This window comes from Trachinotus anak, unplaced genomic scaffold, assembly GCF_046630095.1.
Source record: "Trachinotus anak isolate AG129_WGS33_773 ecotype Australia unplaced genomic scaffold, CSIRO_AGI_Tana_v1 ptg000013l, whole genome shotgun sequence".
NCBI lineage: Eukaryota > Metazoa > Chordata > Actinopteri > Carangiformes > Carangidae > Trachinotus > Trachinotus anak.
The window spans coordinates 27,978,848-28,091,549 of record NW_027273864.1 but is presented as its reverse complement, the minus strand read 5'-3'; the positions used below and the strand labels follow the sequence as shown (position 1 = coordinate 28,091,549).

General features: G+C 41.5%; 4 protein-coding genes across 25 annotated transcripts; 1 reads left to right on the top strand and 3 right to left on the bottom strand.

The window, feature by feature from the left end:
• Window positions 1-1,364: 1,364 nt before the first annotated feature.
• On the bottom strand, window positions 1,365-10,491 carry hp1bp3 (heterochromatin protein 1, binding protein 3). 3 transcript variants are annotated; one of them, XM_071495396.1, is made up of 13 exons: window positions 10,052-10,491; window positions 9,500-9,581; window positions 8,789-8,969; window positions 7,962-8,024; window positions 7,700-7,856; window positions 7,458-7,601; window positions 7,264-7,323; window positions 6,782-6,921; window positions 6,292-6,382; window positions 5,350-5,509; window positions 4,416-4,527; window positions 3,771-3,932; window positions 1,365-3,482 (listed from the first exon to the last, which is right to left on the bottom strand). In XM_071495396.1, the coding sequence occupies exons 2-13, from the start codon at window positions 9,564-9,566 to the stop codon at window positions 3,452-3,454; spliced, it is 1,368 nt and encodes a 455-aa protein (XP_071351497.1). In that variant the 5' UTR covers window positions 9,567-9,581; window positions 10,052-10,491; the 3' UTR covers window positions 1,365-3,451. The 3 variants fall into 3 exon arrangements, with proteins under 3 accessions (XP_071351497.1, XP_071351495.1, XP_071351496.1); XM_071495394.1 differs by having other exon boundaries at window positions 1,365-2,851; window positions 10,052-10,472; XM_071495395.1 differs by lacking the exon at window positions 7,962-8,024 and having other exon boundaries at window positions 1,365-2,851; window positions 10,052-10,471.
• Window positions 10,492-12,059: 1,568 nt separating this feature from the next.
• eif4g3a (eukaryotic translation initiation factor 4 gamma, 3a) lies at window positions 12,060-61,873 on the bottom strand. 15 transcript variants are annotated; one of them, XM_071495379.1, is made up of 35 exons: window positions 60,972-61,873; window positions 52,770-52,839; window positions 49,869-50,036; window positions 48,149-48,241; window positions 46,928-46,960; window positions 43,876-43,896; window positions 41,290-41,466; window positions 39,672-39,783; window positions 39,325-39,428; window positions 37,666-37,800; window positions 36,273-36,489; window positions 34,710-35,483; window positions 34,127-34,215; window positions 32,228-32,516; window positions 31,953-32,077; window positions 30,208-30,327; window positions 29,047-29,202; window positions 28,421-28,618; window positions 27,633-27,779; window positions 27,270-27,506; window positions 25,828-25,932; window positions 23,678-23,816; window positions 23,226-23,347; window positions 21,287-21,377; window positions 20,223-20,340; window positions 19,610-19,827; window positions 18,703-18,815; window positions 18,055-18,227; window positions 17,021-17,146; window positions 16,774-16,855; window positions 16,346-16,444; window positions 16,005-16,151; window positions 14,954-15,035; window positions 14,690-14,836; window positions 12,060-13,069 (listed from the first exon to the last, which is right to left on the bottom strand). In XM_071495379.1, the coding sequence occupies exons 1-35, from the start codon at window positions 61,133-61,135 to the stop codon at window positions 12,888-12,890; spliced, it is 5,373 nt and encodes a 1,790-aa protein (XP_071351480.1). In that variant the 5' UTR covers window positions 61,136-61,873; the 3' UTR covers window positions 12,060-12,887. The 15 variants fall into 15 exon arrangements, with proteins under 15 accessions (XP_071351480.1, XP_071351482.1, XP_071351475.1 ...); XM_071495381.1 differs by having other exon boundaries at window positions 37,666-37,791; XM_071495374.1 differs by having other exon boundaries at window positions 36,273-36,486; window positions 39,325-39,485; window positions 60,972-61,872.
• A 1,121-nt stretch (window positions 61,874-62,994) lies between these two features.
• On the bottom strand, window positions 62,995-85,759 carry ece1 (endothelin converting enzyme 1). 3 transcript variants are annotated; one of them, XM_071495391.1, is made up of 19 exons: window positions 85,624-85,759; window positions 78,355-78,441; window positions 76,208-76,346; window positions 73,856-74,068; window positions 73,588-73,712; window positions 73,317-73,463; window positions 72,784-72,849; window positions 72,251-72,439; window positions 71,949-72,091; window positions 71,582-71,696; window positions 68,473-68,583; window positions 68,281-68,379; window positions 68,029-68,106; window positions 67,817-67,920; window positions 67,381-67,491; window positions 65,759-65,826; window positions 65,419-65,609; window positions 64,737-64,832; window positions 62,995-64,078 (listed from the first exon to the last, which is right to left on the bottom strand). In XM_071495391.1, exons 2-19 carry the CDS (start codon window positions 78,439-78,441, stop codon window positions 63,902-63,904), a joined length of 2,259 nt encoding a protein of 752 aa, XP_071351492.1. In that variant the 5' UTR covers window positions 85,624-85,759; the 3' UTR covers window positions 62,995-63,901. The 3 variants fall into 3 exon arrangements, with proteins under 3 accessions (XP_071351492.1, XP_071351493.1, XP_071351491.1); XM_071495392.1 differs by lacking the exon at window positions 85,624-85,759 and adding an exon at window positions 78,807-79,053; XM_071495390.1 differs by lacking the exon at window positions 85,624-85,759 and having other exon boundaries at window positions 78,355-79,024.
• A 101-nt stretch (window positions 85,760-85,860) lies between these two features.
• On the top strand, window positions 85,861-102,903 carry alpl (alkaline phosphatase, biomineralization associated). 4 transcript variants are annotated; one of them, XM_071495400.1, is made up of 12 exons: window positions 85,861-85,879; window positions 90,029-90,176; window positions 91,049-91,168; window positions 92,522-92,637; window positions 93,258-93,432; window positions 94,869-95,044; window positions 96,543-96,683; window positions 96,820-96,889; window positions 97,030-97,164; window positions 100,165-100,356; window positions 100,467-100,586; window positions 101,922-102,903. In XM_071495400.1, the coding sequence occupies exons 2-12, from the start codon at window positions 90,074-90,076 to the stop codon at window positions 102,185-102,187; spliced, it is 1,614 nt and encodes a 537-aa protein (XP_071351501.1). In that variant the 5' UTR covers window positions 85,861-85,879; window positions 90,029-90,073; the 3' UTR covers window positions 102,188-102,903. The 4 variants fall into 4 exon arrangements, with proteins under 4 accessions (XP_071351501.1, XP_071351498.1, XP_071351499.1 ...); XM_071495397.1 differs by lacking the exon at window positions 85,861-85,879 and adding an exon at window positions 87,418-87,589; XM_071495398.1 differs by lacking the exon at window positions 85,861-85,879 and adding an exon at window positions 87,585-87,711.
• Window positions 102,904-112,702: the final 9,799 nt, after the last annotated feature.

The following is a 112,702-nucleotide window of genomic DNA, read 5'->3' as shown; positions in this document are numbered from 1 at the left end:
GTAATCTACTGCACAGTAAACAGTAGAACATTAATGACTCGCAGTACACGCAGTACTGTTAGTCTCACCACGACACATTTGCTATAGCTGTAAAAGGAACATGCAACATGCATTCATTTGATTTGACTGTATTGTCTCCAAAATGAAAATGCATGTTACGTCAAATTTACTGTAATCTGGATTCTAAACTGGAATATTTTCATGTACCTGGATGAGGTTGACTTCAACTTTGCCAAAGGAAGGAGACGTGGGCCTGATCTGATTGGACAGAGAGCTACTGTTGACGTGCCAGGCCAACGGGGTGTGAACATCTGTATGTGTGCAGCTGTTCCAGACAATGGGGTCCACACTCACATTCCTCCTGTGGGGCCATACAACACCCGACATCTGCTTACCTGCCTAGACACCCTCTGCAGGGATCTCATTCCTGAAGAGGAGAGGGGTCAAGAAAATCTACCAAAGTATGTGGTCATTTGGGATAATGTGAGTTTCCATCACTCCAACACAACCAGGCAATGGTTTGCCAACCAGCACAGGATCCTGACAGAATTCCTTCCACCATATTCCCCATTCTTCAACCCAGCTGAGGAGTTCTTCTCGGCTCCGAGGTGGAAGGGATATGATCGTGACCCACATACACAGATGACGCTGCTCGCTGCGATGGAGGCTGCATGTAAGGACATCACAGCAGACGCCTGCAGAGGCTGGATAAGACATTCTAGAAGATTCTTTCCATGCCGCAGTGATGTGGATGAGAACATGTGGCCCAACATACAGCAATCGAAAAAAGTTGAAAGCATGAAGAGTTATGTTTGATTGTGTTTCCATTTCTGATTTTATAATTTATTTTTCATTTTCTATTACATATCTCATTTCCTTTATGTTATAAGGTGCTGTACTGTAAATCTTTTTTTTTCTGGATAGCAATTGCAGTGCATGGTCTGTCAACATACTACAGTACAAACATTAACATATTGTTCTTTAATCAGTCTCCCACAGACAGTGATGTGAAATTTTGTCCTTTTTCTATGTTTTCAGCCATTGTCATCCAGAAGTTTTGCATAGTTTACATAAGAAAATGCTTAGAGAGAACACACGTTACATCGATAAACATTTTGAATATCTTGTCAATCAACAATGATTCATGGACTTGGGATTCTGATGGCACTGACATGTTCACTGATATAAATATTTACTTTTGAGAACCAGACTTTGGATTCTGAGCAAGTTACTCGCTTTTGCAGGTAATTCATGATGTTGTGCTGTTTGCACTGAATGTTCTGAGAAATGCACTCGCTGTTTTGCAAATGTTAAGGATGATGTGATAAACGTACCAAAGCATACCATACCAAATTAACAGCAAGTTTACAAATATAGCCATTTTATTAATGACTTGGAAAAAAAGCTCAACAACACAAGGAATACATGCATGCAGGGTATGTATGAGCTATTATCCTCCTTTTTCTTACTCACAACACACATTTCTTACAGTTTTGTACTGAATTACAGCTGTGATGTAATAAAATCAAGTCTTGTTTATGCCTGTTTACACACACATATCAAAAAATGACTTTTTACCCAATATAGTTTTGAAATGAATAGCAACATAGTGTTTTATTCTCTGTTGAGTCCTCACCCTGGCACCAGCAGGACTAAACAAATAGTTAACAATATAATTATCTAAGGACAGATATGGATAACAATTCAAATTCTGATGCAGTGCTGCTTGACCAAAAAATGTGTCCAGGACACAAGACAACAACCTTAAAATCTGTTTTATAAAATATTAATATTAGTTACGGTTTTTAACCCACATTTTTACTTAAAATGGACATTTGAACCCTCCAAAACACTGATATCTTACTTCAGTTGATATTAGGAATGTGTGCTGCCAACATCTACAGATTGGATGAGGAAGAGATAAAAACAGAAGTCACTACATGGCTCTAGTTACAGTATGTTGGATCCTGCTATGGTTTCCCGAGCTGGCAGCTGCTTACACATCTGTTTTAACGGCAACACTAACTGAGCTTTTCTACACATGATGTTTAAAAGGAAATTCAGAAACTCTCAATGAACGGTAAACTTAATGTTAGGATAAGATAATGTTCTTATTCTACAATAGAAATAAAAAAAAACTACTGTCCCATTAAAAAGGGAGAAAACAATGGTAAAAAGAGAGAGAGCACTGAAACAAAGCGGCAAACTGCTGCATATTCAGAGCGGCCCAGTTCGTGGAAGGCACTCCTGGGCTCACTATTTCCCTCTCTTTGACTTACGAGCAGACTGCTTGCTGCTCTTTGCTCCTCTTTTGACCACAGGCTCCGCAGGGGACGACTCTTCAGGTTGGGGCTGTCTGGACCCACTTTTGGTCGCCGGCTTTTTAACTGCAGGCTCCTCAGGGGACGACTCTTCAGACTCAGGCTGACTGGATCCACGTTTGGTTGTTGGCTTTTTAACTGCAGGCTTCCCAGGGGTCAACTCTGCGGGTTTAGATCGCTTCAACCCGCTCCTTGTTGTCTCCTTTGTGACTACAGCCTCTTCAGGAGATGACTCTCTGGACACAGGCCGCTTAGATGCCCTTTTGTTCAGCTTTTTAACGGCTGGTGTTTTAGGCTTTCTTGCAGGAGCTCCTCTCTTGACCGGTGTGGCTTTAGATGGCGGTGTGGATTCCTTCTTAGAGGATGACTGTTTCTTTCCCAGTCTCTTGGCTGACGACACTGCTTTCTTGGCCGGAGACTTCTTTGCGAGGGCACGTCCCCTGCCTTTAGCTTTCGTCTGACTAGCACTTTGAGATTTCTTGGTTGGTGGAGGACGCCGTGCCTTGGGTGGAGGCCTCTTCTGAGATTTCCTAAGAGTAATGAGAAGAGGCGATTGTAATTACACACACACAACACACGTGGGTGCAAGGCTACTGAAATACTACATCCACGAAAAGAGTAACGCCTACACACAGACTCATAATCACACATTTATTTAGATGGACAACTTCACCAGGTTAAAACGGGCTCAGTCTTCAAGTCTCAAGTTTTTTTTTGTATTTAAAAAATCCAAAACCCCTTTCTCATGCCACGTGGCTGAGCTGAGCATGTTTCGTTTAAAACTAGAGAAAATCTAATTAACTGTAAAGTCAAAATCTGATCAAGATACGGACACTTTTATATCTTATCTTTCCATGGTGAGTGGAATAAAAAAATTGAAGTGCATAATGGTGCACTTTATGTGCAGGTATTCTAAGTACTGTGAATGTGTATATGTATTTATTTTATATATTGTATTTCCTATAGTTGGGGGTGGAGACATTAATACTCTTCTTTTATAACAGGAGAAGAGAGACACCATTCATCCATCCTGCTTATTCTTATTAGGTCACAGGATGGTGGGGGCGGTGGGTGGGGCTGAGTGCTGGAGTCAATCCCAGCTGACACTGGGCAAGTCACAGGTCACCAGTCTATCCCAGGGCTGATATATAGAGACAACGCCTACAAACATATAGAGACAAACAACCAGTCACGCTCACACAATTTAGAAATTAGACTCTCAAATTAACCTAATGTGCCTGTCTTTGGATTGTGGGAGGAAGCCGGAGTTGGAGGCACACAAACTCCACACAGAAAGGCCCCAGGCTCCGGGTTCGAACCCAGAAACTTCTCACTGCGAGGTGTCAGCGTTAACCACTGCACCACTGCAGTAAATATGATCAGAATCTCCCCTTCCCGAGTTACAGCCAGAAAACCATCCAAGTATTAAATAGGACCCTTTATACCCACCGTTTACGGGAGGGAGCTTCGTCCTCAGACTCCTCCTCCTCCTCCTCCTCTGACTCTTCCTCTTCCTCATCAGAAGAGTCAGCCGTCCGCCTCCGCTTGGCTGGAGGTGCAGCGTTTTTGTTCTGAATCTCTTTGAACTTGTCTGGGTACAGGATGGTAGGACTAAAGAGGAAAAAAAAAGTAAAAACTGTTCCACACACCAATTTTCAGCTTGAAAATATCTCTAAATTCTAAATTTGTTCCACCATTTGTATTGTGGATGTTGCTTCCAAAGCAAGTTACTAACTGTTCTATCTGGCTTAAAATATATAAAATATTTTAAAACTTGGAAACTTGCATTCATTCGAGTGGAGACCTTTTCTTCTAATTACTTCCATATGTCCTCATCATAGACGTAGAATATCTCGATTAGAAGATGAAGATTTCATAATTACAAGATCCATATCTCATAAATAGAGCAACAGTCTGTATCTCTGGGTGTTTGTGTTGTTGACCACCACAGTGGCCTTTTTTGACAGCAGGAAGAACCAAAACCAGAAATGTAGAGACTTTTAAACATTGAGACAGAGTGTGATTATAAAAATATATTCTTAACATTAAATGGTTTATCAGTGGAACCCTTTTCTCAGACTGTAGTTGATATACCTGGGGTAAAAGGGGAATGAGAGCTGGTAGGTCCCTGTGAAGCCGTGACCAGTGATCTGCTCCATCCATCCGAGGACTTTACACTTTGTCAGGGTCCTCCTCAGATTGGCCACTAAAGAAAAGTAAATACTTTAGTCATTTAATTTTTGATGCACAAACCTTGTTTCCCTGATCTTATCATGCAGTGACATCAAAACAATCTAAACAAAAAAAGAGAAATGCTCAACCCTGTGGGCTTAAAATGTGGATGTGAAAAGCTAGTTTCATCCTCTGCAGAGAAAAGGAGCTGTGGTCACAGTGGATTCCACTCATGATGCCAAATAAACAAAACATCAAAAACATCCATGGAAACTTCGAAAATACTTTTGCAGCATAATCCACTTCTCTGAAGTTCATTTTTCACGAAAACAAAACAATTTCTGGATCATTGGCTAAACATCTAATGTTTAGTTTAAAGAAGAAGTAACTGTCTGACTGATGTGTCGAAGAACCAGTCAAATCAGTTCTTCACAGGACATCAGACCAATGAATGAGCTTAGTTTGTCAGGATGTGTGAAAACAAATGCACACACCAAAGCTCGATAGTGCTGAACACAAGCTGTGAGGTGGAGGTTTGCACAGAATATTAGACATAGAGTATTAGTCTTTAACCAGATTTGGGAGGAAGCTGTGTTAATTTGCAACATACTGTGAATATGGACAGAGTTAAACTGCAGGTGTGAGTAGTTGAGTACTTGAGCAGTTTTTATAAACACTCCTCATTCCCCTGCAGTGACAACCGCTCCCTGTTGGAATCAAATGTAACTTAGGAGAAGAACAAAACTTTTAGAGTGATGATTTAAATTAAAAGTGCTTTTCCAGTTGTAAACTACTTTACTTGTCCCTCTGAGTCAATCCCAAGCCGACTGAAGGCGGCACAGAGAGGGATTCTCACCTAACTGGTACTCTTTTCTGTCCTTGTTGGCGTCTAATAGGTATCTGCGTAGAGTGGTGGTACTGCAGGTCTTAGGTTCATTCATGGCTGTGATGGCGGCTGTGATGGCGTCCTCCAGGGTGCCGCCCTTCAGCAGGACCTGGTTTCCAGTACGCTTCAACTGTGACAGACAATAACATTTTTAGGATACATGGTTTGGTTTACAGAGCATTCAGGCTACAGGTGCAATGGTTGATTAACCAATTAGTTGATCGATCAACAGAAAAGTAATCGGCAACCATTTTGAAATGTTTTTTTTAATTTATTTTTTCAGCTCCTCAAAGGTTAATATTTTCTGTTTTCCTCAGTCTAGATATTTGAAGGCAACCCCTTGGATTTTGGAAAAATGGAATGAACATCTTTCACAAGTTTCTAACACTTAGTTTATCAAATAATCGATAATAAAAATAACTATGTCAATAATCCAAATAACAGGGAAGCAGTCTGTGACTTGAATCTCTAGCTTTTAGCTGATACGTCTTTTGTTTCATGCTTCATGTTTTTATGTGAAACAGAGAGAGAGGGCCTGTCGTAGTGTTTACTGGCACTGGAAAAACACTTATTTCCCTCTGGTTTTCATGCTTTACAGGAAATATTACCTGGCGATATGTGATATTACTAAAAAAGTATAACACAACAATAAAGCTCAAGCTGGCAGATTTAATGTCAATGTTGTCCTGCATCTAGCCTGGAAACAAAGCAGGTGGGTCCTTCTTATTGCAAGCTGAGGGTCAGCTGAGCCTACAAATGCACATTTGATGGACGGCTGAGAGCATCAACACTTCCTCCACCACAGTGACTTTAATCAGCCAGACAATGAACAATTTATGTGCTACCAGTACATGTCACTCATGTTGGGAGAGAAATTAATTAGTGTGTTAATAGTGTTATAAAGAGTTTTACCTGAAAGGTCCCTCTGGCTCCTTTCCCAGTGATCTGCTCCAGTTGTCCTTTCTCTACTGCCTTCACTAAAGCTGTTTTTAGTACCTCTGGCCTGAGGATGAACCAGTCAGTTAACCATTCATTTATTCAATGATCCCAGTTAAACAACTTCACACACACACATTTTTGTAAGTTAATGAGCCACTGAGTTGTCTACAGAGTTGTGTCAACTTTTAAGTGAAATTTCCATGAACTCATCTTGACCACAGTTTTGCCTTTTTAAATTTGTTGCACTATTATAAATTAATGTCTGAAGCTGAGAGATGTCAATTAATCAATCAAAATATCAATGAACTATTAAGTGATTCCAGTTTTGATAAAGACAAATTATTCAAACTTTTCATATCCTTAATTGTTTCTCAATTAAGGATATAGATTTTTTTTTTTTTTTTTTTTACTGTTGGACAAATAGCACCTGTAATGCTCAGACAGGAATTGTTTGGCTCTGTACCTGCTGTCTATGTTGAGGCTGGGGAAGTGCTGCTCCAGGTATTTCTTGATCAAGTTGTAGGAGGCCTCTTTGGGCTCACAGAGCCGAGTGATGATGAGAGGAAGAGCATCTCCCAGAGACTCCTGCTTCTGAGCTGATTTCTAAAACACCACCCATTTACAGACAGGACGATTACAACCAAACACATCCCAGTCTCATAGGGAAAAATGGGAGAAGGAAACTTTTGACACTTCATCTCTAACGAAACGATTAGATTTGACTGCACCTATGAAATTTTGGACTATGATCTCCTCCTGAAGCTTTTCTGGTAGTGAGCACAACATTAAGAAGCTATTTGTCTTCAAAAAGATTTCAGTGCTGCACTTTATCACTAAAAAGTGTCAAAGAAGCTGTCTCTACTCTACTGAGATTCAAAAAACCCACTATGAAAGTCTGCTAAAAACGAAAATTGTACATCACTTCCTCCCTCCGCTGTAACATACCTTAGACAAGGTGGACTGCTTTCCGATGGTGAAGGTTCCTGAAAGGCCTTTACCCTTCAGCTGTGCCAGAGACAGAGACGACAACGGGAGACAATCAGACGTCTTTGTTGAGAAAGTATCCTGCTTCTTCCAGATTTGAGACCATGTTTTTATTCATATTCCTACATTAGGAGAAACAGCAAGAGTAATATTACCTGTTTGATTGTGCCCTTCTCCAAATGTTTCTTCATAGCTTTCTTGATGAGAAACTTCTTCTTGTCAAGCTCCATCCCTGGGTATTTTTTCACGATATATTTCATGACGGACTGGTACGAAACCCCAGACTTGTCGTTAGAAGACTGCGAAGGAAACGGACAAGAAATCACACAAATAAGGTAAAAATAAACCCACGCCACTGACTGTGATGAGAGATGGGCTTAAAAAAGTTTTTACACACCGTTATAGCTTCAATGAGGATATTATCCACTTTGTTCTGAGTGCCTGCAAAGTTGGTGACAGGAAGTTTTTTGCTGGTACTGACACTAGCCCACGCTGGAATCGTCCTTTTCACCTTCTTGACTTTGGATTTCTCGTACTTGTAGCCGTCCTTCAACCTGTCGCCAAAAGGAGTAAGAAACAAGTTGAGTGAAGTGGGTCGATTCTTTAGAAGCGATATTTCACTGTGATTATTACCACCCTTATCTTTATCACATCCTCACCTTAGTAGGAGAACATAGCAGTGTGTTGCGCACTGTCCAGCCGCGCAGTCCTTGCATTTGTCACTTTGTCCATTTGTCACCGACGGAAAAGACAAAATGAAGTTTCAGAACATCTGCCTTCATGACCACCATGATAGTTTGACCCTAACTGAATTTATATGCTCGTGAACTGTGTGCAGAAAGTGACTGTTTGCTTTGTCGAGGTCTGGGAGAAGAGAAGGAGGAGAAATTACCAAAATGATTAATTATTAGCTTGTAAAGCAAAGCCTAATGTCCCCAATACTTCATTTTCAACAACTAAATGGAAGGATTTTTCACCTTTCCTTACACTACCTGGGTTTCCATAAATACTTTGAATAATTGGTGTGAACTGCCCAAACAATCTCATCACCTACAGTAAAGCTGAAGGGCTGTTTCTAGAATTCAGAACACATTTTACTCAGTTTTATTTTTTGAACAAGTGGGAAAAAACTAAACATTATCTGAGCACTGTTCTGAAATATATGTAGCATCGTAGATAATGCTGTGTTTTGTTTTAGTTTTCAGATATAGGTAACAAATTCTCTGACTTTTTGGACGCAGAAGTTCTCTCCTCCTGTGCTCCTCCAAGACTGGGGATGAAGGTACATTTGTCTGACAACTACGTAAGGAGGGGATGAATGTGGCTGTGACAGGTCACTTCTTTTGGAAATGCAACACTGCAACTATGACAGGAGCAGTCTGCTGTTATCCAGCAGAGGTAAGGATAATATAAACAGATAAAAGTGCTATCAAAGTGAAATATCGCAGTGTTCAGAGTTGCACACTAGCTCTCTGGTGAGACTCACTCTTTCTTCTCTGTCCCTTTGGTTCCCTTCTCCTCCCCGGCTCCTTCATAGGCCTTCTCTCCATTCTCCGAGGGCCCCGTCTCGCCCACAGCCTCGGCCTCCTCCACCTCGGCCGTTGCAGCCGAAGATGCCGCTTGCTCCTCGTCAGCAGAGGGCGACTCCTCTGAGGAGGCTTCAGGCTCTGAGAGGAGACGATCATTGACATTAAGGCAGAAAAAAACATGGGTGGCAGGTATTTCAAAATAGTGATAACCACAAGATAACCTTTTTTTGCACTTTTGCCTTTATTTATAGTGTATAGCGCAGAGAAGGGGTCCTTAAACTTTTTTTATACAGGCACCCAAAACTGAAATACAGTGTACCCCTGGAACCCAAGCTCATGAATGTGTAACTATCATAACATTTACTATAAACTACTATCAATAAAAGAAAGAGATGCCAGTCAGCTCATATACCTTGTTTCACATGTACAAAAACACTGCTCTACCACTGAGGAATGTCTATAATACTGCTGTTACTGCTCAGGTCTACAGACTTGTTTCTGTGATGAAAGGTTGTAAACAAACTCGGGATGACCAAACCGCCATCAGCAGCCTGAATCCCCGGGCTACAGAGTCCGCCCGGCGGGGTTGTGATGGGGTGAAATCTGACTCAGAGACGTGGTGCGTTCAGGGGCTCTTCAGTTCAGGTGATGGACGACCCCGGCCTCACCTTTCTCTGCTGCAGCGGAGGGGGCCTTCTCCTGGGTTGGAGTCGCTGCTGCTCGGCGTATCGGCATCACACGAAGATTTACCTGGATGGGAAACAGCAGGCGTCTGAGCACCGAGGGAGCACTTTAACACATGTTTGAGCCCCGTCCCTTGTAGTGTATGTGCGCGGTGAAAGATGGTGAGACTGCCGGACCCACTTTCATTCATTAAGGCCCACTATCGCCACCCAGAAGAAAAGGTGCCTTGTATTTAGCGAAACGCAGACCACCCTGAAGACGGTGCACCGTGGTCCGGCTCACCCGCCGGCCTCTGCCAGCAAATGTCGGTCATTTTCACACAAGCCAACACACGAGTTGCGAGAATTTTTCAGCAATTTCGCCATTTTGTCCGTTGGTTTATACACACAGTGATGGCGTCGCACAAGGCAGATAAAATTCATTTCAGTTGCATGGAGTGACCCCCCCCCCCCCGCGGCCTGTGAGGTTTTCCAGCTCCACATCCGTGCAGATATGTCTTTAACGACCAACCAGTCAACATGCAACACGGAACTTACCTTTAAATTGTCGAGAAAAGTGAGACACTTTGGAGTAAATTTCTGCACGACCCTTTATTTAGATTTCTGTTTACGAGCCCCGCCCCATTACGACCGTTGGTGACGTCGCTGCGTCACGGAGCACGTCGGAGGATTCCCACTGTCATGGCCGCCGACAGCACTGTCTTCACTCCGACATCAAACAAGGCTAGCTAAGTGTTTTTGTTTTGTTTTTTGCTTTCAGCTAGCCTCTTTTTCCTTTCAGCTGTTTCTGTACCAACTAACTGTCGGTCAATACAAGCGGGAAAAGTCTTTATTTTAACCATGAAAAAACAGTTTCTACTGTGATGTGTAAACACTGAAGAACTACATTTGTGATGAGACTTTAGTAGGCTGTAGTTCCTGAGTGCAAACTTTAAAAAATAAATAAACAAATAAAGACACCAGGGCAAAGACTTGTTGTTGGGCTCCTGTTAACCGCCACTATCACTGTCATTGTTTCCCCAAGCCCCCAGAAACTAATCAATACTTAGCTGATTGATTATCATTGTCTAACAATCAATTAATCATTAAAGTAAAAGTAAAAATCTAAAAAATGCTAGGGTCTCAGTTCTTACTGAGGGTAAACTCAACATGTTTGTATTTTTGATAGCTGGTCTGAAACATTCATTATTAATTAACTACATTTAAACACCAAACAATCAAACTTTGCTTGGTTGGTAATTCAGGCCTGATTAGACTTAAGTATTCAACCTAATCAACTTTGAACATGGTCAGAAAACTGATTAAAGAAACCCTTCATGGGAAATAACACTGAGAACTGAAAGCTAGTGGAACTAAGGAAACCTAGACAAAAAAGCATGAAAACACAACAGAATATAGACAGAAAAACATCAGAAACTCGTCTCAGTTTTCTGGAAAGAATCAAACAAACCCTTGATGCATACACACCGAGAACTGAGAGCTCACATCCTGACAAAATGAATGTTTCATCTACACTTAATTTCAAATTAGTCGACAGAAAAATAACTACTTTGCTGATCTATCAATCGTTACAGTAATTTTTCAGGCAAAGATTGAATGGAAAAAAACAAAACAAAACCAGTATTTGCAGGCTGCAGCCTTTCAAAAGAGAAGATTTGCTGCTTTTCTTTTTCACGCGTCACTGTAAACTGTTATTTCATGTTTTTGGACTTGGGGTCTGACAAAACAAAACATTTGAAGACGTCATCAGCTCAGCAAAATCTTCAAGATTTCATAGATTTTTGGATGGATTTACAGCCTCCATTAGAGCTGCAACTAACAACTGTTTTCATTATAGATTAATCTTGATGATTGTCTTTTATAGATTAAAATAGTGAGGAATGCCTGCCTTAAAGCCCAAGAGGACATCTTCAAATTGTTTGTCTGAAAAAGTCAAAACACAAATGTATAATGATATTAAAAAGAAAAGCAGAAAATTCCTCAGTGTCAAGAAGCTGGAGCCAATTAATGTTAGTTATTTTTACTTAAAAAATAACCAACAGTTAACCAGTTATCAAAATAGTTATGCCAGGAAATTGCCGAAAATGTGTTTTGGGTGGTGTGGTAAGCTTGTGAGCACACAGACACTGTAATATGAATGAAACCCCACTGGAAAACATCACAACTAGATATATACACACACAATATAGATACACAAATATTAATAGTGTGTTTAAAAAAAAAAACAAAAACAAGAAAAATACTAAGACACTTTAAAAGACGCGGCACTGATCGGTAGTTGGTGCTTCAGTGACTCAGCAGACCACCGGATCGAGTGGTGCCCATGTAGTGAATCCTGGGCCGGATGCCAGTTTTTCTTGGTCAGATCAAACTGTTCTTCTGAAGAAGCCGAGGCGGCGTCCAAAACACGAGGAACTGAAAGCACTGCCCCAAGTTATCACACACACACACACGTTAAGATGCAACGGAGCCACCAGAAACACAAAATCTGGCAACCCACACCTCCGAACACCAACCATCCAAAGAACAAATCATGAGAATCCAATTTTTTTTTTAAATACCTTTTTGTCTTTAATGTATTTACAAGCATTTCATCTGCTCTGTAGGTCTGAAGTATTACAAGCATTTCATGTTCAGCGACCCTGGCCATTTGCTTTTTAAGTTGCATTTTTGCTCATTTCAGTTGAATGTATCTGGTTTGTTCGTCTGCGTTTGTTTTGACAGTTCTGTGGACTGACTTGCTTCTTGAATGCATACCTCTACCTCTCAGGAGGTGTATGTACATATCAACGCAGGGCAAGCCAAGGCTTTCTGGTTATTAGGAGATAACCTTTGACCATAAAACATCATACATGGACAATGTTAACAGTTCCTGTGCATCCATTTCTTTTTATCTTTGCTTCCCCTTCATCCCAAAATAATTTTGTTTTACCCTGTTTTAAACCAAACAGTGTGGAGTCAAGGGAAGCTATTCATTTCACAATTATTATTTTTGTTATTATAATTAATTATATTGTTATTTCTGTTCTGATGTGAGCATCTGCAAATGTTAAATAACTTTCATATTTGCAGTCCTTAAAAAAATAATAAATTAAAGAGTCCAGAACCTATGTATCTTTTAAGTCTCTTCTTAAAAAGTAACAAAAGAAAAGTAAGTTAAAATTTAAAACAAAAATATTTTCTATGTATAATACAGGTATTTAGTGCTTCCGCCGTTGGAATCCAAACTCAAAATGGCGGCATGTTTCAGAACCGTACCGCAGAAAAAAATTCCAGCCGTAAACATGTCGTCCTGCCCACACACACATTCTGAATGTTTGTTCTGCTGTAAGGATGCAGTTCTACTACGTCGTGTCCCCGGGTGTCTCCCTCGTCAATTATCTTCCGACTCCTCCTCCGCCTCCCGCAGCCAGGTGAAGAAGGCCGTAACAGACTTGAGGGCCACACCCTTACCCTGCTGCTCGGCCGGGTCTTTGCTTGTCTCCCACTTGTAGAAAGCGTCCTCGGAGATGACGTCCTCATCATACAGACAGTCAAAGAACATGCGGAGAAGGTCTGGAGACAGACGGAGAGAGCAAATACACATCAGTCAGGGGTGCATGAAACAGACCGATGCTTTGAAACTGAATTAAATCATTTTGATTAAATGATAAAACCAAAAGGTTTGTTTCAGACAGCGTGTTTTTCTGAGGTGCATTGTGCACGACATGTAATACCTGTTTGACAAAGAATTAAAGTATGACAGAAAACCAGCAGGGACATTATAACCTTCAATTATCATGACAATTTTCAAAAATTCCCCGCAGTTTATAACAATTAACCCTAATGATTTAATTATTTTAATTCATATGGACCAGAAAATGGAAGGATGGATGGACCAATCAAAAATGACTCATTCTTTTTAGAGCTGCAAAGATCAGTCGATGGATCAGTTGGTCAATCAGTCAGTGGGTTCAGTCGTTTTTCAAACAATGTTTTTGCTGGTTTTAGCTGCAAATACAATAGTAAATGAACCATGTTTGAGTTTCAGACTGATGGACAGATAACACAGGACAACAAAAATCCCAGCAGGAGAGAGAAAACATTTACACGTCCTATGAATTAAATTGAAGACTTTTTAAAACCTTTTTTGAGTGAACAGAGTTCAATGATTGTTAAGCTCTGAACTTTTTTTTACAATGGGTTGAATAATTCTACATATAAATTTGGCAGGGACTTAATATCAGGAGGGAGGAAGTAAGTGTTCATATTGAGCATCAGACCATGTACTGTTTGTTGCTTCCTCCTCAGCAGAGACAGACAGATGCTCAGCGTGTTACCGCAAACTGAGGCACAGCTCTGAGCAATCTGATAACTGCTTTACTCTGAACTCTGCATCAGAAAACACTAAATATGAGACTTGATGACTTGAGAAGTCACGTGAGTCCAAACTAGTTTGTTCATAACCTTTGTTTTTTGATTATCTGTAAAACCAAAACATAAACACATGAAAGCAAATCTGATTCTGGTTCCAGTTTCTTTAGATCAACGTGACTTGTTTCTGGTTGGTGTGTTTGCTGAAATCTGTGAATATGAGCATCAGTCAGGACTGCAGTTTGCACTTAAACATTTTTGCTGTTTATGAATAATTGCTGACTATGAAAGCCATTAAAAGCTCCAAGTCCATGTAAGTAAAGCACTGTGAATATCATTTCCTGTAACTAGCTCTAATCAAATTCTCCCTCCTATGAAGCTGCAGTGTCTTTTAAGAAAAGTCATTTTTTCATTGCCAGTTTGAATCACGCTCCTCAAATGACCGAAGCTACATCAAGTTAATGTTACAGAGAAAAATAATATTGAGATTCAAAGTTAATTCTTCAAAGTCTTTTACTCCCAAATAGATGAACGGTCCTTAAAGTTCTCAGAAGATGCAAATTGGAACGTCTACTACTCCATGATAACAATTCAAACTTCATCTGCTGATGAAAATCATGTGACAAGATCGACAGCTCCACACCAGCTATTAAATTGATCTTGCGGGGAGATTATAATGTCTACAATACAATACAATGCTTAAAATACAATTTAGGAATTGCTTGTGACCACAACTTAATCTTTTCTGACAAGGAATTAAGTAAAAGAAAAAATAAACGTTCTCCTTTCATTGGTGGGAGTGAACTTTCATGCAGAACTTACTTGGAGGCTGATCGAGGGTGACGATCAGCGCCTGAAGTGCATAAAGTGCTTGCAGCTGTCGCTCAGTGTCTGAGTTAAGGTACTTGAGTAATACAGGCAACCTCCTCTGGATGATGGCCGTGTCCACTCGACAGTTGGTGTTATCATCTGTGCAGTAAAGCAGGGGGCAGAGTGAGTGTGTTTGGCAGAGTGTAAATATTTCAATCAGTGGTGAGATTCGAGCAGAATAAAGGAGTCTCTCCTCCAGGTGGTGCAGTGCTTTACCTTTCACTGCTGCCTTACACACAGCTGTCATCAAAGCCCTCAGGAAGGGAGACGAGCTCATCTGAGATTCATCTAGGTTTGCCTGGGAGATGGAGCACAGAGGAGGACACACACACATACATGGCTCAGCTCAACAGTGATGCCACTGACAAACAGTTTGAATAAGAAAACAAACAACTACTCACAACTTGTTACAAAGTGCTGGAAGAAGCGGCGTGTTTGTGTCAGGGAACAGGGCTGGAGCCCCTCCCTCTGACAACAGGACAACTGTTCCCTGAGGTTTTTACATGCTGTGATCTGCCCAAACACTCTGATTTCAACCACAACAGCCTTTTATTATCCGTGGTTATCCAGCATATCACTTAACATTTGCATGTTTGCACAATTTCTGGACGACTCAGAGTTTGTATCTGTGTAGAGTCAATTCAGAGATTCAGTTGGTTTTAGATCTGAAGTAGTTCACTGGACTTGTATCAGGTCTTACTTGTGGTAAGAACACTTCCTGCCTGTGCCCCTGGAGCTGACGTAGTCAACGCAACACTCGATACTGTGACCTTTACTTTCAAACACCAAGTGGCTGCCACCACCACCTGCTTTGTTTCCCATGTAAACACCTGGGAAATCTGTGTGAGGAAACTTAAACAGCAGTGCTCACCCCTCCCTCATTACCGCAGGGCCCTTAAACCCCAACGGCTCCTGCTCAGTGACCAGCAGATAAGACTGCAGTTGTACTGGGCAGCTTCCAGGTGTGAATGTGAGAAAACAGAGCGTTGCTCTCAGCAACACTCTCCTCAATTAAAAGAAAAAAGGCGCACAGCTGGTTGCTGCCGCTGTGTTGATGTATGATGTATTTTCAGCTTGCCACGTGGCCATGGCAACATCAGGTTCAAAGTTTAAATATCTGGTCTGAGCCAGTAAACAATGTTTATGATACTAATTACGTAACCTACATGAGTTGTTTGATATGCCCCTCTGAATTTCAGCCACCAGTTTGCAGAGTTTGGTTCAGGGTTGATGGTTAACGTGTGCATATATGCGTCACTTGTCATACCTCTACCCAGTCAAAGATCTGCTCGTCACTGGCCATGTCCTCCAGGAGGAGTCTCTCCAGCTGTCGTCTCAGCTCCTCAGGAGACAAGATCCTTTTAGACAGAGCTGCCTCGGGGCTGCAGCTGTCCGACTGAACGAACTGGAGTTTCTGTTTGTGTCAAGATGAGAGGACATTGATATGGTGAGGAAGTTAAAAATAATTAGGGGAAGATGATGAAATGCAAAAAAGAAAGAGCATGGAAGAACAATGGAGAGGATTTTAGAGAGTGCTCTTTATCAGCTGTTGTCAGACAGCTGATGGATGGTGACTGTTTGATTTGAGCGGAGGCCTTTATCGACAACCTGTTGTGAGATGAAAGCCTGGACGTCCTCTCCCTCTGGTAGGAAGTCGGTCCAGTTGAGGCTAGATTCCCTCCACAAAGAAGCCACAGTCCTATGGCTCTGTGGAGACAAGACCAGACAACATATCATCTCTCTCCTCTGAAATGTATTTTTACTTGCAGTGAGAAAAATAAAATGTTACTGCTACTGGCTCAATAGATGTACAATGCAAGTGATGAGCGGAGAAAAAAAGCCCCTAAAATTACTCTGATTACTGTTTATTAATGTACAATTACAATCAGAAAATTTGCTATGGTACTGTAACTATAAACATTATCAATATATATTCCTTATTGATCATCACCTATTTCTGCAATTGGGCTATTTATTGTGCAGTTATACAGGTAAAATAAATGTGTGGAGAACAAAGATAAATAAGAGATGCCTACCATATGTTTGCATAGTATGTGCAGTATTTCAGAAATTAAGATCCCAGCTCTTCCCACAGGAAGCAAAGGTTTGCTTAATTCACTGTGAACAGAGAAAACAGAAATTAAATTAAGTTCAATCAAATTAAACAAAAAAAGTCTGCCTAGTTTTATCCTTCATACAGGGCTTAGTTTACAGGCAAATCTGCTGTAGTTTGCCTCATTGTGTGTGAATGAATGGTGAAGTGAGGTGAAGTCGTCTCAGTACCTAAAGAGCTCTCGCATAGAGAAGCCCCCTTCCCTCAGCACAGGGCTGAGCAGCTCGGCCAGGTACAGCCAGATATGGGGAATGTCGATGGCCATGTCGTCCGCTTGCTCCAGTGTATCTGCAAACCTGAAAAAAAAAAACAAAAAGCAAAAAAAAACCAAAACACGACAGTTGTTAGAACTGGACCTGCTTGAAAATATTTTTATACACATTTTCAATTCAGCTAGTTTGGAGCTAGAAAATGCTTGTATGTACTAAAATAAATACTTAATCTGCTTAATATTTGGCAATTTTCTTCTTTAAGCCTGATTTTAAGTTTTTGAATTTTGAGAGTAAATTTAGATGAACTGACTGTACAGAGATCACAGAAACAAAGGCCACATGTGAAGAGTGCACTGAAAATTAGCCTCAGTAAAGGGACTGAGGGGAGGTTTTATCCCATTTTATGGTCCTTTCATATGAACAGATTAGATTCAAAGAGAAAAACAGCTCTCTCTGCCAAATCCATCTCTATTTGGTTTTCTTTACACAGGGTTTCTGCAGGTTTCGCCAAGTTAAATTCAAACTAGCTGGTGTACAAGGTTCCCCGACAGCCCACAGTCACATCACATTTTAGAACGAACAGCACTGCAGCCAAGAGGCAAGAGTCTGGTGAGTGAAATTTAAGACTTTTTAATGTCTTCTAAGAGCTTCTTTGACGGAAATCAAATCCAAGGATTTTATTACTTTTCAAGACAATAATAAACTTGAGATTCAGATAAAAACTTTCAGTCTTCTATACACCATCAGTGTCCACTTTTGTGGTCTCAGACTTTTGAACATGTGACGGAAACTCAATGAAACCAAATAAAATCTGTAACTCTTCAGCTTACTGTCACCACAAAATTACAAGAAACGGAAATGTTGGAGGGAACAAAACATTCACACATTCACGAGAAGCAGGCCAGCACACAAGGCTGTGATGACAGTTTCATGACAACAGAAAGCAGCTGATTATTCTGATGTAAAACTGTGGATTTAGCAGGTGAACTGACCCTTTGTAGAACTGGGGTTTGGGCAGAATTCCCTGCTGCACCAGCTGGAAGAGGAGCTGGCCCATGTGGTCCCGTGTGATCTGACTGCGCTCCAGAGTCGACTCCACCCCAACGCGCACAAAGATGTGCAGCTGAGAGCCCAAATCGAGCTCGTCCACACACTGGAGAGCCTCCTGCACAGAACAAAGAAAAACGATCATGACTGACTGACCTGGAGAGCGGGGAGAAAAGGGGGACTTCACAACCCAATGCACCTGAATTCTGTTATTCTAGGAATTAAGAAGCATTTTATAAATCTATACAGTGGTACGGTATTTCATTAAATGCATCAAACCCACTGATTCATACAGAATAAGCATTTTCCTCAAATAACTGTCTCTGCAGGACAATGACGTATAGCTTTTCTCACCTTACCGACTGAGTTATTGATTTATTGCTAAAAGCTGTGAAGACAAAACGCTTGCTCCTGCACTACCTCAACAGACCCTTCATCTAACAAGTAGATTATCTGAGTCATAAATGAATCTCTAGACACAGTCATTGTTTCATTAGTGAGATTCTTGTAGAAAGTTTGTTGACGCATTAAAGCGCTAAAACTTTAGCATCTGAAAATCACTCAGCTTAGGTGCCACTTGTGAATCTCAGTACCTTGTAATCGTTAATGTGCAGGAACTCGTCGATGATGGACTTGGACTTCCTCTCCAGCTCCTCCTCAGAAAGGGCAGGTCTGTCCAGGGTCTGGACCACAGGCTCGGGTTTCACTGCCAATGCAAAAAAACAACAGTCACAACATTGAGATGTCTGTGTGGTCTTCTCTGATTGAATCCCCACAAATAATATACTCTGAAACACTGTCACAGTGGATAATATAATGGCTTTGTCCATTTATAAATTACAGCAGTTTATACTTTGCCATCCTGGTTTGAGACCTATGATAAGAAAATGCAGCGTGTGGAGAATAATCACGCAGCAGATTTTGCTTTTTAGATCTATCTTCATATTGACAATTACAAACTTTGCACTGAACAAACTAAATACCAGATCATGGCATTTGTGGCCAAAGCTAATTTATTCATATTTTGTAGTGAGGTGATTGCTTTTTTTATGAACAGGATTTTCACCCGCTGTAACTCCTCAATTCATTTACACGTGTCATAATAACAACAAGGACAATAATAATAACAAGGACTAACACTGGTAAATGTAAATAAAATTAATACCAAGGTATTAACATCTGCTGAGGCTGTTACAGGTGTAATAAGTTGATTAATGTAAAACAATTATGACCGGATGAAAAACTAAAATCATGTGTGGGAAATATGTAGAATTTACCTCATCACACACAATTTAGCAAAGTAAATTTTACACATATGAAACTAGCTAAATAGATACTGTGTGTTACTATAAAATAGATAAATATTATTCATATTCAGCACATTTCATGGTTTAACAATGTCAGAATATATAAATATAAATATCAGTGTGGTAGCAAAAAGGACTGTTTATGTTTCAGTATTACTGAATATCCTGTGTTGTGCAGCAACATGTGTCTCACCAGGCTCTCTGACTCTGCTGCGCTCTGGCTCTGTTTTGTCCTCGGTGATGCTCGGTCTCCGGGGCTCGGCTCCCTCTCGGTCTCTTCGCGGCTCCTCTGGGGTTTGACTCTCCAGCAGCTCCTTCGTACTGCCCCCCCTGATGAACGGTCCGGGCCGTGATGATGGCGGAGCAGAGATCAGTGGCTTCTCGCTGCGCTCTCTGCCTGTGCTGCTACGGCTGCCAGGAGCAGGGAAAAGCCAATAAATAAATAAGAGTCAGCAAGGATGCTGATGTAAACGAGCACCTCTGAGAAGGGAGAAAAACCTCTACTTGAGTAATGACACTTTCATCCAATTTGGAACCTCAACTATTCTGCAGTGAAAAAAAACTTAAAACTCGCCTCATACCTTAAATGAAATCATTGTCACAAAAACACAAATGGAATCAATCCAAAACCATAATTACAAAACAAATATTTCTTCTAAATTTAATGGAAATGAACCAATCAGGGTTTGAAATATCTGCCAACAGAAGGTCAGACAAATTAGCTCTCAGAGCCAAAGACACCCTCCTCAGGGGCAGGGAAAACAAAGGCAGGGAGCCCTACAGAAGGCCATAATGTTGTCTTTTACCTCCCCAGAGCTCTCCTGGCGTCAAAGTCAGGGTTCTGTGGAGGAGTGGTGGAGGGTTGAGGAGAAGGCGTGGACTGCAGCGCAGAGTAACGGTTGAGACCAGCTGTTCGTGATAGTTCTGTTCAGGAGAGAAAAAGTTGTAAGAGACAAAAATGACCAGAAAACCAATGGCTGTGATTGTGGATTATCACTAAGAGGAGTGCTGCTTCACCCGACTCACTATATACACTGTATGTATTAATTCCATATGTCAAGAGCAGTAGAAAATACAAAATGCTCAACAATGCTCATCAAAAAAGACAAATTAGCAGCAGTGGGCTTCAGGCTAGAAGTAAGATGTCAGTGGGTTTCAACATGTGTGATGTTGTTAAACAAGAGTTCAGAATTCGGGGGCTGAGTCTGACTCTTTCTGAAACTTAACTTTCCAAACACAAACCAACTTTCACACCCACTTTCGTGCAGTGATTGGCCGACACTGTGGAGGTGGGAAAGCACGTAGGGTCTCACCTTCCCTCAGGCTCTGTTTTTACGATCTTCACACTGTTACTTCTGTCAGTTTTCATGCGCACAAACAGGAGCAACATCACGAAAGCCTTCGAGGAAAGAGGTCCGACAGTGTGCACCGTTACGCCCATTTGGACATTATTTTGTTTTACCCCTGAGTGTGGCTGTTTGGAAAAACTATATCACCTTCAGACGTGGTCGGATGACACGTCATAGTGTGTATAAATCACACCGCCACCTTCACTGTGCGATATTTGAGGCATTTACTGCAACAATCTCATCAGATGATGTAGTGTGGTGGTTATCTTTAAGATGTTTAACTGTTACAACTTAAATCAGTGTGTGATGGTGAAAAGTCAAAAGCTGAAATATGAACAGACACAGAGAGAGACAGGCAGAGAGCTGAGGGACGTTAGGAAGATCAGTTTTCCACCTCTGAGTCAGTCTTGGTGTTTTTGTTTGATGAAAAGGCCTCAGAGACACGAGCTGAAAAATATTTCTGTGTTGTAGCTCCAGGTTTTCTTCGTGTAATGATGCTTCAACTCGCTGTGTCATCTTACCTGAGTCGCTGGCCTTGGCTCCTCCACTGCTGCCCTTCACCCACGTGACTTGAGCCCGTGGGCCCAGCTGGATCTTCTCATCCATTTGAGGCTGCAGAAAGAGAATAATTTCAGAATAAGCTTCAATATTCCTGCTTTAAAAAAAAGCTACACAATGAAATCAGAGAGCGACAGGAGAAATGACAAAATCTGAAAAGAAAAGTCAATGACCAAGACTCAAATCTACAGTTACAGGATTTTCACTGAGCTCTCAAAATGTCCAGCAGAGGAAGAAATATGCTTCTTTTTTAGCACTGGGTGAATTCAATTACCAGCCAAATTACTGTATCCATACCACACAGTACAGTACAGCCTCTGTTCAAATTACACTGAAACATGACAGAATGCATCCAGCAGGTGGTGCTCAAAAACCCCCCGAAAACATCGCAAGTACTTCATAGATCCAGCGGGAGGACCTTTGTACTACTAAACATGTAAATTACACTAATGTAAATCAGATGAGAGCAGGGAGAGTTTGTGTTAACAGCCTGGCTGTGATGATCCACAGGAGTCACAGGTTGAACAGGAACAGAAACCACCGGTGAGGGAGCATGTGACCGACATGGAAAAACACGAGACAAACTTGTCCCAACATAAAGTACAACCTCATCAATTTACCTGAATTACAATGCTGACGAGGTTCACCTGAGACTCAAAACACCTGGCAGATTCATCACAGACCAGACAACACAAAATGCTGCCACAAAGCCTTTCATGCTCTCTGAGATCAGTTTCTACTCAGTGGTTATTCCAGGCATCACAGCAACATGATGTTCTGCTTCTGTTGGTTTGATGGATTGTTCAACTGAACTGTTTTACGTCATTGAAGTGATTGGCTTGTGGAAATTGTGGGTGTGAGGAGGCAGCATGCTGAGCCATTTCTGAGAACATTTTGGTTTCTGGTGCTCCTGAGGAGACTGGTCTTTTAATAGCCAAAGTACAGTCAGGTGTTTTAATTTGAATCAACTTAATTCAGACTCATACAGCATCTGCCATTGAATATGTCTGCATGCACACAAATGCCCCTGCTGAGCCTTTTCCCGGCAATAATAATGTTCAGCATATGATATAAACATATAAACATAAACTTGGTTATTTAAATACCTGCATGGAATTTACATCACATAACATTATATATGTTTCTGTTTGTCTGTACAGGTGCTAATACTAATTTAAATTCTTCTTACATTTTACATCTTGCTGAGCAAACTCAATTGAAGTTGTAGCTGAAGTAATTAGATGTTTGACATCTGAAAGCTTTTTCCTCTAATGGTTTTCTATCATATTTAGTGTTCTGTAGAGGTGTGGTCCCCCTGCAAAATGCCACTTATGTTAGTTTTTGACACTCAGCTCTGTCACATCATTAATTAAAACTACCCACTGCAGCTCATTTGTTTTCTGGATCAGTGGGTTGTTTGCTCACAACGCTGTGTGGTTTCTGTTTTGACACAGCTCAAAGGTGTGTGTTTTTTTATTTATTTTTTTATTTATTTTTTTTTTTAAGCTGTCATTTCAGGAGCAAATGTTTGGTGTTACAGCCAAAATCTAAACTGTATTGATGGATTAACCAGGTCTGTAGCTCTCCAGAATCCATCATGCAATATGTTTGCATGGAACATAAGTAACCACCTGATTATTTGTGACATAGTTTTCACGATTTGCATGCTGTGGCGTGAGCAAATGAACTCTGTGGGACACCAGCCAGCAGTTTCAAATGATGACAGTATGCAGTCTCAAGGACAGTGTGTCTCTATACTCCACCCAGTACAAGGTTAAGTGCTTTTGCTGTCAGTCACTGCCTCTTAAAAGCAAATTGTGGCATCTGAAATGTTAAAAAAAAGTCTGTCTTCCTTGTCTTTGGCCCCCGTCCAGCTGGTGGCGCACTGGCAGCAGGTCTCACCTTGGAGATCTTTGGGATCTTGTTGGGGTCGATGGTCCTGCTGTTCTTTGTCATGGGCACAGTGTTCCAGGTCTCCTCTCTCTGCACACGCTGATCTCTCTGCTCTCTCTGCTCTCTCGGATCTATGAAGACACAACCACAGACGAACGGGCAAAATACAGGTTTAAAATAAGTTCAGTGGAAACAAAATGGAGTCAAACGACCGTGAAAGCGGCGGACAAGAGTGACATTCCTGACTGTTTCTGTAGCATGCTGCTACACATGATGGAATATTATAGGTCAGCAAACAGATGGGAGGGATGGGGGGCTTCCTGTCTGCTTTTGGGCACAATAGCGTCTCTGCAGGCTATAGGGACAGGAAGTCTCCCTGTATGCTAGCAGGCTTCCTGAGTCACTATAGCTGTGCCGATGTGATTCTAAGCCTTAAAGAGGATTTAGTGTGCAGGCCTGACCTGGCCGTCTCTTGCTGTCCTTGGAGAGCAACTGCTGGTGCACTTTCCTCTGCTCTTCCTGCTCTTCAATCTTCGCCTCCTTGTGGATTTGCTCGATGGTTTTCGGGCCCTGGTCGGCTCTTCTGGACACCCAGTTGTGCTGAGAGAAAAAATGACAATCGCGATGACTTAAAACCACAAACAGTGGTGCCACATTCTGTGGTTTCAAATTGATTTCTTTGTTCTTTATCTGAGACAATTCAAATGACAGCCCCGAGAATTTTAAGAGAGCATGTGTGGGTTTTATCATACAGCACCAGATACATCAGAGCACACGCAGAAGAAGTTGTCAATCTCAGAAGAATATCCTAATGTCTGGAGACGCGCTGATGAATTAACCAATGATCATAACTGACAGAGAGATCTGTTAACAAGCTTATCACTTTCAACTTGCATTACAACCCATCATGAGTCATTAATATTTGTGTCATCCCACGATGTTGAACACAGAGCTTTTGTTTTTAAACAAAGTGGATCCTTACACTGCCTAAAACGAGCTTTGCTCATTTTAATTTAAAATTTGACAGGAGCACAGCACAGTAGGGACTGAATCTGTGTTTCCGGCATCTTGTAGGAGACAGTGACATTGATTCAAAAAGCTTGTGTTAGGCAAGAGCTGCGAGGGAATCACAATTTAATCAATGCAGACATCTCTCTATTGGAAAAGCACAACATGAAACTTGTAATGTCAAATCATTTGCTCCCCGTTTGTCTCTATTTCAGTCTAGGTCCTTTTTCTGACAGTGTTCTGATGTCAGAAAGTGTTGATGTGCCCACAATGCATCAGATGTAACGTATGTACTAATGTTTCCAGCTGAAGCCCCTTTTTCAGAACAACTAAACAAAATAACTGCTACAAACAGATTCAGGTTAAAAACAACAACAGATAAAACACATTGTGTGCATGTGAGTATCTATGTGTGTATGTGTTGTACGTGACTGTGTATGCATTGACATAAATATGTGAGACTGGTTAAAATCTGTGTGTGAAGTCATTGAATATGCAAGATGCAAAGATGAAGCCACTTTATTGTGTCTGACCTGACGCTGGGCAATAAACGACATTAATTACATTAATTAAAATGTGGAAATGTATTTGTTACAACATGAACTAAAACAGCAACTAGCCCCGTAAACTGTGTCAGAAGTGATAACTGGCTACATGAGCTGTCTTCACTGAACATATCATGAATAGTTACACTAAATGTACATTGTGTTCAGTTGTGATCCATCTAACTAATATAGTCCTTCTGATTTCCCATGTTGTAATACAATCTTGTTATTTCTGTTCTGTACTCTGAACAAACTGCACCTATTGTGTGTCTGTGTCCGTCCTGAAAGAAGGATCCCTCCTCTGTTTTTTTCCCAGTTAAAATATTTTCTATGGGAGTTTTTTCTTATCCAAACTGAGGGTCTCGTCGATATACAGACTGTGAAGTCCTTTCAGGCAATTTTGGGCTATAGAAATAAAAATCACTTGACTTAACACCTGCCACAGTTTATGGGGTTGTCATGGCACAGGGTGGCCAGCTGGCTCTGGTTATCTTTATCATCTACAAGAGGGAGAAACTGCAAAATTACTTTTCATTTATCTGAGCTTGCTGAGTTTACTGATGAGATATTATCTCATGAGGTAAGGCCATGGTGCAGGACTGATCTGTGAGCGGATTCAACATTTACAGGTAGCAAGAGCTGGCTTTTTGTCTTTCTGCATTTGTGCAATAAAAAGCCTGTGCACAGTATCACTGATGCCTGAATCCATGTGTTAACAAACACGGCATGAAGAGTGTTTACTGCCTCAGCAAAAACCTTTACCACGTGTTATCAGCAGTGAGAGGTGATTATGTGCTTCTCTGTTCTCCAGTGTATTTTCCCACAGGTTTTTCCCTCATCAGTCTTTCTGAAACTGTGTTAAAATTCAATAACAGCAGCAGCAGTAGTAGTAGTATCCATTTAGCAGATATGACCAGAATGTCTAATATCATGTTCCAGGAGGTCAGAGAGATCAATGAACTAAAACTCATCGTGAAGCTGAGTTTCTTTGAAGAATGTGGAGTCTGGACTCTCTACAGCTGTGCAGATGGAAAAAAAGATCACAACCACACACTCACCAATCTCAGGTCTATAACATCCTGTAGCATAAACCGTATCCGAGAAGACGTCTTCCTCTCCTTGACGATTTTTTCCATCTGATTGAAATACTGATCCATTCGAGGCTGGAGGGGGAGAGGGAGAGAGACAGACAGAGAGAGAGAGAGAGAGAGAGGGAGGGTTAATTTGATACATGAAGGTTATATTCTCTCTCTCTCCATTCAACCTACAGGACAGCTGGTTTCAGTGATTTCCACATTAGTTTTCCACTAAGTCGACCGATTGTTCAGTTTATTACTGGAAGCAGAAGCCGTCCAGAATGCCCAAGATTAAATTGGAACATTTTGAGAGACAGCAGCACAAAAACTTTAATAGCCCAAAAAGCATGGATCCAAATCACTATAATGGCCTGACATTAAAAGGTCCATATTCAGGAAATTACCATATTAAACAGGATGGAACTCATCTAAAGGGCAAGAATAATGATTTATGAGCATATTCTGTAGCATTTACCACACAAAAACTGCACTTACATGGTGGTAAAGAGTGTAAATATCTTGAGTAGCAAACAAAAAAAAGGAAGTAAAGCAGAATTAGCAGTTTTCCTGGTCAGATGGTTTTCCTTTTGCTGGGTGACTGGTAGATGATGAGGATCAAACCACACAGTACAGCAGAGAGAGAGAGCAGAAAGGCCCTCGGGTCAGATAGGTCTCTCCAAGCATTTGAGGACTCTGGCTGCGTCCTGCTGGGAGTCACTGATCTCTACACTAGAGCCAGTCAGACAGAAAGCAGAGTGGGGACACTGTCGGGGATATTCCTTGTTCCTCATAACCTCCATAAACAATTTCTCCTCTGCCTCTGGGGCTGAATGTAGCCCAGCTGGTGTGGGATCAACTCCCACCAGAACATGAACTGTGCTGCTTGGATCAGAATCACCACCTGAATCCAGAATCAGCTCCTCCACCACCTCCTCACCAGCTGAACCTGTGTGGAGGAATTTATCTTGGCGCCACGTTCGCACAGATACTGACACGCACCGCCCTTCAACTGTTCTGATGTCACAGTGCTGCTGACAAAATGCTCACCTCATAACTTCATCCTTGCAAACACCTGCAAATATTCATTATATTTTATTCTGAATGGGGAAAAATTCTGCTTAACACCAGCTGCATTTCATTAAGCTTAAGCTTTCCATCTGTAGACAACACACTGTTATAATGTGCTAATCACGGATTCTTCACAAGTTTAGACACCTTGTTTTGGAGGCTACAGTCTGTTGTGAATTGAAATTACAGTGATCTGATTTCAACAGTCTTTGATCAGCTGTGCAGCTCTTTCAACAATGAAGCTCACTAATTAAAGGGACGGTATGAATTTGTGGGAAAGATGCTTATTCGCTTTCTCTCCAGGAGTTAGATGAGAAGACTGATAGAACTTGAGAGTCCGAGTGTTAACTACTCACCTTGGCCTTCTCAAAATCCAGGTCCTTGCCGATGGTGGTGAGCAGTCTGCACAGGCACTCTAGAGACTCCTCATCGTGGTTCTTCAGCAGCTTGACCACACAGTCGTGCATGATGGCCTCTGTTAGCATCTTGAGCTTGAAGAGTTCGCCGATGAACTTGATGTTGCCGATGGAACGCCGTCGGGCCTTGTCCTTGGCTTCCTCCAGCTCTTCCTGAAGACGCTCACGCTCCGTCGCCTGACGGGACCAAGGAAACATTACACGTATACTTGCATAAACTAAAACCTCTTTGTTAGAGCTGAGGCAGACTTAGGAGTTTCACTCTCTTCTGAGCTACAGCATGAAATGATGTGTCACACGTACCGATGCAGCAGAGTCCAGCTCCTTCTGCTTCCTCTCAAACACCACATCGTCCACCTTGTCCTTCTCAAACTCCTTCTGACAGCGGTTTAGCAGCAGCTTGCGAAAGTTCACTGTGGTGTTGGGTTTGTCTGTCATGGGCACTTTAAGCTGCACAGGAACAGGAGACATAGTGGACATAGTAGAGAAACAGGAGTAAGTAAAGACAAAACCTTTAAAACTGTTGGATATTGTACACTGAATCAGGTGTTTTCTGCGGGTTATACTGTATTTTTTCCCCTGCATATACTGCATATACCTAACACATGTGAGGTTAGGAATATCAACTGATTGCAGACAAAGAAACAAAAGTTTTCTCTGAAATTCTTGTTAACAGAGTATCTATAATTGAGGGTATGGATTTTTAATAAATTGTGACCTGTTTAAAAGGATTATTTCTGAACTGATTTTCATGTTAATCATATTGTGCTGCATTTTGCAGCATTATATTGCATCAATGCAGAGCTGAATCTGAACCAGTTGATCTGTTTGCTGAGTAAACAATAAGCAAGTTGTTGGCTGTTTACTGAGATGCACATTACATGCACACACCAACAGTATATTGCCACAATTTGCATGTCATCTATTTGCATCCAGTTAATGTTCCATCGCTGGGTTAAGCAATATTCAAACACTTCTCCTGCCAAGAGCCTCTGGACAAGTCCGGTGATTTAAACCTTACAAACACAAGCTGCTCTTATCCTACAGCCTACACACTTCATCCACTCCCATCGACACGGTGATCTGCTTACAGTGGCGAGGCAGCGGCACATGTTTCCATAGGCCACCGAGAAGCTGGGCTCGTCGATGGCCTTCTCAAAGACCAGGTCGATGACGCCTTTGAGCCTCTCCTCCGTGTCAATGGTCAGGTCTGTCACCTGCTTCATCAGCTGGTTGAACTTCTGAGGCGTCAGCTTGTTCAGGATGCTGCGGACCTTCCTGAAGAGATCCTGAGGGGAATCGGTCATATAAGGTAGTTTATCACTGTCATCAATCACAACGATCAATCACCCAATCAACTTGGAGACTATTTTGGATGCAACATGAAAGTCTAACTCTGCTGTGGGGACATTATTGTTGGGACTTCTTGAGAAAGACAGTTTCCCATGACAATGAGGAAATTATGTAAAGTTATTTCTTTCTGTGGTTGGTTAAATCATTAATTAGGTAATAACTACACACCCATTTTTCCTTCCCAATATTCACAGAATTAAACCAAACAAATGATTTCGTTTGAATTTCCAGTTATTTTTAAAATCTTCAATCAAGTGGAATTTATGGATCACTAATTATCTAAATTAGTCTGAGGCATGGAGCTAATTTTTATATCCACCCACTGTTTTGTGTATTTTCTTGTGCGTCGTCCCACATGTCCTACCTGTGTTCTCTGTGTCTCGGGATCCTCTACGTGGCCCTCCCTCTTCATGCCCGGTTTCCAGGCATTCTCGGACTTTTTCAGCTGCACGTCATCATTCACCGACACGTTCATGATGATCTTCCTGGGGGGAGGCCGCCGTGCCCCCATGTTCATAAGCTGCACACGCAGTGAAAGGAGTAAGTAAGTAAAAGAGTGAGAGGAGGGTAGGGTGCAAGGAAACATGATTCAGACTTTTCTTTTCTCCCCTACTTATTATTTATTATTTAGCACTTCCATGCTTATTTTTGCCAATTTTCACTTAGTGTAGGTATTTAGTTATCTGCTCACTTATCTATTTATTGTGTTTTTTTCCCTTTTAATTGTTCTTCTTGGATAATGTTAAAATTCCAAGAACAATCCTTATACCTTCATATCTGTTTCATAAATGTGAATGTATATTAATATAATGAAAATGAGCACTGGTACAACACTTTACTCTATGTAATAAAACATGTCTGAATATAGAATAGATGAATATGTTGCTACACTCAAGTCGGTTAAAAGAAACAGTTTCTCTTATTAACTTATAAACTGCCATGCTGAAAGTTAAATGAGGAGATCCACACTGCTCTCATGTCTGTACTGTAAATATGAAGCTACAATCAGAACCAGGTTAGCTTAGCTCAGCACAAAGACTGAAAACAGGGGTAATCAGTTAGCCGGGCTCTACCTGAAGCTGAAGAAGGTCTGCCTTCAGACACCTGCTTCCATTCTTTATGCCCAGCTGTACTAACCTTCTTCTTCTAGCCTTATATTTAACTGACAGAACTGAGGGGTATCAATCTTCTCGCCCAACTCTTAGCAAGACAGCAAAAAGGCCTATTTTCTAAAATGTTAAGCTATGTCTTTTCTGTATTGAATTAACCATCATCTGAGAGCAAGTTCCTCAAATGTATCAGATCATTAAGCTCCAACGTAGTTTTATCAATCTTTCAAGAAAAGTTTGAAAGCTGTGTTTATAGCAATTATATTTTGCCCCCACTCAAAGGCATCACGATATCTATATTGCCAGAGTGTTGAGAGAAACAGGAGGTAGAAAGTGGAGGAGTGTGTGTGCGTGTTATTTTATGAATGATTGTGGCAGGCTGTGAGAGTGTGCGTGTGTGTGTGTGTGTGACTCACCGCAGCGCCTCGTCCTCCGGTCATTTGCCTGCCAAAATCTGCGAAGGCAGGTGTGAAATCAGGTCCTCTGGAAATCACCCTGGAATCCACTACTCGAGATGGCAACTTGTTTTGGTTCATCTGCACGACACATAACATACACAACACATCATCACACACACACACACACACACACACACACACACACACACACACAATGAATCTAACAGCAGGGGGAGCAGTGATCCTCTAATGATACTGGCAACAGGGCAAAGGGAGTGCATGTGTATGTGTGCGTGTGTGCGTTTCTAACCCAGTGGTCTCTTAAAGGTGACCCCTTGTAAATGACAGTCATACCACATTAACAGCTTTTGGTTTATGCATTATCACTGTACTGCTAATAAATTGTGCTTGTTGGGTTCTGCAGTCTGCAGTGAGAGAAGTCAGAACCAGATGTGGAAGGAAGGAAGGACGGAAGGACAGAAGGAAAGAAGAATGAGAGGAACACAGGAGAGAGTGAAATAGTTGTGGGGGAGGAGAGAAGAACAAATCCAGTTCTTTGTCTTTCAGCTGCCCTTGACTTCCTCTCAACTCCTCTCCAGTGAGATTTCACTGTCTCCCACAGAGAATATGAGACTATGGGACTGTACCAATCAACTGTTCGCCGGTCTGGTTGTTCTTTTTGGAGAGGTGGGGGAGGGGCATGCAGGCTCAACTCTGCCAAGTGTGACATAATAGCAATGTGATTTTAATCAAAACAGCATTTCAGCGGGCCATATGCTCCACCCATACATATGTGGGGATCAGAGGAATGAACCAAACTCTCTGTGGTGTATCTTTGATCCGGTCCACATAAAGCACCATCTAAAACACAGCCTGTTGCTATAAGCCGCTAATGAAGAACAATGGTTCATAAAGAGGTTTATTCCTAAATGAGGGGTGCATCTAACTATTATTTTCATCACTGATTAATCTTATTCATCAGGTGCTAGCTTCATTGCTTAACTTGGCAACCGCAAAAAATTGATGCATTAATTTGCATAACTATTTTCCAGAGCCTGAGGTTTGGTTTTCGAATCGCTCATTTTGTTTAACTAACAGTCCAAAAGCTGATGTCTTTGCGTTTACAGTGATGACAATAAAACAGCAGATGCTCACATTCGAGAAGCTGGAGTCACAGAATGTTTGACATTTTTGCTTGATGACTAATCTGCCCGTCGTTACAGCTGCACCGAAAACTAAACTGAAATAATAATCATGCTCTTCTGTTTACAGAGGTGAAAACTGGCATTGTTTTCAGAGTAGATCTGAAACGATTAGTTGATCAATAGGAACTTAATCAGCAACAATTCTGAAAATCTATTTAAGTTCACTAGTTCTACTGATTCAAATATCAGTCATTAATAACACATTGAATATCTTTGGGTTTTGAACTGATAGACAGAAAAAAAGCAAGACACTTCAAGACGTCTGGCTCTGGGAAACTGATTCATACATTTTATAGAACAAAACAATCCAATTAATCCATCAGATGAATAGATAATGTAAATTCACATTAGTGTCAGTCCTAGACAGCAGAAAACTCACTCCCCACTCTCCATTCTTAGAGCCTCCAGAGGCTGTTCCTTATCTGCTAAGGACACAGTCTGGACAGATGATGTGTCCATCCATTGATTTATCTACACTTGACTGTTAGAGGTTTAGTAACAATCCTTTTGTTGAACGCTCTCTGAATGTGTGAGTTTGCAGGTCTACCTGTAACTTACCTTGTCCAGCACCACATCACTGATCGGTGGGAGCCCCTCAGGCTTCTGTATGCAGGCAGGCATGAACTGGAAGCCCAACAGGAAGTCCCTGTCATACTGACGCTTCCCACTGGGATCGGTTAGGTCTGGAGCACCAAGCAGGGTTTAAGAGGGAAGGAAGGAGGAACTGAGTAAATACAGCAGCTTCACACATGGAAGCTCCAAAAGGCAGAATATTTAGATTTCAGCACAGTGTTGCCAAAACTTGAATGTCCAACGAACAAGATGAGTCATACCCTCCATGTCCTGTGGAGCCCCTGAGGAGCTCTCCTTGTCTCCGGGGGTGGCTCCACTGTCACTGCTCTCTGTCTCTGAGGTGTGGCCTGCTCCGTTCCTCATGGGCTCCATCTCAGCCTCACCATTCTCCTCTGGGGCAGCAGGCTTTCTGTCAGCCTCTGGGCTGCTGGCAGGAGCTGGAGCAGGGGCGGAGGTGAAGACTGATGGTAGGGGCACAGGGCTGCCGCTCAGTGGAGCTGACTGCAGGGCCTGGTCTCCAGCAGGTTGATCCACTGGCCTCGGCTCATCCTTAGAGGAGGCAAGATTCAGTTTTCAGATACATAGGATTTGTCAGTAAGCATTACGCTCTGCTGTAATATCATTTAGGAAGATAATAAATTATTAACAGTTCAGTGGTTGCAGTCATGTAGCTCTCTTTGAGTGCCTTATGGGGGATTTAAAGTACAAAAGAGCTCTCTAGGTAATTATTTGACAGTCCATCACATTTAAAAACTACTAGAAACGCAATGTATCTAAATTACACCATCTGTAGTTATCAGTTAGGAGGCTATAAAAGGGTGATCTGCTGAGAGGGTGAAATGGATCCACACATAAAGAGATTACAAAATGCAGGAAACAGAGAGATGAATGAATTAAAGTTAGTGAAGGCAGGAGACCCAGGCATGACTCCGAGATGATGAAATGCACAGAGGTCAGAAGAGGTCAAGTAGACCTGAGGTTTAAGTGATGAGAAACTACACTAAAGACAGAAAAGGGGAACAACGGGAGAACAGCGGGCTCGTTCGAGTCAAAAGAAACACAAACGTGCCAATGTGACAATACTTAAAGACTAAAGTTAAGCCAAGTTTACTGTATAATCAAATTTTTTATTAATAAAATTTTTTAAAATCCAAACTCAGAAGTTGAAGTGAATTGAACTTATATGTCCTAAGCTATTACATTGCAGCTGTCTTTTTCTGTGATAGTTTTGCAATATCTTATATTTTCATCATCGGGCATAATCTGGCAAAACGTTTTCTGAATTAAACGTTTGGTCTGGTTCATCATCAGTCTATGAAATGTCATAAAGTAGTGAGAAACACCTATTCAAATTTTCTAAAGGCCAAAGTGAAGCCATCAAATTAGTTAAATTAAAATCAAATTGCTGGTTTTATTTGACCAACAATCCAGAACCTAAATAAATTGACAAATAAAAGCAACAAATGCTCACATTTCAAGCTGAAACAGTAAATGTTTGGCACGTTTGCGTAAAAATACCTCAAACACTTAATCAACTGTCAAAACATTTGCTCATTGATTTTCCTGCAATCAGCAAGTTGACTCATTGACTTATCATTGCAGCTCAAGTAAAGCTATACAACTTAACAGCGCTTGTTCAGTGCAGACTAAAAGAAGAAGTCTTACAGTGGGCAACACTGGTATTTGGTGGTGTGAACATTCTCCCACAGCTACGAGAACAGAACAGAACAATAAAGGAAAGGAGACGAGAACAGGACAGAGCTGATTCTGCAGAGGGTGGGCCTGGTGAGCCATGAAGATGATGGATAACTCCTTGCTGTCATTCTCGGACGATAACAACACCCCAAAGTCGTTTACGTCTGCTTCCCAAACCACACATGTGGAAACATTTTCCACTTGAACTACTGCCCAACATTGTGCTTTTCCTCTTCTCTCTCTTCTCTCTCCTGCGATACTTGGTAGTCATTTAAAAAAGGCTTGTACAAAAATGTGATCCCAAGCGTTTGAAAAAGGTGACATAATCTCGTAAAATGATTGAAAAGTAGGTTAATTGCTTGTCTCTGTGTCAACACACACACAAATGATTTATACTTTAAAGCTGCAATGTGGTGTTTTCTTCCTCCTCCCTCGTCATCCTCCTTTTTTTTTTTTTTTTTTACCTCGTCCTCCTTTTGTGGTGCGTCTCCAGAAGAGATCCCTTCATTTGGTTTCCTCCAGGTCTTTGGTATAGCAGAAGCCGTCTGATTTACTTCAGGACAACACAAACGCAGGAACGTGCAATCAGCCACAGCCAGTCAGAGAGCAGCACAACCACAATAGATGTAAAAGTGAAATTTGTGTTTGAAAAGACATGATGACAAGAAAAATTATTTTGTAGAAGCAAACTTTACAGCTATTCTATGGCAAATAATTTTTGCAATTATGGCTCTCAATTATGATGAAAACCAGAAAATTACATGAAATGCTACTTAGTCCTAATGTGTTGAACTTAAAACATGAATTTAAAACATTTCTCATAATTTCTAGGATATTCTGGATGCAGGCAGTTCATTATATCTGACTGTATCTTTAAGGGGAATTAACTTAACTATGGGTGTTCATAAAACACCCTGTTGCATCATAGAGCCACTTTATTTAGCAATTTAGGCATAAAACCATAAAAACATCGAGGGCTAATAAAGCAACCTCTAATTTAAGGCTGAAATGAACTTCACAGCTGCTGAAGTGCAACAGATGTAGTACCTGTAGTGGGACTCTTCCTGATGGGTGCTTGATGCTGGGACTCTGTTTTACTGTCAGTAATGCCACCATGTGCCTCTGTCCCTACTCTGGGGACAAGGTCTTTAGTGTCTAAGGGCTTGTTCGGCTCGTCAGCCTCTGTTGTGGCCTGCACTAGAGGCGGAAGGCCAGGGGGAAGCATAACTGGCAGAGCCGGGGCGGGGCTTGAGGTCAGGGTGACTGGCACCACAGCCACAGGTGCCATTGGGGCAAGCGCAGCAGCAATGGGAACCTCTGGTCTCATGTCAGAAGGCAAGGTTTCAGAGGAGGTGGCCTCTTTGTAAGCAGGAGCAGAGGCCTGGGGCTGGAGTGTAGCAGGAGACAGAAGAGAAGGCTCATGAGCCGCGGTCTCTAGCTCAGCCCCGGACTCTGCAAGGCCGTTCAAAGCCTTGGGGGCTGATGCAGGCGAGGCAGCCAGAGTTCTTGGGGCGTCTGAAAGAGGCTTGTCTGTGTTGGGAGTCTGAGATGGCGCCAAAGAGGGTTTCTGCTCGCCAACTGTGGACGAGTGAGAAGAGGCTGAAGCAGTGGATTCCCTGGCTGAGGGACGTTCATTGGCGTTGGCCACTGTGAGTGGGAGAGTGACGGGGGCGGTCATCGAGGTGGGGAAGGGAAGCTCTTGTTCAGAAGTGGGCTCAGTTACAGGTGTGTTGGCCTCCAGTCTCTCCACAGGGGCTTCAGGCTGCACAAGCCCAGGTGAGGAAGACTTCTGGACAACTGGCTCCAGTTTTGGCGTATCATCTGGAAGGAGGAGGAGAACAGATAAATACATGTCTTCAGAATTCAACCAGCAAAAGGTAATATCTGTGTCGTATACTGTAGATAGATAAATAAATACTTTATTAATCTCTTGGGGAAATTCAAAGGTATGTACGTAACCATTCTTTAAACAGTGAAACTATACAATTACTCAATATACACAATATACAACCACACAATTATTTGAAATTAAATCTGTAAAAAATAAAGTAAAAAACTGTAGCAGTAAGCTGTGACAGTCTCAGGGTCAACAACCAGACAGAAACACATTTCCAACATTTGCATGGAGGTGAAGAGTTTAAAACTGCAGCCAGAAGCTTAAAAAACTGGTCCACAGAGATAGAAGTTCTAAAAACAATGAAAGATAAAACTTCTTTCTGAGTAGTGTGAGTAAAATGTTCCAGACAAACAAGGAAATCTGCTGAAACTACACTCTCGATTTGTAAGTGAAATGAAAGTGAAAGCGTTCAGTACGCAGCGAGTTCTGGGAAAAACAAAAGTGATGCATAAAATGTGTTTGGAGATCACCGTTTGAGTAAAAGGTGATTCGGTGCAGGGCTACTGGGGTTGTTGCTCCATGAGGGGGGCAATAAAACTAAAGATGACATTGCCTGACATGGGAGGCACAGCAGTAAAACAAGCCAATACTTAGTTTAATTTTCATGATTTCAACATGAAACGATGGTTAAAACCGCCTTGGTTAGATTGTTAAAGAGTGGCTTCCTGTGAGAAGCTGTAGATTAAAAACATGGCGAGCATGTTGGGGCAGACCTGGCCCTGGTTTGGTGTCTGAAACCCCTGTTGTCAACGGCTGCTGTGGCTGCTGTGGCTGCTGGGGCTCCAGCGTGTAGCCCCCAGGATGGGCCTGCTGTGGCTGAGGAGGCTGAGGAGGCTGAGGAGGCTGTGGAGGCTGAGGCTGCGACGACTGCTGCTGCTGCTGCTGCTGCTGCTGCTGCTGATCTGGAGTTTGGCTGCTGCTCAGCTGCTGCTGTGATTTGAGGTAGAAAATGTGAGGATAATGAGGGTGCGGCCATAAAAACTAGCAACACAGAAAACCAGAAAGACGAGGCACAGAGATGAAGGCAAGCGCGCATACAAACAAATAAACGAACAAACAAGCCCAAACGCAGGATTAAGCAGAAATAAGGAGTCCGATGGAGTGTGGTCAGATTAAGAGGACAGCAATGGAGGACAAGACAGGAGGGATAAGACGGAGAATGAAGATCAATGCGGGAAGAATGACAGGAGGAGGGGAGTGGCTCAGAACAATGGAGAGTAAAGGACAGAGAAAAGGAGGTATTTACATAAAGAAAGAAATCAAAGGGGGCACAAAAAGACAGAAAAAAGAGAGGAAAGACACTGTTAACATCCACAGAAGGACACAAGGAGGAAGAAGTCACAACGTCCCTCTTCAGAATCCAGGAAAGTTTTCTAATTTGGGCTTAATTCATTTCATTTATCAAAATGTGCCAGTGGCATTAACAGTGGATTTCAGCATCCATACCAATGACCCACAGCCTTGCTGGGGTCCATTCTATCCATCTGATTTGGGGCTGCAAAACCAGTAGCGGTGGTACCGGTGGTAGACTGGGATTGAGAGCCACTGTCTTACCACCTTTACTTCTAGGCAATGCTCTTGCCCCAAGAAGAGCCTTAAATTCTTTGTTTAAAAGAGCAGATTTGCAAGGTAAGAGGACCAGAGTGGATTCTGTAGAAGGAGTAGGAGTATACAGACAATGCTTATGCAATCTACTGTAAAAGATAGTGAGTGAATAGAAACAGTGATAGCAGGGAAGCAGGTGTAAGATTAAAACAGCTGTTGACAAGATTATAGTGAATTGATTTTACTGCGATGAGAAAATAAAGTATTTTTTTAACAAGTGATGCCCCCCACCTGCATGTCTAAACATATGTGGTGTGTAGTGACGGCGATAAAATGACTCTTACTATCTGTATCTGTAAGTCTTCATGAAAGTGCCAATTAGATTGTGTAAAGACGTCCTATACACAACAGGTGTGTATCGTTTCACTCAAAGTCATCATGAATTTCTTATGAGACAGCGAGATGGTCGAATAAGATAAGACACGTCAGTCCTTCTCTCAGCAAAAGCTTCGTGCTACTGTAGATGAGATATGCAAGAGTGTGGGTGTGAGAGAGCCATACCTGTGGAGGGGTGGGGGTAGAGGAGGGGGGACCGACAGGAGGCGTTGAATTCCTGCTCCCTGAACCCCCTGCCATGATCTCCTCTGTGATGTCCCTGCCACCCTGATTGGGGTCACGGATACGGATCTGGGAGGACAATGGCGCAAAAAAAACAGACCTCACTAAAGCACCCAAGTCTTTGAAGGACCCTGCTTTGGCCACATGTTTGTGAGTATTTGCCATCAGCAGCATTACACACAGCTACAAACTGATAATGATGCATAGAACAACAAGAACCAGGAGAAACACAACATCTCGTGTGGTACAGTGAGCGCCCGATCATACAAATAAAAACAAACATTTGTTGTGTTACCACAAGCAAAAGGAAAGCACCACATCCTTCAGCCTATGCACCCAGTAACTCAACCCCCAGTAACATTTTTGTCACATCTTCCTCCACCTTTTCTTACTTTCCTTTCTGTAACCTTTGCACGAGTTACACTGATTATATTCACTGTAGAAAAGTTCAACTTTCAGCCAATGAGAAACCTCCAGAAAAGCTACTGAATGGGCTTTGAGGTGCGACTGTTATGTCAACAAAGAATCTTTTTATCGTCACTTTTATTTCACAGGCTTCCATGAAAACAAAAGATTCAAATTTTTTAAAAAGAATTCAGTATTTTTTTTCAGCAGCGGTGGCAATCACTCCCCTACGAGCAAAGTTCACAGACTCAACCACCCCCGCCCCTCGCTGTTGCACCCCAGTTAATGTCAGCTTATTAGTTCTACCTTCAAGGGCTTTTTTTTTTTTGGAAGGAACACGAGTATTTTGTAATTTTTTGACTTAAGTAGTACAAGAATTTTAGGGGCGCAAAGACAATTTATCAAATAGGTGTTTTTCTACAATAAAGGGATACAATTGAATACAAAAAGTGTTAGGTACGTTATTATTTATTTCTGGATTAAGTTAATAATTATGTAATTATGACATCACAATGTTGATACTGAACAAATACTGAAGGTCAGGGTTCAAAAATATAGTTTAAATTTAAATTAACGACAGGTCATTTGTATGAACTAAAGAAATGCTCAGTTCATCTGTGGTTGTACAGTGGTGTCACAGAGTGGAGCTTGTTCCTCATCTCTGACAAGTGGTAACAGTGGCGTGTTGCGAGCACACAAATCGACATCAGCTAATATTATTGAGAGCCGGAATGACGTGCCACCGGCAGCGTAAGCGACTTAAATGAGTTGCTGCAGCTGATGTATCCAACACTACTAACGATTATTAGCATCGGAGCTTAGTGAACCTTCCTTCCAACCTCAGTGTCTGAACTCAGTCACTGCGTCACACGATTAATATTTTACTCTCACTTGCCAATTTTCACTGCCTTATGTGGTGGGATAGTATAGAAAGTCGATTGAACCAAGTAAGTCGTCTCGCCTGCTTTGAGCTCAGCCAGCGGTCCACAGCAGGACTGCACCTATGCAACGTCATGTAATGGCGACTTCATAACATTTCATAAGATTCTGAGGCAGCGGTGGCAATAAGTTTACAGCATCAGACCGCAGCTGCAAAGTGTATGTGGCAGAAAGACTGCAGAACTGAGAGATTAAAGTGTTTTATATCAAATGTTGCATCTAGGGGAAATAAAAGTGAGGAACTACTAAGATACTCACTGTTTTCTTCTCACGCTTGGCTGGTGGAGGTTGCTGTGGTGTAGGCACTATGATGGAGGGTGAGGGGGAATACATAGAGTGTCCTTGGTAGTAGGGTGGGCCAGCTGTGGGGACGGGAGCAGGGACAGAGGGTGAGACAGGTGGGTGGTACCTGAGGGGATCTGAATGAATTTGTGAGAAAAGAGAAGAAAAGAGATTTTAGTAAAACACCATTCAGCTTCCTGCTCTGGGGGCACACAAGGCTGACAGTTAGTGTGTATTTGTGCTACTGTGTGGAGAAAATTCAGATTTAAAATGTGATGTGGGAATAGTGCTGGATGTGTATCTATGTTGGATGGATGACTCACGATATGGGGCAGGGTAATCCCCTGGCCCTGGACCAGGATAGAAGGTGCCAGACCCTGGAGGCTGCACAGAATACTGCTGAGGAGGTCCCACATAGGGCGTACTGTGGCGAAACTGCAAGTAAGGAGGACAGGGAGAGACGTATTAACACATCATCAGCAAGGACAAGATACTGTACAAATGTAATTTTAAAAAATGCTTTTTTTATTTATTTATTTATTTTTTTTTTACATTTTTTAATACATTCAAGGGATTTTTTTTATTATTCTGGACCAGTGTTATGACCTGTATTTCTAGCAGTAAGTCAAATCTAACCAATACCAGCAGCAACCCAAGAATATTTTCTCTGCAGTTATTCAGTGCAAACAAAATAATCTCAGCTGCATAATGAAATATTTTTGCTTAGTTTCCACATAATGCAAAGGATAAATGATAGTGTTTAAAGTTCTCTGATTTTTATGATGACATATACAAAAAAGGCTTTCATAAATCAAATATGCAGACATAACTATAACTGCAGCTAAAGTTTGGACAGGTGTGATTAAAATTATAGACAGTAATTTTTTTGGGTCTGGCCGCTTCAGCCCGTTTCCATTCCTTATGCCAAGGTAAGCTAACCAGCGACTCGCTGCAGCTACACTTCGAACATATAGACATGAGAGTGGGATCAGAAAGTGAGTAAGCACATTTCCTTCTATCATGTGAGCTAACCAGAACTAGAAGCAGCTACAGAACATTTGTGTTCATTCACTACAACAAAAAAACTAGAATGCCTCTGCCGCTCAGACTAGTTTCAGATTAAATCTGTTTATCCAGAATCATATAAAATATGAACCATTTGCGTGAAATTTTATTATAATTGCTGCGTGAAGTCTTGAGTAATGGCTAAAAAGTGTTTTGTGAGGTCACAATGACCTTTGACCACCAAAATCTGATCAGTTCATCCTTGAGACCAAGTGAATGTCTGTACTAAATTAGAAGAAATTCCCTAAAGGCATTAGGGATTACAAGGCCAAAACCACTTTTGTGAGGTCACTGTGATCTTGACCTTTGACCACTGAAGTCTAATCATTCTGTTCTTGAGTCCAAGTGGAAATTTGTGCCAAATCTGAAGGGATTACCTTCAGGAGTTCTTGAGATATTGCGTTCACCGGGCCAAAATCGTGTTTTGTGAGGTCACCATGACCCTGACCTTTGACGTCCAAAATATAATAATGTCATCCATGATTCCTAATGAATGTTTGTGCCAAATTTTAAGAAGTTCTGTCAAAGCGTTACTGAGATATCGTGTCCACGATAATAGGACGGACAGACAACCTGAAAACAATATGCCTCCAGCTCAGACTGTCGCCGGTGCAGAGGAATAAAAAGAAAAAAAGAAAAAAAAAAAAAACACAAACAAACCACACAACTGCAGTAACAAAGGTGAAGATCAAATATTTTATACTCAATTTCCATATCAAATCTGTAAGATTCATTTAAGAATCCATGCTCATTACACTAAATTAACAGAAGAAGAATGTCCTTACAAAAACAAGGCACACATCTGGAACTGCTACATTAAAGCAGAGTGAACGACTAACATCAATTTTAAGACTCAGTTCAGTGAGTTTGTCTCACCGGTGGGATGTAGTACTGTGCCTGCGGGGAAGGGAAAGGCATGGGTGCCATGGTCATCATGATTGGCTGATTAGCGGGGTAGACAGCCGCTGTGGGAGTCTGCGAGCCAGGCCGTATGGAGGGCGTGTTTGTCGGGATGGTGGGCCTGGCAGTCTGCATCTGAGTCCTCTGGAAAAACTGAAGTTAACATGTGAGAGAAACACACAAACAAAAAAACACATGAAGTACTATCCCTGAGGCAGCAGTCTCATTTCTGCATGCTGCCATGCTTTACCTAAAATACAAACAAGTACAGTTTTTCAGATGTCTTCTCCATGTGGGCACATTTCTCACAATGAGACAGCCTGGTTTTTATCAGCAGCTGAAAAAAAACAAAACAAGACACAGCGCCACAAATTTCTCTGAACTCTCATCAGTGCTGCAGACCATTAAGAACATCACATTTCAGCCACTCTGAGGGAGAAACTGCTGCATGATTTTCAGGCCGATGTATACAACTTTACACTACTTTTAAATGCTTCTATAAAACAACCCATAATCTCAATGAATCACTTTTCTAAACCTCTCTAATTTGGGTTTTTAAATAGTAACTGCAATGTTATGAATCCATGAATGCCATCTACAAATTATGGAGCAAAACTCTTGGTTTAAATATTTCCCCTACAATGATTTAATCAACTCCACAAAAGCCTCAAAGCATGATTAAGTAATTCATATGGTAGGTTTAATAACAGACACGGCACATAATTGGAATCAGTGTACTGCATTGTGGACTCTCTTATTTCTTCATTCAATCACAGGTGCCTGTACAAGATTATGACCTCTGATGAAGTTGTGAGGAAGGTGCACATTAAAAAGGATTGAAGTGGTGGATTATGATGGTTTAGGTTTGCACAGGTTTCCCGAACTGAATGGAATCTGGCTACAGAACTCTGCTGTTGTCAAGGGACCTTTGTGGTATCTTAACCTGATTTTTTTTTTTTTTTTTTTAAAAACACCCTGGTAACTTACAATTACCAATAAGAGTAAAAAAACTAGAGTGTGCTTGCATTGAAAGATGTAAACAAAAGCAGATTTCTCTACACTTTAGTTCACTGTTTGTTTTGTTAAGCGTTTTACCTTTTTTTTCCTCTTTGAAGTGCATTAAATAAAGATTTTAATCAAGTTTTCATTTTCATTAATCAAACTCCAGTATGGTTTCCACTTGACTTGACCAAGAGTCATGTCCTTTAAGTGATGAAACCTGATGCCACTTGCTGCCAAGGCAAATAGGCACGGAACGAGATCAGCTAAAATTTGACATCTATACACACTGACACTGGTAGTTTAATGCAGTTTGTCTGTGGGTGATTAGGTTTTTATGTCTTTTGAATTTTGGTGATTAAAATTTAAGCTTTCACAAAGAGAAGCTAATTAATTTTCCTACAGTTTGATAAGCAGCAAAGGAGTCTGAAGTGGTTTTGTAAATAAGCTGCACCAGACTCCACAGCTGTAAAAAATAAAAGCTCTTGGACTGCTCAGTGGCTTCAAATGCCTCCTTTTGTGCCTGAGAAACTTGGCGAACCTTGCATTTGTACTCAAAGTGACACATGGCATGTTTGTTCATCAGGCAGCAATATGGCCTTTTCTTGTGCCTCACAGAGCCCTGAAAGTGAAGGAAATATACTGTAGTGACTGCAGCCACAATGACTTCTATGCAGCTCATGTCTCAATCAGTTAAAAGTTTAGTGTTTGACGGGCTTTGTGTTTTTGACAGCACATAAAATTTAATGCAGGCATCTCTGTATTGCCGGCCTGAAGAAAGACCAACACCAACAGCTGTGACCGACTTCCAAACAGCTAGAGCTCAGGTTGGGAATGCCCAGCCACAGTCACGGCTGTGCTCCAGGGAGGGAGAGCAGAATAAACAATGCTGTAAAACCATCTAAAAATACTCCACAGGGAAATCACCTTTAACATAATAAATCAATTTCAATGGCTTTATTGTAAACAGCCCTGCGGATATCTCGGAAATGACCAGGAAACTGTTCATTACCAGCAACATGAAGACAGTCTCAGTAAAAACTGCTGGCAGGGCACGAAACATGAAGTCAACAGACAAATCTTTTCAACACGGTCAACAAAAATGCATTTGGTAACTTAGGTCTAAAATAATCACTGAAACAATAAGTGTACTCAACAACAAGTAGGTCCAATGGGTAATCCATAAAATAACATGACATATTTCCAACACACTTTATCACATGGACATGAAAAGAAACTAAAAAACACTTATCTTGGGGAGTTATATACAATATTGCTTTCATTCTGCATGCTGTTCATCAAATTATGCAAGCTCATTAAGGATGAGTAATGGATGGAGCAAAAATTACAAAATTATGAACTGAAAAGTCCAGTAATGATCCCGTATAGAATTAAAGACAGGACATAGGGATGCAATGATGATACAGAACCTCTGAACTGAACATTCAGTGAAAATGAGGGGGATGAACGGGGTTAGAAGTTAGGAGGGATGGGATCATTTCAGGATGATCCTCATCATGCCATGCAGGTCTGAGAGACTTTGAACACAGAGGTAAGTGTTACCTGGATGGGCCTGAATCCTCCCTTGAGTATTGAAAGCAGGAAAGAGAGAAAAGCCAGTGGGAGACTGCACTGGTGAGACTGAAGCCCCAATACAAAAACAAGCATCATTCACCCACACACACACACACACACACACGAAGGCAGGAAACTATCCAATTAGTTCCATCTACCTGACACAGTGACTGGTCCTGAGCGATCGGAAAAACACAACCCAACACATTGTTAAAGAAACTGAGAGTAAGGGTTAGTTTATCACTGAGTGGGTGGTAGAGTGGAAAAAGCTGAGAAGTCACAGTCAAAATGTTGCATTTGATTTGTGGCCACGTGCTACCCCAACACAACATCATATAAGCCTCTCTCATCCAAACGCACCCTTTACTTCAAGGGGTGTTTCTTCTCTGTGCAGCTTCAGTCTGTGCATCTAACACTCCACCTCTTGTTTTGCCAAACTGGCGTTTCCCAGCCCCAGTGGGATCTGGCTGTCACCTGCGGCGCTGACTTAGCAACAGACATGATGTTGAGAGGTGCAGGCCAGGGAGAGTTACAATCATCCTCCTATCATAGTAAACTGATGGGTGTCTCCTCACTGCCCTGGTATCTTTGTATTTATGGCAAAGAAAAATTACAATGTTTAGTTTAGTGAAAAACCTTTTGTGCGTCTATGTTTTTACTGTATAGCAGAGAAATAACACACCGTGAACTCTGACTGATGCTGTTGCCAGAGTGAGCCAATCATTCCTGTCACTTGAAACAAACAAGGTCTCCTACTGCACTGAAGCTTTAGTGTTGTCCCTCACTGCGAATAAAAGCATCTGCCAAATGAGTAAATGAAATGCTCACAACCTGAAGGGTGTATGTTAAACTGGAAACGCTAATAAAAATGTATTTTAAGGTTTTACTATTGTGACATTTCCATTTCAAGGCCAGTGAAGTGGACACGCTCATTGGTAAAATGAAGATTAATATAGTCATTTACACTCTGAGGAGCTCTCCGGAGGAAGCTACTGTCCTTTGTTTTTGTGCTTACTGTAATTTCCACTAGCTTTGACCTTTGGACAGACACACACACACACACACACACACACACACACACACACACACACACACACACACAAGCTGTGACTGAAACCATAAGAAGTCAGTTACTCTAATAAGTGGGGGAATAAAAACAAAATAATGATGACGCTTGTTTGAAGACAGACTTGCGTTTTTGGCCAAAGGAATTAATTTTCTGATCTCTATGCACCCCTTTACTGTGCATTGAGTGTGTTTCAGGAAGACAATGGCAGTTTTCTCCATCAGTATAAAAGCCCACTGTTCAGCTACATCTGCTTTCTGACTCCACTTCCGTGGTGGCACAAGAGATCCCAGCGCCAGTTTGTGACAGCCAGAGAATGCCAGCAAACACACCCGACACACTTTGACACCATACTATTAATAGTCTGTTGAAAATTTGTCCACACAGAAGCATCCAGAAGGTGAGGATGTTAGACAACCACTTGTACAGGGCCCATACTAGGGACTAGGGGTGTGAATAACACATCAATCTTAAGAGTGGGCAGCTGTATGAATCATTACAGCATGAATCAACGAGCACAAAGATAACAGGAAGTCACATGGACTGAATGTCAGCACAGTGACACGTCAAAGACTCTTAGCATCAACAAGGTAATAAACAAACAACATAAATACCACACTACCAGACATGAATGCATTAACTCACCCCTCATAATCTAATGACACTGGTTCATAAAGTGTCAGCTGTCTACCAGGATCCAGAGTGTAACTTACACAAGCCTCAGCCATGAACATAGACAAACACTGGAGCCGGTTCACACAGTTGTTCCCGCCTCTTTCCTTGATTGTAGCATAACATGACGACCACTGGCTACTATCCCTTATAACTTTGTCTTCTTCTGCTGTGAAAATTCAGTACTACCCCTTGATTATAGAAGTTTTCAATAAGCAATGAGAAATAATCAGCATCCAAGGACAAATGCTGAGAGTCATGGTTGTGAAGAAATTTAGACCGTAAAGCCCCCACCCAAACAACAATTAAACAGCCAATTTAATTACAGTACCTTGGTGTAATTACTGGAAATAAAGAAACCATGGTCTCATGACAGTGTTGACACTGGAAGAAGTTGGACAGATTTAGCTACACATGCACAAAAATAACAATGTCCCTATTTCTATTTTCAGGCATAAAACAAATCAGCAAAATATCCTGGAAGACCAGTGCTGATGGTTTATAATGTCTCTGCTTTGCTTTATCGAAACAACATCCTGCTGCACATAAGAGCCCTTTGGCATGTGCAGCACCACTGGCACTACTCGGGCTTTATTGATGGCTGTTCAGCTGATTGACTGTGTCATGATGCAAGTGCAAAACAGCTCCCAGACTCCAACAATGAGCTAATTTTTCCCATTTTGTTGTTAACAACTAGACTGACTTGCTCCTGTGCTCAAAGCGTAGAATACACAACGCTGATCAGCCTGTGCCTGGCTGTAGACTGCTGTGTGAAAATAAGAGACGACTTGAAGAGAGAGTAAAAGCCAATCAAGGTTGTGTCATGTGAAAAAGCCTTATAATCACTCATCATCAAATATATCATGTGGAACGAAACCTGGAAGAGTCACAATAATTAGGATACATCCTGTGCTAGAGGGTCACTGGTTCCACTGAGATCAGCTTCATTACATTTACTCCTGACAGACGATTTTAATTTATTCATGTCTTTGGAATGAACCAAGACCAATCTCACCACACAAATATACATGAATAGAGCAAAATCACACCCTTCAGGAAGCAGCTCTGAGCACCTGGCTGGATATCTTGATTAAGTTGAAGGAAATCCATTAAAAAATAAAACAAAACATGATAATCAAAACCTCTTTAACTTTATGCATCAGCTTTCAAATCTGAGACTTTTTTTTGAAGGAACAGCAGACGCCCCACGGACAACCCCTTGCCAGCAAATACCAGCAAACTGGTTTGATGGTGATGATGCGAAAGGGGGAGCAGGAGGGGCGTTCAGCGGGGGTAAATTACCTGATGGTGGGTTGGTCGAGGGCCCGTAGCAAACTGGTGGGGGGAGGGAGGAGAGGTCCAGCAAGGAGATTGAAGCAGTGATGGCAAAGCGGGGGAGAAAGAAAGAGCATAAGAGAGACACAGAGATAAGATGAGTGATGGAGGCAGATGCTCGAAAATACAGTACAAAACCACAGAGCAACAACGCTTTAAAGACACATGGCGCGTGATGCAGCACACAGACGCAAGTCGAAGTGCGCATTCGCAAATAGTAGCTTGTTAATTTTCACTTGAGGTACCAGATAAACTGGATTTACAGGACAATGCAAAGTAATTTCCAGCGTTCTCAGTGGCAAACCTTAACCATTGTATCCACAGATTAAAACAAGACTTCCTATATGTGTAAATACAAGTCTGGTTAGTCTTGCTCTCCCGAGGGACACTGGGCAGGAGCCAGTCAAGATGAATAAATAATGTTACTGAGTGTAAGCTGGAAAAGTCACTATGACATTTAGATACTTCTTACTGGGCTTGTTGTGGTGGCAGATTTTTCACAAAAGATTTTAACGTGCTACTCATCATAAAATGTCTTTGTTTCAGCTACACTACACAATATAAGACAGAACAGCTGGGAGTAAACCTTATTTTAAACCTAAATTAACTCATGACTAATAGAACTGGGGCAAAGTTGCGCCACATGGGCTGTCACCTGATGTCTGAGGGAGGTTTGGATTTGCACTAAAAATGACTGATTTAATCAGACAAAAATCTCTACATCTTCTCATCCATATCTTCTGGCACCACTCTGAAGACCAAATTGAACCCTTTCTTCTGCAGCCAAATGCTATTTATTTTTGAGGCTATCACATTTTGCCACGGTCATTAATTACAGGCTACATTGCTTTGGACTGAATGTGCAGGGCTTTTCAGATGGAAGTTAAATGATGGAAGAGAAAGAAGGGGGAAAATTACACCATTGTAGACTGTCATGTACGCCATCAACGATACAGCGCCACCACCGGCAACTAGCCTCTGAGGAGACAATGAAGGAGACTTCATTAAATAAATATTATGTTAAATTGCTTCACTGCTTTGAGCGGCTCCGTGTGGCCTCTAAACATAAAACCCCTCCATCACCGGCTCAATGAAACCCCAACTTTCAATAACAGCCGCAGTAAACCACAAACTGTTTCGTCTCTCTGAGGCGGTTGCACGTAAATCTAAGACCAGAGGAACACTCACCGGGCGACTCTGTGGCTGTGCATTTATTGGCTGTGTCTGGGGAGAATACACTAGAGGGGCGGAGCCAGCATTTTGTCCAGGGTTGTATGGAGACTGTCAAAAGAAGAAATGGAAAGATGGACAGAGAGGGAGAAGGTTTGTTACATACTGACCAGGAGCTGTGCAGCAATCAGTCACTGGTCATTTCATTAAGACATTTCACACTTAAAAGGACTAACTGTAACATTCCCTAACAATACACCAGACATCACAACACTAATTTACTCTAGATGCTGCAAGGAGAAAATGTTTTCAATTGAGGTTTATGTACTGTGCAAAGATAATTGGTCCCCCGAAGGACTGCAAATCCTGAGTTCCTTTATTCTTCATCTAGTGTGCAGCAGGGCTACGCAGTCGAGGTTTAAACAGATACTTACTCTCATTCTTCTTCAAGCTGCTGCTGGTATGGTTGTGATAATTTCAGTTTGTGCTGGCTGACTATTAATAGAGGGCTGGGGAGAGACTAGAGCTGCATTAGGGTGAGGTAGTGGGGCCATTAGGCTGTAACGGTAAAGAGGACCGTCTAGATTCCTCGCAAGCACAGTCACATACTTCCAGAGAGGCTGAGTCAGAGTCAACACGCTCGTAAAGGAGAGCGACAGGGCGGTCTCCGATGCCAGCTTCACAGCAGCAGCGTCATTCTCTTCATGATTAGTGGTAACACTGAGAGGTAGAATGTAGGTCTAACCATTTACAGGCAATGCTTAAAAATGTGACACTACTGCTTTTATAGGTCTGTGCAGTAACAGACCTATACACCTGAACTTAGGTTGAGCTAATGATCATGACCTCTGGGTGAAACGGCTGTCGCATATGACATGACTATCAGCTGATTCCTTTGGATTGCTTTAACCATAACACTGACAGAACTGTAGTGATCCTTCCATCCCGTGGGAATCCCACAGTGACACAACCCTTTGCAGCTGTACACAGTAGTCAACAAAGCGGAGTGTGTTCAGTGACAAGTGGTTTGTACTTGTTAACACAGCTAAAAATGAAAATATATCTTCCAGGTGCTCTGCTTTCTACCCCTAGTCCTACAGCATACAGGTCATATACATATGAATGTGTTTGTACATATATGTGTTACCCCTGCAATAGACTGACAACCTGTTTATCTCCATTTTGCCACATGCATGCAAGGCTTAGACCCTCCTGACCCCTATCTGGATTAAAGATTCTATATAGAATACAGTAGATATATGCTTGTCTATGGGCGGTGGTGCACAGGAATTGTTCTTGAGCTTAGGAATGGTATGGAAGATGACAAATAGGAAAATAAAACATGTAAAAAGCTGATGTAAGAAGAGAAATAATACAGGTTAGGGGTAGGCAATATGGGCAGAATTAACCTCTGATACAATAATTATAGCATCTTCTCAAAATACTTACTTTAAATTGTGGAAGAAATCTTGTGATTAAAAAAAAAAAAAATTCTAAAGTGTTTAAATTCTTACAAATTTGCTCAAAAAAAACCTTTTCATTACTTAATAAAAGATGTTATAAATATATAATAAATAATAATACATATTAGATAAATATAATTATATCAGGGAATGATAACTTATAGCACTGAACTCTCGCCCAGCCCTAACACAGGTCATAAAAAGTAAGCAGAGAAATGGACAGACCACACATAAATGTGCAGAGAGGATGACGGCGGACACAGTGACAAACTCACCCCTCCGCCTGCCTCCCAGCCCTTAGGGTAGCGATATTGGGAAGCTGTGGGTACTGATACCTGAGAGAGCGCCGGGGAGTGGGCATGACCTGGCGGTGTGCCCGCCAAGTTAGGGTGTCCCTTTGTGATGTCGTGAGCAGTGTAAGGAGGGCCAGCATGCCTGGGTACCTGTATCACACCAACAGTGAGTTTAGACAGATACACAAAATGATATATAGACACACACAGACACACACCGATGTAGAGGAGGAACAGCAGTGGCAGGATTTCACAGTCATTAGTCCTCCCCCCTGCTAGGGAATGTAAATTAAGCGCTCCAGGATTAGCCCCTGTATGTGTGCAGAGGTACAGAGCTGAGCTGTGGATGGATGTTGTAGCCTGCTGCGGTTGGCTGAAGACCGGGCTCTGGCCTCTCCTGCAGCCCGCTGTGCCAAACTATGCAGTGCAAGGATGTCTGGGCCTCATATGGCAAAACTGGGTCAACTAATCACATTACATTCCCACTTATCTGTGATAGACATAGTGCACCTGATACAACTGAGTCATGCTAAACAAGCCTCATCGATATGAGCCAATGGCGTGTTCAGGGTAGGCATCAGCCGAGTGAGCAGTATGAGGCAGAGATGAGATTTGACTCAGCTCTTAGCCTGTGGTGTGGCAGGACAGGCCCTGGCTGCTGCAGCTGTGGGCTGGCACCACTGCAGGTGCTGCTTGTTGCTGCAGCAGGCCTGACACACCAGGGAATGAGACAGGATACCGCAGGAAGAAAGCAGGAGGCAGACACTAAGACAGACTGGAAAGCTCGGCAAACCTCCTCTTCTCTCCAGGGCATTTTTTTCCCCTCTTACGGAACCTGGCCATTAGAGCTTTAAAGGCAACTGACACTAAGATTTAAAAACATCTCTAAATGTATTATATTTACATCTACCTTGGTACTACAGGCAATATTCTGTACAGCTTCTATAGTACCAATCCGATCTGCATTTCTCCATCTTCTCTGTGTGGCCCACTTCCCTCAGATGACCTGGGATAAAGCAACTAATCTAGCTGCTGTTGCCAGGGGAGGAGCCTGCTCTGCTTCAGGCAAGTGCCTGATTCTGAGGACATACAGAGTGATGGGATGGGGGAGGGGAGGCAAGCGGCTGTATAGAGGCTGTACATGAGGGGGGGGGGGGGTGTGTGCAAACCCAGCATCCACTGCACAAAAAACTGTCTCATGTCATGTGCAGGGTTTATTTCCACCAGTGTCATCATTGTTGCAGCCTACCCCCCCCCAAAGTGAACTTTCAGGGCTAGAAAATCTCATAAAACTTCCAATGTTTCCAGTGCTGTTGTATTACAGTGGCTAAACGAGCTCACAGCTGAATGGCCCATCTTCAAGCGTACAGTGACTTTCTTTGTTAACGGCTACCTACTGTTAACACCCCACATTTCAGAAATGTTATTGCTCATCTCCTTTGTGGTGTCAGATAATCAAAGTGGCAACTCTGCAGTATACTGCTATGCTTATAAATGCCAGATATTATAGAAATAAAAGCACCACAGGGCTAACAAAAACACACAAGCAAATATTTCCCCACAAATGACTGCTACCATGTTGGTATTACAACACCACAAATGTCTGAGCGAGTGCCACAATTCTATTTATTTAGTCAGCTCAGTTCATTTTGTGTGAGAAAAAAAAAAAATCTATAAAATGTGAAAAGGAAATCAATATTCTCATCTTCCACATTCTGTGGTAAACATTCATTTAAAAGATTTTCAACAATAAATAAAGGGGTAGCTATGCCTTTAATGGTAGGATTGTCACTAATCTGTATCCTAGTCTATCTAGCCCTCGAACAAATGGCAGCCCTGCAGGTAAATGCACAAACGGCTTATCAGAGGACGTCCAGAACTGAAGATGAGACGACAAATAGCCCTGAAGTTCAGCCAAGAACATCATATAGAAGTAGATTTTTTTTCTAATTGTCAAAATGAAGCCCCTAACTCACATGTTGTTGCTACAGGAAGGTTCAAATAAAAACCAAGAATTATGACAACTATCTCACACAGGAAATGTTATTTAACCCCTGAAGGAGTAAGTGAATGGCAGAGATCCCCTGAGGTTTCCACAGCTGGCCTACTGCAGTCAGATCACAGCATCTTCCTCCTCTCGTAATTGAAAAACAAACAAACAAACAAAAAAAGAAAAAAAACACAAAAAAAATTCCCTCAAATTCCCTCAACCTCTACTCAACCTCCAGCAGGGATTAGTTTACACTTTTAAAATAAAGTATTTTTATATTGTTCAGTGTCAAAAATTATGAATAACATATGTTGTGACTGTTATGTTGAAATATTATAAAATATAAATAAAATATTTTAAAAATTAAGGAGGCACTGTGATTAGCTGCACTTGCTAAAACAAATCACCTCTTATGATTTTTTTTGGGGCTGAATTATTTACAATCATTACCCTAAGGAATATGCTGACACGTAGGGAGTTTATAATATATAATAATAATAATAATAATATTAATAATATAAACTTTATTTATAGAGCTCTTTTCTAAACCCACACCCCACAATATTCTCTTTTTTTTTTTAAATCAGTGGTTGATTAAATATTAAGTAAGTAAGATGCAGCTCAGTGGCATCAAAATAAACCAAAAACGGAACATTATAACCTTCATAAAGCTTTATAATGGTAGTGTTGTAGACTGCATTAGTTTTGCCCAGGGGTCCCTAATAATCTGGGAAATTAGTATATGTTTTTGGATAAGTCATGGTAATAGTGTAAGCAATTACACTTTGCATACTTTGATTGTATACAACTACATCCAGCTGTGTGTGGGACATACAGTATCTGTACAGGTGCATATGAACAGTATGTGACTGGGGATGCAGGCAGTGACTCACGCTGTAGACTGCGACTCCAGGCTGTGTGGGGAAGATTCGGTCATCCAGTGATGGCTGAACCCGTGGGATTCTGGAAAAGATGCGTTAAGGAAAACTCTAAAAGTAACTGGAGACCTGCATTTCACTCCAGATAAGATTCCCATTATATTCACGCAAGACATATTACATGTACATCAAGTCCTAACATTGCTGACTAAACCACACGAGAAGCCTTGGTATGTTTCAAAGTTTCCCATTTAGCAAACAATGATGTAACTCTGCTGACACAGTTTCATCTTACAGTTCAGTTTTTATGCAATACATTAGCTGGTTCAAATCCAAAGGGCTTTCCTCAAACCCTGATAGCTCGGCTAGTTGGATCTCAAGGATCCCCCAACCACCCCGCCCAAAATGCCCCATCTCTGAAAGTACACTATGTACCTTCACCATTTTGCAAGAGTTAAAGGGAAAATCTGAAATGGATTTCTGGACTAGTTCAGGCAGGGGGACAGACAGAGCAGAAGATCAGACAACTGCTCACCCCCTTACATGGTAGCAGCTAAGATACAAACTAAATTCAATATTAATTCTCATTTTCTTATGCTGCAAGGTAGAACAATAAAAGATCAAATAAAAAACCTCCTGTCATGACACTGAATAAGCCTATAACACAAGGCTTTAGTCAGGCTTAGAACAGAAGATAACTTTCTTTAAGGCTCCTAAAACATGTAATAATGAGAGTCACTTAGGAGACATAAATCAGATGTTAGAGGAAACAAAAGAGGGAATGTGTACTAGCTGCATAGGAGAGGGAAGCCCTGTGGTTAGTAACCTGCTCAAGCAGTTGTCTGTGACAAGACATGCTCTCACACTGCTGGTCACATGATTTAAGGGAAACCGAACGTCTGTCTTTCTTCCTTTCACCCAAATCACGCCTCCCTTTGCCCCTAAGCCCTCTTCCTTTACTCTGCTCTTGCCTGCAGGGGCTGTCATCTCCCGGCCCCCTGCCAGCACCTCTACTTGTAACCGACAACACAAGAGGGAGACGGGGAGATAAAGAGAGAAAAGAACCATTTAAAAAGAGGGCTGCGTTTCAAAACGCAGCAGCACAGCAGGAAGCATTATCTGTTTCATTGCCGGGGATTTTGGAAAAAACAACAAGCCCATCCCCACACACACACACTACACACACAAACAGAAATTAGGAGTAATTAGAGGTTCAGTCTCTTCACACTCGCATGATAGTCTAGGTAAAAAGGAGCACAATTACACTGTGCTATGGGCAATAGAGGATTTACAATTTTTGCTTCCTTTTAGTCAGAACATCTCCCATAGTGAGAGTATCACAAAGACTGGTTTTCCTATGATTCACAGATGACCTGTGATGGTCTGAAAAACCACGATGTGGTACATCCAAGCCACACAACACAGAGGAGGAGAAAAAATAAAATGATAGTAATAATAATTGGCAAATATTTCTTGACCCAGGTCTGGTGGGTGACAGACAGGGAGCGAGACGGGGAGGAGGGGCTATCAACAGTGAGGCAACCTGATCTGTCTGCTCTATGTGACCACTAGTTGGCAGGGGCAACTGTGTCAGTGACTGTAAACAGAGAGCAGGGAACGAGACGTAATCAGGTGAAACCACGGTTCAACCTGCTGGAGCAACAGGGCCAATTCCATCTGGAGGTCAGGGGTCGTCATCAACAGCAGCAAGGGAAGGAAAAGCAAAGGCAAAAACGACAAAGTGAGACAAGAGACAAATCAACCAGGGATTTTGGCAGACCTGATCATCTTATAACTGCAGCCACACTGTAAACACTAGAAACTATTTGAATGGCTCAAAGCCAGTATGCAGATTTCTGTCATCTCAGAAGACAAATGCCTTAGTAACTGCAGAGAGCTGTCGTGCCGCAAACCAGGTGCTGTTCATACATTTTGATGGAAATCAGGCATTGCTATTTCACTGCACAGTCATGGTTAAGCAACACAGCGAGAGACACATTTAACTGCATAACTTATCCAGACTTGTTTTCTCTCTCACAAAATCACAGATAAATAAAATACTTTATTGATCCCTTAGGGAAATTCAAAAAACATCTGTATTATTTCCTGAATGTTTACAATAATTAGCGAGCATCATGGGTATCAAAGATACAAAGAGAGATATGATATACGATTTATTTTCTTATTTTTGCAGTTTTAAGTTGAACTTCTGGTGGTGGTAAAGCTACTACAGGTGCCTGGAAGCAGCTCACAGTAAGTAAACAACATTTCCTGAGGTGAAATACAACTTATGTCGAACCCTCCGTGCGGGGTGGCCAGGTAACCAGAGGCATGCACACACTTTGCAGGCAAACTGTGCTGCATGCATCAGGCACAACCATGAAAGTGGCTGACTGCACTAATTAGACATCAGTAATTAGTTTGATCTCCACTTAATTTTCTGCATGAGGAGAGAGGGTGGGCACAATGTCAACTTAAAGACTTACAATGGGGATAGTGTTAGTGTAAATGTACCTGTGACATCCAGCTGGACAAAATTAAACCAATCCTCTGAGAGGAAGTGCAGTGTGTTAGATAAGGGAAAATTAAAGGTACACACTCATAAAGGAACTACACCTTAAGGATGTCCGCTGTTCAAACTGAAAGGACATCTGACGTTTGCGTATATACGACCAGAAAAGGCACTCACATTTCAAACAGGGTGTCTACCTCCTAAAGAATGCCAGGCTGCCTTGTAGTTTATTGTGAACCATATAAAGTCTGGTACCCCAGCCTTAAATGTGCATGCAGACCCTACTTCCCTGAGGAGATCATAAAGTAGCTTCAGCCACTCCTCCTTGGCCCCTGACCCAATCTTGACCCGTAAGCCACATTTAGGAGGGAAAAGCTGCTGCTGGTCCAGCTTCATCATTAGCTTACAGTAAAGCCACTTAAGTGCTGAGTGTATGAGAGGCAGAGAAGGGGGGGGACAGGAGGAGATACAGCCTTACAAATAGCAGGGGTGTGATCAGGAGGATGCCATAGCTCAATAAACTGTAATCTGCCATTACTGAATAAATAAATGAATAACAGCTGTGTAGTTAACAACCTCATCCCCAAGTGAAAACCACTTGAAATATCCAAGAAACAGAGGCGGGGGGAGGGGGTCAGCGAGAGGGGAGCTTTGTTTGTGCTGACTTAGCTGCTCTGTAGACAAATATCACCTAAATCAAATAGTGATGTTTGCACAGGCTGATGGTTACACACAGGCAATTTCTTTGCCACAGCAAAAAGTCTTGTGTCACATAAATATGGTGGAAATTTCAAATAAACCTAGAGGAACTTGCCATGTCACATTTGAATGATGTAGTCTACCTGGAAATCTCAGTGCAGTGTTCAGAGTGGAGGCACAGGAAGTGAGTGGAGACGGCCCAGATGGTGCAGACACAAACCCTCCTTCCCCCTGCTGGCCCACTGGCCACTCATTCTCACACACACACACACACACACACACACACACACACACACACACACACACACACACACACACACACACACACACACACACACACACACACACACACACACACTCTCCCTCTCTCTCTCTCTCACACTCACTCACACACACACACACACACACACACACACACACACACACACACACACACACACACACACACACAGAGTTGGATAAAAGCACAGCTCACAAAGCTCGCACTGCCTGCCTGCTGTTGCTGAGACTGCTCTTTCACGACAGTATGAACAATAGTTGGTAGCTTGGTGGATTCAACTCTCACAAACCAAATCTTAAGCAACAATGGTTCTGGATGGTTGTAGCCTAGAATGCATTTGATAATGTTATTAATTTAAAGGGGACAGATGGTCAGTCTGCACTTCTAAGGAGGTGAATGAAAAAAATAAATATCAAAATAATAATGTTACAACAACGTGCTCTTTCCAAGATTCAGAGGGTAAATCCACTTTCAGGTTAGTACTACTATGGACTTCAGTAACTAAAAGCACGTAATCATCCTAAAGACATGAAGGTGACATGAAAAACAATGTTTTTTGACCTGAAACAACTGCACATGTCCTGCACAGGTGGAGCTTCACTTATTTATTGAAGAGTCAGTACTAATGTAAGTTTATGATCTGCACAGGTTGAGTCTGCTCGCGACTCTCCTCCAAATGATGGTGTAAAGACAAAAACATTGTGTCCTTTTCAGACATACATGAGAACTTCAAACAGTATGTCTACACTGTATATTCAGTATTAATCCATCAGCAGCCATAAATGCTGCACTGCCTGTTGTGTATCTCTGAAACACTGCAAAAATGCATTAAAAATTATTTAAAACTACAGCCCTGGATTCCTGTAATTTAGTCAGTTACCAGAAGTAGAGGAAGCAACTCTCGACACAACTACTTGAGAAAATTTGAATTAATTTGATTGTGTGTACGAAGACTGTGTTGCTGAACTGTGTGTGTTTTATATGAACGAAAGTACACTGACGGAGAAAAGAAGAATTTACTGGATGCCTGTAGACGACGGCCCACAAATAAAGCAGTTAATTAGCTGCGGTACATTGTCACTGTACATGCAACACTGAATTGGTGCATTTGTAAAATAAAACATCAGTTCTTGCTCTGACAAAAAATATTAACACAGTTTTGGCAAAAGCTGTAGCACTACTTGCTGACAAGTGATTGTGAATATTGTGAACTCCACCAGCACGGATAGAGCCTCACTGTGTGGGTGGGATGGATCTCGAAATGCAGAGTTCACAGTAAATATCAAGGGCTGTAAGAGAAGTTGGAAGCAGTGCAACTATAATCAGAAAACCAGTCAGTTTTTCACTAGTTACTGGGTGGATTTAAAAAGCTTTTTCTATAGTAAATAGAGGTGCTCATTCACGAGTGGAAAAATGATGTGAAAATGTAGCTCCAGATAAAAACACCAGCAGATCACTTACAGGATATCTTCTTCAACAGGCCACTCCCTCTCTGGAAAGAACAGTCCTGCATGCTGGCTCATAACAACTCAGCAGTTTATTTATAACATCCCACAGTCAGTATCCTCATGAGAATATCTTCTCATGCAGGCTGCACACACCTGTCCTGAAATACAGGACTACTGTGCTGTGTGACCTACCAGCTGGGTCCACACATGACGTAGCTACACCTCATAACCAACTGTGACTGCATTCCTGTCTCACTGGTTATGTTAGACTTCTCTGCTCTTTATTGGAAAATGCTGTCGTTCTTTTGTCCAAACAGAAACAAAAACCATGAAGACAAAGAAAAGAGAAAGAAAAAGTAGTGAGCCTCTTCAAAGAGATGAAACTACTGTGCCATGAAAGCTGAGGGGTTGGAAGGGGTGCCCAGACAGACGAGCAGGGGGAAAATGGGGAGAAGCCCTCAGTTTTCTCAGCTGGGCCAGCAGTGGGATGAGGTGAGCTATGGGGGGATGGAAAGAAATAAGGGAGGGCTAGAGCAAGCTGGGTGACCTGGGCTTTTGTTGGCAGATGGTGGGAAGCGCCACCTTGGCCTCTCGCATTGAATGTTAAGCAGCACTGCCATTGTCTGGCAAGTGCAGCAGCAGACGCATGCGCTGGGTGTTTCTCTGGCAACCAGGAACAGTAACAAACTGACACCCCCCCCCTTGCAATGCACACATAAACGCCTCACCATCCTGCCACTGAACCCCTGTGCATCTTAGGACTCCACAATCATACATGCCAACATCCTTCAAGTGGGAATTCCCATACACCAGAAGCTCAGGCCAGACAGTCACATGCTCCCACACTCCAGACCTCTGAGGTCTAAGGAGAGCGAGAGGTCAGACAAGTGATGACACTCTGGTCTGTTTTCATACCGACATGAAGACTGTGTAGCTTGTGATGTGGTCACTAAAAGTTGGGGGTCATCTTTTAACAGAGTTAAACTAAGATCACAGGACAAAGCAAACTAGTTTTAATTTTCACATAAAGTCACTCATTTCATAAATGTACAATTCATTCTTACTGTTAACTCCCCACCTACTGCATATATAATGCAGGGATAAATCATAGTTTATTTTACTAAAGGACATTCCACATTCAATATAGTACACTAAAATAGCTTCAATGTACAGTCTCCAAAATTACCACATAGTTGAAACAACATTCCTCCAACACTTTGTCAACAACAAAACTAACATGATTCAGTTCATAAAAGTAGGATTTTAATTGGAGGGTTGCTGCACTGGATTAAAAAAGTACACTAGATAAATGTAATTGTAATGGCATCAATGTACTGTCACTGTGTATTGTCCACCCCAACATGAGCATAAAGGTGGGCTAACTCTAATCTTTTAATAACATTTAAAAACTTAAGCAATAAGAATTAGTCACAAGAAGTAACTGTAACTGTGCTGTCAGGCTGCGTGCTACAGGTTTGCCCCTGTCCATCTAACAGAGACACTGCTGCAACTACATCAGTGGATCATTGGACACAATTTCATCAACAGGCGTGAGAAACTGCATAATGTGATACAAAATCAGACTTATCACTTTGGTCAATGGTAAAGTTAAGCTAAGTGAGAGTGATCACAACAAACCAAAAAGCCAAATAAAAAAAAATATGTACAAGAGGTCTGATGTCTCCTACTTTAAACCAGAAATATTTACCATTATCCTAGTCACTGCTATGTATCCCTATCCCTTAAACAAGACAGTCATTAAGTAAATGGGGAGAGTGCAGCTCTGTACTCAACTGGTGAACACAGGCACTTACAATCATACAGCTGAAAGTAGGTTAAGCAAATTTAACAGTCATTGCAAAAGCCTGGAGAGTCAGAAGAGGACATGGCACAACAGACAAAGAGTCCATTATCTATTGTGTTGTTTGATGTTCTCATTTAATCCACAGACAACACAATTAGATCACAACATACTGTAAGCAAGAGAGGGGTTTCATACTGCCACATGCCACATTCACCTACTCACTGCTCCTTGCATATGTCAGGAACACTGGGCGGCTGAGATCATGGGTGGCAGGAAATCAGGTTGAGACATCACAGCCCAGAGCTAAGCAACAACAGAAGCTGTCAGATCACAAAAGACACATCCCTCTGCCGCTGACAGTCAGGAGACATCAACCTAATCCTCCCTCTCACACTACTGCCACCATGCTGTAAATAAAACAGGAGGTGACATAACCAGTGACTTCATTCCACTAAAAGTAGGGTAGAGTAATATTGGTCTAGCTCTGCGTGAACTCAAAGGTTAAGGAATAATCTGGGGCAATGACAGCAAAAAGCCACGACAGGAGATTCTGATAGAGCCCTACATGCAATGTTAAATACCTGGAGACAAATATATGGCAGAGGACAAGACACAATTATGATCCGTGAAGCAAGTCTGACACGTTTATCATCCGATGGTGGTTTAATAATCTGTTTATACTAAAGCAAACAAAGACGTTAATGAAACTAGCTAGCGACTTTTTTTTTTTTTTTTTTTTTAAATGCTAATCTATGCAAGCTATCTGGGCCAGAGAGAGCTCACCGGCCCAGGCACTGACAGGCCTGTCAAGGTGCACAGGAACTCCCCCTCAAAAGCTAATAATATTTGAAACGGACACGGAGGTGCACCTCTTCCGACCCGGGCCTTGTGCAGACTGCATTAGCCCCCTTATTAAACCACAGGTAATTATCCTGAAATTGATGGAGCTTCCTACTCTGCGACGTTGCATTCACTGACATGTGCACTTGCTAGCCAAAGAGCCTTCTCTTAAATTAGCAGGCTGGTGCTGTAACGAGGCTAATGCACCTTGCTAACCAACAACGATAACTGAACAAAGCCGGCAACCGGTGAGGCAAGCCCGACAGCCTGCCGGTGATGGAGCTCTCCTATACTAAATATTGTCATCTCATTTATAATGAATATATAACACCACTATGTTCAAATTGAACCCACGTCTAAACAAAAGTGTAACTAAAGGCAGTAATGTAGCGTCAACTCCCAGAAACCAAACTGACATTTCCGTTAGCTATGACAACCGGCTCCATAAGCTAATGTTAGCATGCTCGGCTAGCTAATTGTCCCCTCCCCTCCCAGCTCCCTCCAAACGAAACCATCATCCCCGCATCCAATCCTTTATTATCTATCACTAATAAAACTGTAATATGTGCTACTCACAGAAGGGGAAGTGAAATGCATAAAACCACACATCCATGTTACCCAAGTCAAAGGATACTGAGGTGGCGGTACAGCGCCGGGCTGAGGAGCTGTTGGGGCTCCCGGCGGCAGGGACCCGGAGGTCAGGGTAGCCCGCAGTTGGCTCGACGGAGAGGGGCCACTTCCAGGTCCGCTAACTGCGACAGCGGCTTGTTTGGGGACCACTTTCGGTGGCAAACTCATCGCAAAAAAATCAACAAATAAAAACAATACCTTAATAAATACTGATACAAACAACGCCTAGCTTGCATGCATAGAGCAAGCGTAGCAGATTCTTGAAGTAGGCCCCAAATCCCTTTAACGAACTGGGATAACGAAGCTCGAATAGTAACACAAACGTCTTTTTTCATGGAAAGTCGCTGTTCGGATCAGCGGTGCTATTCATGGGGACGGTGGGAGGTTTAGCCTCCCTCGCCCGTCCGGAACCTCTGCGGATCCGGCCCGGTTCGCTTCTTTCAAAAGAAATAATCGCCACGATCTTCAGCCTCCCTCGGCGATCTACCTTTTCTTCTCGGCAAGTATGTTTTCTATCATTTTTTTCTCACAGAGATGAGAGACTTCGCCAACATGGCGTTGCGGCCGCTTCCAGCAGTCCGGGCAGGACAGATGATTCGGCAATTCTCGGCCAGTTACGGAATCGCTCGGCTAATCAACTAACCTTCAGTCAAATACAGATATCCATACATCCAGACATCCAAAGCATGGTTCACGTTTCTAAATAATGTTTTTTTTCTTTCTTTCTTTTTTCTTTTTCTTTTCTTTTTTAATTTTCGCTTTCAGATTTACATTTTATTGGATCAAAGTCTATTAATTAAATTATAATAAATTTGATTAAAATTTCTATCGTTAATGACTAACATATTTTGAGGCATAATAATGAAAATTAAATATCAAAATTTCAACTTGCACAAATGTATCTGGTAATTTGCATGTATGATGCCCCTCTCCTGTGGCGGACGTGAGTGGCTGAGACGCCTCCACATGCAGACACCAGCTCCGGTTGAGTGTGCGCTCTGCACCGGCTGCGGCCTGAGGGGCGGACCCGTGTGCACGCAGCAGCATCTACCGGTCACCCGGCCGCCTCACAGCCACACGTTTGCGAGATATTTGCGGGAGAGTCTCAGGAAATAATTTTTTGGTCTTGAAAAAAAAAATCTGACATATTTATGGCGTTGACATCCATGAGTTTGGTGCAGATCCAGATAAAAATCCGCATCAGGTGGCAGAAGATGCTGAATCCGCTTTACTCAGAGTTGCACTTCTTAGTAACAGTGAGTAACATTGCACCAGCAGCATTCAGGAATGTTTAAATCAGTATCAACTAATTACATTTTCATTTCAGTTTCACTAGACACCACACTCCACACTAACAGCAGACAATTCATAGGCCGTAGAGCTGCACGAGTTGTATAATGCTGACGTCATCGTTTCACACAACAGGTATTAAAACCGTACAGGTGTCTTCCATGAGGATCACAGACAATAAATAAACAGTTATACTTGAGAAAAAAAAGGGGTGTAGGACTGCTTGGCCTTGTCATTCTAGTTGGTTAAGTAATAATCTGACACATTGGTTAACATATAAATCTAGTTAACACATCTTTGTGTTGCAAGTTAGATTTCAAGTGATGGTGGAATTTCATTACAGGCCTCTGTCTAACCTGTGCAGCACTTATATAACCACAGTTGACAATGTGATGACATATCCTTTCTTACATGGCACCAGGGAGTCCGGCAGATATGCAAGAAGATACAGATTTAAGTTAGTCAGGATTTACTATGTATGGTATGGTATATTGTTGGAACATGTTACAACCTATATAAGATGTGTTCAAAAGTTGCTCTTTGTCAATATCTCCTGAATGCATGTTTGCTGATTATTGACCCGTTGATCATTGATAACAAAATGTTAAACTGAGCTTCCGCCTTCCAGTATCTACTATATTATTCCATGCATATCAAATTCTCCGGCCTCCAATAAGTTCTTCTCATCTCCTCAAGAAATTATCCTTACATTAAGCAACTGAACAAATGACACAAAGGTGTTTTAAGGTTTGTTTTATTATACAAAATAATGTGATAAACTCTTAATCATAAAAATAGGTATGGCACATTATGGCTTGATCTACAAGACCAAGTTCTGGATGGGAAAAATTTTATATATTCTGAATTCTTTAATTCTGTTTCTGATTTGCATTTGGTCTTGCATTACAGAAATGAAACGGGAAACAATGGGACACCGCTATCTTGACATCAAGTCCAAAAATTACTTTGGTCAAAGTTACATTTTACAGAGATATTGATGTGACATTGTGCATAAAAACAGATTGTTAAAAAAATATGTCTGACATATTGCAATACCTCAAAGTGAAACTATTGTTGTGGTATTAAAACATATTTATACCAATTCTTAAGAAACAGTTTTAAAACTGATTTAAAACAGATTTTCATCTTCCATCAGGTTAAAAATCCTGCATCTTTTTGTCCACTGTCATATAAAAATTTGTGACCATAAATAAAATACAGTAAAAATAAACTGGAGCAGATCCAAGCACAGTGAAGAGTTACAAGAAAGAGAAACGTCACTTGGCTTATTTATCACTTTACGTGACAAATGAGGCATTTTGAGAGTGGTTCCCCCAATTTTTATAACCATCTATTGGGTTTCCAGTGTTCTAAAAGCGTATTTATAGCTACATCTAAGTTCAGAGTTTGGGGAAAGCTGTTTGCTAAACCAACAGTCCTTGTGGAGAAGCACTGAAGATTACAATCCTCCATACAGAGCAGGCACATTTTGTCCTGATAAGGAGCCTGTTAAGCATTAAGTGGTAAGGCGCTAGGAGTTTCAGTGGTTATCCCAATCCAGAGAGACTTTACCAGTATCTCTAGCTATCTTCCCCCAAAGTCCATTTCACTCCTGGCTGATAAACAGCACCAAACAACAGGGAATCACCAAAGCTCACACTTATGTTTAGGGTTCATGGGAGCATCAGCTTTGCAGCCAAAGTGCTTGGAGAATTCATGCGAGTTGGAGATGGTGCCGATGACTCTATATCTTGATGGACTGTGAGGATCTGTGATTACGCCCTCGTGTGAGCTCTCGGGTGTCCTGACAGAGCACCATACCTGCAAGAGTAATAAAGGATAAACAGACTCAATAATGGAAATTTATTTGTGCTTCAAAATGATTTGCTAATTTCCATGAAGAATTACAAAGAGGGTTAAGAGACTTTTTTTCATGTCTTGGCATTAAAGCTCTAAATATGTAATTTATTTAAAATATCCTGTCTATGATACAATGTTTGTTTTATTTTATTTTGGGGCATTTTTTTATTTTGATAGTCAAAAATGGGTTTTTCTTCTTGTCCCTTGACTGTGATGTTTGAGCTTCACTTTGCAAAAGGCTGTTTTCACATGCATTTGTCTACTTTAAAGACAGAGTTTAACACGTGTACATATGAGCACGATTTTGTATCATTTTGTATCAATCACAGTCCAGTGTGCAACTTGTGTCAAGTGGAAACCTGAAGCATCCAACCCAATTAAATAGGAGAAATTCTGTGTCCATTAGTTAAACTCTAGAAATGAACAATATTTGTATTTTCATAGATGATGGGTTTTTCAGTGAGGGAAAAAGAACAGATCAGACAAAAAAATATTACACCAGGCAGAATATTTTCATGTCTTGAGGGGAGCCTATGACATACGGTAAAAACAGGAGAAGTATTAGTATGTTGACAGTATGATCGCGTGAAAAAAAGAATATACTGTGATTGGTACAAACCTGGGCAAATCCTACAAAAAACAGCTGGTGGTTGGTCATTCCCAGGGCAGGCAGTGTGGCTTCCTCGCCGTTCTGTTTGATCCAGTTCACGTAAGCCTTCCAAGCGACAAATGATCACGTTACACACATGCAATCACTGTTTCACTCTGTGAAGTATGCAGTAATACAGACCAAAGAAAACAAAAGATCATCCTGAGGTCCTCTACAGTTTTCTCTCCGGTTAGCATATAACTTGTGATTTGCTCGACTGCTTCTTAGCCTTTGACCTTTGATTAGATGGAAAGAATGTGTGCATGTGAAGAAGTAACCAGAGGCTGACAAGGCCACTTATAACCACCTGTTGCATTTCCAGGCTACACTGTAAACCACACAACCTGCTTTTTCCAATACAGATTAATGATTGGACCCACAACAACCTTGACTATTAAACTAATGCTGGGGATTAATCTGAGATCTGAGTGATAGTTTTATGACCTTGCAAACATGCAATCTGACAATGTAGCTTTGGAAACATAGACAGTAAGACTCTAAACGTTCCACAATAATCCACATGCTCCCTCACACCAGCGGTATGCTGTTTGTTTACATGAGGGACAGAAAGCTATTTCCCTCAAGTTCAAATCCTCCTCCTCACATACAGAACATATTCAAGGTGAATTCTACTTCCTATCTGATATCAGACCTTGTAGGCAGCTTTGAGTCCACCGTTGTCAGCAATGTTCTCTCCCAGAGTGTGTCTTCCATTCAGAGGCTCCTGGTTGATGCTGTAATTTCCGTACTGCTCCACCATGCACTGAGTCTGCTTCTTGAAGGCCTCCACGGAAGAGTTCTTCCACCAGGGACGCAGGTTTCCATCTTTGTCATATTCCCTCCCTGTTTGAATGAAACAGTGAAATAAAACTGTGCTCTCTGCCAAGTTGTGCTTCAAAACATTTCTTATTAAACACCTGAGTATTAGAAGGGTCACGTTAATTGTCATCCTCTGACATGTAAACTGTTTAAAAAGAAAGCTATTTACCAACCTTGGTCATCGAAAGCATGTGTCAGCTCATGTCCCATGACGACGCCTATTCCACCAAAGTTAAGAGCTCTGGAGAACACAAAAACAATAATAAAATAACACAATGGTTGTATGCCTCCACCAATCAGCCAAGTTGCCAAGGAAATATGGTCATGATCTCCCCTTCCTGAGTTACAGTGTTGAATAATGGTCAGAAGTGTTTTTGCTTAGTCCTGTCAGAGTTGACTGCCCTTGACTGTGAAGGAGTAGTTCTTTAGTAGTTCTGTATTCTTACTTGTTTTTCCCCCTGAGACATCATGGCTACCCATCTGTGGACCCCAATATCACCTACAGTCAGCTAGGGGAGGATACTTCCACATTCTTGCTTGTGTAAGAGACTGGACTGCTCTAATTTCGGGGCTCTCACTTTGAGGGGATCATTGATCTCTGTATGTTGAGCCCATTTGCAAATAAAACCCACAAAGACAGGCCTAAGTATTTATCTTTTTCACAACACACTTCATTGTTTTATCCTATTAGACACTTGTGTCATAATTAACATATTAACTAGTGAGTTATACCAAGCAACGTGTTTTGTGAGGTCACAGTGACCTTGACCTTTGACCACCAAAATCTAATCAGTTCATTCTCGAGTCCAAGTGAATGTTGGTGCCAAATTAGAAGAAATTCCCCCACTGTGCACTAAGATATCATGTTCACGTGAGTGGGACGGACAGACAGCCCGGAGACACACTGCCTCTGCCTCCAGCCCTGCTTGTCGCTGGTGCGGAGGCATGAAAGAAACATGTCACATCTACCATTTCATCCCTGATGACAACTTTTAGATATTTGCATGTACTGTCAGCATTTTTGAAATTGTGCTTCTTTGCTTTCTTGCCAAGAGTTAGATGAGGAGACTGATTCCAGACTCATATCTGTCCATTCAATATGCAGCTGCAGTTAATTAGTTTCACTAAGCGTAGAAACTAGATAGCCTGGTTCTGTCTGGAGTTAACAAATTGTGCCTACCAGCACCTCTAGAGCTCGCTTATCAACACAATATTTCTTGTTTAATCTGCACATAAACCAAAGTGCTTTACGGGATGTTGTGCAATGACTCGCTTGAGTTTTGTCATCATTGTGACATTATTGTATATCTACCCCAGAGAAACACAAAATGGAAGTTCAGTCTGATTACCAGGCTATATCTACAGTACACCACAGGGCGCTGTATATAATGTATATTGTATCTGCCTGTGTTTCTCCAGACAGCGTTTGCTTGCTGAGCGGCAGCAGAGGGTTAGTAACAAAATGCAGAAATTTTCTACTAAAAAAAACTAAACAAAAAACTTGGAACTCAAGTTTTCTGACTCAGACTGATGAAGCCTCACATTAGCTTCTGATAAGCTTTAGGAAGCATTTTTGCACAGTCGAGGACTATGGATGATCTTTAACACTGAAAGCTTATTAGGAGCAGATCTCTTAATAGCCAATACAAACAGAGGGAATGAATAAAGAGCCAAAACCCGTTTTAGTGTTCATATAGGCACAATTGTCAATGGATCTTGTGTAACAATTCTTTCTTGACAATTCTAGTAAAAGCTACCAAATGTGATTTAATAAAGTGCAATGAAGGAGACCTACTTGGGCCAGGATCGACTATAGAACGGAGCCTGAAGGATTCCTGCAGGCAGAACCATCTCATTCTTGGTTGGGTTGTAATATGCATTCACCGTTGGTGGGGTCATGCTCCACCTGCAAAAACAAGGAACACAGAGTCAGGCTGACATCAAGGTCACAGCAAATTCAGAATATTGATTCTGCCTGGTTTGCTGTGCCAGGCTGACCGCGGATCAGTTAGGAAGGCATGGGGACCCTGATCGGCCTCCCTCCCCTCCCCTGTAGCCCAATTAGAGACAAGGATCAGTTCAGCAGAGAGAAGTTGGTTGCCTAGGAACATTTGTGGATGGAGGCAGTATTCTGCTGAGTCAGTATAATGGGAATGTGTTCCCATCAGAGCGTGCAACCTTCTCTCTGGCAAAGGGGGAGGGGGGGATGAGGGTTAAAGGGAGCAACTCACTGGTTTCTGTTGGGAGTTTTCCTCAGCTGGTCTGCTGTCACTCTGGCTGAGAAGTTGTAGTACTGCATGACATTTTGGAAGTAGAGCTCTGACACCACCTCAAACTAAAAAGAGAAATGAGAAAAGTTCTGCGTTTTATTGAAAAATGGGACATTATGTGATAAATAAAAGAGACACAGTGGTTTAGGACGTATAGTTACACGATCACCTACATCATTGAACACTTTGTCCAGTTTTGTGGCGTTCATGATGAACTCTGGATATCCGACCATGTTGTATATTGAATCTGCCTGAGAAAGATGACATAAAAAAAAAACAAAACTGTAAAAGACACATTTTCACACCAGGTGGCAGTGCTGTATTTCTCAGCCGCTTCATTTCAATGGTTCACTCATTTCAGACATTACTGTCTCCCTAAAGCAGCAGTAGCAAAACTTCCTGGTAAAGAAATACACGGCTCCCACCTTTTCTTTTGCTGCTTTTTTTGTTTCTGAGTCCATCCAGCTCACATACTTCAGGCTGTCCTCAAATGCCCATTTTATTTCTGCAACCATATCTTCAGCCTGAAGCACAGAAGAGACAGAGGAAAGTCAGACGCACATCATCTGACGCAGCAGGAGCAGCGGTTGTGAGAGAAAGGACTTTGAAAAACTTACAATGGCTTTGCTGTCCTCAGCAAAGGTGGCTTTGACAAACATGGCTCCAAGAGCAAAACCCAGGGCGCTGTCAGTATCGCTGACACACAGTTTCCAGCGTGGAGTGCAGCTCTGCAACGTCAAATCAACACATTAAGACATACATGCTCATGTTCTCTTACACTGCTGGAGTTTGTTTTTTTTGCAGTGTGTCAGATTTAACTAAACCCATGTTGTCTGCTTCAACTACTCACTTCCTATGTTCCTATAACACATCCTATAACATGATGAGCGTGAGAGGGCTTGTGGTATTCAGCCATGGGACCTCATGTGTAGGTGGAAAAAGCAGTAAAAGCAGTAGTGATAGTGAAGCAGAAGCGAAGGGAAAGCGAGACTGTGAGAATGTTCCGACTGAGATGACTCGTTCTACAAACTACGACTGTATTTCTCCCTGTATACCTCTGTGATAGTTAATCAACCTGTTTTTGGCCCATTGTACGCTGGGACGGGTGTCACCCCCCAGCCCCCCACCCCCGCAACCCTGAGAAGGATGAGCATGCACATGGAAACTTTATGGATGGATTCTCTACATGAAGTGAAAATAGCAGGCTACATTCTGTTGGTTGCATTTATGTCAGAGGATAATTAAGAAACATATTTTTAAGACATCAATAAAAATCTATATCAGCAGAGTTGCATTGCAACAATACATAACACTTCCACTGTTAAAAGAAATCTTGAATCTATACATTTTAATAGACTTAAATTCACTGATGTAGAGCACAGAGAACTCTGAAAGAGCCATTGTGATAAAGACTCATCAAACAAAGAAAATGGGCACAGCAGAAAATGGGAGAAAATGGTTGTGATCTTGAGAAATCCATGACCTCTGTGCCCCCCCCTGGTAATGCAACACTGAGCTGTTATCCTCTGTGGGCTGAGACACACAATGTTCCCTCTAAAGGACTGAGTGGTGTTTTTTTGTAGACAAAATGTCAACAACAGGACAGCCCACATGCCAACTCTTGGCTAATTTACACTCAAAACTAAAGTTATGCAAGCAAGCCGCCCACCAGAGGAGCAACAGTGGAAGTGGAAATGGATGAGGAGTTATTTCAGTGGGAAAAAAACCAAAATCCTTACTTGTAAAGGGCAGTTTAATTTACTAATGAGTTATTCTTTGACACTTTGTAGAGCCTCAGAGACCAAACAAGACTAGAAAAACCTTGGATTTGTTATAAATGTGGTGACATGTTTTTGTCATCAAATATAACTGTATGATCATAGTTTCTAGAATTATGCAGGAAATGTATCATGTGTTCATCACATTTTTTCTTGTATTCACAAATTTAATAAGATTTAAAAAGTGGGTGTTAACTCATACACAACCATCTGACTAAAAACAACGATTTTACGTCAAACTTCATAATGAAAATCTCACATTCAACCAGCCTATTCACTGACTGTAGGTAAAAAAAAAAAATCCCTATACGACAAAGTTATTATCAGGTGAAAGGAAGGACGAGGACAAATGGGGCTGCATGTATACGAAGATAAAAATGAACAAGGTCACAGTGAGGAAATGAGTATTCTGACTTCTGAGCTGTAAAATCTACTTGGGCACATAGGCACAGATGGAAAAAGAGACACAGCTGCATTCTCACATTAAACAGACACACAAAGAGATACACACAGAAAGTTTTAGAAATGTTTTTACAGCTTGGCCCTAGTGGAAAACAAGGCAGAGGAAACAGGATCTTGCCCAGATAAGAGCTGTGGTCACTTCGAAGTCAAACAGTTATCCACTGAGAAGGAAGTACAACTTACTTCAGAGTCAACTCAATGCACACTCAAGAACGACAGACATGAATGTCCGAACATCTTCATTGGTGTGTCTTGTTAAAGGGTCAGTTCACCAAATTTATGGAAAACATTGTCTCATTTACCTGTGATGTATTTTATCAGATTGTTTTGGTTTGATTCACTGTGGATTAAAGAAATCAGTCTCTCAGAGTCCTGCCTCCACTCCAGTACAATGGAGCTGAATGGAATTTTGTTTGTGCTGCTCACTGCATTGAAAAACTACACTTGTAGACAATACCCTCGTCTACTAGGACTAGTTCCAATGAAAACTGTTCACAGTGAGGTCAGAGCATTATTTCGAGAAACCAGGTCACTGTTCCTGGAAAGACGTGCAGCTATTGAATTTTTCAAATGTCATTTTTTAACGGAGCTATTTGTAAGTTTTGCTACTGCTACAGAGCTAATGTTAGCATGAACAGCTGTTTACTTAACCCTAACCCTAAAGGAATGAACAACAACGTTTCTCTGGACTGGAAGTAAACAGCTGCTAATGCTAATGTTAGCTGTGTAGCGTAGAGTAGGTCCTTTAATGTCTTGAATGCCACAAATGAAATTCCTTTCACCTTTGTTGTATTGGGGTAATGGCCAAATACACAAAGGGCAATTTCTAAACCACATATATGCCAATATATGCTGTGTTGAGTACATTTCTCTTTCAAACCTCTTATCCCAGTTAAGGAAACCAGGTTTCTTGTTTACATGAACTTTAATAGTCAGGTTTCCACAGAAAACTTAAATCACTGCCTGATAATTTACAGTTCTTGTAAAGTCTTGTCACTTTGAAGGGAAAATTCTGCTTCTCTTGTGGTGCCAATTTTCCTTTATCTGCGTTGACTAAAAATGGATCCTCTGAAGAGTATCGCACACAAGAACAAGAGTTCAAGCGAAAAGCTGTATAAACCCAGCTGTTTGGCTTTGGGCCATTTCCTCTGCCAGTATGTGCTACATTTCTAAAAAGCCCACATATACTGGGGCCAATAGGACTTTTCCTAGTGATTCAACTAGTTTTTTTTATGGATGGTAACAGTTCAAATAAAGATTTACCTGTTGGTTTAAGTCAGTAGGTAAAAAAAAGTAAGACAATGAAAAAGAAGCAACTGAGATGCTTGTATTCAGTTCGCAAACATGCTAAAAATACATTATCTGGATGAGAATCTGCAGCAGGTCAAGTATGTACAGTATGCTGCCTTTTTCACTTTTTATCTGCTTAATCCCACCTCTGTGTTGGATTCTGTGTCATGCTGGTTTACATCATAGCCTCTCTTACCTTTTTGGTTCCATACATGACCTCAAGGAAGCGCTGCTCAGCATCTTGGAACCTCTGGTCCAAAATGGAAACCATCTTCCTCACCACCTTCATTATCATGTAATTGTTGAGTAGGCTGCAGAGAAATATTGAATTTATTGTTTTGTTGCTCCCTTCACAAATGCACAAATGCTTACTATTGCCCCTTTCAGTAGGAGGATGTGTACTTATATATACTGTATGATGTAGCTCTTCCATTTAATTCATTTTATTGCATCATCATAATTCAAAGCGAACAGATATTTACAAAGCTACACTTGCAGAGCAACATACAGCCTGCATTTCACACATACATGGAAAAATTGTTGAGTGTTGCTAAGTATCTGACCTTTTGTTTGTTTTAGTTATGAGGTCAGAAACTTTCTGGAGGTATTCCCTGGCATAAACAACCACCGGCTCCGACTCGTTGAGCGCCACAGGAGCAAACACTTCTGTGAGGTACGGCATCCAGTCCACTGCAGGAGCCAGAGTCTACACGCCAAAACAAAGATGGAGACATGTTGAAATCATACAACTTTCCACTTCCTTTGGTTTAGCAGTGTAACATTCATGATTTGTAGAAAATAATTTTCTGAAGTACTGTCTTCCACTTCTGTTGTTTTATCAAGCTGACGATCAAGAGACACTCACTGCCAGGTCCTTAGCCTCCATCTTATGGTAGATGAGCTCTTCATCCCTCCTCTCCTCCTGAGGGACTGTGATGTTGGCCAGAGTGGTTTCAAAGTCCACGATCTCTTCCATCACTGTCCGAGACATCTCCTTGGAGCCACCAAGAAGAACCCCTAACTCCATTAGGAAGTTGAGGTATGCCGTCAGATACTGCAAAGTCCATGTAGGTAGAACAGTGAGGTGGAGGTGGGGGCGGTTGGAAAGAAAGTGGGGGTTGGTTTGTGTTTGTAATAAAATTCAGTTAGGAAGGTAATCCTAAACTATGCAAATATAATCAAGTAGGCAGAGTGTTTCTCCCTGAAGCTGAAATATTTCAGTTTTAATATTTCTTGACTTCCTTTGCAAATGAGCTTTGAGCCTTTGGATGTTCTCAAACTCTTAACTGATTTAACTTTTTTTTTTTTTGCTCTCAGCTGCATCCAACTTTGTGCATGTAATTTGCGTTTAACTTCTGTGAAATCAGTGTAATGCTGTCAACAAGTTGTTCACAGTACCTTTTCGTTTGCTGTTTTGTTGAGGTAGTAATCCCGTGAAGGCAGTCCCAGGCTGGACTGATCCACCTGGAGTCAAGAGAAATATCCTATGACTTTTAGCTCAGCTTCCATTTCAGTACTCACAAATGGCTTTTTGTTTTCATTCCTCTTGTTGCCAGCATGCAGGCTAAAAGCAGAAGCTCAACAAAGATCATATCTTTACCATTTGTTACGGTCTCAAGACGCCCTACAAAGGAATGAACCCTCATGTCAAACTGCCAGTGTGAATCTAACACCACTATGATAAAGAGTGGATCATCTCCAGGATATCAGTAAAGATAAAATCTATCCAGTGGCAAAATCTATCCAAACCTATAACAGCTGCTTGTATTGGAGGGAATTTAATGTAAGAATTTAGATGTGACTGAAAATGGAGCACTACCTGAGATTCTAGATATTTACATATTAATTACATTTACATAGGACTATTGAAATCGATCATGCCTATTAAAACCTAATAAAGTAGCCTGCATGCAAATCCCTGATCCTCTCACCTGGATGATGTTACTGTTGGAGTTTTTGGAGTCAGTGCTGACAAACACAGTGAAGAAAGGTGAGGTGCGGTAGTTGGCTGACACTATTCGCAAAACTTCCTGGAAGTTGTTCTTGTCCCAGGGTCCAGTCAGGGCCCATCCTCCTATCTGAGACAGACAAGGTTTCAGCAGAAGCTCAGACATGGCTGGATGCAAGGAAATCTTTTTTTTTAATAAAAATGATGGAGGGAAATGATGAGTGATGTTTGACCGCTTTAGGAAATAAGCATACCTGGGTGATTAGCTCCTGTAATGGCTTCGGTCCTAAGTCTTCAATCTTTGCCTCATTCATGCAGGCCTGATAATATCGCTGGGCCTTTTCCTCAGCTTTACTCAGACCTTTCATCGTCTTGTTTTCTGCCCAAATAAAGACATAAGATCCACTGAATGAAAAACAAGCACTTTCCACAATGCTGGAAAATGAGACAGAACTCTGACACCTTACACCTCTTCCCTGGGGTAAAGGCAGCAGAGGAGAGACCTCAGACAAGGTCCCTTACCTAATAAATGCTTCATTACAAGCATGTTGTGCTCCCAGAGGTTGCTGAAAGGTCCCCAGCGCGACTTGCCCTCTGGGAGGGGGTTGTTCTTCACCCAGCCGCCACAGGCAAAGTTGTAGAAATCATGGCAGGGATCAATGGATCGGTCCAGGGCTCCTATTACTGCACTGGCCACGGTAATGCATGGCTCGGTTAAGCACAAGCCAGGGTGAGCTGCACAAGAGAGGATTTTAAAAAGAGAGCAGGTTAAATTCATAGATGCCTCAACTTTATCAGCCACTCTCCTGTGGGAAACACTTTCTCCTAGTAAAACACATTTTTGAGGTCCACAGTGTGTAATCTGAAAATATTTCATGGACAGACATCCAAATACGCACACAGGTTTCCAGACCATCTGGAAACTATTATCTTATAAAAGGTCATGGCCAAGATATGCAACCTGGAGGGAAAATTTCTCCATGTAAAAATCCTTTGTAAATAATTAGATGAAGTGTGATGGCAATATCACATATTAATTATTGTCACCTCATTGATAAGTACACAATAGATTAACAAATGAGGGTGAAGGAGCCTGGATCATTTAATCTAAGTGATTCAGGACTAGATTTAAGGTCGATCGCCTTCGTTTGAAAGTGTTTTTTCCTGGCTCGTAGATACATGCCGCTGTTCCTGCCTTGTGTAACTGCCTAAATGTGACTTCCAAAAATACTTTTTCTAAGAACAGATATTGTCTATGCTCTCTAGAATCATTGTAAGAGGAAACAACTAGAGGGGCAGCACAGGGACTTTTGGCTGGTCTGTGTTACTTTTGAAAGTCTAAACACAAAAGCTATTTAACAGGAAGAGCTTTAGAAAACTCTCAGTGTTTAGAGAAGTGTAAGTGCCGGTCATTACTGGGCACAGAGTGCAATGCCAGGGTACAGCACACCTTTTAATACCTGACTCATTGCAATACTTTCACCACCTGCCCATATAAGGGTGTGAGACAAAGACGGAGACAAAGTTACGAGCAATGATTAGGTTAGCACCCCGAGGAGAATTCATCCTTGTTCCTTTCATTATTTCAAAGTGTGATCTGACATGCGGCTCTGAATGGGAGGAAGTGGCATTAAGTTTCCCATGGTAAATGTGAGGAAACCCACACAGATGAGACGTCGCCTGGATGTGATGGTAAATCCACCAGCCCTTTTTCCATAATGAACAAGCTCAAGGGAGAGATTTAGAGTTGTTTTTAGGCAGCTTAGCTGAAGGTGTGGCTTTGGTTTAAAAACATTTTTACTGCATATACTATGTCAACTGCTACAGCTCTGGATCTTTTCCCCTTAAGCTAAATGAGGTAACAGATGGTGATAGATGGTGATAATTTTGACCAGTTTTATAATATATATGCATGCAAAACAATTAACCTCCCCCCCAAAGACTTGGTCATTGGTATATACATTTATGGTCACTTTGGTAAATATAAAACCAGCTTTGATGATGGGGCAAAAAAACTGATTTTCAAAGAGCGGCACCAACAACAGCTGGTTACAAGAATTGATTTCTGTCAGACATTTGGAAAAACTTTTGCTGTTTTAACATTTTAAAAATGTTCAGTCTACATGTGAAAAGACCTGGGAACCTCTTTTGCAACATCTTTGGACATCTTGTTGACTAAAGGACTAGCTTGACATTATGGGAAATGTGTTTATTCTCTGTCTGACCAAGAGTCAGATGAGAAGATCAATACCACTCTCATATCTGTGCGCTAAATATGAAGCTGGAGCCACCGGCCGATTAGCTTATCTTAGCACCAAGACTGGAAACGGGGAAAACAGTTAGCCTGGCTCCTCGCTGATTAACACATTATATCTCGTTTATTTAATCTGATCAAACAACAATGTCTACAAACAACAGTTTGCTGGCCAAAAGATAGTGTGGCACATAAAAGAAGGCAGATTTTGTTACCTCTGGACGGAGCCAGGCGAGCTGCTTCCCTCCTGAAAGCTAAGCTAACTGTCTCGTGGCTGTATCTTCATATTTACCACACACACATGCAACCAGTACCAATCTTCTCATCTGACTCTCAGAGAGAAAGCAGAAATGCAAATTTCCGAAACTGTTGACCTTACTTCTTTAAGCCTTTCTCCTCTTTGTGTGTGAGTGTGTGTTTCTTTATTTCAGATTGTGTGGAAAGGTTGCTTTGTTTTTGATTTGACAACATAGTGAAAACAATAACCTGGATAAGATTAACTGGGACATAAGAAACTGAGGTTTACTCTGGAGTCACGTGGTCAGCATACTTCACAGAGAGCACCTGCGTCTCTGTGTATGTCGCAGTGGCACAGAGTTTAAATAGAAGTTTGAACTCACTCTGTTTGTAGAAGACCCCAGTTGTGATGAGAGATATGAACAGGCCCACAGACACGACACACACTAAAAACAGCACCCTCTTCTCTCTTTGTGTCCTGTGTGGACAACATGTGTGACCACGGCCGTGCAGCAGAGTCACCTGCAAGAGCAAGCAGAAGAAAAAACCTTTAAGTGCTTCATTTAATCCAACCCAAGCTGAATATGACCATTCTGACGAGGTTTAGTGTGGTTAATAATAATTTAAAAATCAGCTGTAAAATTCATAAACATAGGCATTTAACAATGTTACTGTGCTGTGTGGAAAATACTGTGTACAGTCAAACAGCTTCTGAGGGATCTGATGACAGATTTGGTTTGAAAGCACAGTGGCTTCTCTATCGTGCCCCTTTCAGCAGCCCTGCACAGAGAAGGTTAAGCATTCTTCTATTGTCTCCTCTGCTCTAGTTTAACATGCACTCAAACACACCATTTTCCTTTTGACCCAGATTGGAAAAAAAAAAAACCACAATAATCTTCTTCCAATCATATCTGATGCTTTTGCGGTTCACCTGTAAAGGATGAGGAAGTCAATCAAAGGAGTCATCAGTTCCCTCCAGATAAATAGTGCGAAACCTCCCAGAAAACCAACATACAAGATTCTGAATTTGAATTGGAGGAAAGTCCAGGTTTTGTGGTTATTAATATATAAAAAAATGAAATCAGTGATTGGTGCAGATCTTACAACAGCACACCCTGCTTCTCCTTCAGTTAAAGCTAACCAGGAAATTTATTCCCTACAGGAATGATTCCAGGGGCCACTCACAAATCTTTCTCATGCCACATTATTACTCTGGCCAGTATCCCTGCTGCAAATAAATGCCAGTTCTTGGACCTCACATGTATCCTGTGGAAGTCAATTACCCCTAAAGTGTATATATAAGGATCGAATTTACTGCTGTTAGCTTGGATGAGAGTTCAGCAGTCAGACGAAATGTGACCGAAGCAAATGCCAAAGCCACAGTGGCTTCTTAATCCCAGGAGCTCAGCATGTTTGGTTGGTTTGGACCTAAACTGTGTTTCTGAGTGTAATTGAGAGAATCCCACAGCCAAGCCTGAGCACTTTCCATCTGTAGTTCATCACCATCTCTGGAAACCACAGTTTGTTACCTTAAAAACAAAAATTGCAGCAAAAATGATGAAGGCAGAATCATGTCAAAGTCCTCAGGTATATTTCAGGTCAAATAAAATATCTGAGCAATGACACTTTTAAATCTCAGCTCCTTGTTCTGAGGCTCAGAAGCTGGAGAAACAGCCTTGGCAGTCTATAAAAGACTTACACTGATATTTTACAAAGTCTTCAAAGAGCAGATATTTATCCTTCAATCTTTTAAGACCATAACTAAAAGGTAAAGGAAAAGAAAATGCAGAAATTACAGGATTCTGCGTGCTAACAGAATACATGCACCCGTAACGTGGGTGTACCTGTAAGCTGTAAAACCCGTGTAACGTGATGCTGTTTAACAAAGGAATTTAGTTCATGTTTAGATTTACCAGCAAATATTTCAGACTATATCTCCATAGACACATAGACATGAAAGATACAAAGGATTTAATCAGTGTGCTCAGTGTGTATTTTTGTGTGATGGCTGCTTTGTGTGACTGGGTTGTCTTGTTATTATGTCATATACATGTAAATTACTGACATTTCTGTCTTGTAAAACAGACCTTGATCCCAGAAGGGATTTCTGAATAAATAAAACTTGCTAAGAATATTAAAGTCTCACAGTAAGATGAACCGTAGTGAAAGTCGGATTTAGTTAAGTAACCATGTCAGCACTTTTAAAATAGTGTTTTATTAGATGAGTTATTGGACTGGGCAGACGCATGCTGAGGTGACACTGCAAAAATGATTTCGACACTTTTATTTGAACTGCTTCCTCAGGGATTTATGACCAAACGTCTCAGTTAAAACTTTTTAAAAATATTAACCCTTTTTCCTTTTTTTTCTTTTGGAGAAGGTTAAGATTTCCACATGAAAGCAGTGTTGTTTTTCATAAGGCGTGGTGAACCCTCAAAATGCCTGTACATTTCTAATGTGCTGTATAGGGATCCAATGCTGACAACTAAACCATCCTTTTATTTTTAGCACGAGATGTTTGCATGTTTACCTGCATGGGTGATGATGGATAGATGTCGTCACCGGTGGAGTCCACCAGGTCTTCCTCATCCAGTGTGGCTCTTTTATACGATGACATCTGAAAAGTCAAAAGCAGAAAAGACTCTCTCAGTGCCTCCATGCTCCTTCAAGCCCCTCTCCTCTGCTGCTGATGTGTGTGTGAGAGAGGGTGTGTGACATCTATTCCTCGGCAGTTTCTGGGGCTTCAGGGTAGAATTTCCCCCTAAAATCCATCAGGAGGAATCTGGTTTGTCTGGTTGGTTGATTGTCCTCCACTCACACTGAGTTTGCTTACAAAGAATGTGTCAGTTCTCTTTCAAAAGCATGTCTCTGCCCCTTTCAATGCCAACACCACCTCTCAGAGCCCCCATGGCTTCTGGCAGATACCCCCCCAGGGGAAAACGTCACAGCACAAACACCAGCTACACCCTCCTCATGAAAGACCTTGTGAAAGCTCCTTGTGGGTCCTCTCTTCCTCTTCACCCGGTTTGTGGCTCTTCCTTGACAAACTTTTTGTGGACTTCCTCCTCAGCCCAGTCACTGCTAGTACGGCACGAGAGAAGACGGAACTAGTGAAAAACAGGAAGGAGCACTGACTAGAGCGACTTGCATGACTGTACTGTGAGTGTGTGGAAATGATTGTGTGTGAGTGTGTGAGTGTGTGTGTGAGTGTGTGTGTGTGAATGCCTTCCCCAGCGTAGTTTCTGTTAGATTTGGGGGAGTGAACCTTACAGTTGTAGTTTACACCCAGGGTCTTTTCTATAGGGCAATATACACTTGTGGGAGGAGCCTGGAAAAGAATCTCCTCCTCCCACTACATGCTTGTAGGCTGCCCATGGTAACGGTTACCTGATAGGCATGACAGCCAGTCCTGTTTAACCCCTCACCCACAAGGCCACTAGTACATTCAATCACTGCATTTTAAATAGTTTACTCCTCATTAGATGTAAAAAGAGTCAGTTAATTGTTTTTTTTTTTTAGTTGTGCGATTAGAAAAAGCAAAGTAAAGAGTTAACATACAGCTAGCAAGCTCAACTAAGTTCATATAACATTCACCTCACAGGGTATTACTCCTAATTATTTATAAGTATATTGAAAAACAAACTTGTAAACTACAAGTTTTAATGTTCAGTGCGAATCTTATCCTGCAGCATAATACAAAGCTTTATTGCCAACGTGCAAACATGCTAACCATCATATCACTATTTTCAGCTTTTCAGTGGCATCAGTACAAACAAAGGGCCTGTTTGTACACAGCACACATGCTTTAAAGATACAACCTGTCAGTGATCCACCAAAATACAAACAGGAAGCCTGGAGGCCGCAGACTCTGTAAATGACAGATCTCCTTACTGTATGTGGGAACTAACGATAGAGAACACATGTTTATTTAAGTCATTTTTTTTCAAATAAAAAAAGGTCTTAAAGAAGCCAGTGGTCTCATCACACAGTTGATAAATACAATACATTCACTTGTAATAATAATGTAAAAATAATAAATGAATTATTGTCTATTTGTCTTTGCCATCTTTTCAGTGTCGGCAATGTAGATTTCAACAAGCTCATGTAGCAAAGTTCCAGCTATAGGACTTTTGGGGGATGTGCCCCATGGAGTTTTCTTGTAAACAAATAAAGTTTGTTTACAGTATTAGTCAATAAAATAGTGTTTCTAGGATGGCAACTAAACAATTATCTTCCTTATTGATTAAGCAAGTATTCATTTTATCTAATAAATGTGGAGTTTTTGACCACTAGAAGCTTTATGCAGCCATGTTTGTTTCCTTTTTGCTTATTTTGTGCAAACGTTAAAGGGTGCAGATGCAAACCCGCTGACACATCATACATTTGCTGCCGCTTTTACACTGTTCTGCTGATCTACTGATGCTGAGGGAACACAAAGAAACGTGGCATCGGTGAAGACGATGAGTGCACGCTTCCACACAAGGGCTTCAACGCTGCATGCCTTTAAAGAATTTCAAAAATTGGCTTTGCAAATATTTTTATGAGGAGGGAAATAAATTCAACACATTCGTCAGGCCTCAAGGACGATAAGGGTTGCATTGATTAGAGGATTAATCGATAAGTTGATGGAAAGGAAATTAATTGGAGATCATTTCTGTAACTGATTCATAGTTTCAGTAACTTTTCGAGCAAAAACGTCACAGTTGCTGTTTTTAGCTTCTCGAATGAGAGAATTTTCTGCTTCTCTTTGTTATATATGATAATTTATGATTGATTTTTGAAGTGACCACTCACTACTACTCACTATTTGTTGTTGACATTTCATAGACTAAATGAATAATTGCTTAATCAAAAGGAAAATAATTGTTAGTCCTAGATGCACACTGTGTATTTTATTGACTAAAACTGAACATAAACAGAATTTGTTTCTCCATGGGGCACCTTCACCAAAGGTCATGTAGCTGAAACTCAGAAACTGAAAACTGAAACTTTGGCTTCTTTAAATGTGATTCTTACACTACATTGCCATCTTCTCAGTGTTGGTAATGATTAACCTCTCTCAGCCTGATGCAAATATAGCTCACTCCAGGCTGGCTGCGCAGTACAGTGCATAAAAATGCAGAGGTACCTGTGGAATGAAAGAATCCTGACTATTCTGTCCAAGTGAAATATTTTCAACATACATCACACATGTGTTGGCAGACTCTAAAAGAGCAGCTGCAGATTGTCTTTGTTCTAGTACAATCTCAGTCTCCGTCCTTCTGGACATTTACCGTCATCATCTGGCTTCCATCTTCCCATGTTAACATCCACTGAACACAAGACGAACCAGTGTCTGAATATAAATGTTTACTTGATGAGGCTAGATTAGGCCATCTTGTAAACAAAGCCAGAAAGCAGCCCCGTCGCAGATCCATTATTTTATTCTCCACTTAAACACGTAAACATGCTGCAGAGGAGAAAATCGTGTTCCCACCACAAGCATTCCAGAGACTTTCAGGAAAACCACAAGCTCAGATTCCTGTTAAACCTTGTTTTCTATAAGACAAGATCCCGCTTATCTAACCCTCTCTCTACGGGAGGAGGGGGCTGCCGCTGGCCTCATCTTAACCCTGAAACAACAACAACGAATAATATCACACACATGTCCGAACCCTTCTTGTGCCTGTGTTTTTTTTTTTGTTAAGTTTTTTAAAACCCAACAGCCAAGTCACATTATCAGCTTATAAAAGGGCTGTTGGAACAAAGCCTGGAGGACAGAGGTGATGAGAGACGCAGACAGACTCGGGGAGGGGGAGAAGTAAGAGGACACCAATTGTTTTCAGGACACTTTCAATTACATAAATGGTTTCAAATGACCTATAGCTGAAGGCGAAAGTCCTGATGGGAGTATTGATGTTTGACATTTTCTGTTTATACGCACACGCACGCACACTGCATTCGCACCACAGATATTTAACCCACAATTCATGAAAGGATTAAAGCTGCTCCGCTTCACAAAACATGGGGTGTTTACTGAATTACTAAAACTAGATTTACTCAGAAAAAGTGTTACACACATTGCAGAGCAACAAATAGCGGTATCCACTGGCAAAAGACTGTAATGCTGTAACACACAGACACAGACACACACACACACACACACACACACGCTGTTTTTGTACATTTTCCTGGCATTGGGGTGCAGATGTGCTCAAAGACTGAGCAAAATCCCCGCTTGGTGACAACACTGCCTTCCCTTTCCTGTTCCTGATATTTGGCGACTAATGTCAGCTGTTTCTTAGGAAATATGCCCATGACCTTTGTGCCTGATGCAATGAATCATGATCTCCACCATAATATCCTGGTCTGCATAATCCTGCAACTTGGAATCACACATTAACACCTAAAATCTGAGGTCATCAGCATCCTATCACCTGCTGCGATGGCAGTCGAGTGAAAGTTCTGTCAGATAACATCTGTAGAAACTGCAGCCGACCGAGGAGCTCCTGTTGATGCCCTGACACGCTGGGAGTCACGCGGAGTGACAACTGGGAGCCATATGAAAAGACAAAATGATGCAGTTCTCATACTAATAGCCTGTGGTCAAGGTCAGCCCTGGACGGTTGGAGGGAATCTCCTATTGTGTCCTACAGGGCGTGAAGATGTCTTCCCACAGAAAAGCTGATAGTAAGAAGGGTCAGCATCCCACAATTCTTGGAAGTGATGTGAGGCCACTGCCTTTGAGTGAGGCTGTAAACCACAAACATGCGTCAGTAATTCGTCACTGATCCTTCAAACCAGACGATTATTTGTAGCGCGGGGGCATTCCTCCAAGAATAACTGGAGTATGTTTGTGTTTGAGACTGGGTGCTGCATGTATAAGCAGCGTACAGTGTTTGACAGTTTATTTCTGAAGAGAAAAATGAAAAACAGGACAGGAATTTATACAAGACGACATGAAAAGGAACACTGTTAAAAAAAGAGAAAACATCAAGCTGACAAGACATCAGTGGACGGAAGGAGACTACAGATGATTTTCGGGTGTGTTTGACGTAAACTGGCAGTGAACACATTTTGCAACTAAAAGAAGGGCAGCTAATTAAACCACTGTGGCAAGCCAGGCCTATGCAAGTCTAATGTGGTTTCAGACCACAGAGGATCATTAATGAGAGACTACACGCCAAAAACAATCTAAGTGACAATCTGAGCCTCAGAGTCAGTGTGAGAAGTTACTTGACCTCTGTGACAGGAGGCACATTGCTGCTGAAATACAACTTCTGTTTTCCAGTTTTCACCCACAGCACGCTCATAATAAGAATTAAAAAAAAAACACAACTTCCTCTTCGGCCGTAAAGCTATCAGTTAACCCTTTTCATGGATCCCAGTGGAGAAGACTGAGTTTGGGAAAACATTCCAGAAATACCACAGTGTCATGTGTAAACATGAACACACTTCAGTGCTTCTCACTACAACAAGATTAAACAAGCACTGAGAGTTTTGTGCAATTCAGTATTTTCCCATCTGAAGGTAAACTGCAAACTGCAACGCTGCAGCTGCACACGAATGACACACAACTGTATTTTGTGTGACGGTTGTTTACGAGTGACACAAGCCGCCACTCTTGACCTGTTCCTGCCCCAGTGCCATGTACAGTATGTGCTTGTGTCTCTATGTCGTCTGTGTGTTCATGTGCGAATGAAGCAAACAAACCGATGATGACTCAAAGTGTAGACATTCATAAGAGCACCGGCCACTGTATCTCTCCCACTGCTCCGTGGTGTGTTTCTGCCTGAGGGCCACAGATAAAGACAAAACTGTCTCAGGCTTTAGCTCCTGACTTCTGACGTCAAGACACCACTGGAATTTTCTTTCTTTCCACAGACCAGAGATGTTTCCTTTGGAGAAAACACCCTGATAATGTAAAACGTTAACAAACAAAAAAAAGCTACTTTCCCAGGCAATCAGCTTTTCCCTACTCTGGAACAGGATTGTTAAACTAAGCTGAGGGACTTTTACCAGAATCGTAACACTTCTGGTTTATTTTTAGTTGCGTGTGTACTTTGAAAACATAAAATAATAATGAAGAGCTTGCATTTTCTCTCACACGGTCAATAATATGCAGGCTGCAGCGCTAAAAGTCTTCTGATTCCCGCTCTGCAGAACACACACAGTTTTTCTTCTGTGTATGTTTCAGGTACTCTGATGTGCAATGATCAAATGTCACCCAGTCAGGTCCCCATCAGTGCATACCAAAGTCTTATGTTTAATCAGCCACACTGGATATTTACATCAAATACTTATATACACAATATGTTTCAAAATATTTGATGATATGGGATTTTTCTTGTCTCCCAAATGTTATTTAAAAAGCACCTATTTGAACTGTTTTTCTCCACAAGGGGAGGATTACAAGGAGTGGCACATGGGGGCTCGCTTCCAATGGGTTTGTCAGCCAAGGCGCAGACAGATAACAGGAGATAACCTGTTGCTGCTGTTGCTATGGCGTCCTGCATCAAAACCATGAGCACACCTAGGTAATGAATAACTGCAGAGTACACAAAGCTCCCGCGAGCACAGCACATCCAGAGCCGTGTCATGTTATTAAGCCAATCGATCACTCAGGCATTATTAGTGATCTGTGTGCTCCATGTCGGCACGGTAAACAAGTTCACTGACAGCAGCTGGTTGGCAGCGTTCAGCCGACTGCGTTGGCAACAACACATAACAAAGCATTAAATTAAAAGGAAAAAGCAATGATACAGAGTCAGATGACATGAAATTTCCGCCTGTGATAACAAGAGACTTCATGTCCTGTCCTGCTGACTTTCAAGTGATGCAATCCATATTCTGGCAACACACTGGCTTTAATAAATTACAGCATCTTTGCCAGTATTGAGAAGCTGTTTCTACTTTAATTTCTTCTTCCCGTGGAGACTCAGCTTTTGTGGAAAATATAAAGAAGCTTTGCTTGCTTGCTACAGTTTCTTTCTCCTTCCTTTCGCCTGATTGTGTTACTGTGTGTTTTGGATGTGCATGTGTTGCCAAGCAGTGACAGTTTACTTTAGAGAGAAACACTCAAACAAACCAGCAGATGAAATCCTACATCTGCCACTGATCCGCTCAGTTGATTTATCCTCAAAGGCACAGTTTGCTTTAAGGTATTTTTGACTGATGATCTCCTTTGCGCAGTTGCTTTCCACCTCCCCTCCAAGGCCCCATAAGACAAATAACAATCTAAGCTGACATTTAGACAGTGACAGTAAAAATGAATGTTATGCATAAAAAAAATCAAGCATGTTGTGTGGCTACAGGAGTAAATTTGGCTCGAGGTGTGGTTTTGGTTGCAGCTGCTGTATTTATTCAGCATATAGGCTGAAATCCTGCACAAGCCACTGAAAGTGATGAAAGCATCATGTTGGTGTTTGTTGTGTTAGTGTGTGAGGGAAACTCAACTCAACCGAACTCAGCCTTTTGAGCTGCACAGGAAGTTTGCGACACCAAGATGTGAAGAAACCAGCGGTGACACATTTCATCAGGAGGAGACTTGCACTCAATGCAGCAACGATAAAGTCTCTGAACGACACCTGAAGTGCCCTGGAGCAAACACTACACAGGCACAAAGTCATGCGAGGCTTTTAATCAGAGTTAGTTCAGCGGGAAACATTTACTCTCATGTCAACACCCGCACCCGGCGTGGAGGCGAGCACATGTGCTGCTGTGTCAGTTCCCACAAACGCTTCTAACCTAACCACGCGTTTCGTGATTTACTTAAACAGCGTGTTTAAGGATGATTTGCAGTGAGAGGACGCGGTCTTACCGTGCCGTGCCGTGCCGCGCCGCGCCGTCAGGTCCCCGCCGCCGCCGCCGCTCCGGTGTTTCTGACCGGGGACAGTGAGCGAGCCGCGGATACAGCAGCCAAAGACGCTGCGCTTCGCTGTCAAGATAGTTCCCTGACGCTACCCGGAAATCACGCCGCGCCGGCGTGAGCGTCAGGGAAACACGCAAAAAAACATTTAGTACGAGATGCGGTGATGATCATCTGAAGCTGATCTCTCAGGATGTCCTGTCTCTTAGTAAGAAGCCACTGAACACGATGATGAAAATGAGCAGCCTCCTTTTCGAGCACATTTTTATTTACTTGATGGTTGGACTCGCTAACAGATAACTAGCCTTTGGTAGCATTAGTCCATTAAATTAACACGACCTTGATACTGGTGCTTGTATTGACTTTCACTGCTTTAGTTTTAATGGTAGCTACATTTTTCTGGCTGGTTACTAACATCTCCTGCACTCCTCAACACAGAGTGGGCTTCTGGGAAATATTAGTTAATAGGTGGTAATGTTCATTTGAAGCACCATTCAGGAACACTGTCTCTTAAATCTTTTACAATTGTTTGGATTTAAAGTTTCACTTTTTTTGGCTTTAGTGTACAGTGGCTCTGACCATTAACTGCTGTCTAACCAGCACTTAGCCAGTAAACTCATCCTTCATCACATGGCTTATGTGCCTATGAAGGCCCTCACAGTGCATCAAGTAACAGCAGAGGGCCCATAGCCTTTAAGAGACAAACGTCCCAGCCGACACCACATCATGAAGAGGGAGAGGCAGGAGCTACTCTGATGAGTGAGAGCTGTGCTTACAGTGACATCCAAAGGAGGCCCCAGTAAACAGCAAGCAGCCTTTGCTCTACAAAACAAAAGAGATTCAAACATGTCTGCTGCTCACTTATACATTAAGGCTAACCTACTTACTGCAGCTGCACAGATCCAGTCCCGTGAGATGACACGTCCACACCTGGATCATTTCTAGTGCACACACAGAAAATCTTATGGCTGTCAGTCAGTACGGGAGGAGAACAGCTGGACTCTGCCCAGATGTGTGAGTAGATGGGTCAGAGGATCCAGGCAGGTGCTGGGCCAGAAGTTTCTATTTGCTATCTGGGAACTATGTTGACTAGCAGTTAAAGTGTGCTCTGTAAATATAGTTTGCAGTTGTGGAAATATAATTTTTGTACTTGAGTGATTACATTCTTGGTATTTTTATATTGTATATTTCATAGGGGAATATATTACTTTTTGCTGCTGTAGTTTTTAGTCACCTTACATCTGAAGATTTCACATTCAAAACACCTTATAAATTATAAATGATGATGCATTTTATGTATGAGTGTATTTCTTATTGAATTTTGCAGTGCAGTTTCTTGTTGAATTTACTTTGTGTTTGTGCTGTTTTGGATGTGCTTTCTAGAATATTTCAGAGGCCAGGTTAGGATGGGATGCTGAACTAGTCTAGGCTATAAATACTGTGGTATGTGGCACTGCTTCCAAAAAAAATTACAAATAAACTATGGCAGATATCTCTGTATTCATTTGAATGCCTCACTAATAATAATAATAATACAATATTGTAATATATAATAGAATAACACTGACAAAGCCATTCTCCTGGCTCAGTACTTTTATTTTAATATTTACACAGTCCATTTTGAAGTTTAAATTTTGAAGGACTTTTACAGAAACAGTTATTATGTCTTTATTCTGACACTGTGGTATGTGTGCGCCCCCCCGGTCGGCCGACAGGCGGAGCTCCCGGTCCGTCTCCTCCCGCAGCAGCGGCGGCGGCACTGCATCGTTATTTCTCAGGGTTTTTGCTCCTGGGGGGGAGAGACCGCTACTCAGAGCTCCGCTGCCAGCGTTGAACAAGTGTGGCCTTATGAGGAGGATTCACACTCAGTGAGGAGGGACTGGATGGACTGCAGCTCCTTTGGATGTAGATTTGTGCAGTAAGTGAAACTACAGTGAACTTTTTTTTTTGGTTTCTGTGGAGAACAGGTTGCTGTGGGGGAAACGCGCCGTGGGAGCGTAAACTGAAATGTGGTTACAGGTCGTTTTCACTACTGTTGCTGTGAGTTTCACCGTGTTCTGCCATGTCGAATGATCCAGTCTGGATTTTAAAGAAGAGCTTTTTCTGGTCTGATTCTCATCTGTTGCAGCGACATTATCCCTTTTTTCTCCTGTTCCACTGCAGTTTACATTCTGCCTTCAGTGGTGCAGTTTTAACTCAACTACTAATCAATTATTAAGTAACACAGGAACCTATGCTGTCATTTTTGATGACAACCTTGTAGTGATTTAAACAATTGTCGATTGTAGAAGTGCTGCATCCCCTCATACCCCCCCAACCCCTTAAATGTATGAGGGGTTGTATAAAAAGGCTTCTCCTCCCCCAGTTGTAAATTATTTGTGCTTTTTAAAGGCAGAATCTCAGATCTGGTGTAAAGCTTTGCAGATATAAGTGGGGGTTTGGGGGCATGAAAAAGTTTTGGAGGCTTTACTTTAGACTAGTAGTTCTTGAAACTGTGATTTTAAAATCTGTTTTATTCACTTTTTTCTTTTTAGCAATGAAATATTCACACATAGTGACAGATTAGATGTTTAACAGAAAAAAGAGTGGGGTCATGTCAGTGTGAGGGTCTGTTTTACATGTTAGTTATTCTGGGTGCATACAGGATTCAGGGAGAGGCAGACTGGTGTGAGAAGCAAACCAAGTCGCCTACTTAAAAACTGGCAACTGCGTGAAGTGTCCTTGCCAGTCAGTGTGAATAGACACAGCTGAGATAACACAATCTTTTCTGTCTGAAAACCACATAACGAACTCATCTGCTTCGCTTTCCTTTAAGTGAAGCAGAGACAAATGTGGGGGTTTGATAGCATATTTTGGAGGTCAGCCTCTGTCTGTCAACCCTCCGCTCCTGAGTGTAATTAAAAGCCTAATCCGAGCTTTGGAGCTGCTACCTGCTGGAGTAGCACATGTAAGTGCCAGTGTGACTTGCCTCAGGGCTTCAGTGGCAGCTCAGCACGAAGCCGAGGGAGGCGGAATAATTTGGTGCTGGGAAATTTCTCCCCCATTTGACAGCTGTGGTTTTGGACACACTGGAGCAGCCAGACGCTTGGTTACACCATGACTGAAGTGGAATTTCATGTGATACTGACCACTTTCCTGACCGGCATGCTGCTGATGGCCGTGGTGGCTTTGCTTTGCTTTTTTACCTGCCGACTGGCTGGTTCACTGCCTCTGGGTGGACCAGGCAGCTTTTGAGGCCACTCCGGCCTGCTACATCCGAGGATGGGTAAAAGCAACTGACTTCTGGCATATCACCTTGCACTAGTTCCGTATCTTGTCATTAAATCCACTGACTTGTGTCTGGTTAGAGCAGATGCTATGTCTTGGGTGGTTCAGACGTGCCTGTTTTTTATTAAACCAGATGGAGCGTGGCAAAGATACCGGTCTGAGCAAGCTTTTGCAGCCGTTGACGAGCAAGCTGTGTCATTATTGTCAGACTGGAAAAGTGCAGTTCAAAGGTGTGGTGCCTGTGCACTGAATGACAGCAGGCTTGAATGGAAAAAAGTAAGTCATAGAGTGATTGATTTAACTACATCAAAGTATATTCATGCTGCAGTTGGGAGGGTATGATTTAGGAGAACCCTGATTATTCTCTGCAACAAGAAGAGTTGAGAATTGCACAGGTGAAAGATTTTTGTGATAAACGCACTGCTATCTCGAGTTTCTCTCTCAGGGGTGAATGTGTCCAGTCAATCATTTGGTGTTAATCGGCTTTGTTATGGCCCTTAAACCTCTCAGTGCAATGGAGCACAATCCCATTAAAATGACCTTGACTATAAGCACAGGGAAGAAAGGGGGAGGGCGTGGATAATTGCAGATGAAAGCCTAGCTGACCAGGACCCATAAGGGCCCCTGTTGTGACTACTTACATACACAGCAAGGCCTCAAGCTTAACCTTGCCAAGTTTTCCTTTTGTTTCTGCTGTGAAGCCTGATGATGGGCTGAAAGATCTGTTTTAGACAAATGCCAAGAAATATCTTTTTCATGTACACTGGTTTGGATGATAGCCTGTTTCTTTATTTGGAAAGCCCGTGTGAGAGAGGGGAACGACTCATACCACCACATCGCAAAGCAAAGAACCAGTACTCCAGTGGGGTTGCCTATTCACAAGGCAAGCCTGTGGTTAAACTAGTCACTAACAGAGATTAGATGTTTACAGTGGCACAGCATGAGCAAGAAGTGTGTTATCTGACTGAAATAAGTGTCCTTGGTTGAAACATCACGGAGTAAATAAATATTAAACCAGTATGTCAGAGTTAGTGTGTGATGAGGTGACACAGACCTAATCACTAGTGTGTTGTCCCTTTTCCTCTCGTAGCTGTGAGGCGACTGCAGCCAGGCTCCCCCAGCTTCTCAAAGTGGCATGTTTCATCAGCCACACAGAGACGACAACATGAAGGTGACAGCCCTGCTCATCATTTGCTCCTGTGTGATCTCGGGGAGTCTTGGAAAGCCACAATTCCCAGGTAAGTTACTGTGTTGTTAGTCAGTCGCTGCACAAACAGCAACAACTGCCCAGTCGTCTGTAACACGACAGGAGATGAACAACACACGCTACAGGTTTTCAACATTGTCGGAGAATGTTTTGAAGGAAGTTTATTTATCTAAGAGGATTTCCTGTGTTTTTTTTAAACGGGATATTTTTTCCACTGTATTCAATTTGTTGGCATCACAGAAAAATAACAGGAATTAATTGTTTGAATAATTTTCTAAAAACTGATCATCCTGTAAATGTCTGTCCATAACAAAAGGTAAAGCTCGTATCCAGTGTGTGGATTCTTAATGTGAAATGTTTTTTTGGACGATTTGACTCCGTGACTGAGACTTAATTTGTATCTTAATTATTGATTAATCGACATACTATTTTCCCAATGAACTGATTAATAATTTGATGTCTAAAATGTCACCAAATGGTGAAAAATGTCCACTGTGTTTTCCCAAAACCTAAGGTGACATCCTGAACTCGAGTCCAAAACACTCAACACATTTTCACTCATAGGAGACTAACGTGAATCCATTATCAAAGTTGTTGCTATTTCGTTTTCAACTAGTCGATTAATCGACCTCCTGTTTCAGCTCAGTTGTAGTACACGCTGTGGTTAGAGTGGAAAACAGAGCTCTGACAGTCTGACATAACACACACACAGTCAAGCCAGTGTCAGTGAATAATCTGTCAATACATTAATCTGTTACTGCAGTCTGCCAAAGTGGTTTAACGCTCTGAACAATCTGATCCACATTCACTCCACTAAATATTCTTACAGACAGACGTGTATCTGATGAATCCTGTGACTATCCAAAGCTAACCCAACTTCTTATTGTGCATTGCGATACCCAGAGAAAGAGAAGGATCCTAAGTTTTGGAATGCGTGGGCCCAGCGGACGCTGAGGGAAGCTCTGACGCTGCAAAATCTCAATAAAAACAGAGCAAAGAATCTCATCCTCTTCCTTGGCGATGGTAAGACACGACGTCATTATATTTCTATCCGAATTTGTGGTGAAAATTGATGAATTCCTCCCAACCCTGTGTAAAAGCACTTAAAACCGGGGCGGGGGGGGGGGGGGGGGGGGGGGGGGGGGGGGTAGCCTTGGATTTTCAGTTATCTCATTGATAAAAACCCAAATTGTCAGTGCAGAGCCTTGACCTTTTTGCCCTTGTCAATTAAAAAAAAAAGATATGAATAATTATGGACAATCAAGCAGAGCTAACAGTTTTATTTAAGTTGAAATGATGTTATAGAGGATCCGGTAATCCAGTGGAACATAAATGAGATTTTTCAAACGTTTTCTAATGAATCACAGCAAACACAACAACTGTGCTGCCACCACATCCCTGGGCTTGTGTCAGTGCTGGGTCGTCATTGGTCAAACAATAACTTTTATCCTGCATCGGGCCTCCGCGCTCTCTGTTTGGACTATAGGCTCAGCACGACATTCTTGCGCACTGCAGCATACATGGTCATGTTAGTGTAGTCAGACAATAACAGCATCTTACAGCTTTTTCGACCAGCTGGTAAGACACAACAGGGAATGATTGGTTAATGTTTTCCAGGCTTTCCCTACTTTGTACCAGGAAAATCACTGGATTGTGTTAAAGTAAAGAGACTTGGCTGCACAATTAAGCGCTTCCTCTTTGTACCTCTAAGACTAAAATTTTGTGTAGCAACCAGCACTTTAATCACGCAGGACAGTCGACCACAATACAATACAATACGATTTATGTAAGATGACAATGAACATTTGCCTTGGAGTTTGTTTTTCTCATATTCTCTTGTGATTATCTTTAATTTCATTAATTCAATTTTGAAACCCAAGCACCAAAAAGCCATTCATCTGTGTCTGCCAGGTTACAGATTTATAAAGATATCCACACTTCCTGTGACCAAAAAAGAATAATACTCTGTTTCTACGTTCTTCCTGTGATTGTCTTGCGTTTCAGGTATTTATTCCACGCATCCAAGCAACAAAAAGACATTGAAAGTTCAGTTTACCCAGCAAGTAACAGATTAACGTCACAAGGTCCTTTCTTACCATGACCTCAAATTTTTTTTTTAAATCCTTGTTTTGTCTTTCTTGTTTTTTCATTCTTGAGTGTCCGTTTTGGAAGTGATTTGTATCAAGGAAAACATTTTACCTCACAGCAGTAATCTTGTTCTAAAATGTCAAAGAAAGCAACAGCCTTTCATATGTGGCGCCCTGAGCTCAGCAGTGAATAAAGTGTGTTAATGTTTACCATGTGCAGGCTCTGTCTCCCCCCCCCCTGAGGGAAGATGAATACAATCCTAACAGTCGACCTGCTTTTGGTGTTTAGGGATGGGCGTTCCCACGGTGACAGCTGCTCGAATACTGAAGGGTCAGCTGAAGGGACAGAGTGGAGAGGAGATGCAGCTGGAGATGGACAAATTCCCTTTTGTATCACTGGCCAAGGTCTGACTCGGTTATTATATCATACACATAGGACAATGTATTGATCTTGCTGTGGCCATTAATGGCTTCCTGACAAAGGCCAAAGCATGAGAAGGCTTACTTCTCTCTGCCACAGACCTCTCTTGTTGTCCAAACACAAATAAAAGCACATCAATGAGCCACGAAACATGTTCATTAGACGGGCACTCAGTGTCAGCTGCAGTGTAGGTGGCATCCCTCTGAAATAACAAACACATTTCCTTGTAACTGTTGATGTTACATATTTGAAGAGCTTGCATTCATTTATTCAAATCAAGTGCACAATAATGCCCAAAGATGATGTCTAAAAACAGTCTGTCTAGTCTGATTATTAGTTCAGAATATGGAAATATTCAATTTACAACATTGAAGTTACTGAGACCCAACCTTTTCTCACGTTTGCTATGATTAATTGTCTGCCAACTGTCTAACCATTTTAGCTCTAGCTGTAAATACCCCCTAGAGCACTAAATGTGTTTTCATCAGTGGCTGTTATTGTCAGAATAGCACCAGTCGATGTACAAATGACATCAGAAGGACAATAAACAATCTCATTTGATATCTGAAATGTGATCACACGTTAACGGCCTGTGTCTCTGCAGACATACAACACCAATGCACAGGTGCCAGACAGTGCTGGCACAGCCACAGCTTACCTCTGCGGGGTCAAGGCCAACGAGGGCACGGTGGGCGTGAGCGCAGCTGCTGTCCGATCCCAGTGTAACACCACAGAGGGCAACGAGGTCACGTCCATCCTCAGATGGGCTAAGGACGCAGGTAGAGTGACGCTGACTTAACCTAATATAACAGAGGCCATTTCCACAGATGTTTCCTTGTCTACAGGGAATTAGAATTGTAATTTTTTAGTTGTTTGCAATTCATATTATGTGCTTCATATGCAAGGAAACTTAATCCTGGCTGTAGTTAATGCCGTGTTAATGTGAAGTGTGAACACTCAGTGGTGATCGCTTAAAGCACCGACTTTGAAGTGTTTTTTAAAAGTGATGCTCTTAATACATGTTTTTCTTTACTCAGCTCATTCCCCCTTTTCAGCTGTTCATCCTTTGAACTAAAGTTATCTGTAGAGCAGTTTGTAAGTAACATTTATTTGACCCAAAGTGTTATTTTTGATGTCTTCTCGTTTAAGAATACAAGAGATAGACTTTTAACTACTTATTTTTCAAACATTCTCTCTTTGGCCATCTTTGCTGTGAAGTTTCTATTGCTTGTGTTTGGGTTTTTTTTTTATCCTGCTGAACCCTGATGTGTCTGTGTCCTTGCTTCAATTTAAATAATCGCTTCAATGTTTCATCCATAGAGCCAGAGCACAACATAGAGCCAGATCTCACACAGATCGTTTTGATCAAAAGCCTGAACGTTGATCCCTGTCTTGAGTGTCACAATGAATGACATTTGATTCTCTTTAAAAATGTGCTTTCACCTTTCAAGGATATATCACAGCGTTATGTAATCTGCTTGAACACATGTTGTGTAATTCAACACTTTAAAGGCAAAATGATAAAAGGCACCACAGAAAAAGAGACAAGTGATGTGAAAGGAATTAGTACCCTGGATTTTCAGAGAGCAGTGGTGGAGATGAGCTGGGGGTGGGTGAGGGTCAGGGGGTGTGTGTGTGTGTGGGTGTGTGTGTGTGTGTGTGTGTGTGAATGTGTGTGGGTTCAGGGGTCACAGATAATAAGAAATCCAATCATTCCTGAGGGAACAGGGCAGGAGGCAGCTGACCTCCCGCACAAAGCAAATAGAAGTGTGTTTTTCATCAGGTCATTTTACCTGTGTTTTACTTTTTACACCCAGAAGATTTCAAAGAGGGAAAGCTTAAAAACTCTGCTCCACCCACTGATAATTGGTGGACATGACAATGTTTTTTGGGCTGAGTGATATCACCATTTTCTTTGGGGGGCCTGGAAAATCAAAACAAACTTTCAGTGTAATGTGTTATGTTTTTCTGGTATTTGACAGTAACATTTCTCATTTCTCAGTGCTCTTGAACTGAACATCTGTTAATATCCTGTTCACATGCTCATATGTTAAAAGAGTTAGTGGTTGTTTTGATCGTCCCTGCTGGTCACGCTGGCTGTGACGTGATTCCTTCCCAGCGTGGGTGTGTTAAAGATGTTGTGAATTTTCCTCTCCTTTAACCAGAAAATGAATCAGCCCTTATTAAGACAGCTGCCTATGTTTGTGAACCGCAGGCAAGTCAGTGGGAATAGTGACTACGACTCGTGTCAACCATGCAACCCCCAGTGCTGCTTACGCCCACAGTGTGGACAGAGACTGGTACTCGGACAATGAGATGCCGGCTGAAGCCCTGCAGGCCGGCTGCAGGGACATCGCCAGACAGCTCTTCGAAAACATTCCCAACATTGATGTGAGTAGAAAGTATTGATTCTGATTAGAGCGGAAAACAAAAGCAAAAATTCCAAACGTTTCCTTGCTCTTGTTGGGTTTTTAGCCTCTTCTTGTGGCTTTGGGATGACTATGTTGGTCTGTCATTTGGTTCACCACTTTGGTTCAGACTTAAGTAGTGGGTGGAAAGACGTAAAACATTGTACATTCATGATCCAAACAGGATGACGCCCAATGACTCTGGAGATCCCCTGACTTTTTCTCTTGCGCCCCCATGAGGTCCACACTTTTATTTTATAGTGAAATGTCTAAAATGGATGGATTGCCATGAAATGTGGTGCAGACATTCATGGTCCCCTCAGGATGAACTGTAATAACTTGGTGATCCTCTGACTTTCCTCAAGAGCCACCATCAGGTAAAAAATTTAATTTGTTCAACACTTTGCTTTATGATCAAATTCCTGCAAAACTAGTGACAATCCCATCAGCCTCAGCTGTAATTAGCTAATGTTAGCGTGCTAAACCAAGATCATTAACACAGGTTGTGTCCGAAATCACTCACTCATTCACTCCTCCCTACTCACTATCCAGGGAGTTGTATGTAGAGGACTACGTAGTGAGCTCAGCACTAAAATTGGAAAACACTTTCACCGCAAGCGCAATGCATGATGGTATATATATTGCTTGGTTAGTGACCATCGGTTGTACACTACTTTTCATGATGCATTGTGGGAGACTATGAGTCCACTATATAGGGTATGATAATTCTCACTATACATAACTCACTGAGTGATTTCGGACACAGCCATGGTGAAAAATATACCTGCTAAACATCAGCATGTTAGCATTTAGCTCAAAGCAACACTGTGCCTAAACACAGTCTCACAGAACTGCTAGCATGGCTCTAGTTAGTTAGCTTAGCCTTAAGTTAAGTGTTGGTCTGACAAAACAAGAAATTTGATGACATTACCTTTGACATTAGGAAACTGTGATGAGCATTTTATGGGCCAAATAATGAATCAATCAAGAAACTGATTAATTAATTAATTAATTACGAAAATAATCATTTACAGCTCTAATCTTAAGCTACATCCAGAGGCAATGGCCCCGCTGTGGTCTGAAGCCTGTTATTTCCAATGGCTTGCACTGTACCAGGACGGTTTGTCGCTGCGCCGATCAAAGTGCAGGCGCAGTGCGCAGCTTGGCCGACTCCGTCAAAGTTCAGTCTGGAGAGACGAGGCATCCAGGCAGGCATGGAAAGTAAACAGAGAGTAGATCTGAAACAGGTTGCTGTGGAAACGGAGCTGCTTCACAAGCCTAAATTCACCAAGCTCCTCTCTCTGTCTGAGGGCACGTGGGGCTAATGTTACCGCTTGTTACTCAGGACTGGAAAGATACATCTGTGTTGCTGGGAACTATTGTCCATAAACACAGCGGGAGCCTAACACAAGAAAGCAGAGAGCGTTCTGTCCAACAAAGGATGAGACTGTAATTGTGTTTTCTATTCTGCGGCTTTTCAGGTGATCATGGGTGGAGGGAGGAAGTACATGTTCCCCAAAAACACGTCAGATGTTGAGTACCCCGATGTGGCAAAGCACAGCGGCACGAGGAAAGACGAGAGAAACCTGGTGGAGGAGTGGGTCGACAGAACCAAGGATAAAGTGAATTTCTCTTTGCTCTTCTCTTCCCTCTGCCCCATCTTCCCAATTATATTTGCATATTGAGGAGTTCAAAGTGACTTCAGTGTTACCAGTCACACTGTGTTTTACATTTGTGTCTTTTTTTTTAACTGCGCAGAAAGGCCATTATGTATGGAACAAGAAGCAGCTCTTATCACTGAACCCTAACAACGTGGATTACTTACTGGGTGAGTTTCCCGTCTCAGTGCCTCATTGAAGTGTAAATGAAGCCACATGTGTATTCATTTGCCCCGGGCTCATTTTCTGTGCGTAATATCTTATTTCTCCATGAACTGCACCTTGCCCTTCCCGTGCCCTGTTATTCCAGGTCTCTTTGAGCCTGGGGATCTGACATATGACCTGGAGAGGAACACTGAGACTGATCCTTCCCTGACGGAGATGGTGGAGGTGGCCATCAAGATCCTGAGGAAGAACCCCCGAGGATTTTACCTGCTGGTAGAAGGTGATTTGAGTCTCTATCATGGTGAAACTGGACACTTCTTTTGATTTGGATTTACTGATTTCACAAAGATCTGTCAGACTTTTCTCCTGAGGTAGTCCCGAATGCTTCACACTCGCTTCCTGATTTCCCTCTGAGAACCCGGTGTCTTCTGCATGTCTTTCTAGTCAGAAGTGAGAAAAGGGAGCTCACTGCTTGACACATCTGGCTACTTGCAAGATAATGTTGGCAGGTTTATTAGATTGTCAGAATCTAAGGGGGGGGGGGGGGGGGGGTGTAGTGAGGCCGTAGTTTTTGTCCAACCGTGGCGTCAGTGTGAATTATCAGAGTAAATATCCACAAAGGCACGAATGGATGATTTTTGGACCCAGTTGAACGGAGCCTTTCCCAGGCTGTGGCTGACAGTTGGGAGATTAAACACTGTGTGTTGTGTTTAATGATTTGGTTTGGTGGCGTTCTGATAAAGGTGCTGCCCGTTGTATTTATTTGAATTATTTAAAGGAATAGCTCAATGTATTTGTGGTCTGTTCTGAGATGAGAGGATCAAGAGCAGTTTCACGTCTGTGTGTCAAGTATGGAGTCAGACTCCGGGCAAACAGACAGGTGACAAATTAAAGGAAAAACCAACATGAAGTGTCTTGGTAAGATGTCGGGCCACCACATGTTGCCAGAACAGCTTTGATCTTCCTTGGCATTGATTCTACAAGTCTCTGAGCTCTACTGGAGGGATGGACACAATTCTTCCAAAAGATATTCTCTCTTCTGGTGTTTTAATGATGGTGCTGGAGAGCACTGTGTAATACATTGGTCCACAGTCTCCCATAGGCTGAGATCTGGTGACTGTGAATGCAGCAGCTTCATACTCATCAAACCGTTTTATTTTTCAGGTTTTTCCTTTAATTTGTCACCTGTCTGTAGTTAGCCTAGCTTAGCATTAAGAGTAGTTGTTTTTCTCATTTGTTTGTTAACAGATTAAACATACAAGGTACAGCATGGTCCTGCTTTTGAGGCGTTACTGAATGTTTTTTTTAACCTTTCTGCCTTTACAAGCTTTCCCTGTTCTCTACTGTTAGATACAGAGGGAAGACTGAATGCAGAGGGAAACTGTGTAGGTGTGGCTTATCAGCTAACTGCATTCATGGTCCAGCACAACTAGTGCCCCTTTTCTGTTGGTCAAAAATCGGGCTTTTGTTGGCAATGGAAAACGATTCAAATGGCATTCACACCAGGGTCAAATGACTATGCAGTAGACGCGGGTATTTATCAGCTCACATGGGCGAACAAGCTCATTTTCACCCCTTTTCCTGCTGCAGCGTCTTTCAGAGCTCCAACACTGCAGACAGACCCGCCACCTGTCCAGCATGGTGCTGTTAAATCAGAAAGACCACAGCTCAGGGATGAGAGAGTGAGCGCAGCTTCGAAATGAGTTTTAAAAACACACAATCACTGACTGGAGTGTCTCACAACAAGGCTCCAACAGTTTTACAGGAGCACCAACCCGAAGATTACGTTAGAAACCTGCTCATACCTGCTTATTTTGGTGGAAAAAGGGTATAAGTATGCTTACTCTTGCTCTCTTACACATGAATGACTTCCACAAAAATAAATTGAATTATTCAATCAATCTGCTGACAGACAATAAAGAGGAAAACATGACTTGTGGTTTGTGGTTTGCTGTGGTGGGGAGCGTTCAGCAGCTCAAATTTGTTGATAGATTTTTTTCACTTTAAACTGAGCCTTAATTCAGCCAAAATATTGTACATGAAAAATGAATCTTAGCAGAGACAGCCAAGAGGTAGACGACCCTGTGAACACACAACCCTTTAAAACATGCACTGTTATCCCTAAATGTGCTGCCAGTATTAGGTTTTTGTATCATCTGTTACACTGGATCTAGTCAATCTTCTCTAACATTTTTATGTGGTTCACAAGTGCCTTGAACCAATGAAGCTTTTATTACCAGCAACAATGTGTATGAGTGACAATTGGTGGGGTTGCCAGTGGGTAGCAAGATCACCCTGCAGCCAGAGGTCCTGGCTTTTTTTAATATTGTCGACCAGACTGATGTTGTGTTGGCATGGAAACTTTCCTCCAGAACAATTCCGGTTCTTTGGCATAGCACTGGGACTCATTACACAACATTTTATTGATTCAGTTAGTGGCACTTGGTTTCAATAAAGCATCAGTTGTTATTTATCTGTATTTAAGTCTTTTACTTTGCTGCCAAGTTCCGTTGAAGGGAAACATTTTGTGCAGCATTTCACAAAATACAATGAGAAGCAGACAACATTCAGTGATATTTTAATGGAATAAATGAAAAATATAAAAGCCTGCAACATCCAAGACAAAGGAGCCAATGACTCAGGCAGATGAGAGTAAAAACATTATCTAGGAGCCATGCATTCTGAGAAATGCAGTAGTTTGTGGTATAAAGGGATTTTTATATGCTTTGCTGTGTATTCTAGGCAGCTCATGTAGGAGAAAGCAAAACGTGAACCACTCCAGCCATGTTTTGTATAGTTCTGGTTTTATCATCATCAATGAAACAAGCACAGAAAGATATGCTGAAGTCAGTGTCAGCAGAAAGTGTCAGCACAATATTAGATAGAGGAGGAACAGGAATTTTGGTGATGATAACCATGTGTGCTTGGCAAACACCTGCAAGTATGACAGCAATTGTTCAGCCAGACTAAGCAGGAATAAAGAGGTCGGTATGTCTGAGACTGAGCGCTTGTTGGATCGTTGAACCATGTCTGAATCCCCTGCCCCCACACCACCACTTTTTTTAACGGGGGAATACTGGAGGCAGCATCTGACTGATTTTTGTACATTTTTCATTCTTCACACAACTACTTCAGCAGGCTTTTGACCTACACCCCTTTGAATGATTACGGCGCCATGCCCCTCTCGGTCGAACAGCTTCAGATATGGTCACAGCAGGTCATACGAACTAGTTTGTGTAAAGCATACACTGGCCTGAGGTGATTTTTTTTCCTCTTTCAGGGGGACGTATTGACCATGGGCACCACGAGGGCAAGGCCAAGCAAGCTCTGCATGAAGCTGTGGAGATGGACAGGGCCATCGGCCGCGCAGACCTCATGACAAGCATCCACGATACACTGACCATAGTTACCGCTGACCATTCCCATATGTTCAACTTCGGAGGCTACACAGCCAGAGGAAACACAATATTTGGTAAGTTTTGATTATGATGCCCATCAGTACTGTTTATTTTTTTGTGCCATATGACGAGGAGTAATAATAATAGTTAGTAAAAATGCCTAATGTTCTGTCTTCATCTGCAGGTCTGGCCCCCATGCTGAGTGATGTAGATCAGAAGCCCTTCACCTCCATTTTATATGGGAATGGACCAGGCTACAAAATTGTCGACGGTGCAAGGGAGAACGTGTCCAGTATTGACTACCGTAAGTAAAATCGTGTAGTCACCAGTTTGGTGTATGTTTTATTTGGAATTGTAATATATTTAAAAGTAAAATCCAAACTAAGCTTCTTTAACTTTATAAAAAAAGGGACATACAACAACTTTGCTGTTAATGGTGTGTTTTATTATTCCCCCAAATAAACTTGCAGAGGTAGGTTTTATCATATCAAAGCAATTTTAGTCGTACAAGGAAAAATCTTTTGCAGGAAAAGAAACAATTAATTTCTCTACTTGAGGTACCTGCAATAGACAATAATCAAGTTGTAGTAAAGAGCATGACTTAGCAATGGGGTGTTGACTTACAGCAAATTACAGTGGCTTATTACAGGAGTTATGAAATTGTGAGTGTTAATTAAGTACAATGGTCGATGGTAATGAAGTATATTTACTCAAGTACTGTACTTAAGTATATTTTTCGTGAATATCTGTTTCAATTGAGTTTTTCTTTTTTTTTCTTTTTGGAAACTTGTGACTTTTACTTAAACTTAAAAGACAAATATTGCAGTTTTGAATCCACCATATTTCATGCACAACACTACATTCATGAAGTACTCGTTACTTTGAAGCAAAGCTTTTTGTCAGCAGAATAAACAGCAGAATAAATTTTATTTTATTTTTCGAAAATGCAATGTGTTTACCGTGTTGCATGTTGAGTATATAATGTTTCTTTGATTCCACAAACTTTTAAACAGACAACTTGGAGTAGCTGCGGTGTTTGTGCAATGGTTGGTCGAATGACTTATGACCACTTCTTTAGGCTTTGTAGCATATTCTACCAGCTTTTTATACAGGTTCTACAAGTGAGTGCATTCAGGAGGTTGTTTCAGAGTCATTCCGTTCTGTAAATGGAACAATACAACAATGTGCTCCAGTACTTTAAGTAAAAATTTGACTGAACAGCTTTCACTTGTATTCGAGTAATATTTGACCAGGAATATCTGTAGTTTGACTCAAGTAATGAAGTTGGGTACTTTGTCTGCTTTTTCTTGAAAACAACAGGTTTTCTTTACATTTCAGTGTAAACAAAGCTTTGTCTAACAAAACATTTACAAAGCCAGTTTTTAAGTATTTGAAATCCTCCTTTCCTGCAAGTCTGTAAATCATGGCGTGATGCTGCCATTTGCAGACATATGTATGGAATTGATGTGCATCTGCACCCTTCTGCACAAGATAAACAAAATGGGGCACCACTCACAGAAAAACACCTCCATCGTATTACTAGAGGTCCTAAGCTCCACAGGGAACCTTTAATTTAGGGTAGATTTTTTCCTAAAGAATGATAATATTTGAACATTTTCTCTGTGTGGCTTCTTTTCAGAGGAAAACAACTACCAGGCCCAGGCAGCTGTACCTCTGAGCATGGAGACACATGGAGGAGAGGATGTCGCTGTGTTTGCTAAAGGCCCCCTGGCTCACCTGTTTCATGGGGTCCATGAGCAGAACTACATCCCCCATGTGATGGCTTATGCAGCCTGCATCGGCCAGAATAAGGAACACTGTATGTTAAATGGTGGGACTGCCGGTTTACGCCCCGTCCTCTCTAGCATCGCAGCCCTTCTCACAGTCACCCGACTCCTCTGCTGACCTACCCCTGACAGTTGTGATACTGTTAATATCCCTGTTTTAACTAGTGATTCATTTTAAGGTTTCGGTTCTTTGTTGTTGTTGTTTTTAATTTTTTTTAATTTCAGTATTTTGATCATGGGACCACTGTTAAGGCACTGTCATGTTATGATAATTAATGGACAGAAGCAGAAGGTTGTCAGTTTTAGTCTATTCAGACGTATATGTGAAACATTAGAAAATAATCACTCACCCCTGATGCACTGAAATGAAGAATGGTGTTAAAGAGAGCACCACAAAATCAGAGATCTTAGTTGTGATTTGTCTTTTTAATAGTTTTTACTAAGGATTTTAGGATCTGTTAACCCTCTTTGTTTAATGTAAACCCTGTAGGTTTGAATTGATAGATTGGCTTTTCAAACATTTGAATATGTTTCATATTTTAGATGTGCAGTTAACAGAATCTACCTCATAAGCTTTCAAAAGATCTCTCACGTAATCATGGTGTTACAACAGGATTTACATTTACAACACATTTTAAATGACAAATTTCGTGCCAAAACAAGAGGCAATTGAATGTACCAATAATAAAAGAGTAGAAGATATGATAAATTTCGTCATACACCTTGTGCATACCTGCAAAAGCACTGAAAAAGCCCACCTGCCATTGTTGTGTCCAATAACAGAAGTTGTAAAATCTCATCACCAATAAAGAAAATGTGTTTGTTTTCTGATAATCTTGTTGTCAGTTTTTTTCTAACATTTATACTTTAAACTTCACCTTTTATCAGATTTTCATTATTATAAAAACTCAGCTTTGAGTGTTAATATTTCTGTAGTTCAAGACGTTTTAACGTGAAACCAATGAAAGGCTGAAAGCTGAAAGATGCCATGCAGTCGTCCTTTTCTGTGCAGTTGTGTGAAAAATTGCAAATTTGTGTGATTTTTTTAATTACGATTGAAAAAAAAAACACGAAACTGTGATTTTTGTCGTCATGTTGAAATGTTGTCTGTACAGTAAACTGTGTCAGTGAACATCCTTTTTCGTAGCGTGTCACTTATGTCATATGTTGTACTTTTCCATCTGGGCTGCTGTGGCTTGAGTGGAATGTGAATGGGCTGAAGCCACTCATTCCTTGGCATCACACACTCACTGGCAAAACGGAGGACTCACGAAGCATGAAAGGGGGGAGGTTTAGCTTTAACGTGTATGAAATTAAGTCTTCATGCTGTCACTAGTTCATTCCCAATCTCAGCTCACATAATGGCTGCTTTGAATCTACTGACAGCCTTGGGGGCTGCACTTCATGCTTTTATGTAAACTTACCTTACTGATTATGATTTTCCTTCTATGCCACAAATCATAGTCCTGTAATCCAGTTTTATATTTCCTGTTCTATTTAGAGATAGATGATGATGGGCATCAGATGGTAGGCGATAGCATGAATATTCAAGTGGGCTTTCAACCCCCAACTTCATCTCGTTTTCAAACTCCCAGTTCCTCTTAAAATTCCAGAATAATGAAAGCTTTTATTTTATAAAATGATGAAACAGGTGATGAAACAAGGAAAAGGCCACGTTGTCAGCATATGGTACTTTAAAGTGGTTGCATTGCCAAAGCTGTGTTATTAAATCCATCAACAACAAGGCAAGCAGTTTAGATGAAGAACAATTGCTGGTAAAAGTAATCTTTCCCTCATGCGTCAACTGGAAGCGAGTCAGGTCTATAGAGACGCTTGAGGTGGCCTCGCCAGACATACAATTTTCTCATGCAAACCATAGTCTGAAGGACGTTCATATCACGAAGCCACATTTAGAGCTGCATACCAGAAACAGTGTCATTTTCTGTCTCAAACCTCTGCTTATACATGAGACCTTAGTTTTTATATACACAAGCCAGTATCTACACAAAGTTCACTTTTACTGTTCAGTACTGATTTGCCTGTTAACCCTTTACAGGTCCAGTGATTTTGCATATTTAGCCCATTCACTACAACTGTCTACTGTCTACTTTACATCATAAGTCAAACTTTTTCATGCTGCTTCGTTTCAAAGAAAATTTATCAACCATTTGAAGGAGTCGTGAGCCTTGTTGAAGATTTCTGAAACATTTCCACGTCTCCAGTTTGTTTCAGTTATACCTGGTGCTTGATAGCTGTTTACCCTGGTTAGAGAAACAACTGACCAATCAGAGCTTGGTAAACACAAAAATGAATGGGAACATCGTCATCATACTAAGCTACATCGTTGACATACTAGTAGAGCTGGATAGAGCTCCACCACTCAACCTTGCTGCGAAGTGGCCACACACAGTATAGAAATAAAACATGCCCATCTTTTCCCCATAAACCTCCCTTCAAAAAAGACAACAAACAAGATCCATTATTACTTTTTGTCTTAAGAATTGTAATCTATCATGAAGGTGTTATATTGGTTAAACTTTCCCAGAGACCAGGAATAGTCGTTTATATGTGGATTTTCTGTTAAAGCACAGTCACTGATTGACCACTGTAAAGATTATTGATCAATAAGGGGACAGGATTCACACAGAGTTGCTGAGCAAAATAATTCCTTGTCCCAACAATATAGAGTCTAGACTATTTTATAGAACAAAGAACAAGGGACAGAAAAATGGACACAGATTGGTTGATTACATATCAGCTTATGATTACAACCAATGGCAAACACCCATGAGATAGACATAAATATGTGTGCTACATGCTTATATGTCCTAAGACACAAGAAACCTCAAGATACAAAAAGACCCAATTGCATGAGAAACAAGCGCAAATTCATTTCTAATGACACGATCAATGTCATAAGAGAAACACATGACTGAAAATGTGATCAGCCAATGATTTTACTTCCACACTTTGGTATTAAAACGAAAAACCAACCATTTATTATCACTTTCACGTCATCCGAGCATCAAGTCAGTGAATGAGGCCCACAGAATCACAGAAGTTTGATTTAATCATTATTCTCCTTACACCACTGCCATCATCATCATCATCATCATCATCATCTTTCCCCACAACGGTGTGCTATTTTCATCATTAAGGAGGTCAGATAGGGTTGGCGAGGTAGCATAGTGGGAACATGTCATTAAGTCTTGACATCACAGCTCATGTTATAAAATTGTTCATTTATATCTCAGCATTCACAATACTTCAAGGCATATATAATAAATCCACTGGTGGTTCACTGAAATTCAGTTTGTGGGATGTGAGTGAAATGTTTAGTATAACCACAGAGTATTCTTTAGGTCTTAAAATAGGTTGTTGTTGAGGTAGAGTTAGTCAAAGCTGAGACTCACCCAGTTGTTCTTTGACCTATTGACACGGGTGATTAGGGAATCGTGCTTTGTGTCTGTCCATGATAGCAGGAGGGAATCACTTGTTTATGTGTTTTCTTGAGTCTTTTTATGAAACCTCGAACAAATTCCCACTGTTTAAAATATAAATATATATTGCAATGATCAGTCAAGGTCTGGTGGGCTTGGTGGTGGAGTGGGCTGTTTCAGTGTAGCCTTTGGTAGTATTCTATACATAGCAAATGTGATTTTGCCTATAGTTTCTACAAGTATGATAATTTCTTCTTCTATGAATACTTTAAGCATTTCCTGTTTTTCTGTTTTCCTCACTGTACTCTGTAATCCCAGTGAATATGAGATTGTCAGTTCCTTGTTTTCCATGGAAACACTGATAATGTCTTTATGTATGTTACTAACAGCTCCTTTCAGTATGTTATTATCTCTGAAATCTCTTCATAGCAACCTCTACCACAGCTTCCATGTCAACTTAAAAACGGAGTCAGCAAGACCAATCATCACTGTTCATGCGTCACTGTTGTTTTGCAACACACTGTTGCAACACAAAATTATGCAGTCTGCTAAGGTATACAGCCTGATTATAAGGCAAGGCAGAGTATGGTTTCCATGTTTCCCGCCAGTGAGAAAATAAATTAAGTCTTTTCAAATATTAAAACAAATGAGTTGAAACCTACTTAAGTTCATCACTGTTAACTTTAAAGTCTGCATTAAAGTTCCATTATTATTGTTGAGACGTAATGCACTGGAGATTTTTTTAAGGGTCTGCATCATCAAGCAGACAACAGCAATGTTTAAGGTTGTTAAGATGTTAACATAATTTAACATTAGCCAAAAGTGATGCAGATTTGTTGCAGATCTGTGCAAGGTTACACAACTCAAGCTTCAATTTTTTATACTGAAAAGAAATGAATGTAAATCAGTGGTGGAAATAGAGCAAAAAGATGTTATGGACTGTATTTAAAAAAAGGTTAGAAAACATGTGGAGTATACCTAATTTGTAAATACGGAGGTAAAATTTGATGTACATGGTGCAATTGTGTTTTAAAGTCAAAGATCCACCAGTGGGCCGGTCTTTATAATGAATAAATTTAGCTTCAATGAAGATGTGGAACAAATCGATATATAACATGTGATACCGTTATATGGAATTAAGGCTAGAGTTTTCCAACCTTATATACACATACACTTATACACACTTTGTGCACAAGTTCCTCCTTGTCAGTTGTTCATCAGTCTCAGTCAGAGCTTTCACTGCCTGGATGTAATGGAAAAAAACTGTAACTGCTCTGCTGTAGATATAGATCTTGATTGACCCCGAAAAGTTCTGACTGTGTCATCAAAGCGTCACACGCACTGACACCACTGACATCAAGTTGCTCATCAAACACATCACCTCAATCTCGCTGAGAGGCATGCTGTGACAGCTCGATGCTTTCCATTTCGCCCTCTCTGTTCTCTTTCTATCTCCTCCTCCCTTTGATTTGGCCACTTTTACTTTGAGTGATGTTTTATATCAATCAATCTATCCGTCTCTATATCAGGGGCCCTCTCTACAATCCGTGTCATGATCTCCACCCCTTTGATTCGCTGTGGGCATGGTTGAATAATTGAAAAAAAACCAAAAAACCAAAAAGAAAATGAGTGTGTTAGGATTCAGAGCCTCAGACAGATCAAACTAAGACAGCAAGGCAAGGCTGACAGCTATGGGCCTGCTGTATAAAAGGAGCAGTGAGGCTGCAAGATGATGCTAAATCTCCCCTTTTCAAATCAGAGATCCTTCTCTGGCCAATATGGAGCCGCTGACCCTCTTCTCCTGGGTAATCTAGTTCAGCTCAGTGTATTCAGTAAAACCTACAATGATCCACAACAGGATTCACTGTGCAAAATTCTTGATTAAATGTAAAGAATAAAGTTCATTATTTATTATTCACAATGAAGAGAATACTCATACCTCATTTTGATGAAATGTTTTATATTCATGTTTTTGCCCAGGTTACCTTGAGCTATTAGGCTGGCTAATTTCTTAGATGCTATGTTTAGTCCTGTTGCCATTCTCTTTGCACATTTCTGAACCTGTTCATGATCTCATAGTCTCTTATCATTTCCAACTGGGAATAGGAGAGGCGAACATGTCCTAATCGCCTTTCTCTACATCCCCCAGCTCCCATCACCCCTCTGAGGGCAGCCAGCATGAGAGCTAATCCCTTTGCAGCTAATGAGGGCAGAAAAAGTCAGGACTCGGCCCTCCCTTCTGCACATATTTCCATTTGGGTTCTCATATTCTTCTCTGTGCAGCCTCACCAACCATAAATATAATGGCCGAAAAATGCCTCCAAAATGTGCACAGACTTAAGACTGTAGGAAATGAATGAACTTGAGAGCAGCTGTAGTGGCCAATTTTATGGAAGGACAAATGTCCAATTAAGTCAGGGAGGAATTTGTCCAGCAAATTTACATACTAATTAGAAGCACATGAAATTCAGCTTTCAACTTTACTTAAAAAATCCTACATTATCCACAGTTACCTCAACACAACAAAAATCCTTTCCTAAGTGGTGACATAACGATTAGTTTCAAAAATTAGAGACATACGTGACTGTGTTATGTTGGTGGCTAGTTGTTCTGTTGCATTTTGTGAAACAAAGCCACAATTCTTTGGCTCGTTGGCATGCTGGGAAACAATCAGAGGGGCTGCCGTGTGAGCAATTATGCAGCGGATTTCCACTCGGTAAATGCTAGGAGTGATTTCTGCCCGAGATTCCTCCTTTGTGTTGCCTGTGTGTCAGCTCAACTCATTTCACCAGCTGCATTCACCAACTGTTTGCCATTGATAAGGTAACACTTTTTTTTCTGCTCTGCTGACTCTTATCAGACTGTCACAGGATGCGCAATGTCAGTCTCCCATTCACTCAACAATGACGGAGCTTCAGAGAGAGCTGATCAGTGGCATCACAGATTACTGTCTAAGAACAGTTTTCAACTCTGGGTTAGGCTCATAGGTGCATATAGACACCAGGAATAAATAAACAGAAGTATTTCTTTTACATGCATGTACGATTTCCGTGATCCACGAGAACAGCTGTAGATTTCAGGTGTGTGTTGGATTTTGATCTGACTATGTAGTCATCTTTTTCAAACGTTCACCACATACAAAATTGTCTATGAGATGGAGAGACTCCTACTGGTATTTGGGTCAGTTTGTAGAGCAAAACCGTTATTGTTGTGTAGTGCCAGTCAGTGAAAACTGCACATTGCGTTCTGTGTCTTGTAATTCTATTATTGCAGTTTGGAAACTTGCAGGCCTGAATCACCTCTTGGCATACAGGGGTGCAGACAGAAATCAGCTCTGCTTTAATATGGTGCAGGGGGCTGCACGTGTGACGGCATGTTGTTTAAGGTACACGTGAGACAGTAAAATACAATGTTAATGTGCTTAAAGTAATAATATAAAACGCTGTGTAACAGCTTGTAATACTCACAGACAAGATTTTGCAACGCTGGAAAGTTATTCAGCAGCAAAAAATTCTATCTTTCATTAAAACTATTGTGAAATACATTAGAATCACAACATTTACGTTAGAAAGTCATTCACCAGGAATGTGCAGTATCTATTTGACGGGCTAATGCAGCAACATGTCGATGATGCTGCGCTGTGTTGCAACAAAGGCTGAACATGTTTTGGAAGGTCACCATTCATATGAAACACCGGGCTGTGTTTTTTCACAAAGGGCAACTGTTGGTCTCCATGCAGCCTTAGGGCATGTTCTTTGGTTAGCCATTACGTTTTTTCCCCCCCCATTTATTAGATAGGACAGTAGAGAGTGATAGGAAATGAGGGGAGAGAGAGGGGAATGACATGCAGCAAAGAGTCGAGCCGGTCAGGAGTCGAATCAGTGACTTGCCTGCTCAGAGTGTATGCGCTCATGTGGTACGTGTCGCCCACGGTTAGCCATGAAGTTGTCTTGAAAAAAGATTCCTTTACATTGAGCCACAATTGCTCTGTGTTTACTTTTGGCATTTCACATGATTTATATAAAACTTAAGTTCATTTGAAAAGCTTTAGGAGGCTTGTGCTGTTGCCATATTCTCTCTACAGTGGAAGTGGCCATAGCAATGTTTGCACAAACCATTGTCAGAATGGACAATTATGAGAATACTTGCCATCTATTGCTTCATTCCCCATATTTACTGATGCTGTGCTGATGCTGCCTTCACATTTCCACATAACTGTAGCAAATCTGATATGACGTGAATGAACGAGTTGTTGTCAATCAGAACACTACTCTTCCACTGCATTCTGACCTACTGATGCTGCTGCTGGTGGAGAAAATAATATCTCTGCCTCTTCAAAAATGAATTTCCCCATTTTCCCACTTGGATAAACAATGGTGAGTGTAGCAGTCAGGTCTCTTGATGTGTTGTTGTAAACATTTATTGCACTATAAACAATAAAAAGAATGATGTGATGACTTTCACTTAAAAAGCACAGTTCAGTCAGGAACATGCTTGTCACAAGTCACTCTTTATTATGGCACATAAAATACTCAGGCAAAATCCAAAGCAATTTCACTCTAGCAGCAGAGTTATTGTTCTACAGAGGTCTCTGAGAGTTCCAGATAAAAATTAGAACAAAAAGAGGAAATATGATAACAACTAAAATGAAAATTTCCCAATCTTCTAACCTGAGTTACAGCATTAAATTATAGCCAGAGGTGTTTTTGCAGAACATTATTATGTCACGTGAAGTTGACCTTTGACCATTTTGATATAAAATGTCATCACTTCATTTTATCCTGATAGACATTTAAATTAGAGTTAGAGTTTGTGTCATAATTAGTGTATGAATTCTTGAGTTAAAGCCAAAAACATGTTTCGTGAGGACACAGTGACCTTGACCTTTAACCACTAAAATCTAACCAGGTCATCCTTGACCTTGACACTAAGTGGAATTTTCAGCCAAATTTGAAGAAAATCCCTCAAGATGTTACTGAGATATTGCCTACACAAGGCTAAAACCATGTTTTGTGAGGTCACCGTGACCTTGACCTTTGATCTTTGACCACAATCATCTAATCAGTTCATCTTTGAGTCTTAATGACTGTTTGTGCCAAATTTGAAGAAGTCCCATTAAGGCGTTACTGAGATATTGTGTTCACAAGAATGGGACGGACAACCTGAAAACATAATGCCTCCAGCTCTGACCATCTCCCGCTTGCAGGCATAAAATTGGCTGTATTTCCAAAGAAGTGAATACCCTCTGGCCCTCTATCAACTACTACAGCCCTTAAAGTGGTAGTTTGGGTTATCTGACATGGGGTTGTGTGAGTCAGCGTATTACCTGCAGTGGATTTGTATCGGTGCAGATGTACCACTGTGGACAGGGTCAAAAAAGATTTAGCCACTTCAAAAAACACCCCTTTCCTTTGAAATCCATTTTCCCCCTGATGCCAACTCCTCTTTGCAGTTATGAGTAAAATTGTGGATGGGTATTTTTGATGGTTCAACTTAAAGCTGTAATATGAGCTCAGGATGACTCATATACATCAAAACAAGTATTTAAAAGTGGTTCCTTGTGTTTTGCCTTCCTCAGGGCCACAGGAATAGGCCCCAATGGCCTGCAGCTATGTCCTGTTTTAGTTGACTAAAAGTATACTATAATTTCTTGTCATTTTAGTCAAACTTATTTCACATAAGATTTTACGTTATCATTATCTGTGTTCAAACACAGGTTGAATGATAAAGAGTGGTGAGCCTTAATGTGTTTTTACAGGTTTGTGGTATTCTTATTTTCTGGTAACAATTCTTTCCTACCATATATTTAGATAGATTAACCTATTTAGTCTTATGAAATGAATGCTACACACGAGTCCAAAGTTCAAGTGTGTGTTATATATGCTGTGCTACATCCTGTTTACTTTTCCGAGGAAATATGAGAAAATGCATCAATGCTTCCATCAAATATCTTTGTGAAACTAAAATTTACTTCAAAATCTACTTACATTTACATTTACTTATTTGGCATACGCTTTTATCCAAAGCAACTTACAAGTGAAGGACAATAGTAAAGCTACAGTGCAGTGTGAAACCTTCGTGTAAGTATTATGTACCACATCTATTTAATAAGTGCTGGGAGATTGTATAAGGAAGGGCATCAAAAAGTGTATAGTAAGTGCGAGTTAGACAAGTTACGTTTTTAGGAAGGGAGGTACTCCCAGAAAAGATGAGTTTTCAAGAGATTCTTGAAAATAGAGATAGATAGAACTTGGTAGCTCATTTCACCATCAGGGAACCACAGATAAGAACAGTCTAGACTGAGACTGCCTTGTGTGCAGGGATGGCAATACCAGATGGCATTTCCTGGAGGAACGCAGTGGACGAGAAGAAGCATAAGACTCTAAGATTGAGTTCAAGTAGATAGGTGCAGACCCAGTAGTCACTCTGAAGGAATGTGTCAGTGACTTGAATTTGATTCGGGCGGCCATGGGTAGCCAGTGCAGGGCAAATAGTAGCTGAGTGACATGTGCCCTTTTGGGCTGTTTGAAGACCAGGCGGGCTGCTTTATTCTGGACTATCTGTAAGGGTTTTACTGAGCACAGAGGGAAACCTGCCAGAAGAGCATCGCAGTAGTTGAGGTGAGAGCTTACCATGGCCTGGACTAAGAGCTGGGTGGTGAAGTGAGTCAGGTAAGGCCTGATTTTCTTGATGGACCCAAGGAGATGGTGTATATAGCAAAGGGGATGGGCCCAGAACTGATCCTTGGGACACTCCAGTTTGGACGTTAGGACATTTCCCATTGCCCTACTTCTGCACAGGTTACTGGACAGAGGCCTGACAAAGGAGTGATAGGCAGTACAGTTTACACAATACTGTTTTAAGTGGGTGACATTACCAGATTTACTGCTCAGGCAGCCCATACACAGGAATAGATGCAATAAAAAACTGGTTGTATGGGAATGCTAAAGCTGCAACAAGACCACCAGAGTGTTAATGTAGTTCTAATCAAAAACAGATGTCTGCAAGAAGCCTTGGAGCAGCCAACAATCATATTCTTCAGCCTCTCTTCTTTCAATATTTTGAGCTGAATTTCATGTAAAGGCAAAAAAGCCACTGTTTTAATACTTCTCCTTTACATTAGCAATCCTAAAGCATTTCCTGAGAGCAGAGCCTTGAAATGAAGGCAAGCTGATCTCTTTTGTAGTCTCCTG

What these genes read in the sequence shown, in the direction of transcription:
- hp1bp3 (XM_071495394.1), bottom strand. Translation starts at nt 9,566, where the DNA reads ATGCCGATACGCCGAGCAGCAGCGACTCCAACCCAGGAGAAGGCCCCC. An exon ending in AAAGGGACAGAGAAGAAAGA is followed by an intron (nt 8,025 to 8,788) that starts GTGAGTCTCACC and finishes AAATGGACAAAG; the next exon opens with TGACAAATGCAAGGACTGCG. An exon ending in TCATTCCCCTTTTACCCCAG is followed by an intron (nt 3,933 to 4,415) that starts GTATATCAACTA and finishes TTTCCTCTTTAG; the next exon opens with TCCTACCATCCTGTACCCAG.
- eif4g3a (XM_071495373.1), bottom strand. Translation starts at nt 61,135, where the DNA reads ATGAGTTTGCCACCGAAAGTGGTCCCCAAACAAGCCGCTGTCGCAGTT. An exon ending in CACCACAAAAGGAGGACGAG is followed by an intron (nt 32,517 to 34,126) that starts GTAAAAAAAAAA and finishes GCCTCCTCTAAG; the next exon opens with GATGAGCCGAGGCCAGTGGA. An exon ending in GTGATGTGGTGCTGGACAAG is followed by an intron (nt 30,328 to 31,952) that starts GTAAGTTACAGG and finishes TGTGTCGTGCAG; the next exon opens with ATGAACCAAAACAAGTTGCC.
- ece1 (XM_071495390.1), bottom strand. Translation starts at nt 78,483, where the DNA reads ATGGAGGCACTGAGAGAGTCTTTTCTGCTTTTGACTTTTCAGATGTCA. An exon ending in CCAACAGTAACATCATCCAG is followed by an intron (nt 72,850 to 73,316) that starts GTGAGAGGATCA and finishes TCTTGACTCCAG; the next exon opens with GTGGATCAGTCCAGCCTGGG. An exon ending in GACTCAAAGCTGCCTACAAG is followed by an intron (nt 64,833 to 65,418) that starts GTCTGATATCAG and finishes GTCGCTTGGAAG; the next exon opens with GCTTACGTGAACTGGATCAA.
- alpl (XM_071495400.1), top strand. Translation starts at nt 90,074, where the DNA reads ATGTTTCATCAGCCACACAGAGACGACAACATGAAGGTGACAGCCCTG. An exon ending in CTTTTGTATCACTGGCCAAG is followed by an intron (nt 92,638 to 93,257) that starts GTCTGACTCGGT and finishes GTGTCTCTGCAG; the next exon opens with ACATACAACACCAATGCACA. An exon ending in TCGACAGAACCAAGGATAAA is followed by an intron (nt 96,684 to 96,819) that starts GTGAATTTCTCT and finishes TTAACTGCGCAG; the next exon opens with AAAGGCCATTATGTATGGAA.